The following is a 102,886-nucleotide window of genomic DNA, read 5'->3' as shown; positions in this document are numbered from 1 at the left end:
TTCAATTGTTCGTATCGGGTGTATGATTGCGCGCAGGCCGATCCTCCCCATCTTGCCTCAGAAATAAGTTCTGGACAGGACTGCAACCCTACTGCGTCATTCCCACGTTATGAGGACAACTGAAGCTGTAGGCAAGGACTTTTGGAGAGAACAGAGGACAGCGGCAAAAAAAAAACCAGTAAAGGTCCTTTGCCCCGCCTGTCTGCCCGCCCTTCTGGCTAGTTCAGCTCTCGGTTTCCAAGGTCAGCGTGATCCTCTGCCCACTGACAGGTGTACCCAGATGCCAGCGGATGCCGTTGGAGACAAATTCTTTCCTTCAGGGACAGAAGGCCTTAGACCTCCCACCCCCCTCCAAGCTCTCTCCCAGGCCCTCTTTGTATTGTGTTCCCTGGCAAGCGGGGAGGATGAAATTCCCAGGGCTGGGACGTGCCCCGAGAGGGTGGCGAATGCCATAAATGCGAAGGCAGCTGCTGCCAAGAGCTTGGCTGCTCCCAGCGACCTTTCAGAAGGTCGACCTTGCTTTAGGCCTGGCTTGGACCACCATCCCTGCTGCCTTCATCCAGGTTCTTTCCATGGACCAATCTGCGGGGCAGGCTTTGCACTGATCCCACCCCTTGTGTCCTCGGCCAACCAATGAGGAAAAGGTCACAATAACATCCCCTTATACTGCTTCAGTTCTCTCCTTGCCCACCTGCTGGATTTGGTCCAGCTCACTTGCAACTATTTGACTTTGAGGGGTTGATGTTGATGGTTTCAGGGGGGTGCAAATATCTGTGTTCAAACCGGTCCTCCCTTACAGCTGCAATAATCATTGGCTTCCAGTTGTGACACCCAGTCTAGGCACAGGAAGCTTATGCAGCCTGAGGCTCTCTAGCCTGGGAAGGTTTGTTTGCAGAAGGGACCTCTGTAAAAGTGTAGATTGTCACAGGTAACAGTGACAGTTCATGCAGCAGAACAAATCAAAACAAGCACTGGAGATCTATGAGGGTTGTAAATGTTATTTCAGGACTTCTCAAAATACTAATTCCACCAGGCCAGTTTGTGGAGAGTTAAACCCAGGTCTTTCCAATTCATATAAACAATAGTTGATATGGAAGATACCTTTTCCATAAAATGTATAAAGTCAACAATGGCTCTATCTATTATGTATATTCTCATATTTAGGCCTTTTTTCCTCTTCAATATGTTCATATCACTTTCAATGGGTGAAACCTTCTCTACCATGTGTTGACAGGTAGTGATAAGGGAAGTTTTAGGAACCACATTATTTGAGTGACATTATTTGCATAATGCCTAAAAAGAAAAATAAAGGTATTTGCTGGCTACCAGCAGGCCAGGATCTACATTTTTTAAAGGGGCAAAAGTACAAAATGAGCGACAGACAGACACAGACATACAGACAGATAAAATCAACATAAATAATCAGCAATTATTTTCAATAGTAATTCTTTTCAATTCGTTTCAATTATACCCTGTTTCCCCGAATATGACATCCCCGGAAAATAAGACGTAGTAGAGGTTTTGCTGTAGTGCGAAATATAAGGCATCCTCTGAAAGTAAGACATAGCAAAGTTTTTGTTTGGAAGCATGCCTGATGAACAGAACACAGAAAAATAAGACATCCCCTGAAAATAAGGCATAGTGCATCTTTGGGAGCAAAAATTAATATAAGACACTGTCTTATTTTCGGGAAAACACGGTAGACAAATTATGTTGACCTTTATGATCTGTTAAAGTGTAATTATTCATTATCTATCTATAATGTTTGAATATTCCCTCAACCCCTCTGCACACATAAAAACCCAACCCAAGGAGAAAGTTTTTCAGTCTCCCTTTTTGCTGTATATTTCTTTTAAAAATACAGTACACATAATTTTGACATGGGAAATACCAAACATACCCTCCTTCTAAGCCTAATAAAGTACAGCCCAATAAAAGCTTTATCTGGTAATTATGCTGTTATAAGTTAAAATAACTAAACTGAAGCTATTGTAGTTTAGTCACTGAAAAAGACAATAGTGCCAGGAAATGTTGGAGGCTGTAGGAAAAGTGGAAGACCCACCATGGATGGACTGACTCGGTAAAGGAAGACGCAGTCCTCATTTGCATGACCTGAGCAAGGCTATTAATGAGATGATGTTTTGAGGCCATTGATTAATAAGTCTGGGGTGACTTGATGGCACATGAACGAGCCATCCATTCTTGCCCCCCCCCCCTTTCCCAAGGTGCAAAACCAGGTCCTTGGGGGAAGACAAAGGCTATAAGATGAGGGGGTAGGTCAACTCATGGCCTTTTACAATGCCAGTCATAACACAGCTTCCAGTTGGGAGCAAGAGAAGAGCCCATCCTCTCCCTCCACCCCATTTGACTCCAGGCTGCCCCAGGGCTTGCACCACCTAAACAGAGCTCAAGAGAGGGGGGCAGGAAAGAGAGATGCATCAAGCATCCTAAACAGTTAATGGTCACCAGCCTCTAAAATGCTTCCCCCTGTGAGTGTTTAAAATGTGCCCTAAGCCTCCCTTCAGAAGTCTCACATGCCCAAAGCTTCCCACAACCACTGCCAATGCACAGTCCTTGAAAGGGGGAGGAGGGAAGGCAAGGAATTGGAAGGTCCTGTTGGTGGAAGAGTGGAGGGTGCCTCAGCAGGGGAAGGAGGGAGAATAGGGTGGCCAAGGAAGGTTACTTGGGAGTCTGTGTCTCCCACTGCATAGAACTTGACATCTTTGAACATCTCAGGAGCCTTTAGTTTCCCTCCTCTTTGTTTGCCAAAGTTTCACCCAACTATTATCGAATGACTGCAACTTCCCTCTGTTGCCACCCCCTCTCTGCCTCTCTGCCCCTCTGCCCCCTCTGCTGCCACCCATCCACTCCCTCATTCCTCCTAGGTCTATCCCTGACTGCCAGGCAAGTCTTTTCCAAAACAGAGGGTCACCTAAGTGCTTATTGTCTCTCCAAAGCCATGTTTGATCCTTTCAGGTACTTAATTATCCCCAATTTTTTTCAGAATCCACAAAAATCCACCATTTATAAATGGAGCACAAAATTGGTAAAGAAGAAATCAGCCCAGCTTTAGGAGGAAGCCATAATGACCACTGTGATACAGCTGGAGTCCAATAGTACCTTAACAAACCAAGAAGTTTCTCCAAGTCATAAGATTTGGGGAGTTGGATACAAATGATATGAAGATTGATCAGAAGGACATAATAAAGCTCTCCCTCTCTTTCTTTCCATAATAGCTACATCTTTTGTTGATAATGGTGGTGGTGGAGAATAGGGAACAAAAGAAGAGTACAAACGGGAACTTTTACTGGTCAAATCATTAACCTCTCCCTCTTCAAGCAGAACAGGTTTTTAGCAATTGGTACCTTTTATATTAGGTACGATTATATAGGAAAGATAAACCCGGAGAGACTTATTCTGTTTCACCTCTTGATGAGAAAGCTGGGTTATAAATAACACAAATGTTCTCAACCACATTGGAGGGAATATTTTTCCAGTATTACACATACATACATCCTGGAAACATGCACACTTCTCCTTCTGATGGGTTTCCTGGCCCACTTTGCACTCTCACCCCAACAAGGACACAGCCCAGGTTTCTTCTATCCCATTTGGACAGGAATTGCTTGAACTCCCCAGACAACACCTTCATGTCTGCTTGATCACAAACTGTAGGAAGAAGGTGGGATTACTGTGATTGGCTGAAAGTACCTCATGGCAGCAACTTTGGAATTGGCCTTTCCTTCCTCACCTCCCCTTTCAAAAGTCCTGAGATCAGCTTTTGTATGGGGAGATACTGCTGTGTTTGTGTGTGTTCATCACTCACCTAAGCTGTTTCTCACTGGTTTAGAAGAATCATCTTTTTTTTTTCACTTAAATTATTTGGAAAATGTTTCCATCGGTAAATTGTTCAGGCTCATTCCGGTGTGGAAGGACTCCTAAATATTTTGTGTGCAAGGGAGTTGGGGGAAAACACCATTAAGTTGTGATCCTCCTAAACAGCTCTGATTTATTCCAGTGGGTATGCACCATGGTCTTTCTCTTGATGGACTGTGCTATACGACCATACCTGAGCCTCAGGATCTCGATGCCCAGACCTAAACATTACAGCGCCCAATTCAGCTCTAGTCTGGCAGTTTTCTCCATCTCAGATACATCCATCTGATTTAGTGAGGCCCAAAGATCACCCACTTTGTCAGCTGGCCACCACTGTCCTTGGAAGATCTGAATGTTTGCTTCCAAGGCAGGAAATCCCACCCCGTAGGCTGCCTCCTTATCAGACTCATGAACAGCTATACCCTTTCTCACTGAAAGATGACTGGAGAGTTGTGAATTAATCCACCATTTCTTGGACTTTCTTTGTTCTAGAATCCTGGGACCCAAGCCCAGCATTCTAGAACAAAGAAGGTCCAAGAAATGGTGGATTAATTCACAATTCTCCAGCCACCTTTCGGTGAGAAAGAGCATAATGTAATATAGTTAATTTGAGACTGTGAGAAGTACAGTGCTCAGTCCCTAGTTCAAGTCTTGCTTCTTTGGTTAATTCCTGACATTGTTTCAGTGCACCTGTAGACATGTTTGTTTGGAATCTGATGCCCCTCCCAAGTAGGCATCCCCAAGTACAGGACCACAACCTTAGCCGAGAGGCGTTGCTTCCTGGGTAATCAGAATGCTGACCTGCCTTATCGGGTTATTGAAAGCATGAGTACACGGGAGCTGCCGACATGCTAAATAGTCGTCTGACTGTTGGTTGAAGCTTGTGTTGCGTCCAGCATTTCTCTGCGGGAGTGGAATTTCGTGATTGCTCCCAGAACAGTGTTAACTGCAAATGCCCACCCCAAAAAAAGTGAGAAAAGAAAATACAAAAGAGTATACAAACTTCGCAAGATGTCAATTTCCTAGATTCCAACTTGATATATACAATTCAGTCACGTGAAATCTTTGGCTCTCTTGTCTGTCTGTCTCTGAACATTCAGAGTGTTTTGACATTTGGGTTTTCCTGAACGAACAGTCGCATAGTAACTTCGACTGAGCCGTCAAAAGGGCACAAAACAGCATATAAGCGTTCACGTTTTCTCCAATTCTTCATCGGGCTGTATGATGGGAATTATAAAAGTGAGGGAAAGAAGAGAGGCTCTCTCGGGGCCTGGTGGCACAGATCCAGCTGCGCAGTAGCTCCCACAGTGTTTTCTGATGCTCACTGCTTTACTAGGTTGATCCTAATAAAATTAAAACAGGTTACTCCCCAAAAAAGATGTGACATGACCCTTGTTTCTGGAATTTTCTGCGGACCAGGTGGCGACTTGCATGTTGGGTCTATTTAGCGCAGAAGAATGGTGGGATTAAAACGGATTACCTTTTCCTTTCCAATCCAAAGCGATTTAGGGAGATCAGAATTCAAGATCCAGATGTCCTCTGAATCAAATGTACTCAGCTACTTGTGCCTTCACATACTGTATGAAATTGTCCAACCTCACCTTCAGCTAGTGGAGGACTCAATCATGGCAGCGGGGAATAAAACCTCCCTGGATCCAAAACCCCAAGAGTAGAGTCCACGATGGAAGGAAACGGAAGGGGCCGTGCGCTGCGCGAAGGAGTTAAATCAGGCTCACCCAAACCATATGAAACCTACTGGGCAAAATGTGTCGAAACTTCGAGGAAGCAGGACAGGGAAAGCTCTTTCATGTGCGTGTGCACGCCTGCATGGTCTGTGTTCGCACTTTCCATGTTCTAGCTCCAGCAGGGTAGCAGCGCGATCCTATATGCGCACTTAGTGGAAAAGACTATCAATTGTGTTCAGTGTGCGCGAGAGTTACTTTAGCCCAGGGGTAGGGAACCTGCGGCTCTCCAGATGTTCAGGAACTACAATTCCATGCTGACAGAGGCTGATAGGAATTGTAGTTCCTGAACATCTGGAGAGCCGCAGGTTCCCTACCCCTGCTTTAGCCGGTAGGATCGCCCTGCGCTTCTGCTTTAGCAAAAGAAACAAACAAAAGCATAATTCAAGGTTAGAAAGCCAGCCTGGTGGAGGGGAAGGGAGAAATATGGTCTGAAACAGAGGTTCGAATCCCCACTCTGCCATGGGAGCTTGCTGGGACATCTTGCAAGCTGTTACTCATTTGCAGCATAACCTACCTTAAAGGGGTGTTGTGGGGACAAAATGGGAAGTCAGCAGAACCAGTGAGCTGCTTTGGCTTCCCACTGGGGAGAAAAACTCAGTGTAAAAGATCCAGAATACCATCCTATCCACACTTAACAAGGAAACAGGCATATGATTGGGCTAGATTGGAGCATCTTTTTATTAGTTTGTTTTAGTTTTTATTTATTTTATTTTATAACATTTATTCTACACCCTCCCCGACCGAAATTATATTATTAGCAATTTGTCGATGGGTGGTGATGGTCGTCGTTGTAAATCACTTTGAACAATGGAAATGCCTCCAAGAACTTATAAACACGGCAGGGGTTTTCCTGGTCCAGATCCCGCTTTGTCTATGCATGCCTCCTCCTGCGTCCAGTGGCATAGGCCTTCCTCCCTGAAAACAGATGCTGTAATAAACCCATTCGTCTTAAAAGAAAAGAAAAGAGAAATATTAAGACGTACACTAGAGATTGCAGCAGTAGAAGAAGAAAAGTTTGGATTTATATCCCACCTTTCTCTCCTGTAAGGATACTTAAAGGGGCTTACAAACTCCTTCTTCTTCCTTTCCCCACAACAGACACCTTGTGAGGTAGGTGGGGCTGAGAGAGGTCCGAAGAACTGTGACTTGCCCAAGGTCTACCAGCGTGTTCACCGGTGAGGGCCTTTGGGCTCTCTGGCCACTTGTCTGGTTTGCCATCAGGGCTTAATTTGAGCCAAAAACCCCAAACTCAACTCTTGGAACTCTTCTGATATGGTGATCTGCTATGAAATATGTGAAACACTAATCAAGTCGCCTGCGCACAGGGGCATGCACAGAGTTCCTCGCCCGGCCGTTAAGGGCCGAAGAAAGTCTGCCGCCGGAGTGGAAATGGTGGGCGGAGCTTCTCGATCACAGCTCACTTCAGCTGTCTTTTAGCCAAGTTACCGATTAACAAGGTCACTGAAAATGATGGGCAAGATGCGGCTGAAATAAGTCTGTAAGTAATTCTGTGTGACTTACTGTTCAGTAAGTGTGCAAAGGGTTGGGATGCCTTGCCGTCCCAATCAAATCTAGCCTAAGAATGTTTATTAGAAACTATGTAATTACTAAGTTTGTGGTGCGAAAGCCTGCTTACTTGGGAGTAAGTCCCAGTGAGCTCAGAAATCCCAGAGATTTCGACGGGATGGTTAAACATAGGCTGATTCCGCATGGGCCAAAAACAGCATTGTGAAAATGGTGTGAAAACAGTATAAACCCTTTTACACCATTTAAAACCCTTTTACACCATTTTCACACCATTTTCACACTGCTGTTTTTGGCCCATGCGGAATCAGCCATATATAGTTAAGCGCATGCGAATTGAAATAAGGCAGTAGGATGTTTGAGACGCCTTTTCAGTGAACAAACCCTTTATGTGATTTACAAGACGATTCCGTAAAAAAAAACTTTACTAGGGAAAATTCATTCCCCGATCCTAAATCACATGGAGTGGTTAGCCACCTGGCCTCTAATAGCGCAGACTTCCACTTGGTATGGCATATGGTGTGGTTAGACTTGGACCTGGGTTCAGCTAATGGATGATGATGTGGGCTCCATTAGACGATCTCATAAATGCTGTAAGGCTCCCTGGGTCGGGACCTATAACCGGAGCCTATGAACGAGGCTATCCAAAATTAAACTTTTTGGGGGAAAAAATTAAAAACTTCCCAAAAAATGGAAATGGAGTTTGGTCACTCCAGGTGTAGTTTGCAATGGAGCGCTTGGAAGGCCGTGCCAGCGGCTCCGAGAAGATGGGTCGCCTCCCAAAACAAGTCACAGGAAGTTCTGCAAATAATCGATAAGGTCAGAAAACCTCGGTCACATTCTGTGGCGTTCAAAGGATGCCTCAGAAGACTTGGAGAAGCCATAGCGGGTACTGCTGGACAGAAATGGTACCCATCTGGTGGACTAATTTTTGTTTTGGGCCAGGAGAGTGATTTGGATGCTTCTGCGTTGCTTCTGCGATTTGGATGCAAGTTGCTCCACTGCCTGGACCACCAGTCTGATCCTCAGAGTTCTTCTTAGGGTGGAGAAATTACCTCGTCGCTTCTCAGCGGTTTACACGGGACTAAGTCCTTGTAACGGGGGCGGTGTATTGTCTTCCTGGTCGCCTGTAGCTGGGACTAAGGCGTGAGCCAGCCCTCCCCAGTGCGTTGCAGCCTGTTTGTGAAGGGGAGGCGCTGGGAAGGCTGCTTCGCTCCTGTTGCTTAGCGAACCTGGGCACAAACAAAGCGGCACGAGGGAAGCCTCGAGGTTGGCAGCTTAGCGCCCATGGGCCCCGGGTGGCTCTGCTGCAGCCGCGTGTAAAAATAGGCGGCCTTGGAGCTCGGGTGTCAGGCAGGTAGGGGAAGGGGGGGGGAACTTGCCCGCTTCGCCTTGTGGGGCTAAAAAATCCCGGAGAGCGACGCTCCGGGGGCGGGCAAAGCCAAGGGCCCTTCCGGGGAAAAGGCGCCATTCCTGCCCCCGGCGGGAGGACAGAAGAAGGGCCAAGGCAGAAGGCCCCAGACAAGGTCCCGATCCCGGGGAGAGCGCGGAACCCCCACCCACGCCTTTCCCAAGCAGCCAATGAGCCGGGTTGTCCGAAGGGAAGGGGAGTCGCTCAGACCAGTCCCTGGCATCGGAAGGGGAGGCTCTCCGAGGAGCAGCTGGCTGGCTCTCCTTCTGGGTAGATGATCTCTTGCAAAGTTATCCCGGGGATTTGGCGGGACTTTGCCAACTCGCTGCTTAGCGTCCCTCCCTGGCCCACACTCACCTGCCAGCCGCCACTTCCAAACAAAGCCGGCCTCGAGTCCTAGGTCAATTGCCCGTTCCTCTGGAGAGAGAACTGGACGGCCTCGGGAGTCCCGGGGGGTCAACTCCTTCTACCTCGGTCTTCTGCGTGATCCGCATAGTGGGGACTGCGCATGCGCAGGCCTGCACCGCGAGTCCCGGGGGTCCGCTCGTTTCTGTGGATGGGCGCCAGGCCGCATTACTCGTTCTGGATCAGATCCCGCCTCCCTTCCAAAGTCGGAACACCCCTCGCGCCCGCTGCCCGGCCTCCTTTGGCGCTCACCTTGCCCGGTGAGGCAAGCTCGACTGGCAGAGACGAGGGTCTCCCAAAGTCACTCAGAGAGTTTCATGGCAGGGTGGACATCTGGGCGCCGCCCTGACTCCTGGAGAGAGTGAAACGGGTACCCCACGCTGGCGAACCTGACCTTAACGGAGAAGAGCTGGCTCGAAAAGGGAAAGCGCTCCTTTCTTCGGCTTAATTTGCAAGTTCGAGACTTATCTGGCCTGTCCCTGCCTCACCTATCTCGTGAGAAGGTCCTTTTCGTTTGGACGAGGCCCTCGGAGGAAGGGGGGGGGGGGTAACACAGTCCTACATACCAATGCATCAGTCGTGCTAGAGATTCTGCACACTGATGATGATTCCCCTCCTGATTCTCTCTGCTCGTCTCTGGGCCAAGTCTATTTCTTCTTTTTCAGACAGTTGGTTGGAACAAGATGGGCAACATCTTGTTCCTGTTGGAAGAGAAGGACTTTACACTGTTTCCTGCCTTGACCCACAGAGCGGGTTTTACTGGTTAGCCAGTGGCTAGACAGGGGCCTAGGGATTGACACCTGTATTCTATCATGCTGGCTGTATCCCTTTGACCGTTAGACTGATACTCTCAGGGACTTCCTTCTTCTCGCACTCTTCTCCATCTTACTCCACCATGCCTAGAGGGAGGATGGGTTCTCCCTGCATCCGTCTCCATCCAGCTAGATTAGGATAGATTAGTGAATTTATCTACCTACCTTTCTATCCAGAATGGAGTTCACTAATAAATACTCTTTTTATTAGATTAGAAACTACAGCTGACTCTGACTTTCTTTTGTGCAAGTTTACACGCATCTTGGGATCCGCACACGTGCGCATGTATGGTAAGGCTTTTGCTGCGCTCCAGCCTCCAGCGCACTCTGCTTGATGTGAACTGGCATAATCTCCACTACGAGGAGATTATCCAACAGTTCCTAGCAGGCCTAACAGCCCGCAAGGACTCTTTAGGGAACCCCGCCTGAGAAACGCTTCTCGGAAGGGACGAAGCCAGCTGTTCCACAGAGCACATGGGGGCTTAATTCCGGAGGGCAGAGCCTCTCTCTCTCTCTCTCTCTCTCACTCACACACACACACACACACACACACAAGTCAGACTTGTTTGGGCTAAGTGTTATTGGGGCGGGTGCAGCTGTCCCTGTACCATTCCCTGTGGAGGTGCTACTTCGCAATTATTTTATTCTATTTATTTATTAAATTTATAGACCGCTCTCATCCCCCTCCCCCAAGACGAGCTCAGAGCGGTTTACAACGGTCCATTTCAAAGATTAAAATCACAAGACATACAACACAGTCCTAATTTGTAGCAAGTACTGTCGCTAACGACGTAACCTGAATCATTTGGATGGGCCGTTTAGATCTCCCACTGATGCGCGGCCAGAGCAGGCCGATTTACTTCTGTTGGTGGGGCTGGGATGCCAGAAACACACGAGACACCGGCTGCTACCCCAGGATGCAGTGACCTAGATCGCCACGCCTCTGCTGGCCACACCCATGGGACTTTAGAAGAACTGACCGAAAGCTTGCCCCTCCCTAGCCCCTCGCCATTGCTCCCCCTCCCCATAGTGATTGTAAAAGGGCGGGGGGAGGGTGCTGATTCCGTTTCACTGGGGCAAATTTCCAGGTTCTCTCTCCGCACTTCTGTGTCGTTTGGCGTGTTCTTTAAAATCGACAGCAGGGTCTTGAAGCTGATTATTCATTTTTTCCTGTTTGTTTGTTTTTAATCTGTTGTGAATTCCCCTTCCTGAGCATCCGCTTTCAGGAGATGCCTCATTCGGCTAAGGTCTGCTGAATGTTTTTCCTCGGGTCTCCAGAAGGACATGCAAATGAGCCGAAATTTAAACATCCCGACAGCCCTTTCACAAAAACAACAGGAAACCTTTTCCATTTAATTTCTCCACGGTAGGGTTCATTGCTAGCCATATGAAATGCAGAGATGCCTCCTTTATAGACTTCGTTTTTAAACCGTGATTTTTTAAAAACGGTTTTGACTCCCAAAAAACTGACTTCCCTGAGTGACAAACGTGGTGGGGAAATGGCCAACTTCTGAGGAATTTCTAAGACTCGCTTCCTTCGTATTTAGACTTCTTATTCAAACCGTTTAACATCTTACAGGGGTCACTCCTGAAAGAGAATCAAAAACCACCAACAGCCATGTCGCACCCTTAAAAACAAAACCGGTTTGTAAACTTCTGGGGAAAGAAATGCGGGTGACAGCCGGGAGTTGTTCGTGTAGAAATGCTGTCCGTGTTTTGCATCTGGTTCTCCCCCTCCCCACCCCCATCCCGAGGCACAGAATTCTGCCTTGCAGCCCGTGTTAAACGTGCAAGATCTCGGATTACTGCTCCCTTTGTGTAAACGATTTCTGGTGCGCCCGAACTCCATGCTTGGAAGCAAATGACCTGGTATCGTTGACACTGGCGACCAAGTGAACGCGTGTAGCAGGACTGGGGGACCGACACTGTCACACCTAAATCCATTTATTTGGAGTAAGACAAGACCCACGGAGAATAGAGGAAAGTTATTCCTCCGAAGGTACTTCGCTCACAATCAGTTGGTTACAGTGCAGAGAGTTTATGTTCCAGCAGGTAACGCTACTGGACGATTCGCCTTCTGTGGCACCTCGTGTTTAAATATGTCTCTTTGACACTAGGAACTACTGAGACCCCAGCGTGTAGGGTCTAATCTTATTTAACGTAAAATGTCGATTTCTCCTGGTACAGACTTAAGAAAAAGAGTTCCTGACCTCACTGTCGCTTTCCTCACTCGATTGATGAATCACAATAATCCACTTTTTCCTGATGAAGATGGCTACGGTTTTTGCTATTATCATTTTGACCTGATATCTTTTCTAGCAACTCCCTCGCTGGCTCGCGTTCTCTTTTTCTCTTGCCTGGATCCTCCTAAATTGAGCTGAGAGTGGGGCTGATGTGCCACTGAAGTGCCAAGGACCAAGTCGTGCGTCTCCCTTCGTCTCCGCCGCGGCTCTCTTTGGGGGGGCCGGCGGGGCCAAAGCGTCGAAACAAGGCGCGGAAGGAAGCGGAGACCCCCTTCAAGGCCGCGCCGCTGCCATAGTCCCACTGCTGGGGACCGGAGCTATGGCGTCTCAGTCGCCTCTCTCTCTCTCTCTCTCTCTCACACACACACACACACACACACACACACACACACACACTCCCCGCCCCCCACTTGCCTTCTTGCACTGAGGATTTCCCACCGCCCGACTAGAAACGGTTGGGAAACCGGCTGGAGAGCATTGAGCTGATTTGCTTTTTATTAAGTCACCCGAGAGAGGGAGCGAGGGTGAGCGAGAGGGGAACTCGGGGAGGGGGCGCGGGGGAGGCCCGGGAAATGAGGAAAGAATTAAGCAGGTAATAAAGAGGCGAAGGAAGAGAAAGCCGCTGAAAGCTTTCTTGGATCAGAAAGCTGCCCCAGCTCTGCCCGGGATGGACCGCGCGGCTTTTTTGCGGCCGGTTGGTCCTTTCCCCGCCGCAAGGAACAAAGAGCAGCCGCGGGAGTCCTCTCTCAAGAGAGCCCATGCGCCCCACTCGGAGATCCGCCAACATGTTAAGCATTCAAGGCGTACGATCCATTGTTCAGGCCAAACATTTGGCTTCTAAAAGCGGCTGGGAAGTTTCTTTTGTAGCCTAGGCTCCTTTCAAATGGATTCCGCCCGCGGTTAATCGAGGTTCTGAACATCAGGAGTGCACGTCTGACACCCGGCCCGGACTTCCGGGGTGCACATCAGACAGAGCACTGGCTCAGGAGCCACAGGCATTTGCAGTCGGGAAAAGGCCTTTCAGCCCTGTTCAGTTGGGTTGCCACTATCCGGCCCCACTGAATCTCCTGGACTTCAATTGGTTCATTAACAATGAACTGAAATGTAATATACTTTGCCAGAACTCGAACACATCTGTCCCTTCCCTCCACAGATCTAAGGAAGTGAGCTGTGACTCAGGAAAGCTCGTACTGAAGTCCATGTTGTTCGTCCTTAAAGTGCCACCGGACCGTGGTTTCATTTCGCTAAAACAGACTGGCAAGGCTGCCTCCCCACCCCCACCTTCTGAGGGAGCAGCGCTTCCCCTCAACAATCCAACCCCCCCCCCCTTGTGAATCGCAACCTAGACAGCCCCCAGCCCCAGCCTTCTCAGTCGATCCCATTGGGATTCGTGAAGAGGAGGTGAACGCTCTGACGGCAAATCCCCAACTTGACTGCGCGGATCCCCCCTCCCCGCCCACGCGGGCCCCGTGAGATCTTTGGCGTCGCCATGTCCGTGGGCGAGGAAAGGGTTAAGAAGAATCCCTCGGCGAGAGAAGGCGCGGATGCCACTTGCCTAATATTTTTATAACGGAGGACTTAAAGGTAAAAGAGAGCGAGCGGGCGCGCAATAGAAACCAGATGTTCAGATGGGGAGACACAGGCAGAGCGGGGAAATGGAGCGCAAAAGAGTTGCAGGAGTTAAAAGCGGGGGAGGAGGAGCGTGGCGGAGCCGAGTCGCCTTCCAGGATCCCTTCAAGAGGCCCGGAGCCGCGGAGAATCATGCCTGCAGGGGGGGCGGGGGGGAGGAGCGCGCCTGCGCATCGGCGTCCGCCGGTCCCGGGGTAGGCTCCTTGGGATCGCGGCTGGCAAACCGAGAGCTCCTCCCTGCTCCAATCAGGAGAAGGGGATGAGTAAAACCCGGAGTGGTGCTGGGGGGTCTGATTGTGAACAGCGACTGGGGCTGGTGTGTATGCGTGCGTGCGTGCGTGCGTGCGTGCGTGCGTGTGTGTGAGACACTCCCAATGTCACCTCCTATGTAGGCAATCGACCTGCCCGTTGTTTCTTCCTAGGTCTTTTGCCCTCCTGCCAGGCAGACATTCAACGGGGGCAGCTCTTCTCTGCCTCAGCCTGGAGATCCTGGGGAAAGCTGGATCTGTCAGTGCCTTTCTGCCAGTGAAGGAGCTTCAGCCAGGCGCAGACAAGGGATGAGATGCGATGGGGGTTGGGGGGAGAGACAGAGGGAGAGAAAAATTAGCCATCGAATCGCGAAAGTGGGACTATTGGATCTCATGCGATGGGTTTCCGCCGCAGACCGAAACAAGGCTGGTTGCAAAAGAAATCGCCGGAGAGAACTGGGCCTGGAGGGGCCTCTGCCGCTATCCGGCTAAGGATGTGGGTGGAGGACTGGAGAGAACCCCGAGTGGCATCTTGGCCATGACATTTCTTGTGGCCTTCCATAGCCCACAAGCGCATTACTATCATGTGGCCGATAGACTCTCCCCGCCCGCCCGCCCGCCCGCCCGCCCCTTCCCTGCATCTGCCTATTTGACATTTTTATTTTTGAAATCCTAAATTAAAAAATAAAATAAAATATGATGCGCCTCCCTCCGCCTTTTTTCCTCCTGCTTCCTCCCCCGTTCGCTGTCACCGGCCTGGGGAGTGGGAGATAGCTGATCGGCCGTGGGGGGAACTGGATGAGCGAAGAGGAGGGGGGGAGGAGAAGGAAGAGAAGGAGGGGGAGAGGGAGGAGAGGAAGAGGAAGAGGGGAAGGCAGGAGAGCGCCTCGAGGAGGACTTGGTGTGTCTCCCCCCTCCCTTCAGTCGGGGAGCGAGGAGACCCAGAGCTCGCGGGAAGGAGGGACGGAGGGAAGGAGGGAGGGGAGCCCCTTCCCCTGCTGGCAGGCTCCGGGGCTTCAGAGCACATCTGAGTCCTCTTAGGGCGGCGCGCGTGTGAGGCAGGCCTGGCGGGGGCGAGCGGGCCGGCGAGAGCGAGCAGCGCCTGGCGGGGCCCTTTTAATTGGCGGCCTGAGCGCCGAGCGCCGTGTCCCCTTCTGCCTGCCATGGAGTCCTCTTTCTACACCGCCGCCCCGCAAGGCAGCCCCGACGGCTCCTCGCCTTTTAGGGCATTTCCCGGCGGCGGCGGCGGCGGCGACAAGTTCAGCTCCGCTTTCCTGACCGCCAAAGGGCAAAGCGGCTTCGGAGACGGCCGGAGCGGCAGCCGCAGTCCCAAGTGCCAGAGCCGCTACAGCCAGGGGGAGTGCCCGGCCCTGGAGGCCGGCGGCGGGCAGGGGGCTCCGGCGGCCGCCTCCTTTAGCAAGTATCACCCGCAGCCCCAGCAGCAGCAGCAGCAGCAGCCGCCACCTCTCTACGTCCAGCGAGGCCCTTGCAAGAGTCCGCCGGGCGGCAGCCTCAAGCAGCTGCAGGACCCCAGCGGCCACAACGGAGCCCTTCAACTCTCCTGCTACGGTGAGTGCCCGAATCGGTTGCCTTCCGGGACCCCTGCCTTTCCGCTTACCTCCCCCCCCCCTTCCTTCCTCCCAGCCACACGCGTGCACACGGTCGGCAGGGACTTTACTGGGCACTTTATAGGAAGTTAATGCGGGTTTAGTATTCCCCACCTCTTCTGCCAGGTGAGAGAGTGCTGGCATCTCAGGGCTTCTTGGTGCCTAGGAGGGGCGGAGGAGGGTGGACCTGGCCAGGGAGCGGAGATGGGAAGCCGGGAGGGCACCATTCGAAGGACCAGCAGACAACCGGCGTCTCCCCACCACAGACACAGATCGTGGATGGTCAAAGGTTTTCAGCGGCGATTTCGGAACAAAGAGCCGTTCTAGTTTAGAGTCGGTCTGAGGCGGCTCTACTGCTTTCCTCCTCCGCCATCATAAACACTTTGTGGCCAGTTCTGTCCTCTGATTCCACTCCACTGGGACAAGTCGAAGTTATGAGCTCCGAGTGGAGGGTCCAGATTCTGACAGCGGCCTTCAGTTTCCCTGTGTGCCTGCTGGTGGCCGGGTCAGGTCCCCGGGGCCTCGCGTCTGATGGCTTCATCCGAACAGAGAGCCCAGAGAAACCCCGAGCTGTCCCCCCCCCCCATCCCCTCACCGCTCCGTCCAGGATTTATTACTGCCCCGCGCTTGAGATTGTGAAGCGCCGCACGTCATTCTCGGTCCTTCCAGCATCTCCTCCTGAACTGGCTGCGTGGAGACCAAAAGCAGCTGCAATCCGAATTCATTCTGACAATTGAAAGACCGGGTTAACACGGCAGGCGACTGTTTGCTGAGGCGATTATTCTGGGAGGTTGATTTAGCGATAAGGGAAAGTGAAAATAGGATTCTCTCTCTCTCTCTCTCTGCGCGCCCCCTTTCCTCGTTCCTCTCGCAAAACCGCGTCTGTGTCCTCAGCCCCCCCACCCCCCAGCCATTCTAAATAAGTTTGTTAGGAAGAACACCGCCGTGTTTGCAGTCAGCCTCCCTTGTACCGACACGTCTTCAGGATCGGAGGCGACAGTCCAAAATGCAGGATCTTAGAAAGCGGGGTATTGGATCCTTGGCTAACAGGGTAGAGATCTTAAGCTGCTTTTCCTTCTTCCCCTTGCCCGCCTAGTCAGAGACAGCCAGCACAAACACACTCCCCGGTTCTGTTTGTCAAGGGACCCCCGAAAACTGGGGTCCTCCTGGTCCAACCCAAGTGGATCCCTTTGAAGTCTCGTCGATTCAATCGTTTCCCGTGAGCTGGATTTTAAAAGTCTCCAGGGGAAGAGTCGATCCCAACAACAGGGAAGGGAAACTAAACTGTTCCCGAATTGGAAAAGACACCTGGGGCACATCCTAAATCGAAGGGTGGACAGGGCTTCCCCCTCCTTAATTTGCCCCTGGCGCGGGGTGGGGGGTTCCAATCTGCCCCTCTGCCCGTCCATCCAGCCAGGCCTTTCGAAGCAAGAAGCTCAAGGCGGGGTGGAGGGGAGGGGCGGGGATGCTTGCGTCCTTTCTCCCACTTCGTCTTCCCGGCGACCCTCGTCAGGTTGGGTAAGATGACCCCAGTGAGACTCACAGCTGAATGGGGAGGTGACTTCAGATCTTCCCAGACCACAGGAGACGCTGCCTCAGTCTGGCGCTTGCTGCTGGCCGTCCAGCGGCTGGCTCTTGAGTCGGCTGCTTTTCCAGCGCCGCTTTTGGCCCTTTGGAGGGCCCTTTCTCTCCCCCTGCCCTTTCACTTTTCTGGTCTCCAGATTTAGGAAAGGTGGAAGCAACCCTCCCCGCCGCCGCCACGGACTACTGAAGGCTAGAAGTGTTTCCTGACTAGAGGAAAAGTGACAGGGCCCGGGGTTATGTTAACAAGCCATCCATCACTGGGGGAGCAAAGAGGTCCCTGTTTGTTTCTGCGCTCCTTGGTTTCATTCACTGCCTCAGATAAACCAGCCGGTCGGCGACGACTAAGGTAGATCGGGACTTTGGGGCTGATTTCCCCCTGTCGGGTTCCCTCGCTATCTTTTCTACAGGCTGAAAGTCACAGTACCAGGCCAGACCTGTGGCGCAACCGCGCAACCTCCGCAAGCGCGCAGGGAAAGACGGCAGAAAGCGGAGGGGTATTTGCTGGGAAGAACGAAACTCTAAACTCTCTGCTGCTGCTAAGCTCTTCAAAAACGTGAAGGGAGAAAATCCAACGTGAATGGCCCTGTAAAAAAAGGAAAGCTCTGTAATTGTAGGGCTGGGGGCGCCCCAGCTGGGAAACGCTGTAGACTGAGGGGGGCGGGGGGAGATCTGTAGTTCCGTTTCCTTTCGCGCTCAAGAAATCAACCTAAGTGCGTTTTCGCTTTGCTTACCCCACTTGAAATTATATGCATTCACATACAGAGAAAGGGAAGTACCAGAATCCTACTGGTTTCGGAAGGTTAACGGTGTGTATCTTATTCCTAATAACGTTAAATCCTGTTGAATTCGAAGGGAATCAAATTGGAACCGAACTAAACTGCAGATCGGTTTGTTAAGAGGGAAAGGCCACCTCAAGACGCCTCGGTCGATCATTTTGTGACAGGGGGTCTCTGCTTCTTCTTATTGTTCGACGCCAGATTTTCTGGTAATTTCCCCCGCAAAAGGGAGCGCTTAATTTGCCCTAGAGCCCCCGAAGGAGATTTAGAGAAGAGCAGATTGGAGGAAGGCACAAGTCTTCTTCCCTCGGGTAACTGTGGGAGGGTAGAATGAGAGAGGACTGCACTTTTGCACCCATTACCACAAAAGTGGAGTCACATCGAATTGAACGATCAAGCCCTTCCAGCCAGGCGAATTGGCTGATGGTGAGGGCCGGGGTCTTCCTCGGTCCCCCGAGGGATCCAGCTTGGCCGAGGCGAGGTTTCCGAGGCCCGCTCGGCTAAGGGGTGCGGGGGCTGCTTCCTCCCAGTCACTAAGAAGCACCAGCTCACCTGCACCAAGAGTTGGCCTCCCTGGCCTTTCGCCTTTCCGTCGCTTCTTTCCCCAGTGAATTTCAAAACGATTAATTCACAGGTCCGTCCGGCAGGAAGAGTCCCTCGTAAAAATATTCCTCCACACCTACCCGGCGGGATCTGGTTTGAATAAGCATTTGCACGGTCTCGGCCTCCCCTGCATGACTCGGATGGTCACTTCCCCGACTCTCCAGAAGGCCCTGAAACTGACAGCCTTCCAGATGTGAAGGCGATTGCTTCGGTCTCATTCCGAATGGTTCTGTTTGGCCCGCTTTGCGTGCAAAAGGAAGGGACGGATCCGTCTACCCCAGCGGCCCTGATGGCCTATTTGTTTTGTCAAATCCCTAAATAATATTCTATTGGACTAAGTATGCCAGGGTGTGTGGGTTTCCTAATACTTTTGTTTACAGTTTACTCATTGGCACTTCTTAGTATTAAAAACCGTTAAAAGCTGCCTGAGATCCTCCAAAATTGTAGACAGCCTCTATTACTGTGAACTTCCTCTCGGAAAAATAGAAACACCCCCCTCCCCCCCAATCAATAATGGCAGAACTCCCTACCAGCTTTAATGCCGATTTGTACTTGAGTAGTAGAGTCCTTTTAACTCCATGCTAAAGTTTTGTGTGATGTGGCTTGAGCGGGGGGGGGGGGGTGGGGTGTGGCGTGGCAAGGGAATGTAATGGAAGCCACCTGGGTTGGTAAAACTGGTGAATGAATTACAAACCGGAGCTGGTCCCTGGCTGGCGGAGAGGGAGATGTGCGCATCGGGCGCACGAAGGCCGAGGGGAGGGGAGGCCTTTCTCTCCGCGGCCCTTTAGGCGGGCCAGGGGAGAAGAGTCTCGGTCCTAGCCGCATTTACGCGTCACCGATGTTGGGTCTTTGCTGCAGGCGTCGAGGGGCACAAAGGGACTAGCTGGGCGGCTTCCACTGGGCAAGCACCCCACCCCCTTCCCCGGCGCAGCTCCAGTATCGCAGGCTGAACCTAGGAGCGCTGGGTCAGCCATGGAACTGCCGGTAAAGGCAGGGCGAGCAGCAGCCCTCCTTGCGGCGAGTTCGGCGGGGCCCGCCCGCCCTTTAGTCAAACCTCAGCCGGGCTCCCTCAGCCCTTCCAGAGGGAGGTCCGCCCGGCTGCAGTCTCTTCAAGCGGGGGAGGAAAAAGTGGAGGGGGGACCCGGGCAGAAAGCAGAGCCCGGAGAACCCCGCGGCCTAGAAGTGACTCCAGGTTTTGGGGCGCTCCCGCTCTGGGGCGGCCGTGAAGGTCTGCCCATTGGCATCAGTGGGGTTTGCCGGTATTAAGCGGCTGAGGATGGGTCTTCTAGGCAGCCGAAAGTGTCGCTTGTCGCTTCCTTCCCACCTCTAGCCTGGCCGACAAGCTTCAGCCAACGTCAGCACAGGAAACCCTCAGAGATCCCGCGTCAACTGCGCTATGATTTCTCCGCAGATGAAGACTGCAGACGGCGCTTCCCGCCACCAGGACCCATCTTCAGCCTCCCCGCTGAAGTTCCGACCCCCAGCCCCGCGGTCTTTGTGAGCTGCTGGCAGGGCGTCCTGCCCAAGTCTTTCCAAGGCCCACGGATTTTGCCTTCCCCCCCCCCCCCCCCCCCCCGCAAATTAATGAGATTTGACCAGAGATTTGACCAGGGCTCCTACTTCAATGGCGTTTCCTGGCGAGTCTTGCGACAGGGCCGTTTGGGGATCCTTAAGGCAGCGGCGGCATAGGGATGTGGCTTGCAAGACATTTCATTTAGTGGGTAGTGGAGCGCCAGTTCCCAATGAGAGAAGAGCCAGGGCCCCGGGTCACCTGCTCAAAAAAGGGGTTCGGATCCACTGGATCCCTTCAGAGAAACTCAGCTACAGCTTCGCCCTTTCTGAGTTCCTTTTTGAAGAAACATCAGAGGAAAAAATAGACCTATGTCCTCGACTTCCACCATTTTTTTTTTATTTTCTTGGTTGAGCGCGAGTTAAGCAAGAGCAGATTCCGGCTGACTCTACCCAGATCAGACAAATGAGAACATGGATTTGGTTGGTCTGTGAATCGGGGCCTTCACAAGTCTGACGATAGGGAGGAAGAGCGAGACCGTCTGAATGGGCGCAGGGAACACAAAACATAGACTCGTGGGACTTTTTGAGCCTAGTAAGGTTGAAGTGGGCCCTCTTTTCTTCTTTCCGATTAATAGGAAAGAGGAACGTCGAAGGAACCCTACCCAGCTATTCAGGAATTGTCATACACACAGAGACTGATCCATGGCACCTCTAAGTTCTTATGGGGCTTACTTTCAAACAAATGTATGACATGCAGTTGTACTTTCATATTTTAAAAAAATATTTAAAAAAAATGCCTGCCTGTTTTTGCCTGCCTGTTTTTGCACCGACTTCAAAGCGGAATGGCCCCAGAATGGCAGAGGAGATGAACTAAGGTTCTGCACTGTCTGGGATTGCTGATGAGGCCTAAATAGGACCGAATTTTCTTCTCTGCCCTTAATACAACCCTCTTTGCTCTCTTAATTCAAAACCAGCGGTTTATTCTTCGGCAAACTGGAACAGCAATTAAACTAAAAAAATAGAGCATATGAGTAGACTAGATGTTTGGGTTAGAAGTGCGGGGGGGTGGGAGGGACGTCGATGACTCCTCCAGTGATTTATGACTGAAAGTTATCTGAATTACTATTTCCCCGGTTTGGAACGGAGATAAATTTCTCTATAAGGCAATACAGCAGTGCTGTCTAGAAATACGGATTGGGGAGGGGTCTGGGGCGCGGGGGGGGGGCTCTTTGGAGGCGTGCGGGAGAACGTGCCCAGGGATGTTTGCACACCGGATTAAGAGAAAGAAAAACTGCTTTTCCTGGCACAGGAAAATCCGAAAGTGCCAGGCCTAGCAGCTCATAACGACCTGTTTTATTCTAGGGCGAATAACCAAAGCGGCCCATAAAGCAGCATTGTTGGTTGGGAGATGGAAGAGAGGAGCGCCGCATCTTTTCCAAGCGGAATTTCCCGGCCCTCTTTTTTATTTCCCTGTAAATCCGCAGTTGGGAAACAGCCCCGAAATGGTCACTCCTCAGGGGCAAGGGCTCTCTGCGGGACCTGCGGGTTGCCTCTTGGCTAATGAGGACTCATCCAGAGAGGCAGTGGGAAGGCTCTTTCTCGGGGCTCCTCCAGAAATAATCCTGAAGGGCGCTGACCCCTGCACTTTAGGAAATCCGCCCCCACTGAGCTGGAAAGGCGCGCAGCTCGCAGCGAAGATGCTCGGGGTGGGGAGTAAACTACTACCATTTGAGGGCCCCGCGTAATACAGCCCATGCTTTGTTGATGTTTGCTTATTTTGTCGCTGCCTGGATGTCTTTGATGGATCAGTTTGAGTCCAGAAATCAAAGCGGAGTATTAAGAAAAAGAGCCCCAACTACACGTATGGGGCCAAATTAAGGCATGTTAAGGCCCTAAAGGTACGACGTGTTCGAAGGGGCCCACAGCATCACGCCGATTTTAACATTGCCACACAGAAATTCTTCTTCTGTTTAGAGACCTCGCAAAGTCTCTCATTTGTAGGCTTCTGTGTGATCCCAGTTTCCCATTCCTGAAGCACCGACGTGGGTTTTCTCCTTGGATCGCTCCCTTGCACGCGTGGCGGACCTCTGTCGAAAACTGTGCTGCCCTTCTACAATCTGAGGAGACCCGCAGCCTCATTTGGCGGCCCTGCCTACTAGTCTACCCACAGACCACAGCACCCCAGAGCTGGGTGGCACCGGAAGCCCCTTTGCTGTACCCATTCCGATGCACCTGCCGGTCAACTGGTAGTGCGATCCGGGTCGCCGCGTGCCAGGAGCAGGAGGAGAGGGCACGCGGTGGTGGTCTCGAACGGATCTTTTGCAAAAGGAAGCCCATCGTGTTAATTCAAGCATGCCCAGTTACAGGCTTATCCAATGGATGCATGTTTACTGGGAAGTAAATCGTATTGAATTTATCTCTAAGCAGGCGTGCGTAGGATAGCAGCCTGAGTCAAAGATACAGGACATGCACAAGCACCCATCTGAGGAACGTTTTCCCCCGAGCTCCACGTGGCGATCCACCCATGGACTTCGGCCGCAGAAGCGCCGCCTGCCCGCCCGTCGAACGACGGTCTCAAGGAGGAAGAGCAGAAGAAGCTCCCTCCCTGCTGGAGGGAAGGTAGCTTGATCGCTTGGGTTCCTGGGGACGAGGTCAACAGCCTTCTGCAGAGGGTGTCAAGGCCACCGTGCCTTTTGAAGGGGCCCCGGTCTCCGGGGCCCCAGGTTAGCAGGGAAGCATTGCTCTCGGAACTGGCGCCAGTGCGTCCGATAGCCTGAATGGCTGAAAACGAACCAGGACGGGCCCGAGTCCCACGGAATTCTCATTATTTTTCCCGACCGAAATCCTCCTTTCCGTGGGGAAGAAAAACGGCCATTTCAAGACCCAAGAGGCACCACTTGAAACTTAAGCCAGCCCAGTGCAGCGGTCAGCCCGTGGGACTCGGATTTGGAGGAAAGGGTCACCTCGGGCCGGTCCCTCAGCCTGAACTTTCTCTTCTGGCACGGTGTGGGGAGGATCAAATGGGGAAAGGCGAGCAAAGGGATTACAGGCGTCCTAACGCAACAACAGCCTTCCCCAGAGGAAGAGCCGACCGGTCAGTGCAGGAGTCTCCTTTGGGTGTCACTTGGCATGCGCAGGATCTAAAGGTTAGGATCTGATTTGGGAACGGTGGCTGAGATGTTCAGACCGAAAGCTCGTTTCCACTTATCGACTGGGAGACGCTCGGGACATCCAGCCTCTGGGGAATTCTCCTGCGCAAACCGTTGAGCACCCCTTTCCTGGACTTTGCACATACAGAATCTGGCGGTGTCTTTCGAAGCTAACTCTCGTTAACCTGAGGCCACACCATTTTTTCCTAAGAGAACCGGGAAAACATAAATAGGCCCCACTAAAACCTCACTGATTTTTTCCCCCACTTTCGCAACATGGCGGGCATTGCTAATGTGTGTGCTGTGGCTTGTGAGCAGGCCAGCTGCCATCACGACTTGGGCACTAAAAACAATCGGTCTGGCTCAACGCGACTGTGAAAATTCTGGGGCGCTCCGATTTGTTCTCCAGCTCTAGGAAGGGGGTTTCGAGACCGACCAAATGGCTTTTATCTAGCCGGCCAGGAGCAAGGTTGTCACTCCTTGCAGGGCTGTTGTGCTGTCCTGTGCAGGCCGAAATTCAATAAGGAAACTTTTCTTAGAATTGCGATGCAATTAAGGAAAAAGTTTCGCCTACTGTCTATTGATTTCTCTCGCCCATAACAAACGTTAAGTGCGGAGAAACCCGACAGGATGATCAGCGTAGTAGGGTTCTTAAATGTAATAAATTACCTCCATCAAACTAGTGGGAAGTAAATCTCTCTGCATAGTCACCCCGCTCAGAACAGACCTCAGCCGGAGTGAGAAATTTACGAGCAGTTCCACGCAATGGATAACTGGCAGAATTGGCCTGGCCAGGCATGGGGGACACTTTCCCTTTCAAACCGTGTAAAGGAAAGTCATAATCTAATTGTGAAACTAAACAGCGCAGACTTGTTGAACTATCCGTGATCTGTGCTTGAAGATGGGAGGAAAAAACCCTGAATTTCTAACAGAAGAAGATCGGTCAAAATATTTCCATTACCCTCCAGTGATATTGCCAAAGGAAGGCGAAGTATCCGGAATAATGCTGAATAAACTCCTATAACTTGCAGGGATCATACTGTTATTAATGTTGAGCACATTATTGGAAGTGAATGTCAGTGATTCATTGGAATTTGTTTCTATGTAATATTTCTAATCTACTATAGGATTAAAGCATGCTTACACTTTGAATAGGTTGAAGTAGAGCTGAGACTGTTGTCCTGTAGGGAGGTTTACTTTCGATAATACATACAAAGGATTGAGCTGTGGACATTTTATGGTCATCACAGCCTAGAGTTTTTGGCATCGGGGGTGGCGCTTCCACTCTGGTGCGGTCATTGATCCAGAGTATCTGTAGCGGAGACAGGAATTATTTCTTTGGTTAGGCCGCATTAAGGGGCAGTAGACTGTTAAGGGATGGTCCTCTGTTCTGACCTCTTTCCTGTCGAAGCTATTGGCTTGAGGAGGTTTGTCAAATGAAGAGGAGTCATGTCCCAAAACCATCTGAGGAAGGAGAAAGAGCTGCGCGTTTGTCTAGCCTGCACATCGTGGCTGGATCCTTTTCCTCTATCCTCCCCTGATGAACCAGATCAGGAGCGCTTCACACACATCGCATTCTGCGTCTAGGCGGTGCGACGATCTGCTATCATTGAGTGGCTCATATCTGCGGCCTTGCCACTTGCTTGCTCTCGGCTTGATGGCATGGGCCAAGGTCACCACCAGGAGTACAGACCTTCGGTGGTAGATTGGGGGTATCACCATGTCTGAATCGGCTGTTTGCATTTCCCTTTACCTAAATAAATATATATTTTGCAAGTCGAAAAAGGAGCACCTCAAGGTGAGGGAGAAAGGCTACTTTTCTGTTAGCAAGGAGGGTGTTTTTAAAACGTGGGTAATGAAGGGTATACAGAGCCAGCCTGGTTAAAAGCGGTGAACTCTGATCTGGAGATCCGTGTTCAATTCCCCGTTCCTCCACAGGAAGCCTGCTGACTGACCTTGGGCCAGTCAAAGTTCTCTCAGCACTCTCTCAGCCCAGGCAGAGGCAAGCAGTGGCAAAAAACCACCTCTGTCTCTTGCCTTGAAAGTCCTACAGGTGTTGCCCTAAATCAGCTGTAACTTGAGGGACGGACACACACACACACACACACACACACACACACACACACACACACACACACACACACAGGGTATTGTTCCTCTGAACTGGCACAATCCAACAACAACCACCACCTTTATTTGGCATTTAAAATAGATTCTAGAGCGTTGCCAGACATTTTTGAAATACAAATCAAGAGTACATTCAAAACGCAGACAGGAAGACTGTTTATAGCAGTATAACTGGCACAATCCCTTCTTCTACCCCCTTCGGACATTCCACCTCCTTCTACTGAATACATAGGCCGTCCCTTAGGAACACACTGGATTGGAGGCGCTCTGAAGTGGGACTCTGAAACCTGGATTTGTTCGATTTCTGCATACATAGAAGCTCTTGTTTGAAGCGATGAATTCGTGTTAGGGGATTCCAAATACACACTTTTGCTGAAGGCTTAGAATTACCCGAGGACTTAGACGGAATAGATCTTGGTAGATAACGGGGGGGCGGAGGCGGGGGAGTGTGTGTGTGAAAACAAAGCGGGCGACACTGTTTTCAGTCCTCCCTCCCCAACCCTTTCTCTGCCCAGAGGTTTCTTCTACAGCTTAGCTGGGGCCAGCTGGAAAAGCAAAAAGCAGCTGAGAGCAAAGCAGGTGTTTTCCAGGTTCTGCTCCGATGCCTTAACCAGGAGGATTCAATACACCTCCTTCATCCCTGCCGTCTTCTGATAAAGACCACCCTAGCCAGGCAAGGCACCAGGGCTGCAGCGGTTACAGACGGGATGAGGGGTCACAGCCCAGACTGAGCCGAGAAGGGAAGAAAGGGGCTCTGCACAGATCCTGCAAAATCGAGCTCGTCATAGCTGGACGGGGGGGGGGGGGGGGGGCGGCGGCATGAATCAAACATTTACACTACAAACTTTAAAAAATGGTAAAGGACCCACCCACCCCTGCCGAGGAAATATTGGAAATCGCGAACACAGAAGACGTTCAAGAAAGAAAGAGGGAAGTCAACAGAAGAAAGGGGGTTGTTTCGCGGGGAGCCGCGTTGGTCTGCGGGAGACCAGCTAGATCCGAGTCCAAGGGCGCCTGGGAAGCCAGCAAGTTGTTCAAGAGTCAAAGCTCCTTTCCTTGCGTCAGAAGCAAGAGGAGAAAGAGCAAAGAAGTGGAGAAGACGACAAAAAGGAGGCGGAGGCGGCGCGGTCAAATAAAAGCAGCAACGTTCCCACTGAAATCAATTGGGCAAAAGAAAAAAAATCGTGCTCAGAAGGGCAAATGGAAGATTGCAGAGAAACGAGGGAGCCGATTTTTAAATATATATATACTTTGACTGCTCAGGAGAAAGAGGGACCGCGGGCACACAGAAAAAAAAAATCCGCGGGAAGATTCGAACCCAGGGCAGCCTGTGGGGCGCCTCCCCTCGGCCGCGCTCCTTTGGCCAATCTAGTGGCTACCTCGGGCCGCTGGGGCTCTGTCCGCCGGGCTGGAGGCTTCTGACCCGCCTTTCGCCTCCCTCTTGCACAATAGGGGTCGCGGGGCCCTCCCAGCGAGAGAGGAGGGGAAGGGAAGCAAAGGAGCTGCCCAGAGCAGCTGGCGAGAGTCGCCCGCAGTCCGGAGTAGGTCCTGCCTCGCCTGCAGGCTCCGGAGCCCTCTCCGCCTGCCCATGCGACCCACCGGGCAGCTGCTGGCGCCGGCAAATGCAGGCCTGAAAGGTAGGACTTTACCAGCGAAGACTGTTTCGTTTAGACGGAGGGTGGAGGAGGGGACTGGCCCGTTTTTTGTTGCTCTTGATGTGGCCGCCTTGAGTTTGGGAGGAATCCTGTCTGCAGCAGCGTTGAGCCCAGACCTCCCCCTCTCTTCTATGCATTCTTTCTTTTCTGGGCAGGAAAAAAGGGTTTCCTTTCCCGTTTGGCCTGTTTATTTTCCAGTTGCCCTGCTGCGGAATTAACTCTGCTTTCTCCGGGTTATGCAGCCCGGTCAGGGCTTTGCCAAAGGCAAAACAACAAGGAGAAGGAAGAAGAAAAAAGTTTCAGTATCACCCCACCCCCACCCCCGGCTGCCTTTGAAAGCAAGCCACCCACAGCAGAGCAGATGGAAGAGACTCCGGCTGGGTGAAGAGCTGGGAGGATGCTTCCCAAATGTTTCTGGCTGCATGTGAACACCCCATCTTCAGCAAGACACTCTGGGGCCCAGACAACACATCTGAAGGGTGGGTGGGTGGCTGATCCGGGCCTGCCAGCTGTTTATGTCGTGCCGCCTTTGAACGTGTGTCCAATGTGGTTGCATGACTAAATTGGAGTGAGTGATTCACCGCTGCCTTTCCTGGGGACTGCTCAAAACAAGTTGCGAATCAATAGGGAAGTTTTGGCTGGATGGATCAACCTCCCAAGTCAATGCACTGCGGGCTTCAGGAGAGCTCATTCACAGACTTGAAGGTCTCAGAGCCAGCAGATGTATTTTCCATATGATGCATTTCCCTTGCAGGATGGAGTGAGGCTCTGCTTGTTAAAACTGGCTGCTAAGAGGCCTGCTGGCCACTCACCTCCCATTTCTGATTTGCCTATGTTGCTGATGATACAGCTGGCCCCATATTTAACACTGGTGTGTTTCACTATCAGTGTACAACCAAGGTGAGAGAGAGTTAGAATTAGGGTTTTTTTCCAGCTAGGGAAGGCCAAGAACCCATTTGTATCCCAAAGTTATCATCATTTCAAGCCATCGATCATCTTTTCTCCAAAGAATCCATGGCAGTTTTGGCTTAGTGGGTGTACTGAGGATCTCCTTTTACAGATGCATAGAAATACAGTCCCCAGCATTCCCTTGAAGCTCCAGGGACCGAAAGCCAGGAACCACAATTCCCACCGCTGACAGAGGCCGATGGGAATTGTGTAGTTCCTGAACATCTGAGAGTCAAGAGGTTCCCCTACCCCTACGGCCTAGGGAACCCTCGCGGCTCTCCAGATGTTCAGGAACTACAATTCCCATCGGCCCTGTCCCAGCGTGGCCAATTGGCCATGCTGACGGAAAACTGATGGGAATTAATTCCCTAATTTTGTTGGAAAACGCGGAGTTCTGACAGGAAAACAGGTGGAACAATTTATTGTGTACAGCTGTGTGGCAAAGAGGGCTGGAAAGTGAAGGAACCACCTCGTGTTTCATGATAAGCTGGTGTTAAGAAAATAGATACACAAATGTCAGCTTGTTGTCTTCTGAAAGGAAAGCCTTGTCTTTCGGTCAATAATATGTGTACATGTTTGGTGCTGATAAACTTGTGAAGAAGTAAAGTATCCAAAGGAAAATGCCCAAACTTTACATATTAAGCATTTTTTTAGGGAAAAAACCCCCAAAACTTCAAGTTAGCCACAGCCCTTTGCGCAAATACCTGAATATCTTAGTTGGGGATGGGGAGATGTTGACACACAAACTGGATTTTGTTTTGTTTTGCATTTTGTGCTGGGTGTAGCATAGTGGCTGATGATGATTTAGTTGCTGCTGTCAAAATCAGAGCCTTTGAAGCAACCTGATGCTTTCATGGGCTTATTGATATTGCCAGTTTCATTTGGCATAAATCAGATGTGACCAGCAACAAGGGAACCCAACAGGCCTCTTCCCTTTTCCTCATGCTAAATATTGCGTTTTACATATGCTGTCAATCAATATTAATTTTTTAAAATGCAGCCTTGAGAACTGATAATTCATTCTGTCTTTCTTCATAGTTTCTTTGTATTAGGATAATTCTTAAGTGTGAGGAAGGGCTCCCCTGCATTATGTGTACAGTTTGATAACAATGCAGGCTGCTTTGTTTGAAAGTGACTGCCTAGCCAGTCCCATGCAGATTTACTTAGAAGTAAAGGCCACTTAGCTTAATGGGTCTTTCACTCAAATCACTGTGCTTAGAATTGTAGCCTTAGAGCCTCACATAGTTCAGTAGTATGAATCCAGGAACCCTGCATTAACTGTTTTGGTGAGTCAGGGGGATTAGTCAATTATTCTTTCTGTCCACTGGTAAATATTCAAAGGCAAATCCTAGATTTCTATTCTGGTGCCCCCTTAAGTTTGGCTTCAAAGTTTCTGGCTGTAGGGGCCCAAAAGGGGAAGAAACCTCAAATTCTGCCCTCAGTTGGGGTCTCACACTGGGAAGTGTGTTCCCTGGCATGTGGATATGTCAGTTGAGAGCTAATGGGATGCCACGGCTAGACTGGAGTGCTGAGGAAATTGCACCTCTGGCCACAGACATTGTGTGACCCTTCTCTTTCAGTCTCTGTGGTCTGCACTGACTGAAATATAAATTCAGAAGTGACTGTAAGCACTTCAGAAAATCAGAGTTCTGTCTGGGCCTTATAATGCCAATTTGTTGGATGCATTCATGCACTTGTTCTGTAGCCTTCAGTAATCTTTAAAATAATCCTGCAAGGTAGGTCAGTATAATTATCCTCATGTTACAGATGTGGAGCTGAGAGATTCTGCATAATGCCATCTAACAAGCTTTTGGATGAGTTGAAATTTGAACTGAATCACCTGTGATACATAGAAGAATTGGTTGGGGGCAGGAGGATGCGGGAAAGCCTGGTTGTATACCTGTAGTTTAAGATAATTTTGTAAAGATTAGATGACAGCACATTTGCTTCTTTTCCTGAATGTGGTTTTATTTATGTAATTAAATACAACCTTGACAAGATACATATGCACAAAATTTAATCTTGCTGTGACCCATTATGGAACAGATACATCTTTTTAAAAGCTGAGGAAAATGTTGTTGATTCTCTTTCCTTGGGTGAAGGCAGTCTGAGCAGAATAAGAGATAGGAAACCGTAGCTAGGATGGATTTGTGCTGAAGTTTGCTGGAGGCAGAAGAGGGATTTGTGAATTTTAGTCCCACTGATCAACTACAGTTTTAGAGATGCTCTATGATACAGAATGCTGAACATGTTTGGTAACAAAGTTAAATATGTTATAGTTTTCCATGTTGAAAGTGCTAGACAATCCCTCTTTGGTACTATGAAACCTACTGATTTCTCTTTATCCCATGGCAGGTCAGTGGATTGCACTGATCAAGGAACATACTACAGGTGGCACTGGCAGTGGGAGTTTGTGGCATCCCTGGGCAGGTGCAGGAGGGCTTGTGGTTTTGGTGACTTTCTGCCTGTTTTCTCCCTTCTGCATTCCTGAGCAAGAAGCAAAACCATTCCAAGGCATTATGTGTTGCAATACACCCAAGGGTGAGAACATCTCATGCCTCAGCCATGTATCCTATGAGTCATCCACATAAGTTGCACACTGGTACATTATAAATATTTCACAGTTTGTGGCAGGGCTTCAGAGAGTTACCACAGGCCCCTAGACAAAGATTCCCTCTCAACCTTCCCACCCACCCCAAATGTCATGTGACAACAACATTAGAATGAATAGGTGAACTATGGTCACTTTTCCATTCCATTTATATCTCACCCTTCATTCGACAAGCTGAAGTCACCATAACAGACTGGATTTGTGAAGTAAATCCAGTCTGTTATGGTATACATATACAGACAGAGAGAGCCTATCTGGGTCTCGTCTTATAATGCCATTTTGTTACTCGTGACTATTTTGAAGTATAATTGCAAAATGGTATTCTTAGTTGGATTTTTTGAGCTTGCATTTAACTTTTTATGTTGTGCTATAACTTAAGGTTTGTTTTGGTGAACAAATCTAATAAGCTGTTGTGCTTTATGGACTATTTTTTATTGAAAAAGTATAAAAATTTCCTCTCATGTAATCCTCACAACAAACCTGTGAGGTAGGTTAGACTACTAGTGGCCAGCCTGTTGACAGCTCCTCCTTCGTTGCCCCTCAATAATGATGCATTTATAGCCACATATCATCATTGCCCTAGGGTGGCTAGGGCCCCAGGAATCCTATGACATAAATTCCTGCCCTGTTTTCATTCCCGTGTCCCTTCCACCTTCGTCTCGTATGCACTGCCAGGCTTTCCCCAGTCCAGTTTTGATCACCATGGCTTCACCCATCATGACTCACTTAATACAGTTATGTTGGTGTGTGCTATGGAGTAGACATTCTATCAAGCAACAGGGTTGGTTACATGCAGCAAGTATGATGGCCTCCTCTCAGATTCTTCCTAGCATTTTTAGCCCATAAAATGAAAGCAATGGCTAAAGAGATTTTGAAAAGACAAAGAGTTTACGCGACATGAAAAATAGAAAAGGTAGGTTGTCTACCTAATGTCAAGTTTCATTTTGATTCCCATGATGCCTCACATTTTATTTAAGAGCTGGAAATAATTTGCCTACATTCTCAACAGAGGCCTCAGAAGTACCCTGTGAGGAAAGCCAACATTTGTAGCTGATGGATATATACTGTGGGATACAAGGGGTCAGGCTAGCTTGAAAAGCTTTGGCTTTTGTAAAGGCCCGCCAGTACATTTTGATTTCCCAAATCATGACTTAGGCTCATTCCGCACACGCAAAATAATGCACTTTCAAGCTGCTTTCACAACTGTTTTTGCCATTCCGCACAGCTTCAAAGAGCCCTGAAAGCAGCTTGAAAGTGCATTATTCTGCGTGTGCGGAATGAGCCTTATGCTCTTAATCACACTATCACCCCCAGTTTTGTCTGGTGTATACATGCAGCAGAATTTGGAGTAAAATTCAGTACTAGAGTAGACTGTGCCACTTCAGACTACAATGGGAGGGTTCCGTATTTGAATCCCATATGAAAAACTCCCTTCAAATAATGAATAAGGAAATAAGGCAGAAAGGGTCTTTTAATTTTCTGTTTTAGTTTTTCAGTCTGAAGTGGTACAGCCCATCTACCACCTCAGAACTTTATTGCTCAGACCCACCTCATTCTGCTATACATATAGAGCAGATCTAAGCCTCTCTCAGGGCTTTGATATGTTTATTGTCATGTTAAAAGAATGACTATGGCTGCTCGATGGTTGCTTCTCACATGATGAAATTAATACATAGATTGTACCTCATGTAGAACTTTGCAATTCCTTATGCACATCACCACGTGCAATCAATGCATTTTCCCACATCTGCCCCTTGCTGGAACATTCTGTCAAGTGGAATTCCCTGCCACATGTGCATATGTTTAAACAGACACATGTACATTCATGCTCAGCATTTGTGCAGTTTCCTGCACAGAACCAACAACTTCCAGAGTGCTCACGGTGTTTGTCTGTTGTAGAGAAAGTATTGTGACATAACTATTTATGGATTTGATCCCACTTCATAAAAGGGAGATAGATACATAGACAGTGGAAGTACCTGAATGCCTTCATACCAACCAACAATAATATTGTGTGCCTTAGACAAAATGGGTTCTGGGCCACAAAGCAGTAATTTTCTTAAGGTGCCATGGTTTTGTTTTTTATTGCAAGTGCACAGAAGTGACATCCATTGTAGAAATTCAGAATTAGGTGAAGCAGCTCAGAGGATCATGAGTTTGGGGGAAAGCCTTCTGTCACGTGAGGCTAATATATTTGAAGAAGCAGATAAATGTTATTTGGCTTTCTGTGAACTGGAAAAAGATAGACCAGGCAAGAGCAATGAATGTATCACTTGTGAGTTCACTGCCTGAACACAGTTCAGTACTAAGCACAATGGATTTGGAGCAGGGCTGAGATGTGCTTTGAAGAAACATTAGTAAAATATCTTTATTAAGCAGTTCTGATTAATGAAGGAAAGCATCATTCTAAGTGTCTGTGACAGTCATCACCTTCATGCTCTGTAGGGGGTTTCTTGGTGGTATCAGGACCAAACAAAATGTTGAACTACATTGCCAATTCCCTCCTTTGGGGGAGGGAGGTCTATAGATTGAACAAATAAATAAATTATCTCAGTTCACATTACCAGGCAATTCTTATTATTGCAGAAGTGTTATGTCCCATGTATTTCAAACAGAGCCAGCATGGTGAAGTGATTAAGCATGGTGGGATTTAACCTGAAGAACTGAGTTCAATTCCTCAATCCTCCATTGCAGCCTGCTGCTAGGTGACCTTGGCCTCGTCACAGTTCTCTCAAAACTCTCTCATCCCCACCTGCCCCACAAGATGTCTATTGTTGGGGGAGGTGGGGAGAGTGATTGTAAGCTGCTTTGAGACTCCTTTCAGTAGAGCAAAGCAGGGTACAAAAAACCAGCTTTTATTCTTCTTCCTGTAAAGGCATTTTGTTGTCTCCCCTTACAGTCAATGGATTTTGAAAATGCAAGATGGTGCCCTTATAGGCGGATTCCGCATGGGCCAAAAACAGTGGCATGAAAATGGTGTGAAAACAGTGTAAACCCTTTTACACCATTTTAACGCTGTTTTCATACACACCCATGCAGAATCCTCTATATAGTGTTTTGAAGAAAGTCAATGCTCTGAAATCTCAATCTTTAAGGTGCCACATGATAATGTCTTTTTGTGCAACAAGCAATCACAGCTGCCTTTATTGGATTTTCAGTTTGTTTGTTATAAAAATCTACTGACAGAGAAAGAATTCTTTATATTTGCATATATTTAGTGTACAAATAAATTCATGCTTTGCTGTGTCTTTAGGACAAAAGAGGGATTTCCTGTTTAATGTCAGAAAACACTAGATTCTCTGAAACTTAACTACCGGTATGTTTTCCCAAACATTTCACATATTTGCATAAGATGCTGTGGATTCTTGTGAGGAAAATATAATCTCCACCCTACACATTACTCCCCCCCCCCAACATAACCCCCACCTGCTTGCTCTTTCCAACTTGTTGCCTGATTATGATTTAATTGCAAATGAAGCTGAGGAAGAGGAAAGCAACAGGGAAATGTGTTGCGTTAACAAATGAAGACAGAAACAAATTGGACAACTTCCCCTCTCTAACATTCCTCACGCTCTGAATTGTAAGGACAGCCTGAGAATCAGCCACTGCCAGTGCTGGCAAGCTCCCTGCCCCCTCCGATTTCCTGTCGCAAATTCCAGTATCTTTCATCTATTGGAATCTAAAGTGTTTATCTCTTTTCCTCCTTCCTTAATTTCATTCTTTCCAGACCCCTGCAGATAGGCATATCTCAAAACACTTGGGAAAACGGAAATGGGCAGGGAGCAGAGCTTGACATGGGCTTTTCAAAAACTTCAAAGCAATTCCATTGGTTTCCATGCATCCCAGTCCTCCACTAGCATGTGCACATGTTTATTATTTCTTGCCCACCCACCCCCAGTCTGCCACATATTCCCTCAAACCTAAGGAATGCTTTGGCCAGGATCTTATTTGTGCACCATCGACACACAGGTATTTGTCCACCATTTCTTCACTGTTAGTATTACTGCTTTGCATAGAGAATAGGAACAAGAAAATTAAAATCCTGATTTACAATTCCATCCTAATCACATTCTTATTTATGTATTTGTCCTGCCTTTTTCCTTACTATGGATCCAAAGCAGCTTATGTTTTTCTCTTCTTCATTTTATCCTTACAGTAACCTGGGGAGGTAGTTTTTGGCTGACAATATATGACTAGCCCAAGGTCACCAAGCAAGCTTTCCATGGCCAAGTTGGGGATTTGAACCTGATTATTCCTAGCCTGACATTCTAACCATTATACCACACTGGCGTTCTGCAATGATAATGGTGTGACTCTGCTTACAATGGCACTGTGAGTGGCTTTATCCAGGCACGGAATTTCAATACTTATTTGTTTGCTCACATGCCTCCACCACATACATCTGCTGTTCCACAGGCTGGGAATAATAAGATCAGCTGTAAAAGGAAATAATTACTCTAAGAGGGAAAAGCTTGAACTTATCCCTCCTTCCTCCAAATGGAGCAAACTGAAAACTAAAAATTGCATCCTCCATAAAATCCGGCCCAGCTTTTTGGTACTTTGAGAATTCAGGTCATAGATTTGTAGAGTCCCAATCTTGAAAGGGACCAGAGGGCCATTAAGTCAATCTTATACTATGAACTCAAGTATTACCTGCCTATGCAATACTTTCTAAATCTCAGTATGCCATGAAAAGAGTAGGTGATGTGCTTGCAGTTATTTATGGAGAAAATGGTTTCAGACAATTAATGTGAATACATTGAACAAGGTGCTGTAAGGGAAGGCAACTCTATCCCCATACCAGGGTCATAAACCAGCATAATTTAGGAAGAAATTCCTTCTTACCTGTAATCTGACAAACAGACCTTTTGTATAAACAAAGTTCATCCATGAAAACATAGCTGGGGATACCTAACTTCAGCCTATCCATGCAGCTAGACAGAATGCCCAGGGTTGTGGGAGCCCTAAGATTTCCAGCATCAAAAGATCTCTGTGGTGTTGAAGAAAGCCAGGAATGTAAGCAAACAGGAATTCAGGAACAAGCAAAATGGCTTGTGTGATTGTCCATTGAACTGGATTTCCAAACAATCTCTTTGCCCCAACAGAGCCTCACTAGAGGTTTTTTTTTAAAAAAAAAACTCCTGTTCCTTCCTAGCTTGTCTCTCCTATTTCCATGAGTATTGGGTTCACTGGCAATTATTGGTAAGCAGGACAGATTTTTCAGTGTTTAGTCATCTTGTAAATCCTCAATGTGTCTAGTTCTTTTCCAAATAGGTGCTTTCATGATTTAGTCAGTAGTCTAAAGTTTGAGAAATCCTGAAAGATTAAAATCATGAGAGAAACAGTCAGTTCTGAGAATGCTAACTTGACATTAATCGTACTCATTTTTAGCTGTTCCTGCTCCTTTATAGGCTTCTTAATGTCCTAAGCAGGGTGAGGGGGTATTTTTTTAATCAAGGATTCTGGAACATTCACATTCTTCTATGGAAACAGCCAAGCTGGAAGTCAGCTAAAAGGAGATATAGGTTTCTTCCCATGTGGACAACCCCCCCCCCCCCTTGGATTGTTTTGCCACAGACAGCTTTCTAGTTTTCTTATGTGGTTGATACAGACCTCACCAGAGAAGGGGTACAGAATGGTTCTATAATCTCCCTTTTCATCCATTATTGCCTTGTGCGTGAAATTCAGCAGCAATTCTGAATTCCATGGGGCAGCTGTGCCTCTAGGATCTGCTGCCCACTTCGTTTGAGAGGCTGCTCCTGATTTCAGCTCCATCATTTACTCTGGCCATCCAAGTCTAAGTCTGAGACTGGAGGGAAATAATGGAGGGGGAAGTGGGAGAGTTCTTCAAAGAGAGGGCTCCTCTCTCCACAAAAGAAATAAGACGTGTGACATTGTAGCAGCCATTTAGAGCTGTGATTGATGGAACACTCTGGGGTGCTTTGCCATTCAGATCAGAAGCCCCGAGCAGTGCTAATGAGTCCCCCATATTGGCAGCTGCTGTTCAGACAGAATGCCAATGCAGTAAGTCATGTTTGAAAGACAGAACGAGGTAGAGGGAGGAATGGGAGGGGGTATGGGGAGGGAGCTGACAGAGGCTGCGAGTTTATTAAACTTCAATTTAACTGCTGTTGAAATATGCTCCTCTAACTCAGGGCAGCAAAGGTTAATGGAATCCTGTTTGTAGATGTTTTATGGTGCTCTTCTGGGATACATATAAAAGACTGGGGCATTCTGAGTAATTTAAATAAATATTTGTTTAGACTGTGTAAGGAGAACTGGGAGTCATCACGTATTTTTTTCCCTTCTCTCTTTCCACCCCTCCCCCCAATTATTTGCACTTATGATGGTACAGCTCTCTGATTTCAGCTAAAGAAAATAATAGCCACAGTCCAGAAAAAAAAGTTTGGCATATATAAGTCTACAAAAATCCATTCTGTGCAGTTGTAGGCCAGAACCCTTTTTTAAACCCAAATTGAAGAAGACAGATGCAAAGATTAAATGAAGGGCAGAAGCTACCCGCAGTTAGTCCTGATCATATCAGTGTTAATGATTTAGGCACCAGACAATTCTACTCTTGAAATAAATGGGCTATAAAAATGCTTAATTTTGACATGCAGTTAAAATAAGGGTCTTAATTGATGGTCTGAAGCTGTTTGCTAAAAATAACACTTTCATTTTTCACAAAATAATGCAGAAAATATTACTGTGTTGAACGGTATTTTAAATGTTTTGCTTGTAGATAAGAGGTACAATTCAGAGAAAGGTAGGAACTGTGACACATGAATGTTAGGAGTCCCATTAAACTCAGAGGGTTTTACTCCTGAGTAAACATGATTAATCAAAGTTCAGGAGTCTGTTGTTCAAGCAATCAAATTTGGCTCACTTGACTCAGCAGTAAGCCCCCTTCTCCAAGGTGGGGGCACCAATTAATACCATCAAGTCTGTGATTAATAATCAGTTACCAGTCCATTAGTTAAGGGATAAATGTGCTTGAGTAAAAAGGTAATATATGCCAACTTGACTGAACTCCCTGTTGATGACCCCTCCCTCCATTTGGGGACATCTGTAACCTACCCATGTCTTTCTGTGGCTAGTTGCTGCCCTTGAGATGCACAACCACAATAATCAACGAGAGCAGGTCCAAGAGACAAACTGGTGATTTTGTAGTGATTACTTTGCTTCTGCCTTACAATGCGTATTGCCTCTTTCACAAAATAACTTCTAAATGACTTGTAGATGGAGAAAATCAGAAGGGAGCAGATCTCTGGCAAACTAATGTTCATTATAATTATATTTTAATACATTTTTCACAAGACATTCCATGCCATAGAAAAGTTCTGTGCTCAAATTTAATAGCCTGATTTGTTTTAAAAATTCCATGGGATATAATTAGCAATGAGAATAATGTTTAATTAGCAATGAGGATAATTTTTTATTATTTTTATTATCATTTTACTTTGCCTATGCCCTGTGGGGACCCAAAGTGGCCTACAACATTCTCCTCCATTTTATCCTCAGCCCAATGAGGTTGCTTAGGCTGATCGTAGCTCTTTCTGCACAGTACTCATAAAATGTCTTGCAGATGTTTTTAAAAGAACCATTTTGGCTTTTTTTGGTCCACACAGTGCCAGGGAAAGTGTTGCCAGGGAAAGCAGTTCTTTTCCCCACCTCCCCCACTTCACTAACTCTAACTTGCATCTGCCATTTTCTCCCGCTTGTTATTCTTTGTCCCACCTGCCATTTGCTGAAGGTTTGTCATGGAGGTTTCCTCTGCTTGCAGCTCATCCATGCATGATTTCACTGTATAAAGTACATGAATAAAGTAAGTTTAGACAGGTGATCCCGCAAATGTATCGTTTTTCCTTTTTTGTTTGTCTGTTTTGATGAAGGTTTATCAGACTCAAAACATGCACATATTGCAAGTTCTTATATCATGTCATTGTAGCTTTGAAGATACTCCCTCAAAAAAAAAGAAGCAAAAACAACACGTGCATAGGATGTTGCAAACCTTCAGCAAATGATGGGCAGAATGGAGAATCACAAGCAACAGATAATGGGGGATGCAAGCTGCGGTGAGAATGAAAGTAGAAGAGCTTTTAAGTCAGTTGGGGAAAATAAGATGTTTCCTGTTCTACGCACAGCAAGCAGAAAACATCTTGACCCCGTCTGGGGGGAAAAGATCACTCATTTAGCATTTTCTAAAAACAAAAAACAAAAACAACTCAGGTTGAGCAAAAATAATAGATCCTGAAGACATTTTGTGGGGAAACCTGAGCAGATTTCTTCCCTAAAACACTTATTTTAATTTCCTCATGATGTTTTATTTGTGTTGGGCAGCAAGGGTCAGAGTGTGACTGGCTCAAGGTCACCCATCAGGCTTTCTTGGCAGAATGGGAGTTAGAACTTGGAAGTCTCAGATCACGTCTAACACGGTAACCACTACATTACATTGACCCTCTCTAGAATAAGTTGTCCATTTTTTCCCTTGAAAAACAGTAAAAGTGTACAAAATAGGCCATTTCCACACAACACAAATAAAATGTCTCGAGGATGGAAATAGAAGCATTTAGGAGTGAAGTTCTGCACAACTTTCCCCCAAAACATTTAAAAAACATTTTATTTCAGCTCAAAATGTTTTATTTAGGATCTGCTAAACTAGCAATCCTTTTTCCTCAAAACGATTTCAAAATGTTTCCTGCATGCTTTGTGGAGATCAGGAAAAGTTTTATTTCTCTCACCCAATTTTGAAGCTCTCACTTTTATTTCTCTGCTGCTTGCTGCTCACTATTTTCTGCTGCTTCTCCATGCTGTCTGCCATTTGCTGAAGTGTCCTATGGACATTTTCTCATCTAGCATTGACGCTACCTGCCATTTCCATCATTGCTGTGCACTAATAAACTCAGTATTGTCTGCCGATGACATGAATGTGTCATTTTTCCATTTTTCCTGTGTGGTATCTTAGAAGCTACATAGACACAATATGCGAATCAGCAAGGCTGCACAGATTTCGACTCTGTAGCTTCAAAGATTTGACAGCGGGTTTTTTAAAGGAAAAAACTATTTTCTCCCGAAACACTTTATTCTTCTATGGTATGCAGTTCTTTTCAAAACATTTGCAAAATGATTAAATTGTTCTGTGAAGAAAAAGCCATACAGTGACTTTATATTGGGTTCTTTTAAACTTCAGGTTTCCCCCCCCCCCCCCCCGCACACACACACTGAAATTAAATGTTGAATAGGTTTTAATGGGAAGCACATTTCTGAGTGTAGCACCTCCACCCACTGAGATGAAATTCTCAGGGTCTGCATTCCTCAAACAAGGAATCCTCTCCTCTGGCAACATGGAGGGGGGGAAGGGGAAGACGTGCAAAGCAGCAAGAGAGGGAGGGAAGGCTGGCCCAGAGTGGAGGGAAGATCTCTGAGGCAAAGCTGCACTCACTGACAAATTTCCCTACTCTGGCGGTGAAGCAAATTAAAAGTCATTCTAAAAGTGGTCTCACTTGCCATCGAGAGAATGGAAAGTGTAAGCGGGGCTAGAGTAATCAAGTCCATACAAGAAATCTTGTTGCAGTGGACATTCGCCCCCATCACGCAGCAAGTACATTGTGCGTAATCAGCCTCTGACTCACAGACTGGATACAGCAAGCAAGAGCATTTTCCTCCTTGCTTCGGATCCTCAAGGCTATGTTTTAAAAATGAAGCATGAATGTAAAGAAAGTGAAACTCTTTTTCATACTTTAGTCACTGCCTTAATCCCAGTGCTTGATCAGCTTCAGCAGTTTTATTCCAGTCTACCAAGTTTTCATATTGGAGTCTGGCCAGAGGAAAAAGTGGGATTGGGCAAAATTTAGTGCTGTGATCTATATACTGTGGTGTTTCTGAAATACAAGTGCAAACACTCTCAAGCACCCTGCTTTCCTGTTCATGTGAACAGGAGGGTTTGTCCATCTTTCCCCCTGTGGTGCTAATAATTGTTGTGAGAGATTGATCTGAACTGAGGAAAAGGTGCAGCTCCATAACACTCTCACAAGAAATTACGACAGTTGAAAGATCATGAATCAACAGTTGTCCTCCAGTACAGAATGTGTGTATGTTTGTGTGCACATGCATGTGTGTCCTGACCTAAATAGTTCAGGCTAGCCTGGTCTTGTCAGATCTCAGAAGCTAAGCAGGGCTGTCCTTGGTACGTATTTGGATGGGGGTCTTCCAGGGTCATGATACAGAGGCAGGCAATGGCAAATCACCTCTGAACATCTCTTGCCTTGAAAGGGGTACCAGGGGCCTGCTATAAGGCAGTTATGACTTGATGGCATATATCTATATCCATATATCTATATAAAATCACCTCTCCCAGTTGACTGCAAGACAAGGGGATCCTGGGCCTTTGCCCTGTTCCTGTTCTGTTTGCCTGCCTTCCAACCACATAATTCAGGCAAAGTATTTCCCTTTGGCTCTTGCAGGCATGTGGACTGGTTGAATCTGCCTACCTGGAAGAGGAGTATTTGTGGACCCTGTACTGTTCCCCCATCTTCCCTGCCTGTTACAAGCTACAAGCTACAAGCAAACCATTTCCCAAGCCTCCTTATGACATGTACCATCTCACATAGCAGAATGGATCTGCAGTTAGAAAACCCTCAAAGCTAGTGAGATGGCCAGTGGCTGGTGGGAAATGTGAATGTAGGATGAGTCTGTTCAGTGAGAAGTTGTTCGGCATCCCTGCCTCACATACATATCAGGGGATGCTGAGCCATTCTCTGTCCTCTTGCTTTCCCAGTCTTTTCTACAGCCTCTGGGGAAATTGAAACCAGACAGGAAGGCACCAAGCTAATGGCTGGATTGGAAGGTTCCCTAAAGTCAGAAATCACTTCTCTTGGATTTGGAGCTTTTCTGATTTGTACAAATAGGGCAGAGGTTGGATGGTGATGAAGAAAGATCTAACTGCACATATTAACTCATTCCAACAAACTCTTAAGAGGTACATTCTTAAGTAGTCATATAAATGTGGCACTGTTTAAGCACAGGGGTTTCCAAAATTGATTCTGTTTATTTGATTTCATATCCATTTGCTTGGGAGTCTCCCATGATTCTGGGCTGACACTTTAATATTAAAGTAGACATGCTTTTCCTACTTCCTTCAAATATGTTAAAAGAGTAAATTCTTCCTTTGCCTACACTGTAAATATTTTCTCTGTGGTTGTATATTACTGTTAAAAATTGGACTGCACCATTTTTTTGTTTCACCATCTTTAAGGTGCCACCTATTTGTTTTTGCTTCAATTAATTAACAGGGCTCCCCTCATGGAATTTATATTTTCTGACGTTTACTGACTTTCATGTGAAAGAAGTGCTCTGTGTATATGTGTATGCATGTTTAAATCAATAACTGTTGTGAGATTCCACATAATATCATCCAACATAACTACAGGGATATTCTTGTATCCTCTTGATTTTGGAGGATAAAACTAATTCTCACCACATTCTCATAATGGAATGTTTTCCTGTTGGAACATGCATGTAGATTGCCTTCTGTGACTTAAAATTAGTTGCTAATGTCATGTGTTCTATTCCTAGAGTAGAAATTAATATTATTTGATTGTAGAAGTAGGATATTTTTCTGAGGTAATGCCATGAATGCATTTGAATTTGAAATATGACATATGAATATGAATAATGTGGGACAGAAAACTGATGTGGCAGGAGTTTGTTTGGCAACACCAGGACAAGAAATGCAAAAGCATTTGGTTGTTGTGGGTTTTCCGGGCTGTGTAGCCATGGTCTGGTAGATCTTGTTCCTAATATTTTGCCTGCATCTGTGGCTGACATCTTCAGAGGTATATCACAGAGGGAAGTCTGCTACACACTGTGTCCAGTGACAGACTTCCCTCTGTGATACAGTTCTGAAGATGCCAGCCATAGATGCAGGTGAAACGTTAGGAACAAGATCTACCAGACCATAGCCACAAAGCCTGGAAAACTCACAACAACCAGTTGAATCCAGCTGTGAAAGCCTTAGACAATACAGCAAAAGCATTTGTTATAAAAATGGCTGTTCTGAGGCTCACCCTAAACCATATGCTTCAACCATCTTCTTTTATTGGGGAGATTCTCTGTTCTCTGGCTACTACAATGGGCAGACTGCTGTCTACATTTTGTCCCCTTTTTGCCTTTGGCTTATTACCATTTTGTTAGTTTAAGAATCATCACGTGTCACAGTTCAGCTCTTTCATCTACTCTCTGAAGGAAAGATGGATGCATCTTGTCACTACCCATATTCATGGAAGCACATAAACTAAACATCATCTAGCACACAGCCTACAGCTACTTAGCTGTATTTTGAGCAGAAAGGCAACTACATTATTTTCAAGTATGTTTTTAATCACACAAAGTAAAGAACTACCACTCTTGAGACTTTTTAAATCAGAGAAAGGCAGGCAGATGCAATGAAATAAACAAACACATTGTACCAGTGGTTCTCAAACTGTGGGTCAAAACCCAACAGTTGTGTCTCTCTTGCAGGTCATTGCCAGGCCAGGAGGGAGGAAGAGAAACAGGGTGAGCTCATAATGTACAAAATGGCCATGAAATATAGCCTGTTGTTTGTGAATGCTACATATTCATAAATATGGAACATTGAAACAACATATAAACTTGGGGGGGTTACTTTCTTATATTATTTCATTATTTTCTACTTTTCTCCATCCTGGGGGCCCAATGTTGCTTACCGAATTCTCCCCTGTTCCACTGTATTATCACAGCAACCCTGTGATGTAGGTCAGTGGTGTACCTAAAGTATGGCAGTTATGGCATGTCCCCTGGGTGCTGACTGAAGGTGAGCATCATGCCTGCCTGGCCACCCACCATAGCTGCACCATCTATGCGCCTTACCTCATTCCACCTCAGCCACTGGCAGCAATGCACCTGTCCAATACTGAGCTGCGCTTTGGGGAGAGGCTGCCACCACCCTGAGCCAGCAACAAGGCACACAACTGGTCAGCAAGAAGACTGTCCCAATGGACCAGGTACTAGGAGGCGTACAAACACCGCCAGGCACCAGTTTTCCATAGATAAAGAGCACCAGCACTGATGCTGGGTTTAATTCATTGTTGTTATGGCTGACCCAAGGTTACCCAGCCACCTTCCCTTGCAGAGTAGAGATTTGAACCTTGTTCTCTCAGATCCTGGTCCAATACTTTAACCACTGCTCCATACTGGCTTTGTTTGTAGTGCATCAGCTAAAGCAAAAGTGCTGCATTTTATTGGGGAAAGGGGAAAAGTAATGAGGAGTTACTTTGCAATCAGGTGCTAAATAGCACAGATATACTCTTTTCCACTGAAAGATGTCAGTAGGGTGTATGTTAATCCCGCCGTTTTCCACCAGACCGTTCCAGCTGCGTTCCACCAGAATGCTCCATAGCTTGGATTAACCCGGAGTGCCTTGGCAGGCAGAACAAAGGTAAGGCCACTAAGGACCAAAGCGGGAGCATTCCTAGGGAAACAAGAACCCTCCAGGAAATGGTGGATTAATATACAATTCTACTGTCATCTTTCAGTGGAAAAGAGTATAGCTTTTAATTAGGTTCCACTTACAATTTGAGACCCCTTCATTATATAAGAGATGGATATGTTAATGTTGATAATAAGAGCGATGCTACTTAGTAGGGGTTACATCTGTAAATGTTAAGAGGGTACGTCAAAGCGTATTTAAACGTCAACCATATTTTTTAAAAAAATTAATTTCCATGCTAAATGCCACCTAGTGGCTAATGTTGAGCACTGCTTCCTGGATCATCATGTCTGTTCTTTTGGTTACTTATTGATTCCACATATATCACAGACTCCTGGAAACCCAAGTAGTGATAGAACAGGTTATGAAAGCAGTGTGTTGGCAATCTGAAGAAAGAGAAAAAGAAGGTTCTCCCTTCTCCAGCAGCACTTTTTTTTCTGCACAACCACTTCTTCTCTCTCTTGGTTCCCTCTAGAAATGATGGATTTGTCAGTACAGAATGGTTCAGATGTTAGGGTGAAAGGTTTCTAAGCCATTTCAACTGCCTCTAGTACCTTACCTAAGAATACTGTCTGTTTTGTGAAATGCAAGTAGCAGTAGTGGCACACTTTGCAAACAGCAATCAACAGGCAAAATGATTTTTTGAAATTTGATTGCTGTCTAAGGTAGCCTAATGAATATTTTCATGAGTTTGAAAAGCTTAGATTTTCTCATCCGAATTGTTCAGTAAATAATCCTCCATTGCCTCCTTTGCCTCTTCTTGGATCAACACAGCAGCTGCCACTGGCAGAAATATATGCAATCAGCTGCAGAGCTTTTCATGATGTTTGGCAAAGGGAGCTGACTGTGCAGAAACAGGATAACACAGAGATGCTCCGGCATGCATCATTGCAGCTCAGGTCTTTGCATTCCATTCTCTAGGAGACTGGGCTAAGCTTTAACAGACCACCACAAGCTTAGGTGCTTCATCCTGTCTAGCATCTCACCTGTTGTCTCCTTTAATATCCTTTCTGATGCCTCTTCTCTTCTGGCTTAAAAACGAAGCTTCATTTGCAACACAGGGACAAGCTCCAATCACCCACCTTCTTTAGCTTAGGAAAGTAGGTTTAACATATGCCCTTGCACTTGACAGTGCAATCCTAAACATAGTGTCACACCCTTCCAAATCTTCTGCAGGCACAGAAGGGTATAAGTTTTCTTAGGAAACCTTGTGCTGTCTTGATTAACTCAATGAATGGAACAAGCTTAGTTGTGTCTGAGTTAAGTTGTCTTTACTTCAACAGGATTTAGACTCTGCTATCTTTCACTGGACTGGGGCCGAAATGTATTAATCCTGGTCACCAGAAATGAAAGCCGAAAACATCCCTTAAAGCAAGTGTTTTAGGAGGAACAGGTATATAGAAACAAATAGCTATCAAAAACAACTTATTCCTACACTGTAAAAGTAGCCATAACAGCCATATTGCATCAATGAACTACCATCAACGGCAACTGTGTATATATGATGAAAGTTTTATTAGCCTGCTGAAGAAATCTAGTAGCTCACACTTTCCAGATGCTCTCACATGCTAGGAAATATCCTCATAAAGGCCTGCTCCTGGCGATTTCCTTAATCCCAGAAGAACACACACCACTGTTCTTCCTTTGAACTCCACAAAGTATCCTTTAATCTCTGTTTCTCTTCTCCATGTATTCACATAGAACCAGATTTTCAAAAGAACTTTGTTTCACTTCAGACATCAAAATAAGTCATATTACTTTTTTCAAAGCACAAAGCCAACAGCTTCAAACTGGTTCTCCTGCAGCCAAATTTTCAAAAGTGTTTAGGAGGAGCTGAGAAATTACATTGCGTGTCTGGTTTTTTTCATTATTACTATTATTTGTTTTCAGGCCATCTCATGCATAGGTTTTCAAAAGAGCTGAGTGTCTACAGCTGAGGCAAGAGCTCATAAATCCCTAGGGCTGGATGGGATTCAGTGGGGAAGGAAGATGGATATTGTTAGCTCATCACAACTGCCTAAGGCAAGCCCTTGAAAGATGGGACATATCAATAGGCCTTTTGGCTCCTTCCTTTACAAAATAAAAGCAAAAACAAAAACACATATGATGCCTTAATAGCTCAGAATTCTTTCAGTAGTACTTTTTTCTACTGGGGTTGCAAGCCTCCAGGGAGTGGCTGGAGATCTCCCAGGTGAATTCCCCACAGTCAATTAATCACGAGATGCTCATGCAAAATATCAAGGTTTCAGGAAGAACTCCCCACTGCCTGATCGCCGAACATGGATTCATCCCAGTTCTGGCGCTCCCTCTCCCCCTTATCATGTGTTTTTTAAGAACCTGCATGAAAGTGCACCTTTTAAAAAAACGCGCGCCAAATCCAGATTGGTGGGGAGGATCGGCGTTGGAATCTAGATTTGTTTTTACCACCGTATGGAGTGATGCGGAGCCTTCCAGACAATCAGAGTGTGGCAGGCTGTACACAAAGCACGCACAGCCCCTTTTTTTTTTACATTTGTTTTCATGCTTTCGGGTTGGAGGCTACGTTGAAATGTGGCTGTGTGGAACATGATTTCTGTGCCAACTGTAAACTAAAATTACATTTTTGTGCCAGTGCAGCTGCGTGGTTAAGAGTACCAAAGCCACTTATAAATGTAGTTTAGCGCAAAAAACAGCTACCATCCTATCTACGTATGCATATGGTGACGTAGCTGCGCAAAAAAAAAGTTAAAAAAAATTCCCACCCCAACACAGCACAACAGCCAATCAGGACGAGGAAGAAAGAGCCGCTGAGCAGCTCACACATTTGATCACGCAATTGTGGGGAGTGCTGCACTGTTTGAAAGCATGATAGACATGGATGTCCTCATCACACGCTGCAGTGGGGAGGGTGAAACCATGATGAAAAGGTGCCATTTCTTTTGAAACCTGGTTGTATCTAGATTTAATTTCTCAGTTGGAAAATGGCCCCACTATTAGAACTGATCTTCAGGTATTATTTTCCCTGGAGAAAATTGCCACTTTGAAGGGTGGGATCTATGGCATTATACTCCATTTGAGTCCCTCCCCTCCCCAAACTCTGCCTTTCTCAGGCCCCACGGCCAAAATCTCCTGGTATTTCTCAACCTGAAGCTAGCAACTCTATCTCTTACCCATGTTAAGAAGGCTCATGGAGTAAAATGGTACAAATGCACATTTTTTTAATCGAATGTGCGACAGCTGTCTGGAAAAGCTCCCAAGATCTCCTCAGTTGTATGAACATTTCATCTTAGCTTTTGAGCAGAGGCCAAATGGTACAGAGATAGTTGGATATGTAGATGAGAAAAGTCTCCTAAAAATCATTCACCTCTCCAGGCCATTAAGTGGCGGTTAGCCTAACCTATCTTGTAGAACTATTTGTGTGAGATAAAAATGAGGTGTATCACCTTGATTTCTTAGATGGAAGTTCAAGAACCAGGAGTGAGAAGTATAACCACGATACAATGATTTGTATTTAAGAGGGTTGGATGAAAATGTCATGAAAATTTCTGCTGGCAGAAAAGGCTTTGTTGGCACAAAAGGCAGGAAAGACAATTTACTTACTTTCTCCTCTTCACTGTAGCTATCCATGTATGCTCTTCAAAAGAAGAGTAGAATTAAAATGTGATAGTGTGGAAAACAGCTTGTAACAAATAACTAGAGAGGACGAGCTGTATTGCAGCAAAAACAGAAAATAGATTTGCAGCACCACAAAAACAGATTGCCAGCATTCCAGCCCACTGAAGCTTATGCCACAGTCAACCTGTTAGTCACAAAATTATTTTTTTATTCCAGTTAATGATGACATGAACAAAACTAATCATGGTCCTTCTGTTTATCTCACATCTTACCAGCACTAGTAGGTTTCATGGTATGTTACGTAAAAGAATTCAAGAAGGTATTACTAAGCTGCAAGGCGTTTCACATACTGCCATAAAATTAAAAAAGGTAAAATGATGACACAGTTGATGCCAGCCTTCATCCAAAATCACAGGAGCACATAAGAGTGGAGTCTATTTGAAGCAACAGATATTTCCTGAAAGCTCTTGGCTGGCTTATCATCTCTGTATTTGCACTGCCAATAAACAAGCACAGCCAATAAAAGTAGGTCAGGCCAAGATCCACCCCCCCTCACCCGTTTTGTATTGTGCATGCATATTTTTTTCTATTGTGTAATAATTCTTTCATATCATCTTCCTTTTCTGGTGACAGAGAGACCAAAGCTGGCAGATGGCAACAAACCCTCTCTCCAGCCATTGTTCTCTACACACTGCTGCCAGTTTTGTGGAGGGTATGCGTGTGAATCCAAGTTCAAACAGCATTTTCCTATAAATGGTTTTTATAGTTAATGGCCTAGCAGGCATGACAAACAAAAAACCCCACCATTAAAAAGGATTGAGATTTGAAAAGTGCTCATTCAATGGTTGCCAGATTAAGGGCTTTACCGAAGTGTTTTAGAAGTAAATATGTATTTTTTCATATTTCATGTTCAAATTGAGGTTATATAACATACACATTCATGTAATATTTGCACATAATAGGACACACAAGCTACTTCCATGGTCTTCAGCTGGTAGATCAAAACCCACAAGTAGATCAAGCCCTGATGGTCACATGAACATATGAAGCTGCCTTATACTGGTCCTGATCCATCAGTCAGTATTGTCTACTCAGATGAGCAGTGCTTTCCAGGGCCTCTCATCCTTACACTGGAGATGCTAGGGACTGAAGTTGGGACCTTCTTCGTACCAAACAGATGCTTTACCACTGATCCATGGCTTTCCTGACTGGCCATCATTTCTGCTTATGTTTTCTTGAAGGGAAATGAAAGAACATTCACTCTTGCTTTGTTTTTCTCAAGCAGACATATCCAAGGAAAAAAATTAAAGTAGGTACAGACTGAAATTAAAAGGTGGGTTCTTGATCTCAAAAGACTGTAGATTACTAAGCAGTGTACCTTGTGTATGACTAGTGATTCACAGCTTGTGGATAGTCACAATCACAATTAAATCAGCCAATAGAGCCACTGCCACTAACCCAATGTTATCAGATTTTGGAAACTAAATAGGGTTGGCCGTGTTTAGTACTTGGATAGGAGATCACCAAGGTTGATGAAGAGGCTGGCAATGGTGAACTACCTCTGAATATCTCTTGTTTGCAAACTATAAATCAGCTATGATTTGGCAGAGAGTGAGAGAAAGAGAGAGGTCTTTTTGGCACACATTGATTAAAACATTTCAAGAACATTTTCAAAGCCCCACTTTATCATGATGCAACTTTGTCTACACTCACCTTCCCCAAATGTTTCATGGCCAGCATGAGGGTTTAAAAAATATTTTGCTTATTCATCTAAAACAATGTTTTGTTGCTTCATTGTTTCAATGCTCTGTAGCTCCCTTTAATTAGTGCTTCATAGAGTCACCCAAACAGCCAAAAAATGTTGAATGCAGCAATGTCTAAAGTGCAAAGGAACTAAGATGAAGATTTAACAGGGGTTGGGCAAATGGTCAGCTATTTCCATCTTTTGCATGAGGTCTGTATTTCCAGGAAACTTGCGCTTACTTGTTCTTCAGGCAATGGCTGTTTCAAATGGTGAACTCTCTTGCCCACTTTCCTGAAACATGAGGCATGTGCCATATTTGGAACAGGGATAAGAAGAACCACAGGTGTTATGTCAAAGAGCCACATGTGGCTTCCAGGACAGTGAATGAATGTCAGTGAACTAGGGTTTGAGTCATAGTAACCAAAGGCTCTATGTTAGAGTTACTGCAAAATGACCATACAAAATGGCATGAAATACTTAAGAGGGGTTATGACTAGTGTTCTGTCCCCCAAGTGAATCTGTTTTTGGTGCCCTATACTTGGCTAGGACAAAGTGGGGGAGACACAAGCCAAGTTCAACAGTTCAACAACAGGTTTATTACTTAGGAGAAGTAAGACCCTAACTCTTCCCTTGGGTCTGTCTAATTCAAAGTACTTGCTTGTCTTGAGCAGATTTGAAGCTGCAGATTGTGTATTCTCTTGGTTGCTTTCAAGAAAGTCCACTGTGTCTTGCTTCCTTTTAGTTCTTTCAGTCTTTGTCTTTGTCTGGTTCTAACTGCTGTTAACCTTAACTTGTACTCTGTATATCACCATAGACTACTATGGACCACCATATACACCATGAATATTACAATCTCCAGCTACCCTTGGCACCTCGCTCTGACTGACTGGCTAGAGCTAAAACAGGGAATTGCTGGGTAAAGAAGGAAGACTGCCTCTTGGGAAATGTCTTGAAGGGACAGGGGCTAATTAAAATTCCCTCCCTTAGAAGACTTTAAATGAACTAAACCCATGCTAACTATGGGGAAACTGAAGCTTAATGGGGAAATAACAAACGCCTCTGTGAGGACATGATACCTAGATCTTGTAACAAAATGTTGAGAGAGGGGATTCCTGTTCCATCCACTGGTGAATAAATACCTATCCTGCAGCTGTAGTCCATGCCCCCTTGAGGAAGAAGTTTTAATCCTGAATAAGATATTAGAATCCCATATGTGAATGATAAACCAGCAAGACAAACAGGTTGGATCCCCCCATCCTGTAAACTGACCATTTCTGATTGTTTTGACCTTTCAAGAGCTTGTCTGTGAGAAAAGGCCAGAGGAAGAAAACCTTTAGATCATAGGTGTCAAACTTGCGGCCCTCCAGATGTTATGGACTACAGTTCCCATCATCCCCTGCCCTGATGGGAACTCTGGTCCATAGCATCTGGAGGGCCGCGAGTTTGACACCTGGGCTTTAGATCCTGGGGGAGGGGTGCACATGCTAGAAGGGCAGCATAGTGCCATAAAACTGAACTACAGTGCAACCGCAAAGAAAATTGTTTCCAGTGCTTGGTATTTATATAGGCCTAATTCTCACAAAGAACAGATAAATCAAAAAACCTTCATCTGAACGGTACTGCTATGGCAGATTCCATGTGGGCTAAAACAGCAGTGTGAAAATGGTGTAAAAGGGTTTATAACAGTGTAAAAGAGTTTGCACCATTTTCACACTGCTGGTTTTGGCCCATGCGGAATCCACCTATGACTGCTGGTGGAAACTCACGATTTAATGTTCTTCTGTTCTTCCACTTCGCTCACCAACTTGCACATAGAAACCAGAAGTCAGGGAGTTGTAGCCTAGCCTTTACCTTCATCTATTAGTCTTCTGTGGGCGGGGGGTACACCACCACCAGCCGGGTGAGTTGTGGTGTATCGGTGGGAAATACAGGATGGTTAATCTCTTTCTTGTCTAAAGTGATATGACCCAGACCCATACTTGTCACCCAAAATGTCATGCTAGTTAAAGGGGGGGGGGGGGCAAAATGTTTTGCTTACATGTTTTCTTAATTACTGTTACAAGTAGGGTTGCCATCCCTCAGGGAGATTTCCTGGAATTACATTTTACCTACACACTATGAGTTCAGTTATCCAGGATGGAATCTACTGCATTACATCCCTGGTGAACTCCCTCCTCTCTCCAGGCTCCACCCTCTCAAATCTCCAGGTGTTTTCTACATAGGAGTTGGCAGCCCTACTTTGAAGGCCATGTTGCAATGCCATTATTGTTACAACAAGAACCATGAGGGACCGCAGCTTATCTAGGGCCACTATATGAATTCATGGCTGAGGGGAGTTCTGAAACTGAGACCTTTCTGCTGATGTGGCCCATTTTTAGCTACTGCAGGACACTTGCAGGAACCGTGTTACACAGGAGAGAATCTGGTATTAGGAATCTGAAATAGGATTAAATGTTTCCTTTGCAGATCCCCTTATCATATACTTTGATGTCACAAACTTACTTTGCATTGCATAATCTGGAGATTAAGTTACATGGTAACTGGCTGATTAAAGTTGTTTCCTCCCAAATCCAGAATGAATCAGTTAGCAACCTAGTAAGCTCAATATTGGCCTTCCCAGAGCTTCCTGAATACCATTCTCATAACGCTAGCTGTGGACATTTCAATCAGTTTTAGGATGAGTGCAGGTACTTGAGGGTTTCCTAGCTTACAAGTTGCTCTTGGTGTTGTGAGACTCAGGTTCTCATGTCGGCTATTCAAGTTAAGTCAAGTAAGCCTTTATTGGCATCAGAAAAAGAAAGAAAAGGGTTACATATCAGAAGTAAAAAATGATAATAAGAAGCCAAAATACAATTTGCAACTATAAGCAATTCTCCGAGTCTCTATAATATCTAATAATAAATTTGCAACTAGTGCACAATGTTCAAGAGCCTCGTTATTTAAAAAGAAAAGTATCTTATGGAAGTCCAACAGGCCTGAGCACTTAGCAAATAAATAATTTTTATATTTCATCCTCAGTTGAGTATGTTTCTGGCAGTGGAAAAGAGTGTGTTCCAGAGTTTCTACATAATTCAAACCACAGGAGCAAAATCTCCTATCTTTTACTTTCTGATCATTCCTGCCATACAGGACAGCAGAAGGGATTACATTGAATCTAGCCAGCATAAGCGCTCTCCTAAATCTAGGGTTCCATTCAGTGGAAAGGTAATTGGCTACACAGCCACGTATGGCCAGAATTCATGTCAGCTATTGATTCAGGATGTGGCTTTGAGCAGATTTGTCTCAAGTCCCCATCTGAAATAAGAAGAAGAGTTGGATTTATATCCCCCCTTTCTCTCCTGTAAGGAGACTCAAAGGGGCTTACAAACTCCTTTCCCTTCCACACTCACACAAACACCCTGTTAGGTAGGTGGGGCTGAGAGAGCTCTGAAGAACTGTGACTAGCCCAAAGTCACCCAGCTGGCATGTGTTGGAGTTGCACAAACTAATCTAGTTCACCAGATAAGCCTCCACAGCTCAGTTGGCAGAGTGGGGAATCAAACCCAGTTCTCCAGGTTAGAATGCACCTGCTCTTGACCACTACACCACATTGGAATAAACATGGATCCTCCGGATTAGAGTGCGCCTGCTCTTAACCACTACACCAGTCTGGAATAAACATGGATCCTCCCAATATGTAAGATGAAAGCAGTTCAGATTATAAAGTGTTATATCCATTCAAGGGGAAATATAAATGAGAAGTAGCAGAACATTTGCATACAGGCAAAAATCTAAAGAGCTGCTTGGGCTTATCTGAACTTCTGTCTTGGTAGAATGTTGACAATTGTTCTTCCTTTGAACAGTTGAATCTCTTGCCATAATGTAGGGCTGCCAGCCTCCAGGTAACACCTGGAGATCTCCCTCTATTATTGTTGGTCTCCAGAAGGCCAAGATCAGTTTACCTGGGGAAATGATTGCTTTGGAAGATGGACTCTATGGCATTATATCTTGCTGAAGTCCCTCCCCTCCCCAAACCCCTCGGTACCCAGACTCCACCCCCCAAATCTCCAGGAATTTCTCAACGCTGGACTGGCAATCCTACCATAATGTAAACTTATTATGGAAACCCTCTTCAGTCTCAAAAATCAATTGTCATTCGGCATGGGTTGCTGTTTGGGCCAAACGATCCTAAAGCCCATGGAACTAATTTTGTGATCCCTTGGTCTCTGGCCAAATTACAGACTGGGCTTTTAAAAAATCCATAGAGCACACATGATGGGTGAGGTTGCCATGATCTGCCCCTCTGCAGAGTTTGAAATATCTTTTCCTTCAAGGGTCTTAATCTTGTTCACTTTCCTGACATTTTGCTTCCTGTTTCCTAGACAGACTGTGTGCTCCACCAAAAAACCCCCAAAACACCTCATATAACTATGTGTTCAACAAATTTGAGAATTTCAGGGAATCTATGAAAGTTCAGAGTTTGGGATGATTTGTCACTAGAATTTGACAAGGATGAAATCTATTTGCCCAGTAATCAGTACATGGTAAAAATGACTAGGGATGTGCAGTCGGATACTGATAGATCAAAACATGAACTATCAAAATCCTGTTTCATTTACATTATTGTTGTAAATGTTTCACTTTAAAAAATCCATTGTCATTAATTAAGGTGACCAGATGGTCACCTTTGTGATCTGGGACGGGGGAGGTGGCTGCGCTCGCGTGCGCAGCCGCAGGAGCACACTGCCTTCTGGGGCTTGCCAGGAAACGGCAAGCCCCAGAAGGTAGTGCATGGGGCTGCAGGAGCTCACGGCCTTCTGGGGCTTGCCGTTTGCCACCCTGTCACAGGGCCCTGTCACTTGCGCCCCAGAAGGCAGTGCGGCAGCCTCCCCAAAATCAGGACAATTTGAAGAACCCGCGGGACGCGGGACAAATTGTTTAAAGCCAAAAGCGGGACGTCTGGTCAGCCTACATTAATATACAAGTATCTTCAGATCTAGTCATTCTTCTGGTGCCTGGCTATCTAGGGTAGACTTCAAGAAGTTCAGATGGAGCAGCAGTTGAGGAGATGGAGACAGGGTTGATCCAAGGGCTTTCAAAGCCACAGGTCAGTCATTAGTGATGCCTGCTATTGGGAGTACAGGCCCCTTCACCTTGGTGCTTGTGGACCTGCTGCATCTTGGACTTTTCTTCCCTCCCTCTTTTGTGAGGACAGGACAGGAGAAGACCAAGCTTCTATACCCCAAGCGAAGCAGAAGGAAAAGAGCATGGGGGGAGGGGCTGGGGGGCTAGTGTCCACCTGCCCTTTCTTTCTTCCTCCTTCCAGAGAAAAGGTTGAGTGAGTAGGCGACCAGGCAGCGGCATAGGACTGAGGCCACTTCTCAGAGGAACTGTTTGCTCCAGTATGTATCTTTTGGTGCCCCTGGAACCGCTGCCCTATGGCAGCATAGGCAGTTAGTTGTCTCTAGATAGAGTAACTAAGGAGATATTTAAGTATTTTTTCATGCCACTTTTCTGCCAGAAATATCCATAAGGCATCTAGAAATAAAACCAAAGGTCTGCAATGATAGATTTCAATTAAAACAACATTAATTTAAAATATTTAACAGTAAGAGGTCAAGTACTGTAAAACAACATATATTTTCCTGTTATCAAAAGTATTCTAGAACAGATATGCCTTTAACTGTTCACATGTTACACAGTACACTATGTACAGCCTGCATTCACATGGGCACAACTGTTTGTAAGAAAGTGGCAGTGTATGTTCATTTTACAAATGAAAGTAGGGATCAGTATCTGCATGAATGTGGAATTTAAATAATATGTTTGTATGTGGAATTTAAACCAACATATATGGAATTTAAATCATCAGTGGCACATGCATTGAAAGTAACAAGAAGAAATCTTGCTGTGCTTTGTAAGTCATTGGCTACAGGGTAGAACAGAAGTTCCCCAGTGCTTTCAAAAAAATAATTTAAACCACTGCAACACTGTGCCTCCCAAACCTGACTTTACTAGGTAGGTACCTTCTAGTAGCGGCATTTTCAAGTTAGTATGGTTGTGCAAATCTGTTTCCAGCAGAGAGGCATGTACTACTAGGTGTGTCTTTCCAATGTTGTTTATACAAATGAAGTTGCTAGGACATTGGCTTGGGGAGGGCTGAGTCAGTGACCCTTGTTTGCTTGCCATTTTATTCTCTGCTAGGCACAGGGGATAATGTTTTTGTTTGTGCATGCTGGCAACCAGGCAGGCAGTGATGCAGTCTTGGAGTGAAGAGGTCAAATTCTACAGGTACCTTCCCCATGGCTACCAAGCAGCATCTGTCCTGCACTAATATTTGTGCACTGTGATTAGTGACAAGAGAGAGTGTGTGTGTGATTTCCTTCCTTCCTTCCTTCCTTCCTTCCTTCCTTCCTTCCTTCCTTCCTTCCTTCCTTCCTTCCTTCCTTCCTTCCTTCCCCGCCTTTCCCCCTAACAGGGATCCAAAATTGCTTACATTTTTTCCTCAAAGCAGACAAGAAGCAAGAAATCTGGGCTGAGGATCCAAGACCTTTCCAACTTTTCTTAAAAGTAGCCATGAGTAAGACTAGTTTGTGATAGTTTATTATGTAAATTTCCTGATAAAATCTTTCCTCGACCAGCTACTATTATTCCTAGATGGGGATGGGTGGTGGGTGGGAACTGGGAATCTCGTTTTAGTCAAGGGCCACTCTAGGCTGACCCTCATACATCTACAGGAGTCTTCCCTTTCACATAAAAATACCTTGGTAGCAGGTTAGGGAAATCAATTTTTAAGCAACACAGAGCACACAGGGCCTTGGGATACACAAAGAAACGTTTAGGTAAAGGGCTCAGTAGAATAGCATCTGTTTTGCATTACAAGATTGCTCGCTGCAACCAGTGAAAATGAAAACTTAAACAACTAAAGCAAAAAATCTTAAATTAACTTAATGAAACTAAATCAACTGTTTTAAAATGCAAATGAACCACAGTTTTTAAAATGTCCATTTTCCTTCAACTATTTATGTGTTTGTTTCATTGATAGCCTCTCTTTTGCACTGAGATTCAAGGAGAAATGTGTTGTTTTTTTAAAAAAATTGATCAAATAGCATAAGACATCAATAAACAACAGGACTAGAATTACAGAACTGGAAAACAACACAAACAAATAAATAAACAAAAACTAGTCTAAGGCATAAAATACCATAATACTTGAACTTGGTTACAAAGCCAGAAGACAATGCAACAAAAGCAAGCTGACTTTTAGACTGTAGTTATTGTTGAAAACCCCACTGAATCAAATTTCACCTCCTGAATAAAAACAATTAGCATGGCTTCCTTGACAATTTAGGATCTTGTGAACGTTGCTGCATGGAGTAAGGGGAAAAGTCACATCATTCTGTAAATATTTCTAATTGGGTTGAGAAAGACATAAGTCTATTATGGAGTAGTGGTCGGCCCCCTGGTGACCATACTTTCCTTCCAGGGCAGACTTTTTTTTGTTGCAGATGCATTTTCTCCCCTCCAAACTCACCACACTGCAAATCCCAAAAGCTCTGCAGTTTCAACGAGTGGTGAAAGAGTAAAGTTTTCCCTGCCTACACTGGGAAAGCGCAGCAGTCCAGTGGCCATCCCCCTGCCCTGGGAGGAGCAGTTCCATCCACTCCTCTGCAGGCACTTCTGAAAGAGTTGTCAATGGAGTGTCTTTTTTGCTTGTGTTCCATCACAACTGCAATGGAACATTAAAATGATTTTAAAAATTTAAAAGCCGAGAAAAAAATATCAACCACTGTGGTGACCTTAAGTGACCTGAAAGTGGGGAGCGGGATGGTGCATTAACATGAACTAAGCAGCATGGACTCCTGTGTAACCAGAGGAAAATGGAGAGTCTCCACTGCAGATCAGGCATCTTCAGAGCAAGCAGGGCATCCATAATGAGCAAGTCTCATAAGTGAATCACATCCAATGCCATTCACCCTCCCCAATCAAACTCATATAAAAATGTCCAAATGAAGTCAATCCTGGTTATTTCTGGAAAGAAAAGCTTGTACAATGTTCTTTGCCTTCTAGTTCCTCAGATTCAGTGTGGAGGTTTACTTCCTCACTGGAACAAGTCTTTCATGTGTGTCAGTACAACAGCCATTCCTTCTTCAAATGGAATTCTAGAACATATTTTTCTGAAGAGAGGGCTGGTAGTCCTGATTGAAGATTTCAGCACCTCACCAATCTACTAGTTCTACAACTTTTTAAAGTGGAAGCCATGATGGTTAAAATGGAGAAAAAATTGACATGAATGCAGTACAGATGAGGTCCAAATGTTCAACATATAGTGAAAGTGATGCATTTGGGGAATCTGTCTAGCTCAGGGGTAGGGAACCTTTAACACTCAAAGAGCCATTTGGACCCGTTTTCCACGGGAAAAGAAAACACTTGGAGCCGCAAATAATTTTTTACATTTAAAATAAAGATAACACTATATGTATAGGGTTTTTTTTTACCTTTTACTCCGCTCATTCTGAGAAGCGCATATATGCGCCCGCCCTGCTGCCTGCAGGGTGGACAAGGATGAAGCCGGCGGCTCAGCCTTGCCGGCCGCCGGGAAAGCTCCCGCCCTGCTCCAATGGGGCAGGCAAGAGGGGAAGACCGCGGCGCAGCCCAGCCGACCTTTAGCAAGGCAGTTGGAAAGGCCCACCCTGCCTGGTACCTGCAGGAGGCGAGAGCAAGAGATCAGGCTGGCTGGCGGCTCGGCTCGTGGAGCCACAATGCAAGGGCAGAAGAGCCGCATGCGGCTCTCGAGCCGCAGGTTCCCTACCCCTGGTCTAGCTTCTACCCAACTGCAGTTTGGTTTACAATATTTGGAGATTTTTCTATTGTATGACATAATTAGTTTAGCTTGAAAACTATTAATGCACAATATTTGTGGAATAGTACAATATTGGAATCCTGTGAAATACAAATATGCTGTAATTGATGAGTTTACTTAATATATGTGCATACTTAGAAGAACATAACTTATTTGTACAGGTCCTTTCTTGCATTTATATCATTGCATGTAACTGATGAGAGCCACTGTGGTGTAGTGGTTAAGAGTGGCAGATCCTAATCTGATTGATTCCCCACTCCTCCACATGAAGCCTGCTGGGTGACCTTGGTCCAGTCACACTTTCCTCTGAATATCTCTTTCCTTGAAAACCTTATGGGATCACCGTAAGTCAGCTGTGACTTGAAGGGACTTTCCATCACCATGTCACTGGGACATGGTAGACTCATGTAATCAAGGTCTCAGTGTTTCCCACTGAACTAACATGAAAGTCCCATTGAATTAAAGCCCCATTGATATCTAACAGCCAGATGCAGAACTGAAGATGAGCAAGTAAAGTCAGATATAAGTATTGCCAAAAAAAGAGAGAGAAGTACTTCTGGGGTGGGCAGGGAATGCACTGTGTACCTACTGCCAGTGTGGTGTAGCCAGCGTGGTGTAGTGGTTAAGAGCAGGAGCTCTCTAATCTGGAGAACCGGGTTTGATTTCCCGCTCTGCCACTTGAGCTATGGAGGCTTATCTGGTGAACCAGATTAGCTTGTGCACTCCAACACATGCCAGCTGGGTGACCTTAGGCTAGTCAAAGTTCTTCGGAGCTCTCTCAGCCCCACCTACCTCACAGGGTGTTTGTTGTGGGGGGTGGGGGGAAGGAGATTGTAAACCCCTTTGAGTCTCCTTACAGGAGAAAAAGGGGGGATATAAATCCAAACTCTTCTTCTTCTACTGCTAGCAAGGACAGTGGTGGAAGTGCCTGATGGGATGTCATTGCTCAGGATGGTTTAAAACCCCTGGCCTCTGCCCTGGAAAAGCAGTCCTACTTCTTCAAACAACCTATTTAAGGGCAGGCTGCAGTTATTCAGTGATGAAACAAAGGTATTCTGCACATGCTCAAAGTGTTTTTGTTTTTTTTTGCATTTTATTTTCTAATTCTATTACAGGCTAGCTCCCTCCCACATACAACTACTGTTGCAAATGTAAAATAAGCCCAGGGAAGGAAACCATTTTCTCTGTGGAGTGGAAGCTCAAATACTGAAGATACTTAATAATAAACTGATACTGACGTGAACAGTCCAGGCTAGACTGATCTTATCAGAGCTCAGAAGCTAAGCAGGATGGCTAGTATTTGCAAAGGAAGCCACCTAGGAAGTCCAGAGTCACTATGCAGAGGCAGGCAATGGCAAACCACATCTTTTTGTCTCTTGCCTGAAAAACCCTATGGGGGTTGCCACATGTTAACTGTGATGACAAGCTTTTTCTACCATCACCACCACCGGTACATTGTATTCAGACTTAACACAGGGTCATAAACTATTATGGGCAGGGATAGTGCTAAACTGGCATACTGACAGGGGAAAAGATGGTGTTCCAACACCAGATTTGTTTTTAACTGTGACTGTTTCCAAGGGGCTGGTATTTCAGGTAAATATATTGATTCATCACACATCTATCTATCCATCCAATTGTTATCTCCCAAGGAAGTCAGGGCAACAAGATGTACTGCTAGTTGCATGTGAGAAACGTGAGTGTTTTAGATGATTCCCTTACTCTTTAGGCCAAGGCTGCTTTCTGTATACTGGCTGCATTGTAAAATCAAATGTAGAATGCATAGTTTGTAATCAATGGTTCTCTCTGTGGAAACTGCTAAGATGTATACAACATTCTCTTACTGTTTGCTATATACCCTCTAAGTAATCTGCTCCAGCACAGGAAATCACAGCAAAACTAGCAAGACAATTTTAAATCCTAACCAGCATGGAATCTAAAAGCTAATCTTCCTTAAGTCATTAAAACAGAATCCCTTTATTTATTTTATTGGTCTCCAGCTGCTTCCTAAGCCAAATGGCTCTATCTTTCTTTTTTCTTAAAGACCCTGTTCTTCCTTCCAATTCACTTCATTCTCCTTAACTCCTTCTGTGCCCATCTCAGCCTTTCCCAGGTGTCTTCTTTCTGTTCCTGTTGGTGTCAATCCAGCTCAAACTAATTGATTTATCCACAGCTTTATGTTTTTTCTCTCTCTCCTTACCCACCCCATTCCCCTCTCTCCACCACATAAACAGCTAAAGAAAGTTCCTTGGGAGAGGCTGAGCTGCAGCCAGGCTCAGATCCTTCTGGAATGGATGGTAGCTACCTCAGCGTGAAAGAAACTGGTGTGAAGGTGCCCCAAGAAAGAGTGAGCAACGACCTTCCCAGCCCAATGGACAAGACAGATTCAGAAAGCAACAAAGGCAAGAAAAGGCGGAATCGCACCACCTTCACCAGCTACCAGCTGGAAGAACTGGAAAAAGTCTTTCAGAAGACCCACTACCCAGATGTCTATGCCAGAGAACAGTTAGCCATGAGGACAGATCTCACAGAGGCCAGAGTACAGGTAAGGGAAAAGGCTCTTGAAATTGTGCTCCAGGCAGAGGCGTACCAGCCTAGGGATATGGGGATACCAATGTCCCCGGGCACATGCCTTTCAGTCAGGTGGGGGTACCCCCCATCTGACTGAAAGGCCGGGGTCGGTGCCCCGCCCCTGGCCTCCAGGGATGAGGGGGAACTCTGCTCCGCGCCCCCTGTCATGCCTCCCATTCCCCTCCCCTCCCCTCCCTTAAGTACATTGAAAGTGGATTGAAAATGCATTATTCTACATGTGCGGAAGGGGCCTATATGCTGAGGTATATATGCATCTGCTCCTTAAGAGGCAGGAAAACATCTTCTTCTACTTCTTCTTCTGAACTGCAGGAATCTTAACTGTCATCTCTGTCTAGTTTGGATTCACTCTTGTCCTTTATGCCATCTAATCACTTCAACACACTGGTTTAGTACAAAGGGCACTAATCCTGTATTGGAGGGGGGAAATAAATAGAGATTGGTTTCTGCTGCTAACAAGTCCATCCTCTGGATGATCCTTCTCATGTACACATTAAGCAAAGTTAGTAAGAAAATAGAAGGAAAATTGGGGTAAATCACTGTCAAAAATCCATTCATCTCTTCAGTAGCATCCCAAAAGAAATAACCAATGTAACTTCACAGAACCTGGTACCTACTTTTAAGCAATTCAGGGTATTGTTTCCCCTATATTTCTTCTCATGAAGAATCGAAGCCACTGGGATGGCAAAATCAAATCCTGGCCATAATTTAGGCACAAAGCTAAATTGACAGAGATCTCAAGAAAAGTCATATCATCCAAAAGTACCTTATTTTCAAGTTATTTCTAAATTTTCTGAGTTCACACTTCAGTAGAAAGGAACCTGAGTGGAAGCCAGGGACCTGGAGAACAGCTCAGTTAGGTACCAATTGTAATACTCTAGCTATATATATATATTTAAAGTTGATGGAAGCTTTCAATTGTGTGTGTGTGTGGGGGGGGCGGGATTCTTGTAACTTGACCTCTTGTCTATCCCTCTCTTTCTGATCTCAAACATCTTCCGTAAAAGAGGCCCTTCACAAAGCAAAAACCTTCCTCATTATCAAAGAGGAGGAATCATGGCTGCCAACATGCCTCAGAATTGCTCCCACAATTCGATTACCACAATACCTTACTTCACTGTGTTTCAGTGTAGCAGTTAGGTGGATGCAAGTGATGGATGGAGGATGGAGGTAGAGGCCTACCTCCAGACCTCAGTATCAGTTCTGGGATACAGTAGGAGAAGCCTAGGAAGACATAGGCTCAAATCCCCACTCAGCCTTAAGGTTTGCTTCGTGACCTTGGCCTACTCAACCTCTCTCCTTTCCAAATCCATCCAAAGAGTTGTAATGAGATTAAAAGGGGGTAGAGACAGTGGGTACTTGGCCACTTTAATTTAAGGAGAAATCTCCTGGTTGACGGTTGGCAGCCAGCAGCAAGCCAAGCCAAACCTCAGTGGTGCTGGGAGTGCTGTAGTGGCCACTGAGCTCTGCCCTGGCCAGTAACAGTAAACACAGACATAGGCTCAACTGTTGCCTCCTTCTGCTCTGTCACTGGTGTCATTTAACCAAGCTATCTCTAGGGATGCAGCCATGCTGTAATCACTCTGCTGCTGCCATAGAAAGAAACCACATAAAGAATATTGTAGGAAGTGACATGGTAATGGTTGTGCCACAGCAACTCCTGTGCCAATGGTGATGAAGAATGAGCTATGATTATTAGCCATAGTTATAGTAATTTTGCAGTATATATGCTCTAGAGAAGGCCTGGCTTTCCCCCCCTTGTAGTTGGAAGCTCTGTTACACCCAGTGGCAGTCTGCCCCTCCCTCAGGACTGCTGTTTTAGTAGGCAAGTGAGGAATAAGGAGAAATGTAAATTGCAGGTGCAACTATATTTGCTAACCAATCAGAGGGCTAAGCAGAAAAAGATCTGAGGCCTGAGGCATTTGAGAAAAGTTTGTCTAGATCAGGGGTAGGGAACCTGCGGCTCTCCAGATGTTCAGGAACTACAATTCCCATCAGCCTCTGTCAGCATGGCCAATTGGCCATGCTGGTAGGGGCTGATGGGAATTGTAGTTCCTGAACATCTGGAGAGCCGCAGGTTCCCTACCCCTGGTCTAGATGTATTCTGGAGACATGAACCTGACTCACTGATAGTATATGATTATAAGGGCTGCTTCACACATTTTTAGGTGCATACCTAGAATTTCTTTCCACGTATATGTATAAAAATGTGTGAATGAGATCAATGGGTACGCTTACCAGAGAACAAGGATTGCATGCAATAACTCCCTGTTGAGTACACAGTAAGCTTCAAACCAGTGGTGTAGGGGGGCAAAAGTGATGCCTGCACCCCCGCCCCGCTTACCTAACTTTAGCTGGCTGCAAAAAGCAGCTTGGTGGGAACTACATTTCCCAGGAGACCTTGCCCCCCCTGGGGGGGCTCACAAGGTCTTGTGGGAAGTGTAGTTCCCACCCGGCTGCTTTTTCAGCTGACTGCTTTTTGCAGTCTATTAAGCTCAGATAGATGGGGGGTGCAAGAGGGCAGGGGGCAGGGCAGGGCGCCACGGGCACGGGGTGGCATGCGCCAGAGGCGTAGCTGGGCCAGAGTGCACCCAGTGCGCACTCTGGCTTACCCCCCCCCCCCCGCCAACACACACACACACTTACTTTAGGAAACCGAGCAGGCTGGAGAACAGGCCTGCCTGTTCTGGTGGGAACTACATTTCCCAGGGTCTCCCACCAGGTCCTATGCAGCCTGGAAGGCGACAGGCAGGCCTGTTCTGCCTGCTCGGTTTCCTAAAGTAAGTGGGGGTGGGGGAGAGCGCCATGGGGGGAATCACACCCGCCTCCCGGGACACCCCCCCCCCCCCACACACACACTTACTTTAGCAACCTGAGCAGGCTGGAGAACAGGCCTGCCTGTGTGGGAACTACATTTCCCAGGAGACCCAGGGAAATGTAGTTCCCCTGGGGGAGCTGAGCAGGCCTGTTCTCCAGCCACTACTCAGGAGTTATAAAGTAAATATTAAGGAAGGCCGTGGGGGAAGAGGGAGAGGAGGGAATTTTCCACCCAAAGCCACATGCCCGGTGCGTGGCGCACCCCGTGCCCCCTGGTTGCTTTGCGACTGGCACGCACATGTCGTAATGAGGCCCAGCCACGCCCCTCCTCCTTCCCTGAAGTGTGGGGGCAATTTTTCTGCCCCCCATGTGACTCCCATGGGGACAACCGGACATTTGTTCCCGGATGTCCCCATTGAAGCTATGCCACTGCTTCAAACCCAGATTTGCTGCCATCCAACATGAGGAATGGACCCGCTATGACCTGAACACTTATGTCAGAATAGCAAATTACCAAGCATTGTGCTCTCCTTTTCTGTCAGCCAAAGAGGGTACCCAACATACACATCCATCAACTCTGCTCAGAATCGTTGAGGATTTTTCTGCATCTACCTGGAAGAAAGTTACAGCTTCTCTCCTCTATATGAATGCAGGGCTGGTCAGAGATGCTTTGGAATGGTTCTCTTTGCGAATTTGTTGCTTAGTTTGCTGGTTGCCTCCTTGCACTGTTGTTATGCCAACAAATCTTCATCTATCCCCAAAGCACCTACCTGCTAATGAAAATCTTTTCCAGTGATTATCCTGGAATGTGCCAAGTTCTTGAGAGCAAGGTGGAAATGTCAAACATTGCTGTAGTAAAATCACAGCCTGGGTGGAAAAAAATATATTTTTTTATTTCATAAAGCAATGTAAGAAATAATATATCTTGATCCCTTTTCTCTCATAAAACCCTGGGAGGCTAGTGGAAGAAGCAGAAAGGCTGAACTAAGCCTGCAGGAAATTAAACATGAAATGAAAACAAGCTCAAGTTATTCAACTCTCTCATCCCAGGCTCCAATTTCCCATTCCAGGCCACTGATAAAATGGTGTCCAGTTTCAGTGCTTAAAGATGAATTCTGGCTGTGTTCCTACAGTGGAGAGATGGGTTTATGGCCCTCTGAAAAAAAGGGTGGGGAGTCAAGAGAAAGGCCAAAGATGGGGGTGTGGATATTGTGTGACAGGGCATGGCAGTCTCCGGAAGAGACGGAGACAGTGATCCTGAGAAAGAGAGAGCCAAATGAAGCAAGACGGTGTGAGAACAAGATTGGTAGATGAGAGAGAAAACGGCAGGAGTAGTCTGGAAGAGGCCCAGACAGATGGCTGGTAAGAAGGACACAGCTGCTGTTTCATATCTCCTAGAACTCTGTTGTGAGGATGGAGATCTGTAATGTAATCAAATGGTCTGTATTCATAGGGCTAGGCTGGCCAGTAGGCCATCCGCCTCAGGTGGCAGGGTTCAGCGTGGTATTAAAGAGCAGGACAATGACAGTTACATCGTGTATAATTGGGGAGCCACTATTTCCTGTCATGCACCTGACATGCACATGAAGGCATCTGCATGCATCACACTTGGCATTTGATTATAGCTGCTGCATCTTGTTTTATTTTGTTGTGTTATTCACCATCAGGAATTCTGATGTGCCAGCTGCCAGTCACATGGCCACCTTGGCCCATGACTCTTTGATTGAACTATGTAATTGCTACATTAAGAAGAAGAATGGACCTGATCTTCTAAACATGTAATTTGCCATAAGTGCTGGAGCTGTGCATAAGTAGGCAGGAGTCAGATTGGAGACCCAGGCAGTTGGGTTTGGGGAGGTTGCTTGTTTAGGGATGAACCACAGGTTCCAACTGACAATTATCAATTCAAGTCCAGATAATGGAAGTTAGGAAGGATTAATTGATTGTGGAAGCAAAATATGATTTTCTAAAAGGGGTTCCTCTGTGCCAAATTATTCCTATCTCTGTGTGTGAATTAGGTGGAGAAGGGATCAGTGGTAGAGAATCAGTTTTACATGTAGAAGGCCCTAGGTTCTAATCCATAGCATCTCCAGTTAAAATAATTGGGTAGTAGTAGGATCATGTAAAAGACTTCTTAAGTATCGGAGAGCTGCTGTCAGTCAAAGTAGACAGTACTGACCTTCATAGGCCAATAGTCCAACATTATAAGTCCAACAGCTTCATGTGTAAATGTCCCACATGATTTAATTGTGATTCTTCTCATTAAGCAGATTGTTATCAATACAGCCTTTTATAAACAACTGTCCCATTTATCTAAATGTGCAAAGGTGAACATACATGGTACACATGATATAACTAGCTTGCTGAAAAAGGCTTCTGTGATGGATCCCCACAAGTTCTTTAACTCTTCAGGCAGGGTTCAGTACTTCGTTTTTTCAGCACAGAGTTAATAATGCTTATTCAGTTTCAGTTCTCAGTTACAGTTCAGCTTAGATGAAATATAGCTGTTTCTTAGATGGTATAGTTCCTTAAACTTAAGATGTTCTTACGAATGGCTTGTTCACACACATACAAGGTTCTGACAAGCTTAGTATGTATTGTCAGGACCCTCACTCAGCCCTCACAGAAAACCCTCAACTAAAACATAGAACACTCTACTGAGGAAACACAAAGCAAAACTAGCCCAGACTAACTGGTACCCATGAATTCTTCCCTCACCAGAAAATATATATATGGCCCTTCAGCTTGACCTCTCAATAAACCCCTCTTCCAGTTATCTCAATCTCACACACACAGCTAGCAGAGTGATTAGTAGAACCAGTCACACACTTTGACTGAACTACTTCCCATAGAGATGTTAGGCTTTAAAACTCAGTTAAGGCACAGTAGCTGTTAATACCAGGTATGTTAAAGACCAAAAACCTCTCAAATTGTTCTGTCAGGAAGTTAATCTCCTCCTCTCTGCATCATCTAGCTATCATGCCCATTAGAGTGCAGGATGCCACTGCCAACCAGGTGGTCTCTCCTGTTCTTAGGCCTGTAAGCCTCACTCTGAATGTTAAACACTATTTAACACTAAGTGCAGACAGACCTGCACTTTTAAAATTAGCTTTTCTTCTGTAGTCCATCACAGCTTCCTTATTTGACTTTTCCCCTTCATCATACACAATTGGGACAGCACAGTATCATAGGTCTCTATGAAACTACTAGCTGGAGGGCACCTACTGGTGTTAACATGTTTTATCAGGGTCTAGTGCATGTGAACTTGCTTTGCGCATCAGGCCTGCTAAGCTAAGAAGTCTGTGGGGAGGGCAGGGGCGTAACGCCAAGGGGATGGGGGTGTGTGATGCATTGGGCATGTGCCAGTGAGGGGCATGGCGGAAGCGTTCCAGGACATGGTGGGGGCGTGGTGGGGACACAGGGCGCATGCGTGTCCCGGGTGTAGTTCCCTCTCACTCCAGCCCTGGGGAAAGGCTTCATTACTGAATCTATCCTAATTGGGCCTGGGCAAATTAGCAGATATGGATTAGGCAGTGTTGTACCTGAACTGGATGTGGCACTGATGCAGGCCTCTTTTGCAAAAGGAGGTTCAGAGGCCAGCCTCTGGCCCTAGCATGTACCATATGATATCTCTGGCTGCATGCTAAGGCTCAGAGTTCTTTGACTTAGGACCCTGATCCATCCCCTGGATTTATCTCATCTCTTACTGACAGGACTGAGCAGGTTTAATTCCTTTTTGACCCTTTGGGGGATTTCAACAGTGAATGGGTCCAAACACCTGAACTCTTGCAAATCTTGTGAAAAAATCAAACAGTTTTTGCCATAACTGGTAGGAACTCTGGCACTGGTATACTTCTGGCAGTCTCTCTGGCCCTCTGCATAGTACGTGCATCAAGAATAAAGGTATTTGTGCAATAGTCTTAATAAGTGCAGGGCAAAGGTTTTACAGGGGCTTTAAAGACAATTATGAACTGCTGTACAAGAGGTAATGAGCTGGAGAGAAGAACTGCTTTGAGGAAGAACTGAACATCTCATGTATATTGTAATTTATAAGATTCATGAATCAAAGTTATGACTCCCAAAATGGCAGACCATTTGAAAAAGTAAAAAACTATTTTTATTCCTTTTCCAATCAATTAATTCAAATACCAGGGCCCAGTTTCATCCCTCTGCGAACATGAAATTTATTTTGATACAGGAAGGTTACAAACATTACCAGCACCATCCTCCCCTTGGAAGTTGACTGTCAAGGTTTTTGCTTGCCTGAGGGCACGCCTGGCTATTCCAGAACACTTGTGTGGTGCACGTCATGCATACTAAAGAGGACTGTAGCAAATGTTTTGTATTGGCAGAAAGAAATGTGTTTGCTATGTATTAGGGACAGACACATGTGCTTAACACATGTTCTGCTCGCAACAGTATGGCACCCTCTCTACCTGCTAGCCACTCTTTTGTGCACAGCAGGGTCACTATTGTGGACTCTGCATCTGCAGATCAAAGATTTGTGAGGCTGGGGAAGCCCATGACTGGCTGCCAGCTGGTTTGCTTAGGGGAGTGAGGGAGGGCAGTGTTAATGTGTGGCAAAGGAAAATCAGACTGATGTGTGTGACAGGTATATTCAGACCCATCACTCATAGTGAGAAATACTACATAAGTGCATGTTCTTTTGTCAACACTGATCTAGCCCAGCCCACCTCTCCCTCTGTCATCCCAGCTCATTTGATACTTCAGTCTCTCTGGGGGCTCTTTGAAAGAAACCCTTACTTGTACGAGTTGTCACCTCTTGCACAGAGAGAAGGCCAAGCAAACATAACTCAAAAGTCTGAAGCTGGCAGACACTCATGTCACTGCTTTTCCAGCCGTAACGGGGTGAGCTTCTTGCTGCTGAAGCTTGGATAAGATACACACCATCCCCAAACCATATGGGGAGGAAATCTCCAGGTCACTGAGATGCTCCTTGCCATCCTCAAGCAGACAGAGAGAAATCTCCTTTCTGAGATCAAAGTGAGAAGCTGGCAAGCTCATGCAGCTTATAACAGAAACCAGTCCATAAGGGAGAGGAGATCAGAACAGGAAGATAAACTTGGAAAGAGCTTCTATTCTCACTATCCTAGAATGACACAGTTCAGATTTATTTTAAGTAAGGTAAGAACAGTAACACATGCTTGAGGTGGGTGACAATAATAGCTAAAATGATGCAATTTGATTAAAATGAGACATCTTCAATTTGTTTTGAAGCATCAGAACATTCATGAGCAGGTGACTTAAGTTACCACAGGTAGAGATCCACTTCAGTTTTGAATCCATTTTAAACCAGAGTAGCTAACCCATGGATGTGATGTTAAAGTTCCTTGTTTGTTAGTGGATGGTGAAGTACAGATACTGTTAGGGTAAATTAGAAAAAATATTGTTTAGCACTACATATTTTCATTTGGAACACACAGTATTCCAAGTCTTGAATGGCTTACTTTATATATATATATATATGCTAACTGCTTCATCCCAAGGCCAGAGCAGAAGACAGAAATTCACACTACCTTGGATGTAAATAATATGCCATAAAATATGGTAACAAGCAATATGTAATCAGTTACCACAATCAGCTTGCAACTGGTTGTAATTCTGTTTAATTATCAATAGTTTTGCTCCTTTGGAAGAAGTTAGTACTGAAGTTTGCTGATGTCTTATGGGTCATTTCAGTATTTTCTTGAATTTTAAGATCCTTGAAACAAAGAAAAAATTGAGTGACAAATACAAAGTGAAACTTTTTCATTAGGTCCTAATGAAGATTTTTAGGTTGTTTATTTTTCTATGAAAGGAACATTCTGTTGCTGTACAAACTGAGCGTGAAACAGGTTAAGTATACCAGGATACACTGTTGATCTCTTGTGATTGTATATTGTTTGCTTCATTATTAGTATTACAGTCCAATCTACAGCCAGAGGGCGGAGGAGGCAGAAAACAGAAAGAAACCCCTGGTCAGGTACCTGAAAGCCCTCTGTAGTGCTTAACAGTGTTATGCCACCCTTCCGGTGGTATAAGTCCAAAACTCTGCCCACGATACTCCCAGCCCTAAAATCCAGGTGGAAGCCAACTAAAGTCAGCTTCACCCCCCAGAACTCCCTGGCCCCCAACACTTGCCAGTGTCTGATTGGACTGCAGTGTTCCTCCATGGTTACGCCCGCTTCCAGGTTTTGTGGAGCACCCGGCCACCAATACCTTTGCCCCCTCCACTGGCAGGGGTGACCCTTATACCGGAAGAGAGGGCAAATGCTTCAGATCAGGCCAGTGCTGATCCCACAGCCCACCCCCCCCCCCCGCATCTGGATTGGATTGTTAGTGTTTTAGCATTTTATTCGTCTTTTAGTTAGTATTTTATTAGTCTTTTATTAGTCACTAGGATTACAGGTATGATAACACATTTTCTAGTCAACTGTAAGTAGATCTTTGGTATTCCTGTTTTCAATGTGTGGTTGTTGTTTTTTTCAAAATATACCATATCCTACCCTCTAGTCCCATTTGGGAGCTACATATATCTGCAATATCTCACTAGTGCAAAAGCCAAAACACTGTTGTTAGAAAAGTAACATGGAACTCAACATTGCCCTTCATTGTTGGTGGGAAGTTAAGAAAGAATTAATATCCTTATTAAGAAGAAGAGGAGGAGGAGGCGTTTGGATTCCCCCCTTTTTTCTCCTGTAAGGAGACTCAAAGGGGCTTACAATCCCTTCCCCCCTCGCCCATACACAACAAACACCCTGTGAGGTGGGTGGGGCTGAGAAAGCTCTAAAGAACTGTGACTAGCCCAAGGTCACCCAGCCGGCATGTGTGGGAGTGCACAGACTAATCTAGTTCCCCAGATAAGCCTCCACAGCTCAAGTGATAGAGTGGGGAATCAAACCCGGTTCTCCAGATTAGAGGGCACCTGCTCTTAACCACTATGTCACTGCTGCTCCGAAGAGATGTTGGGAAGCTGAAGCTTATTGTGCATGCTTTGTTGTCTTTCAACCAGGAAAATTAGCATAGGCCTTGTTAAAGCTGAAGTTGAATTTTGAGCAATAGAAGCAGGGGCAGAGCAAGGGGGAACTGCACCCAGGGCACTCGTGCACCCTGTGCCACTGCCATGCCCCCGCCCGCCCCTGCCTGGAACACCCCGGAACGTCCCCCCATGCCCCCAGAATCCCCTCGCCACGGCCCCGCAGGGGTGCGCGCCCAGTGTGTTGCACACCTCCCTGTCCCCTTGGCATTACACTACTGAATGGAAATATTTCACCTTCAGAGGTATAGTCTAGCAGTTTTTAATATCTGGGATTAAAACAGGCTGTTACAAGTCTTTGGAAGATTCCCTGAAATGTGATCAGTGGCTTCTTGGTCTTCGCACTCTCCCTGTCAACACAGGAGTTGTCCTTTTGTTACCGCGCTGCTCAGGGCAACACTTTCCTTGCTCTAGAGTATCCCGCTCTCGGCAGCGCCCAGGAACCCAAGCAAGACCCAACAAGGCTTGGATAAAATAAAAGTGATTTATTGAGATGCTGACCTAAGTGTCAGCACCTCCGCTCCACGCAACAACTCCTGCTGCCTAGCAGCCCTACAGCACCTTAAGTACACTTTCTCCCGCCGGGAGCCCGGGAGCGTGAGAGACAGCCCACCACCATTCATTAACAGAATTCAAAACAACCAATCATTCATTTGCAACATGCAGGAACCAATCAGAGTCCGATAGGCGTCCCCTTCTTGAGTTTCGCGCCAGAGTAGGGCGAGGCGATGACGTGTCCAGTGGCGGGAAAACACAAAGGTTTCCCCAGGTGTCCAGGGTCAGGAAGCAGAGAGTGATGACCAGAGCTTCCTTCTCTGCCTGCTGACGGGATTAGGCAGGGCGAGGCACTTCGGCTGAGATCTCCTTTTGTCCGCGTGTATCAGGAACTTTTACACATGAATAGGATGGGCCCAGGTGGAGCGGAGATGGCTCTCTGCCTTGGGCCAAGGAGGTTCCATATAGTCGCAAACACAAAGAAACTTACAAATCCTATTTTCCTAGCTAATACAATTGATTTCTACCTAGCTAACACAGAAAAGTAAAACAGATTTAACCTTTAATTCGAACACAGTCCAGAAGTGGAGGAATTTCACTTCTGGCTCCGCTATCACTTTAAAGCTTAGTTTTATTAGCAGTGGCATAGCTAATGGGGGCATAAGGGCAATGACCAGTGGCGTAACTAGGCAAACTGTAGCCCTGGGCAAAACCTGAGTTTGATGCCCCCCCAGGCGCGTGCCCAATGCAACGCGCACCCCGCCTTGTAGCTACGCCCAGTGGCTTATCTAGGAAAACTGGAGTTTGGTGCCCCCCATGGGCAGCCACCCCCCCCCACTGTGACCAAGCAATGATTTTTTTTTACACCAGGTTGTTTTCTAAAGTCACGCCATCACATTTACAGAACATGCCCCAACTCACAAATCCTGAGCACAGCAATAAGCCATGCCACAGCAGAAATAATTTTTTTGAAAACATTTTTTCAAAAAATGCTTTGCTATGAAAAACTTGTTTATTTTATGGGGTTGTATCCAGTCTCCCCAATTGGGAAACAGCATCACTTTCAATGTTCTTGCTCCAAGGAGAATCATATGGACTCCCCTAGTTTTAAACAAGGTGATGCTGGAATCCACCCCCAAACAGCATATTAATTTTCAATGAGTGTTTAAACTAGGGAGCCCAGGATTACTCCTTTTGGAAATCCAACCTTAAAAGGGACAATCACTGGGAGTTCCCCAGTTTAAACTTTCTAACATACTGGATAGAGTGAATGCTATTCTTGACCCCAGGGCTTGATTCTCCCCCGCCCTGAGAAACAGCATCCCTTGCAAATGTTTTAAGCCTACAGGGACCTCAAGATTCCTCCCTTTAAATCCATGTCAAAGGCAGAGGGATTTAAAAGGAAAATCTTGTAGCAAAATTCCTTTGGGAGATGGGAATTGCCTGCTTTGGCAGGGAGTGCAAATTGGTGTTAAGATAGCAGCACCAAACTTTCAGGGGTATCTTTAGAGACTTCCCCTCAATGATAATTACCACCCAGGTTCCCAATGCAGTGAAGTTTGGTTCTGGGGGTCCAAAAGTTATGGACCATCAAAGGGTGTAGCCCCAATCTTCATGTTAGGCCCCCCATTGGAAACACAATGGATGGCTTTGAAGCCACCCCCCTTTGGGAGTCTATATAACTTTGGACCCCACCTGGACCAAACTTCTACCAAAACCTGGGTGGTATCAGTAAAAGATTCTCCTGATGATACCTCCCAGGTTTCCAGAGTGAAGTTTGGTTCAGAAGGAAGTTATGGGACTCCCCTGAAAGGTGTAGCCTCATCTCCTATTAGCTCCCATTGGAAACAATGGAGGATGGGGCACCCCCTTTGGGAGTCCATAACTTTAGACTCCCTGAACCAAACCTCACCAAACCTGGGTGATAGCATCAGGAGAGTCTCCCAAAACATCCCTGAAATTTTGGTGCTGCTAGCCTAAAAACTGTGCCCTCTTCAGGCCAAAAATGGAAAAACACTGAAAATACAAAAAATCCCACAAACAAACCTGCGCCCCCCACAGGGCTGCGCCCAGGGCAACTGCCAACTTTGCCCTATGGGAGGAACGCCTCTGGCAATGACCACTTCCCTTGAGCTCATTTTTAAAAAGTGGCGCCTTTTCAAAAATCCTCCCTCCCTGCTTCCAGCCCAAGCCCCACCCCCAGGGCTGGGCTCCTCTTCCCCAGGCTCTGGCCTGTTCCATCACTTGGTGCCTTTTCAAAAATCTGTACCAGTTGGTAGAAGTACAATTGACTGCCAGAGCGCCATGAGGATTTTTACTAAAAGGCAGACATGGGGAGCCACTCATTATCACAAAGCTAAGACATGTTTTGCGATATGCGTATGCGTGTATTTGTTCATGTGTATGTTAGGGTGGTGTGCATGTAAGAGTTGGGGGCACTGCGTGTTGGTGGGTGAATAGTTCTGTAGTCCTTTTGTTAGTTTGATCAGACTGGTGAATAAATGCTTCGGTGCCACCATGGGTTTCAGAGTTTGATCTTAGTCAAATTACTTCCTGAATGTGCAAAGATGAACACTTCTGAAATTCTTGACTATAGTTGACTTCCTTTTAACTGTGGGCAAGTTCCATGGAAGTGCTGACTGTAGGGTTACATGTGAGGGTTCCTAACAAACCTTCCAGTGTTTTTCTGGAGGAAATGCACCAGTGGTGACTTCATGGTGAGGAGGGCAGTGTAAAAAAGTAGTATAAATAAAAATGTGAAGTAGCTGCTACCATGTTTCCCTGAAAATAAGACAGTGTCTTATATTAATTTTTGCTCCCAAAGATGCGCTATGTCTTATTTTCAGGGGATGTCTTATTTTTCCGCTCCACAGCTGCATGTGTAACCTCAGCTTGTGGGTTCTGTGGGGCAGTACTTGGAATGAGTTGCAACAACAATTTTTAAACAACAAAATGGTTTACTTTTCTTTACAATTAACACTTTTAAAACATCAACATTTAACATTACAATTCAAGGTCCTGTTCAGGTTGCATTTCAAGTCCTTCTATTTACAGTCTACTGATATTGCCAAGTCCAAATTCTTCTTTGCAAGTTGGCTGGCTCCTGAAGACTCCAAGGGCTTGATGAACAGGTTGCAACATGATGATGAAGGTACAACTCCAGGAGAACTCTCACCCATTACAACCACAAAAGAAAACCCTGAAACAATAAACTCCAACATTTACAACATAGCTTAAAAACAACAACTACCTTCCCAGTAGTTCCCAACAATATTAAGCTATTCAGCCACCTTTAACAAGGTGTTAAGGGCTTTATAGGAAATCAAGGTCGAGGAAAGTCTGGTAGCCTTGTCTTCTGCAAAGAGCTCTTGCAGTCTTTCTGCTGCTCTGAGTCTCCACCCCCTTACTGGGTCAACCCATTCTGGGCCAATCCATTCAGGGCATGGGGGTTACACATGCTCTGGGCAACGGGCATGCTTCCAAACAAAAACTTTGCTACGTCTTACTTTCAGGGGATATGTTATATTTAGCACTTCAGCAAAACCTCTACTATGTCTTATTTTCAGGGGATGTCTTATTTTTGGGGAAACAGGGTATATGCTATACTATAGTAGTTGCTATAGTGTCTTAATAGCCTTACTGAGAACAAAGAAATGGTTGAGTATTGCTATGTATGTTTTCCAGCTTTATACTCCCAAGTGTAACATATACTTGGAATAAGTCCCATTGATTTTAAGATAACTTCCAGTCATGGAGTGAAGAGGTTGTGTATGCAAAAACACACCTGTTTGTTAATAAACCTTTTCAAAACTCCCCCCCACCCCCCCACCCCCCCCACACACACACCGCTTAGAACCTCGCCAGGCTCTGTCCTGCACCGCTACTTGGTATGTGTCATGATGCTTTTAAAAATGTGCTCACTCCCCCTTACTTTATAACTGGCTACGTCCCTGTTTATGAGGAATCTGTTTTTTTTTTGGGGGGGGGGGGTTGCCATCAAGTCACATCTGACTTACAACGATCATGGTTGGGATTTTCAGAGGTGGTTTGTCACTGCTTGCCTCTGTGTCATGACCTTGGAATTCCTTGCTGGTCTCAAATCCAAATACTTACTAGGGTCAATTCTGCTTAGCTTCTGAGAGATGATGATGCTAGCCTGGGCTAGCTAGGTCAGGGCCCTAGTATCTGTAGTGGCTTCCTAGAGATCCTGCTGCAAGGAGGCTCACTAGGTAGTTTTTGGTCAAAACAGTGTCTCTTGCCATGAACTATTTGGGCTTTCTTCCAGTGGTGGGATTTAAATAATTTAACAACCGGTTCTGGTGGTGGGATTCAAATAATTTAACAACCGGTTCTGGTGGTGGGATTCAAATAATTTAACAACTGGTTGTTTACAAGCACCATTTAAACAACCGGTTCTGCCGAAGTGGTGTGAACCTGCTGAATCCCACCACTGCCTTCTTCACATATCCCCAATCCCACCATTGCCTTCTTCACATATCCCCAGACAGAATTCCCTTTTAGAGTAAAATTCTGCTTGTAGTCTGCACTGCATGATGATCCCATACATGGATTTTCACAGCACATTTGCATGCTGAGAAAGTATCATTAGCATAGTGGAACTGTGCATGCATCATTATTTTGCTCCCATTCACCTATATGCTATTCCCTCTTTCTGTGCCCTTCTTATTCCCTTATTCTGTGCCCTTCTTATTCTTATTCCCAATGGTTACTCTTGTACATTGACCTCCAAAAGCAACAAATTCCTTTCTGCAATCTTAACATTGAGGTTTTCTCCTCTTACTGTCCCGTCTCTGGGACTTCCTGAAACCCATGTTGCTGATTTCATCAGCGTGCTTAAATTGCTAGCTTTAAAAAATTCCCTCAGCCCTTTGCCTCCTCCACCTCTTTTGAATTTTAGCCAGTCTCTCTAGAGGCCTGTCAAAATGTAGACTCCAATCCATCAGTAGACCATTTGCCAATTTGAATGGGTAGCTTGTGAGTGCTGTGGTTCTTGTAAAGAATTCTGGACTAAATGGATCTTGGTTTGATATTCTTAGGTAAGAATGCATACTCAAGATAACTTATCACTATATTTTGTGCCTATCTGGTGAAAAGAAATCCGAATATGCTGTCCTGCTTTGTAAATTTAAAATATATACCGGTAGTTGGTTCATGGGGACTCCAGAAAAAAAAAAAAGACACAATAGTAGGGTTAGCATTGTGTAGTTCTCAGAGTTTTGGATGAAAGCTTGTAAGACCCAGGCTCAGATTCCCCAGCCTACTGGGTCACCTTGTGTCAGTCACAATCTCATTCAGTCTAGTATTGTTGTGGTAGAAAAATGGAGGAGAGGAGACCATAAATCCTGCTCTGAGCTCCTTAGAGGAAGGATAGGATACAAATGCAATAGACAGACAAAATCCTGTCTTGAACATTAAGCCTGAAGAAATGCCCATTGCCTTCTACTTGGCCATTTCTAGAATTGCATAAATAATTATCATGTAATTGTTCTTGTTGTTATACATACATACATCTCTCTCTCTCTCTCCTGAATATTGTACGCTATTCCTGTCTGTGGAAGAATGAGTGAAAGGACACCAAAGGTTGCTGTGAAGCAACAGCTCCACCTCTCTTGTCCATATGTATTGGCCAATTATGCACAAGGTGTCTGCTGGACAATGGGGCAAATGTCTGTTGCAGCAGGATTTCTTGTATGGAGTATTTCCTTGAGCCCAGCTTTCACTTTCCATTCTATCCATGGCAAGGAATATCACTTCTAGCATGACTTTTAATTTACTTTGTGGCCAGAGCGGGCAGATTCGATATAATAACAACAGAGAGTTGGCTTTTGCAAGGAACAATACAGGGTCTCTTTCTGGCTCCACCTTACCTTCCCCACTCTACTTCCACTCTCTCCAATGATCAGGAGGACTTTTAAAAACTTTATTTCAAACAAGTCTCTGTCTTTTCCTGTGGCAGCGGCAGCAGCAGTTGCAGGAAGATTGTGTTTGTGTGTGGAGGGGGATCTAGCATGCAGTCCCCTTCTTCATCAGCATGTGGTCCAGGAAATTGCTTTGCCTCTTTCATTTGGGAGGGGGAATCATTTTTGGAATGGGCTAAAATATCGATATAACTTCAATCACTTCAATTTTAAGGGCTTTAACAAAACCATTTATCTTGCAACTATGGGTGTTATGAGATCTGTGCCTTTAAGAAGGAGTTGCTGGATGGAGTTAAGAGAACCAGAAAAAGCAAGGGCTCATTGAGACTTTACTAAGCAGGCTGGAAGAAGGCAGAAAATGACTTGCATGTAAATAGATAAATATGAGACCACTCTACAGCCCCACTGTGCAGCTAAGAGCCCCAAGGTAAGCACTCCAGGCATAATGGGCCGTTGTCTTGAGATTTGAGTTGAAAATTCTCCCTCCTCTCTTTATCTGTGTGTATGGGTATACACAGAGAGAGAAAGGAACTTCCAACACATGAATTTTCAAAAATATACATGTTATACTCTTGTATAACATGTAGTTGTGTGTGTGTGTATATATTATACATTATATATGTTTAAAATGTGTAGTCCATTTTTCCTCAAATGTGGGCTCAAACCAGCTCTCAAAAAGAGTTGGTATAGAGTACCATCTAAGCAACAAAATGTAAGTCTTAAACCCCAAGATCCTTTATTCTCTTCAGTCCACCAAATTACATGACTACTTCTCTAGGACTTTTTGTTGTTTATGTTTTGTGTAACATCTACTGTAGAAGACTATGCTTACTGCTGGAGACCATTTCTGTACTATGTTACAAAATTTGTATGAAAACACATTCAGTTTTATTTGCGTTCTAACCACTTCACAAGTAGTGATGAGTGAAGTTTCACAACTCCTCTGGGAGATCTGGAATCAGGAAACAGGAGACAGTAAAGTGCCCTTGAACCAGACTGCTCCCTGTGTATTTCCTTGTGCTAACCACATATCTTACTGACAAGCCTGTTAAATTAGCATTTGCAAAAAGGCAAAGTTATGCTTTGTGAAAGCTGTGGAACATTTCTACTCTAGTTCAGACTGAATATCATCAGAGGGTAAATTTATCCTACATGTGTAACATTAGAATAAAATTCAGCAAGCTTTCAGTCAAGGAATCCTTTGCCAAACCTGCACTAGATTAGTGGGAGATGTAGATCTGGGTATCAATAGCATACTAACAACACTTCACTCCAAATCATTTCTATCCTTGAAAGTATTTCCTAGTTGTCAGTTTGCATTGTCTGACTTGCCATGGCTAACCTTCAATGTCTTGGCACCAGAGAACCAACAGTAGTTAAAATGCTGCCTCTGAGATCACTCTGGCAGCATAGCAGCTCCGTGTCCTACAACAGTGATCAGGCCTGTTTGGCCTTTCTGTCTCGTTGCATTTTAGGCATCACTGGGGTGACAGTGTAATCCTAAACAAATTTGTGGTGGTGAAAAGTCCCTTCAAGTCACAGCTGATTTATGGCCACCCTTTAGGGTTTTCAAGGCAAGAGAGATTCAGAGGTGGTTTGTCATTGCCTGTCTCCACATGGGCTGAGAAAGTTCTGAGAAATCCGTGGCTGGCCCAAGGTCACCCAGCAGGTTTCATGTAGAGGAATGGGAAGTGAAACCCAGTTCTTCAGAACAGTCAGCTGCTCTTAACCACTACATCCTTCCAAATCCATAAACTTAGATGGGCATAACTCTGTTTTAGAGTGCATTGCAGACTGTTTCAGCCAGAGCTCTAAAAATAATTTTAGGTCCATGTTCTCAAACTGGACAATTTTTCCTTGCCTCTGTCATCATTTTAATCCTTTTTCTAGAGTAAGCTTCGCATATTCCCATATATAGCTGGTGATCTCCCTTCCCCTGGCATCGCTGCCTGCTGCCCCTCGACTGGCTGGTGGAAGGAATCTGGCTGGCAAAATTGGGAGTGGTTGATGATTGGTGTTCTTAGTGTGATGACACAACTTCTGGTGTAACTCAGAAGTGATGTCATCATGTTGGGTGAGTCTCTAGCATTTGCCTAAAACTCTACGATTAAACCATAAAGTTCTAGGCAGACATTAGTGAGTCACCCAACATGATGGTATCACTTCTGAGTTGAACCATAGAGTTTGGGGTGAATGCTAGACAGTTGCTCCCTGGTGCAAAGACATCATTTCTAGGTCACACTAGACATCAGTCATTGTGTCAGAGATACTGATTGTCTCCCCTATTCCACCACCCACCAGTTGCCAGGTTGTGATTAGCAACCCTATGCAAATGTCTTTGGACACCTTACCAACATCCTTCATTGCTCTACTGCTGAGATGTTTTTCTAATTTCCACAGCTTTTCCTTCCACAGCATTCACACATTTTCCATTTGATCTGGGTACAAAAAGCCGAACTGGGAAGTGAAGTTTTATTTCATCCATTGCTGCAAGTTATAACCTTGAAGAATGGCTAGCCTTCAGAATTTTTACTGGCATTTTTCTTCCACAAGTGACAGTGTGGTTGGAGCTAACAGAAACCCCTTATTTTAAAATAAATATTTTATCAAAGCCAGGAGTTCCAGGGTACTGAATGAAATGTATTTCACGGCTAGCAGCTAACAAGACAGTCAGAGATGTGGTCCCAGACCTCCATAAGCATTAGAATCTCTGCTAAAACCCTCTCAGAGTGGCTGAGCTGTCAGGGCTAGCAGCTGTCTGGGTCACCATGAAAAACACAAACCAGAAACACAGTCACAGCTGGCTGTTTTCATGACCTGGTGCTGCAGCACCTGATAACTATATACATTATTTAGTACCCTTTAAAAGTGCATCTTGATTTATATGGTTTTCTTGATCCTTTACCCACACACCTGTCAGCTAGGGTTGTCACCTTCTTTTGCTTTCATGGCCCTGCTGCCTATAACAGTGGCATAAAAGTCTAAAATTCAAAAGGAAAAGCTATAAGTATTATCCTGGGAGGGAAAGGTTCTACTTTTTAAATTCCTCCTGCCTGTCACATAACTATTGATGGTACTAGATCCCACTAGACAAACAAATATGGCAAATCTCTTTGTCTTTAAGTGAAAGATGTCCAGTTTTTAAAAGGACAATGTCCTGCTTTGTTTACACACAATAGCTACTTTTACATATGTCAATGTGCACTGATATCATGGTCAGAGAAATGGGCAAAGATCGCAACAGCTGGGGCATTGGTAGTGGATGCAGAACAGAGTTGAGGGAAAATTGGAAGAGAGCTGTGAGAAGTTCTTCCCCCAAACTCTATTTTTAAAGGCCTAAAGATGTTATATATGTGCTGAATGAAGTCCACCAAGGTGGCTTACAGAAGAAGAAGAAGAGTTTGGATTTATATCCCCCCTTTCTCTCCTGTAGGAGACTCAAAGGGGCTTACAGTCTCCTTGCTCTTTCCCCCCTCACAACAAACACCCTGTGAGGTGGGTGGGGCTGAGAGAGCTCCGAAAAGTTGTGACTAGCCCAAGGTCACCCAGCTGGCATGTGTGGGAGTGCACAGGCTAATCTGAATTCCCCAGATAAGCCTCCCAGCTGAAGCGGCAGAGCGGGGAATCAAACCCGGTTCATCCACATTAGAATGCACCTGCTGTTAACCACTATGCCACAGCACAGTTCTCTCTCTTCCATTTTATGCTCGTACGAGCCCTGTGAAGTGGGTTAAACTGAGAAAAATGTCTGGCCCAAGGTCACCTTGTCAGTGGCAGAACAGGAGATTTGAACCTTGGTCTCCCAGATCCTATTCTGACATGAACCACGCTAGCTTTCAGAAGTAAAAGCGGCATACTGACCCTGTAATGGTACTGGCTAAATCACAGAGTGCCATGTTAGCATCAAAATGTGACATGAACTGCTAGTTTTTGAGTGCCCATTTGAGTCTCCCTGTAATTGTTAGCTCAGCAATATATCAGCTGCTTTTCATGTACAGTCACCAGGAACTGTACCTTTTTAGATCCTAGAGAGTCTAAACTGTCAGTCAGAGGAAATAATATTGGACTAGTCCATGGTATGACATTATGTGACACCTGTTACAGACAATTGTCACAAGTGGCAGCGGCAAGGTTTTGGGCTGGCAGCCAGTGTAGGAATAAGCACAGAGAACCTCACTGATGCCCTGCTCTCTAGTACTGCTCTGCTGTCTTCTCTTTGGCTCAGTGGACTACAAGGAAAGCCACTGAAGGCGAGGGAGACAGAATTTGTATTTTATACTTTGGAACTGGCCCGTGGCACAGTTTGGCCACCATGGAGTTAATTATAAGAATCAGGACTTTGGCTTTCCACTCTCTCATAGGAATTGGGGCAACTACATTGAGAGAAGAGTAAACTGAAGCAATCCAGAGAGAAATTTAAAAAGTGAGGGAGCACAAAGAGGCAAAAAACAGGCACCAATTTGGCAGATTACCCCACAGAGAAGTCACTGCCCTCTTGAACAACCATAGATACTGGCAACAATAAGCCAAAATGCTGCAGTAGTTTTTCTCTACAACAAGCAGGGGAGAAAAAAAGTGAGTGAGCAGACTTGTGAGAATCAGGGCAAGAAACATCATGCTGGCATTCGCTCTGTCGCTCTCTCTCTCCCCTAGAACCTTAAAAGCCATAATCTTCCTTGTTTAAATTGACAACTGAATTTCATCTCCTACAACTGAGACCTTGTAGTTTTTTACACAGTAAAGAATTATCGCTCGTTATTAGTTAAAATAGCACGCCTAACTTTCCTAGCTAGGGCTGAGCCTAGCTAGGGCTGAGCCCATAATCCTGTAAGACCCAAGCCAATATCCATTTTATCAAAGTGTTATCCCTTTCTATTGTTAGACCGGAGTCTGTCCAAAGCAAATACAATATATTGTGTGTCTGGACTCCGTGTAAAAGTGTTGTTTTTGTCTAAACTGTTATCACTGTTACATTTAGGCAATTCATTCCACATCTCTTAGTAATAGTGCACACTTTGAATGCATTTAATTGTGAGTCCTCTAGGGTGGATCAGTATTAGCATTGCTCTTTTATAGAAGGAAGCAGCAAAAGATAACTGGAAGAGCTACCATAAGACTGTAGTTTTCAAAGTGTCTGCCTTCAGGGAACTTTTTCCAGATTCACTACTGACTGAGGAGTTCCTTGTATGTCAGAGAATCCAAGTGCAGCATTTCTTGGGCATGTGTGAGGTCACACATTCAGTTTCCAGGCACATCAGCCATACCAGTGTTTGGCCTCATGGCTGTAGTAAAACCAGCGAAAACCAGATGCCTCATTATACGAAAAACCAGCGAAAACTAGATGCTACCCCAAATACACAGAGAATGTGCATAGTCGCAGAACCAACCCAGTAATCTTCTGTAGGTCCACATTGCAGGGGAAGGTTGGTAGTGGTTGATGAGCTGTCATTAATGGAAGTTTCTTTGCCAATATTGACCTTATTGTTGCTGAACCCCTGATAAGCTTCCCAGGAACTTGAGCTATCTCCAGCTGCCACACCCCATAGCAGCCTAAACCTAGGTGAAGTATGACACAGTTATGTGGTGCTGGCCACTGGGCAAGGCCAGCTAGCTTAATAAGGAACCTTAAGGACTTGTGGGGGGGGGGGGACCTCAGTTTCTCCTTGATCCCCCTCCACATATTTTCCTCTATCCTTCATCCTGTCAACTCTCCTTTTCCCTGCCTCATTCTTGCTTTCTCAAGAATTTACTAACCTACCTTTTATCTGCCTCCCATCTTCAGCTATATTATTATTCACTTCATTTATACAACAGCTTTATCCATAGTGAAGACCAAAGCAGCTTAAATTTTTTTTCTCTTTCCTCCTTTTTTATCTTCTCAACAATCTTGTGATGTAGGTTAGGATGTGACTGGCCCCAACTCGCCCAGTGAGCTTCCACAACCTGATAGGAGTTCCAGGAGTTTCCTAACCTGAAGCTGACAACCCTAACCAGGCCTGGCCCAAAATTGCCTTTTCCCAAAGGCCAAAATAGGCATGAAAAGAGCTCAGCCCCATCCATTGCTTTTACTGAAAGAAGCAACCCTTAGAACACTGTCATTACCTAGCAACAACCACTGACAGAATCTGTAGTTTAAAGCTGCAGGTGTTTCTTTTATCATTTTTGGATTTTTTTAAAACCCTCCAATGTATTTTTTAAGATTCTATATTTTTCCTGTAGATAAATCTGTCTTTCCCATTCACAGCTCCAGTCACTGGATTTAAGTATTCAAAGATTTGTCCATCTCTCTCTCTCTTGCTCTCATTCTCTCTCATTCTCTCTCTCTCTCTCTCTCTCTCTCTCTCTCTCTCTCTCTCTCTCTGGGCAGCCTGCCTAAAGCAGTCCAGGCAGGTGTGCTGAGCCTTCCACATACACCCTCCCTCCCACTAACAACCTGGGGTAAGTGTATTCTCTGCACTTTCACAGAGAATGCTTTTTGTTTCTTCCCCTTCCCCATTTTTTAAAAATGTCAGGTTTGTTTGTTTGTTTGTTTATTCGATTTTATAGGCCGCCTTATCCCCAAAGGGCTCTAGGCAGCTCACAATAATCCTAAACAACCATATAACAATTTAGGAAATCCAAAAGGATACACAAACCATCTAAAAACAATAATTAATTAATTAATTAAAATTCAATTCAGCAAATAACTTCATCACAACAGTACAATGCATGATTAGATTGGAGGCACCCAATCTAAAAGGCCGGGAGGGGCTGGCAGCGCCCAAGGATGGAAACAGCAGGCGCTGCCAAAGATGGTAAATGTGGTGGGTGTTATGAGGGGGCAGTTGATCCGTGGCCAGCCTCATCAAAGGCCCGGTGGAACAGCTCAGTCTTACAGGCCCCGTGGAACTCACCAAGGTCCCGCAGGGCCCGGACAGCTGGAGGAAGAGCGTTCCACCAGCCAGAGGCCAGCCGCATCATGGAAGGGCCGGGGACCTCCAGTAGCTCCGCCGTCGCAGAACGCAATGGCCTGTTCGGGACATATGGGGTGATACGGTCCTGAGGGCCCCAAGGTATGAGGGCCCCAAGCCACGAAGGGCCTTAAAGGTCAATACCAGCCCCTTGAAGACTAACCGGAACTCCACTGGGAGCCAGTGCAGGCAGCAAAGCACAGGGGTGATATGATCTTGGTAAGCAGCCCCCCCCCCCCCCCCGTAAGAAGCCGAGCAGCTGCATTCTGGACCAGCTTCAACTTCCGGGTAAGTCTCAAGGGAAGGCCCATGTAGAGTGAGTTACAATAGTTCAATCTTGAGGTGACCGTCGCATGGATCACAGTGGCCAGGTCGGCCTGGGAGAGGTAGGGTGCCAACCGCCAGGCCTGGCGAAGATGGAAGAAGGCAACATGGGCCACCTGGCCCTCCATTGATAAGGCGGAATCCAGACAGACCCCCAGGCTGCAAGCGGCCAGCGGCTGAAAATCCCCAGGCCTCTCACCACAGCCCAGCCAAAGGACCTCCATCTTAGATGGATTAAGTTTTAACCTCCTCTGCCTCAACCAACCAGCAACCAACTCCAAACAGTGCTGGAGAGCCACAGGGGCAGAGACTCCATCAACAGAATGAGCTGGGTGTCGTCAGCATATTGATGACAACCCAGCCCAAAGCTCCACACCAACTGAGTGAGGGGTCGCATGTAGATATTAAATAAGAGTGGGGATAACAAGGCCCCCTGTGGTACTCCACAATGAAATGGGCACCTATGGGAAGCCTGGTCCCCGCACCACACCTGCTGACCCCTATCGCAGAGAAATGAGGCAATCCACTGAAGGATAGTGCCCCGCACCCCGGAAGCAGCCAGGCGGTGGGTCAAAAGATCATGATCGACCACATCAAATGCTGCAGTAAGATCAAGCAATACTAGCAGCGCCGATCTGCCTCGGTCCAGCTGCCTGTGGAGCATATCTGTGATAGCGACAAGGACAGTCTCCGTCCCATGCCCAGCCCGGAAGCCGGACTAAAAGGGTTCGAGGTTTCTCCAGGTTTGCAGAGACATCTGGGATGAGTGTGCCCCCATCTGCACATTTAAATATCCACAGACGGGGCACACTGAAGGGCTGCATCTCCCAATACCATCCTAGATTACCTTATATTCCTCCTGAAGTAACCTGCTGGAAATCCCCGGCCCGAAGGATATTTGGCTGGCCCCAGCCCTGTGAAACTCTCTACCAGCTGAGACCAGGGCCCTGCAGGATGTGGTATAGTTCCACAGGGCTCTGAAAACTGAGATGTTCAGCCAGGCCCATGGCTGAGGCAGCTTTGGTCTATTATCTAGTCTTATGGCCCTCTTGTCTTGCCGTCCTTCCATTCTTCCTTAATTCCCTTCCTTTTCTCCTCCTCCTTGTTTTCTCCTTACCCTCTCTGTTATATTAGAGAAAAAATGCTTATGATTAAGGGGATGGAGGCACTGGATATTATCTTAGAAGAGTACTCCCTGGGGGGGGGGGGCATCTTTTTTCCTAAACTGCTAGGAAATCTTATGACACAAATTCTTTGACTGTTCTAATATTAGGTGTTATATGTTATTACTGTTTTAAATTGAATTAGAGTAGGTTGAATTGTTAGTTTGATTTTTATTGTATTATTTTTATTATATTGCAAAATATTACTGTTATCCTCTGCACTGAGTGGGATAAAATCTAAAACAGAATATATAGATGGACCCTGCCTCAGAGCCACTACTATAAGAACAGTTCTAGTATTGCACTTAGGGGTGTTATTTTAGCATGGTGTTGCTCCTGATTGTTCACAGGTTTTACAAAAGTTTGAAGTAATACAAAAAAGGAACAGTTGAGTTTACCACAAGTAGGGCCATCCACCTTTCAAACTGATTGCAGGTCTCTGAAGGCCTTATTGTCTGTCCTTCCACCAAACTCAGTGTTCTTTTTTCTTCCTACCTTCCCTGACATGGATCCTCTTCTGCTTACACTCTGTCAGGTGTGGTTTCAGAACAGACGGGCAAAATGGAGGAAACGAGAACGGTTTGGTCAAATGCAACAGGTTCGCACTCACTTCTCCACAGCTTATGAACTGCCATTGCTAACTCGAGCGGAGAACTATGCCCAGGTGAGTTTCTGTCACTAGCACCCCAAGAATTTTCATCAAACTTTTATAGAGGCTTCACCTTTAACCTACTGAGATGTGGATGGATGCGAATGTTCAGCAAGTCCACTTGATTTCTTTACATTTTGCCATAGTGACAGTTGTGATATTCAGCCTTGAACTTCAGAAATAAAGAGAAGTAAATGCTCAAGATGGCCTTTACTGACGCTCTAACCCCAGAGACATCTGGAAGTTAAAGCGATTGAGAGAATCTGCTACCCAAGTCTTATAACTTTAATAGTATAAACTTATGTACATTTGGAAATGAGCCCAATTGAACTCTGCTATTTTAAAGTAAATGCACATACAGGTGAGCTTCATGAATACACTTCTGTTGTAAAAGCACTCTTAGCTCAGCTTACTAAACGAGTGAAAAGTTTAAAAATTGGCATGTAAAAATCTGGTGTCATAACTTGCTGGTTTAGACAGGGGAACCAGAAGGGTATACAATATTCTAAATGTGGCAGAACCATAAATTTATAGAATGTCATGATGCCTTCCATTTTACAGCCCGTCTGCCCATACTTTCATCACCTCTGAATGTTGCTATCTCACCTCCCCTACTACCTGCCAGAAATGCATAGTTTGCCAGAGGTAAAAGGTCAGAAGCGGAGCCAGAACAAATGATGCTGGAAGGCTGTGGAATGCAGGCCGTTCAGAGACTTGCATTTTCCTTTTCTCCATCTGGATCCTCTCTTGTTGCATTCTTTCATCTCACACTCTCCCCCTTCAACATACCTCCCCTACCTCCAAAGGGCCTCCTGCTGGCAAAGGCCATTCCTCACTCTCCTCTGCTGCACTATCATTTTGCCTTCAGTATCCCTAGACAATGTGCTTGTTGAGTGGAACTTGCTGAACCCTTTCTTTTGTTATGAGGGCTCTCCCCTTCTTTCTTTTGCAGAACAGGGATAGACAAGGTCTGAGGTTCATCTTTTGTTTATATGCTTTAATACCTTCAAGTCAGTCCCTTCCCTCTCCAGATGAAGGATTTCACATAGTGGTGTTAGGAAATTCTCTGCCTGATACCCTGCACAGTTGTTGCCTGTTAGGCTAGAAAGATGACTGAACTGAAGTTAACATTTGGGGCTGCATCCACATATTGGGCTATTATTGTGCTATAGCAGTCATTTGCAACTGGATAGTCTAGTCTGCGTAGGATAAGCCAGTTGCAAATGCTGGCTGTAGCACAGTGCTAGCACAGTATCTGGTACCTGGTCATGTGCAGATACAGCTGGGGAGAAGCACCTTTTCTTTCCTAGCTATGACAGACGATTCCACAGGTTCAGTTTTCTATATTGCTGCCACATTTGGTTCATCACAGGAGAAAGATAAGTTGTAAATGCTGTATATGACTCCATTCTAAAGGGAACTAGACCATTTGAACTGTTTCCTATACCTGTGTTGAAGACAGAGAGACTGCCAGGAGGGAGGGAAAAGGTGGTGATCATTCTTGTAAACCTAAAGCTGTCGATCAGAATGGATGAATTAATAGATGGCTCTAAATACACAGGCTTAGTCCAGAGAGCTGGAAAAAAGAAGTTTAAAATGACATCCAGTCTGGTTAACTGTTGGGTTTATGAGCTCCTTTTCTCCTCTGCTTGCACAGTGCACCAACATGGAAGCCATTAGTAATAGTTGAAGAATTCCACTACCAGTCTTGGCCTGCCATATGGGAGAAAGAATGAGTGGGTACACAAAACTGGCAATTAACCAGGTTCAAGTTCACCACAAGCTCCAGTTTGTTCATGAGTTCTCAATTGAAGCTTGGCTTCAGACTAAGAGCAGAAGGAATCCAGTGGGTGAACTAGAACTTGGAGATGAGAAAATTGACATAAGAGTTGAAGTTTAAAAACAAACATGAAGGCTTTCTTGTGATAGACAGAATTTGCCATGATTAAATATCAACCAGATTGATGTCCAGTGCCTCATTTACAACACTAAGGCCCTGTAGAGTAACAAACAATTGTTTGTTGGTTCAAATGTAATTTTTCCCCTATTTCCATTAGTTATAGTCTGCCTTTCTCATTGGAACTCAAACCAGATTACACAGAATAAGTCAATACAGTCAACATGATAGGGCATTCAATAGAAATATAATAGGATTTGATTTGCAGTAATCTGGAACCAACCAGAAATCTGAAACAAAACATATCTTCTTATTTCTGACATTTTTTTGGATGGCTCTTAATGCTCACTCTCCAACCCCCACCCCCACCCTGATATATTTGCACTATGATAATGTTCACAGATGTACCTTTAAGAAGGTGGCCAACTTTTCACACTTTCTGATTATGGACATTTCTGAACATTATCAATGCAAAATCTAGAACTAAACTTTAATCAAATGTACATTTTAGCCAATGTACATTTTGCATTCACATCACAGACGGGAGAAATACAAAAACCAACTTCAGCCTGTCATGTGAAAATACTTTACAGCATGGTAAACCTCACATATGAACTGGGTTAGATTAGGAGGAAAGAGAGAAATTGGAGCGTGTAGCATGTTTTATGACTGCCATGGAAATGACCGCAAGGAAGCAAAAAGCTTGTAAAAAAATTAGAACACCAGTGATCATCAAAACTGCCAGTCAGTTTAATGGGCTGCACGTAACCTGCACAGATGCCCACATTTCATTGGGAATGGGTCTGCTTGACTCAAAGAATATTGTCTAGAAGAGTAATAGACAAGCACATACTACCTAGACTGGCTTGTCTTTGGTGAGGCCATGTTTACACTTTGAGAACTATTAGACAAACCAATGTGAGATAACCAATTTTTCCCACCCATCCCCACTCTTAGATCCAGAACCCATCCTGGATTGGCAACAATGGTGCTGCCTCCCCTGTGCCTGCCTGCGTAGTGCCATGTGACTCAGTGCCTTCTTGCATGTCCCCCCATGCACATCCCCACACAGCGGGAGGAGTCTCCGAATTCCTGAGCGTCTCTGGTCCCAGCAGCCATGTGGGACAGACTCACATGGGCAGCCTCTTTGGCAGCACTGGCATCAGCCCTGGCATCAATGGCTATGAGCTGAATGGCGAGCCTGACCGCAAGTCCTCCAGCATTGCAGCCCTGCGGATGAAAGCAAAGGAGCATAGTGCGGCCATATCGTGGGCAACATGACAGGGCTACAGCCATTATCCTCCAGACACTGACAAAGCGAACAGGAGAGATGAACCAATCCATCCACTCTTGGACTCCAGACAGCCTGTACCCTCCTCAGATATTGGAATGCAGCACTTTTAGCTACCCTAGGTATCATAGCATTACATATATTACCATACTTGGAGTATTTTAAGCATTTGAGGGTTTGTGAGTCCGTGAAACCAGTCACGTGTAAGGAAATTTCAGGAGTTTCAAATGACCAGGCAAACTTGATTTTACTGTTCCTGCAATGTGTTTCCCTTATGCTGTCATTCTTCTGCTTGCTCATGACAAAAGACTGTAATGTGTCCCTTGTCTTTTATAATGTCCAAATTGTACGTCTAAAAAAAAAGCTGTTCAAACCAGAGGTTTTAGTTGGTTGTTCCACACATGACCTTCCTCCGTAATATTTATGTTGATGTTTTGGACAGAGTTCTGATGTCTAATGCCTGAAAAATATGGTTGCCATTGCTGTGAGCCAGTTTCAGACTGAAATGTGCATGTGTTGTGTGTAAGGCGTGCTGATTTGGCATGTGTGACAATCTTATGAGATACAGTCGGGGTAACAGACTTCAATCCAAGAATTGCCCCTGCACTTCAGTTCCCCACAAAGTTAAGAGACAAGGCCATTATGGATTCCCCAGCTCCTTTCAGCTTGTCCCTCTCCCATCTAATGAACAGGACTTCAGGTATACTGCATAGCAGGCAAAGGTGGAGTCAGAGAAAAGTGGCAGAGAAAAGCCCCAGCTGCGCTGTTTCTTGATTCAACACAGAATGAAAGGTACAGATGGAACCATCAACTTGGCAGCCATACCACACAAGTGTCCTGAACTGATCCAGACCTAGGTGGTACAATCCACAGGATTGGGAGGGCAAACCCCTGCATGCATTGGTATTTCTTCCTTTTCTGCTTCTCTCACACACAGTTTTGTTTAAAGCTATCAGCACTTAGTCAATTATGGGAGAAATTACTATCAGTTGAGTGCAGCCTTAACAGGTTTGGGTGTTGGCTTGAGTGAAAAGTCATCTGGGAGAAGACCATGGGCAATAGCAGAGGAGGAACTGTTATCCATATCTTCTCTGGTGTTACATTTAACTGGAAAGAAGGTCAAGTTATGCCGATTTTCTCTTTCTAGATAGTTATTTCATTCACAAATCTCTGGCCAATAAGAGAAAGTCTCCATGATTACTATAATGAAGGCTTTCTTCAGTTAAAGAACTATACACAAATGGCTGTTTTTAGTGGGTGGGGTGGGAATAGACTTGGGACATTGTCTTCCCAGAGTTCTCATTAAACTGTTCCTTTCTTAAACACAAGCTGTTCCTTCCCAAGATCTACAGTGGGTGCCAGAGAGATGTTTTAGGAAATAAAGCTTAAGGTGATTTCCTTCCTTGCAAATGTTTTCAACTGAAAGCCTTTTGCAGATATAGATCTACCTCCTATTCATCAGAGAGATCCCAGGACCCTCTGCCTTGTAGTTGGATCAAAGAAGATTTGTTTCAGGTCAGTTGAGATTCTATCCAACTCAGCCAGGCAAAAAGCAAGACTTTTAATAACGTTTGGGTTTTGTGGCTTCTGAAACATAGAGCTACATCTACATAGGATGATCCTTTAACTGTTCATCTTATTTTAAAGGGGTGTTTACTGAAGTGGTAGCTTCACTAAAGTGGTTTCCCTTCCTTAAGTAAGCAGCTGCCTTACAAGCTCTGAAATGTACTCGGGTTCAGTTGGACTTCAGAGCAAAACTTAGCTTGCTCTGAGTCATGCCTGAAGTACAAATTTCCACCTGCCTTCTGGCTTGCAAATGGCCCTGGAATAGGAACAGTGGCGTATCTAGGCAAACTGGACCCCTGGGCAAAACCTGAGTTTGATGCCCCCCCTTGGGCAGCCACTCTCCCCCACCGTGACCAAACAATTATTTTTCCACAAGGTCATTTCAAAGTCACCATCACATTATAGAACATTCCCCGACACAAATCTGAACACAGCAATGGGCCATGCCACACAGAAATATTTTTTTGAAAACAATTTCAAAATTCATTCAAAATGTTTTATTACTGCTATGAAAACATTTTATGGTGTTGTATCCAGTCCCCCCAATTGTGGGAAACAGCATCATTTTCAATGTTATTTAAACTGGGGACCCCAGATTCTCCCTTTAAGGTGGATTTAAAAGGAGAATCTGGGCTCTCTAGTTTAAGTAAGTGATGCTGGAATCCACCCTCAAACAGCATCATTTTCAATGGTGTTTAAACTCGGGAGCCCAGATTCTCCTTTTAAGTCCACCTTAAAGGGAGAATCTGGGGTCCCCAGTTTAAACAACATTGAAAGTGATGCTATTTTGGGGTGGATTCTCCCCCACCCTGAAACAGCATCACTTTCAATGTTTAAACTGAGGACCTCAGATTCTCCCTTTAAATCCATGCCAAAGGGGGTGGATTTAATCATCATCATAATTATAACTTTTATTAGCATTGAGAGAATAAAAGAAAGAAAGAAAACAAGCATTGGAAGGAAGAGGGGATTTAAAAGGAGAATCTGGGGAAATTTAGGGGGTTCCTGTTGTCAGGGGTGCAATTATTAAGATAGTGGCACCAACATTTCAGAGTATCTTCGTGAGCCCCTATTGATGATTCCACCCAAATTTGGTGAAGTTTGGTTCAGGGGGTCCAAAGTTATGAACCCTCAAAGGTATACCCCCATCTCCTGTTAGCTCCCATTGGAAACAATGGGGGATGGGGGCACTCCCTTTGGGAGTCCATAACTTTGGACTCCCTAACCAAACCTCACCAAACCTGAGTCTCCTGAAAAATCCCTGAATTTTTGGTGCTGTTAGCCTAAAAACTGCGCCCCCTGCAGGCCAAAAACGGACGAAACACTGAAAACATTCTGGCCAACCTAACAGTTATGAGTGTTATCACAATGGTGTTATATTGAAAAAAAGTGTGCCTTGTCTAAGGAAGAGGCCCTAGAGCTTTTTGTCTTATTAAGATGTGGTTTTTCTCAGACTGACAATGTCACTTGCAGCATCAAAGAGATGTCTGTGACACTTGTATAGCCCCATTTTACAGTGCTCACCATAATCAACAGGATGGCTTGAGATCCACTAGTCCATACAGTACAATGGCCTGGCCTCCTCTCTCCACCTGCAGCTCCAAATGCTACCTGAAACATTGCTTCTGGGAGACAGGAAGGGAAGAAATAGCAAGAGGGGATTAGCAAAAAGTGCCCCCTTTCTATCCATGACAATCATCCATTGGGTCATACATTTTAAAGGCAGGGAACCAAAGCTCCATAATTACATAGGGAAATGGCAGTAATCTTGCTTTTGTGTCAAAATGAAAGGGCAGTCAGGTAAGTTATAGCTAGATGTGAATCCTCATGCAAGACACGAAGTGTGTGCATATTATCCTTGTCTAATAATCATTTGTGTGTGTGTGAGTTCCTAGGAAAATACATTTTGTATGCATGCCAACTGTGCCTGTTGTTGAAGTACTGATTACAGCTAAGACTGACATCTCTTGGGGTGTGGATTTCTTGTGTCAGCCAGATATCACTTGGCAGATATCACTTGGCAATGGCTACATATGCTATCCAATATGCCTCTAGTTGTGAGGGGTTAGTGGTAACAGCATCAGAAAAAAACTGTATGCTTTTCATGTTGCTGCCACCTTAGAATTCCAAAGCCAAGTCCAAATAGTTGCCATGTGATTTCAACCTGGTTAAGTAGCAAATAATTACTTAATTACAACAAACCTAGTTATGTTGGCTACATAACGCATACACAATTGTGCGTTAATGTACCTTTAGTACTGCATATGTTGGATGATTCCAAAAGCAAATTATTTGAGGCATACTTAATGTAAGAACAGATTCTGTTGATGACTTACCACCTGCTGAAGTTTACTTAGTAACAGACTTGCATGTGAGTGATTCAGTACATATTTAGTGTACAGTGCAACAAAAGTAAAACCGACTTCAAATGGTGTTTCGAGGTGCTTTGAGTAGAGTTCTGGCCCATGGGTCAAACCATTTCCAAACTCAGTCCAATATGTGCAACTGAATCTCCATCGTCTTTCCCCATTAGACAGAGCTAAACACAGATCAGCAGCCAAATAACACTAGTGTGTGCAGTTGTGACCCTTAGCGCATTCCACGTTATGCTATTCACCATCATTGTACCATCTCATGGTAGGTACTGAGGTAGGTGAGACGATAACATGAGTAAACATGCCTAAACATTAAAGGGAGAGGGAAGAAAATTTAACACAGGGCGGCTGCTTTAGTTGCAAACATATTCAGGATATGTAAGTTTTCATTCTAACTTTAAACATGCAAAAATGTTTACTGTAATGCATTCTAGGCCAGAGATTGTCATTAATGGCACTAAAAAACCTTTAAATCTATGTTTATGTACTATCTATGCCAGTCCTGCAGTTCATCCGTCCGTCCCCAATACACACACAGAAGATGTGCAAGTACTGGATGCTCTGAATATGCATCAGAAAACATCCTTTCAGTTGGTAATTCAACAGCTATGATCTTATTCATCCAGTGAAACTAAATACTGAGCAGGGTTGTTAAGTGTGCTATATACTTGTCCTTTCCAATGATATTCCTATATCTGGTTCTGGTGGCTTTTCCTCAACTCCGAGTACACCAAGATTTCACAGTATGTTGTAAAATGCTTTGAAAACAAACAATGGTGGAAAAGGTAGTTTCCTGGAAACGGTTTGAAAAATAATCAGGCAGACACAGCAGCTGAGAACTCTGTTTATTTTGCTGCTTTGACTGACACAGTGAAAAAGCAAACACTTAGAATTAAAAAATTAAGCCCAAATGGGAACTGGGGCAGAGTTAGGCTGAACAGATGAAAGTCTTTTAACTGCTTTCAACTTTACAGATGGCATTGCAGGGAAGCCAACACATGGCCCATCTCCCCTCCCATGCGTAACAGCAGATTTCAGGTGAGGTTTTACTCAACCCTCTCTCCACACACAGAGTGCTAGGACTTTTATACTACTGACGTTGAAGGATGGTTTTCATGTTTAATAATATATCGGGTTTTTTGGGTGTGCAGTGTTTGAAAGTGAGAGTGGAAGAAAGATTGCAAAGAAAACAAACCTCAGTCAATATTATTGTTGTAAAATATTGTAACCTTGTATAAAACCATTTTTTTCTTTAGCTTAATGGCCTGGGGCAGAATATATTAAAATATACAGTTGATGGAAAAGAAAGTTCAAGAAAAAAAAAAGAATGGAATGGAGAAAAATCCATCAAAATTGCTGTGTGATGTTGTGCCATACAATTTTACTGCCTATACAGATATGTATTGCAAATTCATTATGTTGTAATATTAAAAAAGAACAAACCACTTTGCATCTTTTTTCTTAAATTTTGTTGAAAGTTATTTATTGCATTTATATCCTGTCTTCCCTGTCCCCCTTATATGAGACAGAGAGATGAAATTTTCAGTGTCATAAATTAAACAGAAGAAAAAGGTCTTCCTGACCCAGCAAAACACACCCTAAACTCTGCCTTAGGCGGCCCAAATATACATTGTCATTCTTAGTTGCAATAAAATGTCTCTTCTCTGCTCCCAACTGAAATCTGTCTATTTTGTTCCTGACTCATGACAGATGAAATGTGATCGGAGGGGGCCTCCAAAATCTCACATTAATTGAAGCTGGCAAAAAATACTAACAGTGCCCTTTTGAACCGCTGACACAGAGCAGAATGGATTAAACAAGGCTAGATTAACAACAGGTGGCAGCTCACAGCCCCATTGCCTCTAGAGAGTCTTAGCAGCCAAGAAACAGCAACAGGAACATCCTGCAGGCAAACTTTGAGCCAGTCAGCATTTTGGTGAAGGTTAGGCTGCTGGTGGATGAAGTGAAGATCTGGTCACAGAAGGGAGAAAGCGGGTGGGGGTGGGCTTGTCATATCATTGGTGCTCCCCGGTGGACTTCTTGAAGTGATTAGAATATGCTGATACACAATGAACACCATGGTCTGACACTCTAAACATCACCCCAAACTGGCAGAAACACAGTTAAATTCATCTCCCCTTGGTGAAGTATAGAGAAGGCTGTTTCTATATTCAGATATCCCCTGCAGGATTGGGCACATACACATGCCAATCACTATGTGAGAAACAGCCTTCGGTGACAGCAGTGCATCAAAATTACTCCTGTACCCATTTGTGTGGAACAGCGTCACCATATTTAAGAACATAGGATGGCTAAGCCAGTAAATATCTATCTATGACTAACAGAAGGCAGAAAATCACCAAGGGCTTGCTTCTCAGATTCCACTATTGATCTACTGATCCACTTGTTTCCTCCTGTTCCCTCATACTACATTTGTTCCACCCACATCTAGAACCTGAAGATTTACCCACATGTGTCCTTCAACTCATTGGTGAATGTTGGCTGACCCAAGTGGAATTTAGTGCCATCAACACACTCTGGCTATCACTGAAGTGGGCGTTCTCCAGTATCTACCAAGGAAACACCCACACACAATTGAGATTACTAACTTCAGAAATAATTTCAAGGCCAAACAGGAAATCTTTGCTAAAATTGGAAATAAGACTCCACAATATCTGAATTAATAGTTTTAATGCCTAAAGTGTTCTTTTGCAGAGGGAAAAGGGGTGCTAAAATTAATATCTCAAGTGAAATTATTACAAAATGAACTTAAGCTCTGTCTCATTGTGAATGTTTGGGATGGGACACAGAAGACACTGAAATCCAATTAGAATTCATCAGGCTAAAGCATATAATATATAACTCTTTCTGCCTTTCCAGGCTTGAATGGCTTTAAGTCAGCTAGCCACACCATGCAAACCAAACTTCTAATGTCTACAATGTTTCTTATTATTTTTTTTGCAAGTATAGCCTCCAAATAACACCTCCCAGCTCAAAAAATTATGTGGAGAGGAAGACTAAGACCCTTCCCCTGTGCCATTGATCTGATGCTAATTGAAAACTGAGACCCTTCTTCCCGCAATGGTGCCGTGAGTTTCCATGGCAGCAGGTGTTCATGACAGTCACGAATTAAATGTGACATTTTGGCAGACCTCCATAAGAATGCATAGTTGAGGGACAACCTCAGGGAATGCCTGTCTGCACACCTTTTTTGCTAGAATCGAAATATGGCACAAAGATGGTGACATGGGGAATCCTGAAAAAAAGTACACTCTTCTAAACCTATTGGCTTCAGTAGACTAAGGTCCAAACTAGACGTTATATCTATTACAAGCCGTCAGACTTTCCCCACCCCAGCTGTTTTCTTCTTAATCAGATATGGTATAAGGGAACTAATGTTCCCAGGTACTCATGAGTCAAATCAGGTCCCAGCACACTTGGATACATTAGTTCCCCAGTGTATGTCTTATTGTATAAAGAAACAAGTTGGGTCAGGGAAATCTCAACCCTACTCAAGTAAGATGTAATGTCTAGTTTGGGCCTTAGAAGGTATACCACCAATGCAGCCATTCTTGAGATTGCAATGAAATAGTATTTTAGAATTTTTAGATTTAGGTTGCTTTGGGGTTTATAGTTCCAGCACAGCTTCAAAGGAAACAAACACGAGGAAGTGGGACAGGTATTCCCTGAACTGACTCAGGATCATGTAACAGCTTTTCAAAATACAACACCGCCCAGAGCCCCTAGAGGATGGGGCGGTATAAAAGTTTAATAAATAAATAAATAAATAAATAAAATAAATTTTTTCATCAGCCTCATGATTCCTGGCAGAGGTTGTACCTGTACCTGACAAGAGTCAGCTTCAGACTGAATGTGAGGACTGGTTGCTGGATGCACTTTCCCTTTTCCCATTTCTGCAGTCCCTCGTCTCAATGAAGATTAAAAAATGATCTTGCTACTTGGGTTATTTTTAACAGCCATTTGAAGAGCATTCAAATCATTCTGCTGTTGGTTCTAGATTTTGTTAAGAGGATTGGTGTGGTAAATGGACACTAAAATGATTCCACTCCTGGCTTATCTATGCTTGCAAGGCTAGGAGCCAGTGAAGTCAAAGGATCAAGGGATGCAACTGTAGGGAAAAAGCCCAGAAAATTATTCTCTCACCACACAGGGAGGGGAATAGTCAAGTCCAGACTCTGACTGCAGAAAAAGACAATCCACACACAGATGCTGAATTTTCTACATAGAAGGTTGGTGGTTATTTAATACTCTGTAATTCACCTAAGGTGTGAAATTTCATCAAGTTGGAAGGTAATTTTTAATATGATGCAAACTCAGATTTTGAAAAAAAAACATTTTCCTTTTCAAACATGAGTGGACTAATCTTTTAATAATACATAACACTCATAGCCTCTGCACATATGAGAAAATGGCAAATGCATCGCTTTATGGCCATATGGAGTCCATGTGTCTAGGTGTTGTATTTAATCCAAGACAAATAAGAATTTGTTGCGTGTATCCACCACTTTTCCTGTTATAGTGAGGCATATCTCTTTAAATTGAAAGTTAATCATGAGGCAGGGAGATGAACTGAGTTGGCCTTTTTGTGCATTCCTGAGCTTTACATTTCCAGTGAGTTTTAACTGGAGTCTATGCTTGAATATATTTAAAAAGGAAGTACCGTATGCCACATTTTTACCCTTCAGGATAGGCACATGCTATTACAAAATAGAACACAATGAAATGTCACATTTTATTAATTACTTAATTTTATTTATAACCAACTTTTCTTGCTGAGGCTCAAATCTAGATTGCAAATAATATACATAATTTGAATGTGTATGTGCATAATTTGTATATCAATATATTTAATTCTCAATATGCCTCCATCTGCAGATACTTATCCATGGATCTAGGGCCATGCTGAGTGAAGGGTGATTTTTCTCCAAACTTGTGGGACCTCCAGGTTTGCAGAAAAATGCCAAAACTTGGATGAAATGTCTCAAACAGAGAAGCACTGTCTGTCACTGCAGACAATTTATTTTATTTGTTTTGTTTATCTGTGTACTTATTTCTCAACCATCACCAAAGTCTTTGGGCAGGGTACATTAATAAAACATCATAAACAATCTTAAAATCTACTTTTTAAAACCATCCGATCCTCCATCCTAACCTTCCTAAAAATACATATTCATCTCCCATAGTGCCCCCACACAACACATTTCAAAAATCAGGCTGATTATATAGTGCTGGTACAGAGATAATAGGTACCAAATAAAAGGGAGTATATGGGGGAGGAGGGGGGAAGCACCACTCAGGAGGAATCATGCATATGCCCCAATGGTGATCTTGGCCAGGCACCTAAGCTCTTGCAGAGCCAGTGCCTGGTGGACCTCCTGGTGGAGAGTATTCCAAAGCATCAGGGCCACCACAGAGAAGTCCCTCTGGGCAGCCTTCATCCCCCAAATCTCAGAAGGCAATGGAGCAGCCAGGAAGGACCTCCCCACCCCCGCCACAGCAACTGAGCAGGTATGTACACACACACACACACACACACACACACACACCTCCTTCAGCCCTTGTGGGGAGGGGGAGAGAAAGAAAGCGTTCTCTCTCTCACACACAGGAACTCAAAAATTGCTGAGTCTGTTGGCACAGCTCCAAGCCCTACTAGCAGCTTCTGCCTTCTCTTCTCTGCTCCAAGCAACTAAGTGGTTTTTAAGGTGAATCTAAGTGCCCCCACATTCACACACACACACAATTTAATCAGGCAACACAAGTACAACTAACTAGGAATTTTCAAAATGGAAGGCAGTCTTTTCTAGAAGTACAGTGATTATGTGTCTTGTTGCTGTATTATACCAAAAGGTAAAGGTAGACCTCTGTGCAAGCACATCACATCACAACGTTTACTAGGCAGACTATGTTTATGGGGCGGTTTCCTAGGGTTTCCAGTCTCCAGGTGGGGCCTGGAGATCTCCCAGAATTACAACTGATCTCTAGGTGACACAGATCAGTTCACCTGAAGAAAATGGCAGCTTTGAAGGATACATTCTGTGGCATTATATTCCACTGAGTTCCCTTCTCTCCCCAAAATTTGCCCTTCCCAGGCTTTATCCTCAAATCTCTTGGAATTTCCCCATCCAGAATTGGTAGCCATAATCCCACACTGCTCACTGGTCCAACCTCTTGCTCTTGACTGTATGGGCTCAAAAATATACATATGCCAGTGATTAGCCTGATAGCCCCTTTTCCCTTTCCAGCTATAAAGCTATAGCACGACTCAGTCGGGGAAAGAAAAAAGGCCAAAAACCAAGAAAGGAAATGCAGAGCTTAGGTCTACCTTTTTGAATTTAGCTTCCTCCATCCCTGTAGTGGATGGAGCATCCACTAATGTGCATCTGCCAGTAGTCATCCTGCAGTTCCTTCTTTGAACCAGATCAAAGAAGCTTTATCCAATTTAAAGGGAAATCCTCAGAAGGCTCTTGAATTGTGCCTACGATTGAGTGGATACTTCCATTTAATTTGGGAGCTTCCTGAATTCCATGTGGTGAAAAATTCTTGTGTGAAAACAGTCCATCTCTGTTTACAGGAACAGAAGAAAAGCATGCCCTCTAGATTACTCAAATTAGATACCCATATTTAAGAGTCTATTACCCAAGCAGAAAGTGACTTTCCTACATTGCATGCTGTATTGTACCATAATTATGAAAAATATTTGTATTCCTGAAACAAAAACAACTTTCAAAGACTCAAAAGCAAACAAATAATAAGGCAATAATATACACAAGCAAAGATGAAACACCATAATCATAACTGGAATTAGCAAGGGGTTTAGTAAAACACAGCCAGACATCTAATATGAAAAATACCCTCTGAAATAACATTTGTCTTTCACCCAATACTCGAAAGGCAATAATATTGGAACAATTCAGACTTCCTTGGGGAGAGAGCTTAAAAGTTTCACATACAAAAAGAGATTCTTAACATTTTTGTACAATTGATGCAAAGATGATTTCCATTTCAAAATCAACGATCCAGAGATAGTACTTGTGTATCCATTACATGTCTACCTATTTTAAAAGATCATGGAAGTTTCTCAGAGAAGTTGGGTTAGGAAAGAGTCAAGCATTTTCTTGTTTCTCCTAGTATACAGGCAATCAAGGCAAATGAGGATAAAGTCAAGGACATTTGGAGAGGAATTATTGTAACCAAGTCCGGAAAATGATCTGGCAAACGGGGCCTCTCCCCCTTTGGTATCCCTTCTCAGAAATCCTGCTGGAATTTCTGCTGGGAATACCTATTGCAGCTGTGTTGTGCTGTGTTTCCTCCAGTGGATTACGCCTCAGCCACCACCACCACTGCTCCATTTCAACTAATTGTCTCAGATGTTGCCATTTGTTATCCCCTTAATGAGAAACAACTTTTCTTCACAGCCACCGCCACAAGAACCTGGCAGGCATTGGAATCCTGAAGATCAGCAGATGCATGACTGTAAAACAGCAGTTTGCTCTTAACTGAAATTACACAGAAATGGCAAGTGATTTCAAACAGCTTCAAAATTGAGGTGAACTGAGCAACCATCACTCAAATAACAAGGTCTGACAGCTTGGCACGGTTGCCTAATGCCCCAGGCGAAGTCGCTTGCCATAAAGGCAGCCATCTTGGTTCAGTTCACTGTGTGGCACACAATAGGGCTCAGTCTCTCATGGCTTTGATTCCACCCACACAGTGAATAGCACTGATCTGAAAAAGCTCTGAAGTTGCAGTAAAGGATACTCCAAATGTGTGCACAAAATATGTGTTGTGAAGAAATTAAATCCCGGCCCAATGAGTACTTCTTAGTTCAACATGCTGAGTTGGTGAGATTCACAGAGCTGTGACAAGCAAATACTATTGGTTAATTCTGCACAGCACAAATAAGACATCCTGAGGATACCCAAAAAGGTGTCTTGAGGAGGAACTCCGCACAGCTTTTTCCCAAAGACATTCTCAAGACACCTTATTTTAGCCCAGGGGTCTGCAACCTGCGGCTCTCCAAATGTTCATGGACTACAATTCCCATCAGCCCCTGCCAGCATGGCCAATTGGCCATGCTGGCAGGGGCTGATGGGATTTGTAGTCCATGAACATCTGGAGAGCCGCAGGTTGCAGGCGGCAGCTTTAGCCAAAATTGCCTTATTTTGAAGATGCTAGAAGGAGGGTGTTTTTCCTTCAAGTCACCTGCAAGACGTTCAGGAGGTGTCTCATATTTCTCACCTGACCATTAAACTCTCTGGTCAGTTTCCTCCTCAGCTTGTACCCAACATCTAAAATTAGGCTAGATGACCATTTGACAGCGATGCTGGTTTTGAAAACTTAGGCAGATCATGCAGGGAGAGTAGGAAAATATAAGTCAGTGCAGAGGCGTAGTTAGGCCAGAGTGCGCCCAGTGCACATTCTGGTTTTTTCGCCCCCCGCCCCCCATGGCGCCCCCCCCCCCCCGCGGCAGCCCATTCCACTTACTTTTAGGAAAGGAGCAGGCCGAAGAAGCCTGCCTGTGTTGCCTGGGCCTGGTGGGAACTACATTTCCCAGGAGCCCCTGGGAAATATAGTTCCCACCAGGCCCAGGCAATGCAGGCAGGCTTCTTCTCTGGGATGTTCCATTCCTAAAAGTAAGTGGGGGGGGCACCATGGAAGGGTGGGCGGGGGGGGTGCCGCAGGGGGCCACGGGGATTTTTCCACCCCCCACATGACCAGAATCGGTGCACCCGGTGCGTTCGCACCCCTCCATCCCCTGGTGGCTTTGCCACTGAGTCAGTGCTTTACTCTTGTTGGCCTTTCTTACATGCCCAGGATTATGCCGATCACCATTTTGGGATCAGGAGACAATTTTCCTCCAGGTTAATCACTAGACACAGTGTGTAACAGACTTTCCTCTGTGATACACCTCTGAAGATGCCAGCCACAAACGCAGGCAAAATGTTAGGAACAAGATCTACCACCACACAGCCCGGAAAATGCACAACTACCATCTGAAAACAGAATTTGTTTGCAAATAATGCAAGAAAATGTCTATCAACAATCAGCGATGAAACAACTATACTGTCCCCAGACCACTGTTTGTTGGAGTAGCAGTACCGTGTTTTCCTGAAAATAAGACCTCTCATGATTTTTCAGGCTTTTTGGAGGAGGCTTAAAATATAAGCCCTACTCCAAAAATAAGCCCTACCGGTAGTTACAGATCAGGATGGTGTGATCCAGCAGGGCGCTCCCTGCCAATGAGGATGCAGCTTGCATTACAGTGACAGGGAAGCAATAGGGCTGCCGAGAGCCCACCTTAATGAATTGTGAAGGTACTGAATTTCACCTAAAATAAGCCCTAACCTGAAAATAAGCCCTAATGCATCTTTTGGTGCAAAAATTAATATAAGACTCTGTCTTATTTTTGGGGAAACATGGTAGTAGTTCGGATTTATACCCTGCCTTTCTCTCCTGTAAGGAGTCTCAAAGCAGCTTACAAACTCCTTCCCTTCATCGCCCCACAACAGATATCTTTTAAGGTACCCAGGGCTGAGAGAGTTCAGAGCAAACTGTGACTAACCCAACATCACCCAGCAGGCTTCATTTGTAGGAACAGGGGAACAAATCCAGTTCACCAGAT

At 45.2% G+C, this 102,886-nt stretch overlaps 1 protein-coding gene and 1 long non-coding RNA gene across 2 annotated transcripts; one reads left to right on the top strand and one right to left on the bottom strand.

Moving 5' to 3' along the window:
• Positions 1 to 6,275: 6,275 nt before the first annotated feature.
• On the bottom strand, positions 6,276 to 9,253 carry LOC125427190. Its single transcript, XR_007243647.1, has 2 exons — positions 8,914 to 9,253; positions 6,276 to 6,568 (listed from the first exon to the last, which is right to left on the bottom strand). It is a non-coding gene; the product is annotated as an uncharacterized LOC125427190 (long non-coding RNA).
• Positions 9,254 to 14,788: 5,535 nt separating this feature from the next.
• Positions 14,789 to 91,258, top strand: ALX4 (ALX homeobox 4). Its single transcript, XM_048486310.1, has 4 exons — positions 14,789 to 15,462; positions 60,387 to 60,697; positions 86,001 to 86,129; positions 88,969 to 91,258. Exons 1-4 carry the CDS (start codon positions 15,057 to 15,059, stop codon positions 89,290 to 89,292), a joined length of 1,170 nt encoding a protein of 389 aa, XP_048342267.1. The 5' UTR covers positions 14,789 to 15,056; the 3' UTR covers positions 89,293 to 91,258.
• Positions 91,259 to 102,886: the final 11,628 nt, after the last annotated feature.

The sequence above is a fragment of the Sphaerodactylus townsendi genome, linkage group LG02 (assembly GCF_021028975.2).
Source record: "Sphaerodactylus townsendi isolate TG3544 linkage group LG02, MPM_Stown_v2.3, whole genome shotgun sequence".
In the NCBI taxonomy this organism is placed as follows: Eukaryota; Metazoa; Chordata; class Lepidosauria; order Squamata; family Sphaerodactylidae; genus Sphaerodactylus; species Sphaerodactylus townsendi.
Note: the sequence above shows the minus strand (reverse complement) of the source record. Positions and strands in the feature narration are given on the sequence as shown.

What these genes read in the sequence shown, in the direction of transcription:
- ALX4 (XM_048486310.1), top strand. Translation starts at nt 15,057, where the DNA reads ATGGAGTCCTCTTTCTACACCGCCGCCCCGCAAGGCAGCCCCGACGGC. An exon ending in CCTTCAACTCTCCTGCTACG is followed by an intron (nt 15,463 to 60,386) that starts GTGAGTGCCCGA and finishes CCACATAAACAG; the next exon opens with CTAAAGAAAGTTCCTTGGGA. An exon ending in GAGCGGAGAACTATGCCCAG is followed by an intron (nt 86,130 to 88,968) that starts GTGAGTTTCTGT and finishes CCCCACTCTTAG; the next exon opens with ATCCAGAACCCATCCTGGAT.